General features: G+C 51.9%; 7 protein-coding genes and 2 long non-coding RNA genes across 17 annotated transcripts; 7 read left to right on the top strand and 2 right to left on the bottom strand.

The window, feature by feature from the left end:
* Nucleotides 1-251: 251 nt before the first annotated feature.
* LOC136166398 (uncharacterized) lies at nt 252-2,557 on the bottom strand. The gene is made up of 3 exons (XR_010662897.1): nt 2,437-2,557; nt 1,881-1,984; nt 252-664 (listed from the first exon to the last, which is right to left on the bottom strand). It is a non-coding gene; the product is annotated as an uncharacterized lncRNA (long non-coding RNA).
* Nucleotides 2,558-9,580: 7,023 nt separating this feature from the next.
* Nucleotides 9,581-12,729, top strand: HOXC11 (homeobox C11). Its single transcript, XM_065935506.1, has 2 exons — nt 9,581-10,262; nt 11,539-12,729. Exons 1-2 carry the CDS (start codon nt 9,581-9,583, stop codon nt 11,769-11,771), a joined length of 915 nt encoding a protein of 304 aa, XP_065791578.1. The 3' UTR covers nt 11,772-12,729.
* An 8,870-nt stretch (nt 12,730-21,599) lies between these two features.
* Nucleotides 21,600-26,654, top strand: HOXC10 (homeobox C10). Its single transcript, XM_065935505.1, has 2 exons — nt 21,600-22,412; nt 25,559-26,654. Exons 1-2 carry the CDS (start codon nt 21,662-21,664, stop codon nt 25,834-25,836), a joined length of 1,029 nt encoding a protein of 342 aa, XP_065791577.1. The 5' UTR covers nt 21,600-21,661; the 3' UTR covers nt 25,837-26,654.
* A 4,688-nt stretch (nt 26,655-31,342) lies between these two features.
* On the top strand, nt 31,343-39,966 carry HOXC9 (homeobox C9). The gene is made up of 3 exons (XM_065934260.1): nt 31,343-31,445; nt 36,581-37,175; nt 38,898-39,966. The coding sequence occupies exons 2-3, from the start codon at nt 36,638-36,640 to the stop codon at nt 39,140-39,142; spliced, it is 783 nt and encodes a 260-aa protein (XP_065790332.1). The 5' UTR covers nt 31,343-31,445; nt 36,581-36,637; the 3' UTR covers nt 39,143-39,966.
* Nucleotides 39,967-45,489: 5,523 nt separating this feature from the next.
* HOXC8 (homeobox C8) lies at nt 45,490-49,195 on the top strand. The gene is made up of 2 exons (XM_065934261.1): nt 45,490-46,147; nt 47,538-49,195. The coding sequence occupies exons 1-2, from the start codon at nt 45,712-45,714 to the stop codon at nt 47,828-47,830; spliced, it is 729 nt and encodes a 242-aa protein (XP_065790333.1). The 5' UTR covers nt 45,490-45,711; the 3' UTR covers nt 47,831-49,195.
* A 4,449-nt stretch (nt 49,196-53,644) lies between these two features.
* Nucleotides 53,645-66,867, top strand: HOXC6 (homeobox C6). 8 transcript variants are annotated; one of them, XM_065934270.1, is made up of 4 exons: nt 53,703-53,780; nt 58,635-58,708; nt 64,816-64,978; nt 65,697-66,867. In XM_065934270.1, exons 3-4 carry the CDS (start codon nt 64,825-64,827, stop codon nt 66,002-66,004), a joined length of 462 nt encoding a protein of 153 aa, XP_065790342.1. In that variant the 5' UTR covers nt 53,703-53,780; nt 58,635-58,708; nt 64,816-64,824; the 3' UTR covers nt 66,005-66,867. The 8 variants fall into 8 exon arrangements, with proteins under 8 accessions (XP_065790337.1, XP_065790339.1, XP_065790341.1 ...); XM_065934268.1 differs by having other exon boundaries at nt 64,753-64,978; nt 65,697-66,866; XM_065934266.1 differs by having other exon boundaries at nt 64,633-64,978; nt 65,697-66,866.
* HOXC4 (homeobox C4) lies at nt 53,675-91,319 on the top strand. 2 transcript variants are annotated; one of them, XM_065934259.1, is made up of 4 exons: nt 53,675-53,780; nt 88,469-88,586; nt 89,224-89,668; nt 90,154-91,319. In XM_065934259.1, exons 3-4 carry the CDS (start codon nt 89,230-89,232, stop codon nt 90,507-90,509), a joined length of 795 nt encoding a protein of 264 aa, XP_065790331.1. In that variant the 5' UTR covers nt 53,675-53,780; nt 88,469-88,586; nt 89,224-89,229; the 3' UTR covers nt 90,510-91,319. The 2 variants fall into 2 exon arrangements, with proteins under 2 accessions (XP_065790331.1, XP_065790330.1); XM_065934258.1 differs by having other exon boundaries at nt 88,469-89,668.
* HOXC5 (homeobox C5) lies at nt 69,211-71,408 on the top strand. The gene is made up of 2 exons (XM_065934271.1): nt 69,211-69,664; nt 70,364-71,408. Exons 1-2 carry the CDS (start codon nt 69,211-69,213, stop codon nt 70,576-70,578), a joined length of 669 nt encoding a protein of 222 aa, XP_065790343.1. The 3' UTR covers nt 70,579-71,408.
* Nucleotides 91,320-112,180: 20,861 nt separating the features above from the next.
* On the bottom strand, nt 112,181-115,362 carry LOC136167078 (uncharacterized). The gene is made up of 2 exons (XR_010663051.1): nt 113,401-115,362; nt 112,181-113,081 (listed from the first exon to the last, which is right to left on the bottom strand). It is a non-coding gene; the product is annotated as an uncharacterized lncRNA (long non-coding RNA).
* Nucleotides 115,363-137,689: the final 22,327 nt, after the last annotated feature.

The following is a 137,689-nucleotide window of genomic DNA, read 5'->3' as shown; positions in this document are numbered from 1 at the left end:
GAGTCAGTCGATGGGTTCTGTGTAGATGCGGCTGTATTTTACTGTCCAAAGGAATCAATTAATTAGTGCCTCACCAGTCCCCACACCCGTCGCTGCTTGGTTGAGCGTGAGCTGCGGAGATAGATGTACGTGGCCAGCTCGCTGGTCTTGTTAACAAGCCTCGTCATAAAGATGGAGATGATAAGAGCAAGGAAGCCCTGGTGGCCGTGGGGGGGGACTTCGAGGACTTCTGTGGGGCAGCGGCAGGTCGGAGCCAGAGCGATGTAGGAGCCAGAGCGATGTAGGACCGAGGATCGAAGAGGTGATCCGAAACCGAGGATCACCGAGAATCCGGTGTATCCAGTGTTTTTCCCTTCTAGGGTTGATATGCTGTGACTCGAATAACTCCCTCTCCCCTCCCCCCTTCTTGAGTTTTCCCTTTTTAAAATCAAGACTCAAATTTTAAAAAATTTAAAAAAATAAAGATACATAAACCTCTGTCCATGAGTGCCTGTCTTGCCTTCCACCATGTTTGTTCAGGAATCTGCCGCTTTCTCCTTTCCCCGCATTTCTCTGCGTGGTCCTTTTTCATCTCCGTCTGGCACTTTCTTCCCTCCTTTGGCTTGCTTTCTGGCTTCAAGCTTGCTTTTTCTACCAAGTTGATACTGGCTCAGGCCCCAGTGAGCTTGTAAAAATAATAATACAGATACCCCTACTTATCTCTCAGCAGAGTAAACACCCCTAGATAAGCCCAAAGGAAAACAAAAAACAAACAAAAACAACAATGGTTTGGGTTGCAGCACTTAATTCTCTTTATTCTCACCAGTGTGGATACTGAACAGAGAGATATTGATACTAGAAGGCAGGGGGGAATTAATTTTACTTTTATAGTCACCTATTAAGAGCAGAGTGGTCTGAATCTCCTTTAAAGGGACCAAAAGGGGGGGGGTTGTGGAGAGAGAGAGAGGGAGAAAGGGCGGGGGAAGGGAGAAATATGACTGAAAGCAAACAAAGATCTTTGCCTGAAGAAACAATGTAACACTAGACAGAACTATAAAGTCTAGGAATGTAAGAAAGCAGGCTCTCTCAGCTTCCCCCATTTGGAATCCCTTCCCTTGCACTTCTGGCTGAAATCTCAACCTGACTACCCAGCAGTATTCAAGGAAGGATTCATGCAATTATCCGGATAATTGTAGGGGGAAAGGGAAAGCATTTCCTTTTGACGGTCTGATCCTCTCTGGTGTCTGTGCAGAGGAGGAGGAGAGGGGGGTGTAAGGGGGAAAAGAGGTGATAGGGTCTCCCAATATAACCCATCCCCTACAAGATGGCTACTCCTAAACCACGAAGGTCCTTGGCAGGCTTACAGATTCTGAAACATACTCAAGAATGGACAGAGTCTCACTTTCATTTTTCAGCATATTTCCTTGGCTTTACTTTGTCTGCATAGATCTGCCTCATCCAGTATTGTAATTATCACAAGTAAGCGAATAATAGATAATTATAGGGGTGTCCATAATATCATTTATTTTATAGCCACACAAGATATGATTAGAGTTAATGCTGGAGGCTTTGTTGGAGCTTGGGAGGCAACAAGAGGCAAAGCAGAGAGGCCTGAATAATCTCTTTTCTATTTTCATGTGTGTGGGAATATCCAAATTCCTATTTCTCTAAATTCCCTCCCCAAATGCCTTAAGTGAAATAGCTAGGATTTTACAGGCTGAAAACTCAGAGAAAGGCAAACAGCAATTTACTCCTTAAACCTTCCCTTAAGTCTCAAGAGCAGTGGTCTCTGCTCTCCCCATAACCTCCCCCCCCCAACAAGAGCTTCATCCTCAGTTCAAGACCCTTAGGGTCACAGAGACCTGGCAGGTGAGGCCAGCAAAAGGAAAACAAAGTCTTACCAAAACCAAGTTCATTGCCATCCTCAAGTGGGCACTGGGCCCAGAATGAAGCCCCTGTGATCCCAAAGTTGCCTTCTTTCCTGGACCCTCTTCCTCAGGGATACCTGGATGGGGGCAGAAGCCAGGCGAGGACCATGGAGGTCAGTTGGGGTGGGGATGGGAGAGTATTGAAAATATTATTTACTGTTCCTGAGATTCAAAAGATCAAGAAAGAAGCGAGAAAGAAACTGCATCAGAGAGGCCAGGAAAGAGAATCAAGGGAAGCCATGAAACCAGAAGGAAAGAATCAAAAAAATGAGTGAAAGGAAAAGAGGAGGAAGAAGAACAGCAGGGGGAAAAAAAGGAAGAAAGTAAAAAAGAAAGGGTAGGAAAGGGAGAAGAAAGGGAGAGAAGGGGGAAGGAGGAAGTGAGGGGGGAAAGAAAAGAAGAGACATTTGACAGAGAAAGAAAGCAGGGAGGCAGAGGCCAGGGTCGCCTGGGCTCTGCCTGGCTGCCTGCAGCGGTCTGGGTGGGCGGGGGGCGCCATGACAAAGTGAAGGTCAAGTTAGCATCGTACCTTATAAGGAAGGCGTCGGTCCTCCATTTCAGCCTTTCTTTCTGCCAGGACGTGGCCGTGGCATTTCTGGTCTTGTAAACACTGGAGTCTTAGGGGCCTTAAAAAAAAATAAAGACCCCCCCTCCTTCCTTTATTGGGGGTGAGCTCGGCCGGCTGGGGGAAGCAGTGGACACAGAAGTCAACTAATGAAGACTCCGGGAAACTTTTCTCTCCTTTTCTCTCTGGCTCCGCTCCCGCCAGCTGGGGCCCCCTCCCCCTCCCTCCGTCCCTCCCTCCCTCCCTCTCCCCACCCCAGTGCCTCTTTTTCTCTCGGTATCTCTCCTTCTTCCGTATCTCTCGCCACCGTCTGTAACTCTGGGCTCCGTCTCTCCACTCCCTCTTCCCAATACTGCAGACTTCTAAATCCCTTTCATTCTACCGCGAAGCGGAATGGGACCTAAGAACTGGAGAGAAAATTAGCCGTCACAAAGAAAAAAAGTTCATTTACAGCTTAGATGTCTGACTGTTCAGATTTCCTTCCAAAACAAGGCGGTACACTCGGTAAGGAGGAGGGGAATGCGGCAGCAAGAATGGGGAGGGCTGATGAAGCAGAGGACTTGGATTTATTTATTTCTCACATCGAGAGGCTGAAAGGGGTGGGGGAGAAACGGGAAAGTGAGAGAGAGAAGCGGTTGAACCCAGCAACTAGCAAAGAAGGAGGCTGCAGCGGGGGACGGGGAGCGAAGCGCAAGGACCCGGTGGCGCGGCGGCGATCCGCGAGCGCTGAGCCGGCTGAGCCTAGGCCTTGGGTACGGAGAGACAAGGGCAGTAGATGTCTGTTGGTCTGAGAGGTGGGAGCGGCGGGGTGTGAAGGCAGGGATGGAAGGAGTCGGGGAGAGACAGGCGGAGTGAGGCGGCGCCGCAGCCGGCGGGCCGGAGGGGAAGCGAGTTCCCGAGCCGCCGCGGCGGCCCAGGCAGCGGGCAGCGGGCGGGTTCAGGAGAGAAAGGCGGCCAGAGAGAAGAGCCTGAAGTGGAATTCTTGGCCGGGTCCCTCCAGGGTACAGCACTAGGGCGGGGTGGGGAGAGAGAATATGGCGTGGAGGTGTCCGTGAAGGACTCACCTCTCTCTAGGACTTCTCCTGTTTTCGCCTGCTCTGCGCCCACCTTGCCCTTTTTAGGCCTAATCATTGCTTATTACATGGGAATTCTCATAGCAAGGGAGGGACGCCCTGGTGGCGGGCTTCTGGTTAAACCTGATGCCCCACAAACCCCTTCTGGTTGTCACCTACACCCATCTTAATTGAAAAATCAGCCCCCTCCCACTTGACCTACCTGGTTGAGGGCACCCAAGGGTTCTCAGGAACCTGAAGTGGGGCCTGGGGCCCAGGTGGGAGCAGCCAGGAGCAGTGAGGGTGGTCAGGGAGCTCGCAGGCCTGCGCGCCGGCAGCCCTCCCACCCTGTGTTCTGATAATGAAAAACAAAGGGGGAGGATTTGATTATTTCTGCTGGTGTTAAAGGAGCCTGGCTTTCAAAAACAGCCTCTGACCCTGAGCTCTAAGGTGATAAGTGTCTCTCCTACGGACATTTAATCTGGGCAGACCTCCTACTGCCTGGGCTCTGGGGGCTGAGGGGGTGGCCAGAGTAAGGACATTTGAAGCCAGGAAGCCCCAGGGAGGGAGCGTTCTGGCATGCTCTAGAATTCTGTGGAGAGTACTTTTAAGGTCAGAATGGACTGGGGAAGCCCTTTCTGAGGTTTCCCTCAGTCCTGGGAAAGGGAGCCCTAATAAGGGAGGGAGTTTATTAAGAGCTGGGACTTTTCCCTAATGTGGGAAAAACAGAGATAGCCAGACCTTATCCTGCAAAAATGTATTTTGTGCCTGGAACAGAAAATTGGTAGCTACTGGGGAGACTAGGGACTGGCAGTGAGTGGACCAGGGCCAGACGCTGTGGAGAGAAGGCAGAGGTTGAGATGTGATTTAGGGTGGGTGCAGGAATCTGAGCGAAAGGGACTGGAAAGGTATCACCCAAACCCTTTTTCTCAGAGAAGCTAAACACACACACACACACACACACAGTGGGCCCAAAATTGAAAAACACCAGATGATCTGCTTCGAAGAGACATAAACAGGCCAAGCGGATGCAGGTTAATAAAACCCGCAAAATCCCAGACAGGAACACTTAAAATGCCCCAGAAACAAAGCATACCGTGACAAATTCTCACCCAACACACAAGTACATGTACCAGAATGTTCCCAGGCACAGGCAGTCCTTCCATATTTCCAGCTCCCCACCCTGGGACACTCAGGTGAACCTGCCTAGCTCCCAAGGCACATGCACATTTGCATCCCCTGCTAAACCTACCCACCAGGAGCCCCTATTGGGCAGGGGGCTGCACAGACACCCAACATAGTCAGGCCGAGTCTCCTGAGCCTCAATAATGCATGATCCATACCCGGAGATAAAAGTCTAGACAATAGATGGCTGTTTATGACAACAAGGCGGTCCAAGTTTGGGGCCAGGCGATAAATCTCTGGCGAATCTTCCTGTAACTCAACTTCTGGCTGTAGTGACCGGAGAACCACGGAGACCGGAGGCTGCTGAAAGGGCAGCAGCAAAATGGAAGCTACTTTGAATCTGGAACAGAAGGCGACTTCCCCGCTTGGTCAAGGGAATGCAAGCAGCCACATATTGCAGGTCCACAGTGTGGAAGCTTTTGGATCAGGCTTCAGAACACAGATGAGTCAGGCTTCCTGGCTCCTGAAATCAGGGAGAAATAGCAAGGCCTGGAGGCTGGGACAGACCCTCCAACCATTCTTGCTGTAGGCAAAGGGTCTATTTTGTGGGTGACCCAAATCTTCTTGCTATGTGTCACCTGAATTTTTTCACCCCACGCCTTCTCTCTCTCCCTTTCCTTTTTGGATTGATGGGCTGTACCCTTTTGCATTTTCGACCCAGGCGTCTGATTACAAGTAAAGAGCCACTGAAGTTGATCTCATAAAAATGCCGCGAGCTCACTTTGATCTGCGCGGACTGGGTCCGAGCCTAAGTAGGCGCTAAAACCGGGGAATGGCGGCTCCGGCCAACCCGGCCTCCGCTCCGCCGCGAGGTCGGAGATCCTGGTGGCGGGGTGGCCGGGCAGGGCAATCCTGCTCAGAAAAGGCATTTTGTGTGTGTGTGTGCTGCTGCAGCTGAATTTGGAGACCAAGGTCCAATGGTTGTGACTCCGTTTCCAGACTGTTTTTAAGACATTTCCTTCATTTTAGAGCATTTGGTGAAGGGGCCAGTGAAACTGGCTCGTAAAATGGGAATTTTATGGGGAGAAATGGGGTCGCGTTGCTAGCCTCCCAGGACAATCCCTCCGCGGAGGAAAGAGGGTGGGGCTGCGGGGGCCGAGGGGCTGCCCTTTTCCCTCCCCTCATCCTCTCCAGAGGCCAGAGGAACCTCGGAGCAGCCGGTCCTCTTAGGTGACCTGCGTTAGGACCTTGGGCTTGGGCTGAGGAGAGATGAGGATTGGGAACTAGCAGTCCCTTTCCTTTCTAGTTCCCCGGCTGGAGGTGTAAGGTGTCCCGGGGTGCAGGATAAACTGCTGGTCTGAAAATCCGCAATCACACTAAAAGGATTATTAAAATCAGTGGCTTTGCTCTAATGGAGAGAGATATGCCCAAAAGGATGCAACCGTTGCCCGGCAGCCTCAGACCCGCGGAGGGAGTCCATGTGCTGATTGCTTATCTTTTTATTGACTCCACAGAGACTGATCTTACAGACTTGAGAGCCCTAAGGGCCCCCTTGCTCTAACCTGAGGTTTCCTCCCAGTTCTTGATCTGTGGGGGTGGGCCTCTTCCCCCCCCCACAATCCACTCTCTCCTGAGCCTCAGCAGGAGGTGGACAAGCTGCAAGGGGGCCCAGTACTGGGTGGGGGTGGGGGGGGTTGCTGCGCTGGGATCCGAAGATACTGCCCCCTTCTGAAGCCGCTTCTGGTGTCTGCGTGTGGAAGGGAAGGGTGCTAGTATCTGTTGCAGCCCTGGCCAGACTACCGAGGCAGCTACCCAGACCGCAGCTGCCCGCTAGCCGCCGTGCAGGCAGACGGTGCTGACTGAGGCCACCCAGAGCCTCAGTGGGGCTGGCAGGATCGCCCGCTGAGGAGGATTTCAGGTGAAATCTGGGTCTCCAGTAGGAGAGGCTACAGGCACCCATGAGATGAGGGGAAAGCCAGCCACCTCCACTCTGAGGAGTGGGGCTGCCCAGAGCTCTTGGGAAGTGATCTGGGGTCTCACTTCAGGGAAAGAACTGATGCCCAGGGATGCAGGCCGGGGCAGGTGGCTAAGCCTATGCTTCAGGGTGGCCTGGACTTAGGACTGGGCAGGGAGGCCACTCGCCCATGCCTTGGGCACTTTTGCTCACCAATATCTTCCTGACTTCCTGACTTCAGCCACCAGGGCCTTCTCCGCGTAGCAACCTCCTGTTGTTGGAACTTTTTCTAAGCTGTTGAAAAATTAAAAGTCAGACCAAAACTAGAAAAAACATTTTTTTGGAATTTTGTGCCTTACTTTTAGGGAGACGAATATTAATGTTCAGAAGCCTCTGTTGGGAGACCTCACAGTTTCCTGAACATCTACTCCTTTGACATTCTTTCTTGCCTTTCTTTTTGTTTCAAGGAAATCGAGCCGCCAGCAGCTCCTTGCAGCCGCCTGGCTCACTTTTATGGTGGCCCTGGAATAAACTTTGGTGGTCAAATTCAAGTGCTCAGGCCCACAGCTGTCTCCTCACAGGAAGTGCACCCCCTCCCCACTGTCGGCCCTGGCGGTGCCTTGGGGGCTTGGGCCCCACAGTGCCCTGGAGGCCAGGATGGGGGAGGAAGCATGGCCCTGGGGGGAAGTGGGGAAAGCCCGGGCTGAGACTCTGAGCCGTCATCCACACCTCTGCAAGGGATAGGGGTACCTCTCACCTCCTTCTTGCCAGTTCCTATCACTGTTTGGGGAGCATTTTGCCTCCAATAAATTCGAGTTTAATGAGAAGAGCACGAACCCCATAAAAGCCATAGCCCATAGTTCCCCATCATTATAATTAAAAACGCAGGCCCCAGTTCACCCTATAAAAAGGGGTAGAGGAAAGAGGAAAAGCAACAGATTTTTTTTTTTTCTTGCAGCTTACTCTTTAGCAAAACTCCAGTCTAGCTCCTCTTTGCCCTTAGTTAAGATCCAGCCAGAACTAAAGGAGGGCTTGGGAAGCAGTGCCCAGTCAAGAATGGGTAAAGGGAAGCCAGAGGCCTACCCTTGGGTATGCCAGAGCCACCCCAAGAACGGGACCCATGGTCAAGGCTGTCCCAACCCAGGTGTTGCACTAAAGTAGATTTGAGGGGGCAGGAGGGTTGGGAAAGAATGACTTTGGGGGGGTTGTATTTGGAGTCAGGGTATCTTTTTTTTTTTTTTTTGTATCTTCCTAGTCTGGCATTGGGGCCTCTGTACCTTGTCAAGTTCAAGAAAAATCAAATACAAATACTATTTTTTAAGTGGAAACCAAGTTTAACCATGAGTTAGGGGTTAAAAGAGGATTTGGGCCATTTCTGACTTTTCCTAAGAGTGCATGGACTAAGTCCTTGGGGGCTTCAGTTCCTCCCTCCTCCGACCCTCGGACCTCAACGGAATAGATCATGCTCTGCTGGCTCCTTTTTAGATGCATGGTTGCTCTGGTACCCAGTCCAGAACCCATCAATAAACCGATTTCAACTACCCAGATGTGTCCTGTGGTGCCCAGAGGGAAGGGAGGCAGGCAAGGGAGGGCAGAACCACTGAGTCCACCTCTTGGGTCACAGCCATCTAGGAGGCTGGCAGATGTGGAGGAGGGCAGGGCAGGGCTGAGAAACAGGAAAGAGGCACCCAGCAAGGTCTGGCTGCAACCCCTGGGGAGGGGGGAGTGGGGTTGGGGGTTTCCACTAGGGAGTGGCCCCTGGCCCTGCGCAGCTGGCCAGGGTCCTCAGTTCCTGTCCACTGCCCTGCTGGTCTGTCCCAGAGGTCTATACTGTCCACCCAAATCATTCAAGGATATCACCCCCAAACCCAGACCCCTCATCATATCCTACCTAGACCCAACACTGGGCTTCTTTACTGCGCAGAAGCTGAGACTGAGCACCCAACCCAAAGGGGCCCCAACAGAAAAGACGCAGGACTCTCATTGCAACCTTTTTCTTGGGGGTTGAAATTTAAAAAGCCACAGTGGATGCAGCTTTCTGCGCATTGATTGACAATAAAGGCAGGCATGAAATATTCACCCAGGGCCACTCTCTCATACTAAATATTTAACACAACATTAGAGAAGGTTTTTCCCAGACTTCGCCAGGCACCGGCTGGGCGGCTGGCTCACTGCTTACCACTGTTTATGACTAATCTGAGTCCCTAGCCGCCGGCAGCACAGCAAGCCAGACAAAGTTGGGACTCTGGCTGGTTGCTGGGCCGCCTCACCTTTGGGAAACTTCAGATACTCTTCCAGGGAGTCCCTCCAAAGGGGAAAGCGAGTCTGGATACCCAGCCCTGGCTAGGAAAAGAATCGACTTCTTCAAACTCTTGTAAACAGGCACTGACTCTCTTCGGGTTGGTGGGGTAAGAGTCCCTGAGAGTTGGGGGGAAAGATTCACGTCTCTGGAGGAATCAGGCAGCGGAGAAAGAGGTCCTCATCTCCACCCCTGTCTTGGGCTGATCACAGGGAGACGGCAAGACCCCCCATATACAAGAACCCTCCTCCTTCTCCCAATCCTGGGGAAAAAAAATAGCAGCAGCTAGAAAAAAATACAATTACCCCCTCGTAGCCACCGCCCCCGCCCATCCCACCGCCCACCCCACCCCAACCCTCTCTCTCTCCTCCTTTGCTCGCTCTGTGGAATGGAGAGGAGGGGAGTGTCAAGAGCAAAACGAATACAAATCTGCAATTGATTTTCATAATGTTTCTGCGGTGTTTGCAAACCAATCGCCTGAACGTCCCCATCTTACCTAAGAGAGAACCCCTCCTACGACTGCGAAGTGCTCCGAACTGATATATGACAATATCTACTTTGGATCACGTGCTCGGGGAGAGAGACTAAGACGGATAACGCGTCATCTCGCCTTCCCAAATTTTCCCCCCTCGCTAGACCTGGTCCAAAACCTCCATCTGGAGCCGGCAGAAGAGAACGATGTTTAACTCGGTCAACCTGGGCAACTTCTGCTCGCCGTCGCGCAAGGAGAGGGGCGCCGATTTCGGCGAGCGAGGGAGCTGCGCCTCCAACCTCTATCTGCCCAGTTGCACATACTACGTGCCCGAGTTCTCCACGGTCTCCTCCTTCCTGCCCCAGGCCCCCTCTCGTCAGATCTCCTATCCCTACCCGGCCCAAGTGCCCCCGGTCCGAGAGGTCTCCTACGGCCTGGAGCCCTCCGGCAAGTGGCACCCCCGGAACAGCTACTCCTCCTGCTATGCGGCGGCCGACGAGCTCATGCACCGGGAGTGCCTGCCTCCTTCCACCGTCACCGAGATCCTCATGAAAAACGAAGGCTCCTACGGCGGCCACCACCACCCCAGCGCCCCGCACGCCGCCCCCGCCGGCTTCTACTCCTCAGTCAACAAGAACAGCGTCCTGCCCCAAGCCTTTGACCGCTTCTTCGACAACGCCTACTGCGGCGGCGGCGACCCGCCCGCCGAGCCCCCCTGCCCGGGCAAGGGTGAGGCCAAAGGGGAGCCTGAGGCGCCCCCGGCCTCGGGACTGGCGTCCCGGGCTGAGGCGGGGGCCGAGGCCGAGGCCGAGGAGGAGAACACGAATCCCAGCTCGTCCGGTTCAGCCCACTCGGCGGCCAAGGAGCCGGCCAAGGGAGCCGCCCCCAGTAGGTAGCAGCGGCCGGGAAACAGGCGGGCAGGAGGGAGGGAGCTAGGGAGGGAGGGCGAGCGAGGGTAGGGGGGAGGCGAGGGGAGCGGGGACGGCCTCGTGTTTTGGGTCAGTCCAATTTTATGTGGAGTTTTATAAGCATTCAAAGGATTTTATTATAACCTACAAAGCCCTCTCTCCCAACGACTCGACTTTTTACGATGGAGAAGGGGTGGGGAGGGAGGGAAAAGGGCTCTTTGGAAAAGCCGGGTGAACCCCCCTCTCCGTTATCTCCTTCGGTCTGTGAAATTTTTTAAAAGCGCCACCATCGCGGGCAATATTAACTTTGATCGTGAACTTAGAGGAGCATTTAAGGAAGGATGGGGAGCCCGGCGGCCGGGGTTGGGGGTGGGAGGGAGGGGAGGGGTGGAGGGGGAGAAAGGGGAGGGCAGGGGAAAGACAGGGAGAAACTCCGAGAGGGGGAGTGGTGGAGGAGAGAGGCAATGGAGCAGAGCCGGAGCCCGGGGAGTCCCGCCAGGGCCGCTCTGCTTCCTTTAAAAAAAACTATTTTTTGAAATGTTCAAACTCTGTGTTGGCGGGTCCCTGAGCAGGGCCCGGAGCGACCCGAGGGTCAGCGGCGACAGGGGGTGGGGGCGAGGCGGGCTCAGGGCTCCCCTCTGCTCCAGGCCTGGGGCTTGGCGTTTCCCTGCGGCCCGCGGCCTCTACGCCGGCCTGCCCCGGCCACGGGGAAGGCGCGGCCCGCCGGGCGTCCCGGGGCGCCAGGGCCCCCGGAAGTGGCTCTCCGGTGTCTCTGGTGCCTGCTCGCTTGCTTCCTCCCCGCCTCCCAGTGACTCTCGCCGGATCGCACTTCTTTGCGCCTGTTCTCCGCGGTCCCCCCACATTTCTGGGGGTGGGGGCGTCGGGGTGGGTTTTCAGAGCCACCCGGAGGGCAGAGGAGCGCGGCTGAGCGGGCGGGGGGCCTTGGGGACGCACTTGGCCGCGGCTGGCGCGCATCTCCCGCAGACCCTGCCACAGCCAAGGCCCTCGCCGGAGGGGAGGGGCACGGGCCCCCGCGGTGGCCCGGGACGGGGGACGCGCTTGCCGCCCAGGCAGGGGGTCGCGGCTCGGCCCGGCGCCGCGCCCTCGGGAGGAGAGCCGGCCGGCCTGGCGGGAGGGCTGCCCGGCCGTGGGGCCGGCAGAGGGGCCCGCCGAGCGCTCCGGGGGGCTGGGGTCGCCCGGGTCTCACGTGTCTCTCTCCCCCTCTCCTCGCACTTGCCCCCTCCCCTCCCCTCCAGACGCCCCCCGCACCCGCAAGAAGCGCTGCCCTTATTCGAAATTCCAGATCCGGGAACTGGAACGCGAGTTTTTCTTCAACGTGTATATCAACAAAGAGAAGCGGCTGCAGCTGTCTCGGATGCTGAACCTGACGGACCGACAAGTGAAAATTTGGTTTCAGAACAGAAGGATGAAAGAAAAAAAACTAAGCAGAGACCGGCTGCAGTATTTCTCGGGAAATCCTCTGCTGTAACCGCAGACTGGGCCCTTTTGAGGGGAGGGGGGAAAGGGGGAAATTATTTTATTTTATTTTTATTTTTTATTTTCTAACTCGCCTACTTTCCGCGGGTGGAAAACTGGACTGTGGCCAGGGCTGGCCCCCACTGCCGTTTCCCGCACGTCTTTCTGGACAACCTCCTTCACCTTGGTCTGACTCCATGTGGGACAGGGACAGGGCCTGGAATGGGGGGTGAAGGAAAGTGTCTGACCCACGGCGAGTGGACACCGTTGGCGCCGAGGCCAAGACTCTTTATTTAAAAGAAAACACACCTCGCGACCATGTCTTGCTGCTCGGATTGGGTGGGGGAGGGGCGAGAGTCGTGGGCGCCTGAACCGAACAATCCTTGAACTAAAAGCCTTCCCTTGCCCAAGTGACAAGATCTGCTAGGACACCGGGCCTGCGAGGGGAGACCTCCCGGGCTCCCCGTCCCTACCCCACCTGGCTCCATTGGTAGGGGGCAGCTAAATGTGACCCCGCCTTGCTGTGAAATTTCTGTTCCTTTGACCCGGTGTTAGGTGTGCAAACTCGTGTCCTACCTCCGTCTACGCCCAGGCCCCGCCCGAGCCTAGCGTTCTCCCCTTGAAGGTGTAGAGCCCTCTTTCGAAATTTCTTAACTGGTGCATTGAGGTTTCCTAACCTTTTTCCTAGCCGTGCCCCACTCCATGAATTTATAGCTATAGTCTATGCATTTGTTACCTCCTTTTTTTTTTTTTTTTTGTTAAGGAACAAATGAAAAAGATTAGGGTGGAAGAGGCACTAGGGAGATGGGATTGGGCGCCTCACCTATGCTGGGGCCTGAATTTTTTGTAAATAAATTTCACAAGCATTTCTTTCTACCCTGGGGGAGTGTGGGGAGGACTGGCCTGGAATGAGATTGGAATCACCCATCTCCATGTGCGTGAGTGTGTGTACGTGTGCAATCCCCATCCAGCTCGCTCCCTGTCCCAGAGGGATTGCTGTGACTTTTTTTTTTTTTTGGTGGCAAATAAAGATATTTCATTCTGCTCAATATTATGATTTTATTTGACCCTTTTATTAGCCCCTCTCCTCTTAAAACCCTCACTGCTCTCCAGGCAGAGGAGGAGGCAGGCGGGCAGAGCGTGTGAAGGTGAAGTAGGCCAGAGCTAGCGGGCCTGCACCCTCCTTTCCACGGTAGGGGCAGGAATGTGGCGGTAGCTTCCTCCAGTTCTCAGGCTGAGGACTTTCCAGAGCGAGTCTCAAACCTGTCCTTTCTCACATGCTGCTCGAGCTTCGTCCAAATGCCCAGCAACGCTTTCCGTTTAAGCACAGGTTTGTTGTGGAGTTAATTGTAACCATCATCGAATTTAAATTTATAGGAATTTTCTTGGCTCCACCGCCCTCCTGCCAGATGTCTCCGTCTGTCGCAGTTAAATGTGTAGGGTCGAGGGTAGGGTTTTCGGTTTTCCTTTTTTTCTCCCCCCCCCCACCATGAGAAGACTGTATTGGAATTTTTATATACAGTTTTGAGGGAGGGAGGGGAGAGGGGGAAATCCAGCCCCCCCTTCCTCGCTGCGCCGGTCTCTGAGGGTGGGAAGGTGGGGCTGGGCCCCTTCCCCTCAAGCACAAATGGCCAGTTCCTCCAGACACAACAAGACCCTAGGCTGGGGCTGGCCACCCTGATGTTTATACGTTGGTTTCCCAAAGGAGAAAGCCCCAGAGATTCGTTTTGTAAGGGGTTGGCTTGGGGTGGGGCTCTGGGGAAGGAGGTAACCTGTGAGACGGTCACCACACCCATCTATATCTGCTGCATGTTTTTTCTGTATAAAGATAAGCCTAGTCCTTTCAGCGCATTCAGTGAGGGCATGCTGGTGGTCTCTGTTCCAAATTCGTTCTTTGGGGGCTGAGATTTGGAAGCAATTCTCTCATCTTTCCCTTCTCTTTGGAACTGTTCTGTAATTCAAAGAAAATGTTTTTTGTCAATAACAATTCTGTTGAATGAAAGAAAAAGCACCGACTATGGACTATTGCATCTAGGTTCTGTCATTTTTGATGACAGAGGTATCTGAATCTCTTAATTTGTAAATGTAGGTCTTGAGATGAAATTGGTAAACTGCGGTTTATATGCAGCCCCACAATCCTTTCATGTGCTTGCACACAAATATTTAAGTTGGGATGCCTATGGGTGCACATGAAAAGGAATGTCATGTGTACGTTTTTGCCTGTAGTGTGGAGTAAAAGTGACCCCATGCACATCTAGAGTTTGTGTCCTCCAAGGTGCGTAACCACTCGCGGTGTTTAGTGAATGTCAGCAGCAGTGCGGCTGAGGAGACTCTGTGTGTGTGTGCGCTTGCACGTGTTCACGTGTGTGCACGGAAATATGAGAGATTTCTCTAGGTATGGTGTTTGTCCACCAGTAATAACAAGGGATATTGACCTGCCGGCTGTGTTTCCAATAAAATAGGAAGGAGATAACGATAAAGCTATAGAAGGAACCTGTTTATAAAGCAAAATACTAATCTCCAAATGGCTCCTGATTTTGGAGAAAAATATTAAAAATCTAAAGCTACCACTTTCCCTGTATTGTGAAGCTCAGAAAAGGTCCACAGCCCTAGAAGGATTTCTGAAGGAAGGCGCAGTGGGACATAGTGAAAGAAAAACAAAAGCTTCTAGGATTCAAGCCCAGGAACCTGCCAGTCCTTAGTGACCCTCTAAAAATTAGGGGAAAAAAGAGGTCTCTGTCCCCCAAACAAACCCACCTTCGGGCCCCTGGGATGTCCAACCCCCCTTGCCGGTCAGGGGCACTCTGGGCTCAACCTCTTCGGGTAATCCCCTCCAGCCGCGGCGCTGCCTGGGAACAAAAGAGCCTCGTCTAGACGCCGCCATAAAGCGCCCCCCCGTGCCTCTAAACCCAGTTTCATTTCGCCCTTAACGACCCAGTCTGGCCTGTGTTAGAAAACGCTTCCGCCCTAAATAGTAAACAAACCGCTGTGGATAGTCTCAGCTCCCCCAGCACACCCCAGACCCCCATTCCATTACCCCCTTGCCTGCATTTCCCCCCTCTTCTCCTCCTGCTTTTCTCAGCTCCCAGCACCCCAATCCCCTCCCCCCACCCCAGTAAATAAACCCGAGGCCGAGTTCAAAGTTTCCTGGAGCTAAGGAGGAATGTTGGTTGTAAAAATCCAAGTTTATAGCGCACGTGGGAGTTTACAAGGGTATTAAGTGGTGTGGGCTGAGAGAGCACTCTGGGCCCCTCCCCCTCCCACTATGGGCTTTGGGGGTGCAGGGGGAACCTGGGGGACTTGAAAAGAAAAGTGGATTGGGGCCAGTCTTGGATTTGGGTTCTTTGTCGCTCAGACCTGGGGTTGCTGGGGGATGGTGATGCAAGGGAGACTTGAAAGAAGGTTCACAAAGCCCCGCCAAGCACCTTTGAGAGAAAACCCACAGGTTCTAGGTGTCCCAGATGGGGTGGGTGGGGAGCTCTGCTTTGAACAAGCAAGGTGGTTATAGACCAGGTGTCTGAACGGTGGACAGAGTTGGGGTTACCCGGAACCCTTCCTCTGCCAGAGGAGGAGAAACTACCGGAGGCTGATTTCTCGAGTGGGTTGAAGGCAGAGGGGGGTTTTGCTCACCAGGGCAAAAAAGAACTTTGAACTTCAAGGGAGTCAAGGGCACCACCCCTTCCCCCTCCCCGCCCCTCTCCGGAATCAACAGGGCAATTCCTTTCTGAGCAAATATTCCCTCAAGGGGGCAGCCCCTGGGGTTTCCTGGTGCCCCAGGGCTGGATAATGCTGTTTGCTGAAGGCTCCCAGCTCAGAGCCCGCCAGAACTTTGTGCACGCGACTGCACTCTTTATTATTCATATAAACCTTTGGAAAAGGCAACGCCCGGGAAGTTTTTATAACTTTGTTTGGAGTAAAAGTTTTACAAGATTCCTCCTCCCTTTTTTAAAAAAAAAAAAAAATTTAAGTTTTGGTCTTGCCATGGAATGAAGTCTCAGAATCTCTGGGAGGGTGGGGAGAGAGAGGTTCTGGAGTCTGGTGTGTGTGTGGGTGTGGGGGGGATGTTTGGAGCTGCATCTCTAAGGCAAAACAAGGCTTAAAGGTAGGGGTTACTCATTCCTGAGACCCCCCCTTAGCTTTGGGGGCTGCTGGGAAAGTCTCAGCCACTCTGCTGTTGAGACACACACTTACAGACCCCCAAAGTTTGGACGATGTCAACTGGACCAGATCTTTTCCATCACATCCTCTTGTTCTGTAGGCATCTCTCTCTCACACACACACACACACACACACACACACACACACACACCCTGCGCACCCTCAACCCACTGCACAAAGTGGAGACCCATAACCTTGACTCAGACCTCCAAGTTGGCAGAGTCTCTGCACACATACACCCGCATCCCTGCCTCCTGCAAAGTCCACAAAGGGTTTGATGAAAGACAGAATTCAAAACGACAAAAACTGCCTGCCCAGAGGTTGCAGCGATTGTAGGACCGAGAGAAGAGGAAAGCCAGTGGGCTGCAGTCCAGGAGCGTGCAGAACAAAGGTGCCTGTGTAGAGACGTGGCCTTGGGCTGCTAAGCCTGCTCGTGACTCCTTGGATCTGCCCCCCACCTGGGACTGACGGAACCCCACTCCTTCATTTCCCCTAACTCCAACCTCGGGACATCAAGTTGACTGAAACAAGGGCTATTTTAATGTTCAGCTCTGGAAGTCATGACAAAGACGGAGCAACTTCTCCAAAGACAGGCCTGGCGGATGAGGCTCCTTTGGGGCGATGGACTTGAGGATACCTAAGCCCTGGAGCTGGGCACTTCAGGGAGCCATCGGAGTCGGTCAGGACGTGCCCCAGCCCCTGCTTTTCCTTCTAATGGCGACTGCTGAGGCCTGGCTACCAGCCGCTGACAGCCCTACACTTCGCCTTGTGAGGAGCCGAGTTAAGGCTGGAGGCGGGGGAAGGTCAACTCCAAGCTTGAGCAGCGGGGCTGGGGAGGGATGCTACGGAGTCTGGTGTTCTCCCCCTCTCGGGGCGCCTGGTGCAACAGAGAAAAGTAAGAGCTGGGGGAGAAAGTCAAAGGAAAGGAAAGCATTGAGGAGGAAAGAAGAGTAAAGAATAAATTGTATAATAAAGGAGGAAGAGAGAAATAAGGAAGACAATTAATTTTAAAAAGAGAAAGAATCCGAAAAAGAGAAGGAAACAAATGGGTTCCAGAGAAAAAGAGAAAGAAGCAAATAACGAGAAAGGAAGAAGATGGGGAAAGAAAGGAAGGGGTGGGGAGGAAGATGGAAAACAAAGATCTTCAAAAAGGAATTTAGCCGGTAAGGGAGGAGCGAGATTCTCTCTGGAGTAAGCCGGGCCGACCGCAGACCTGACTCCGGCTGGAAACCTGACCTACTGGGTAACTTGGGAGCACACCATAAAGTGGGGAGCAAGTCTGCCCCCTTCCCAGACATCCTCCCATCCGTCCTCCTCCTAAAGCTGCTCTTGGATGTGTTTGCTGTCTGGTTTCAATTCAGGAGGCAAAGTTAAATAACTAGCTGGCTTCAGCGGGGCAAGAAAGCAGTTGTGCTGGCTATCAGACTTCAGGATGCGGGAATCTCAGGGAGTACATTTTTCGGTAAAAGTGACTATTTGTGGCCCTGTACATACAATTAAGCGCCTAGTCAGACACGTGTCTAGGCGGTAACCTCCATAGCATCTGGGTGCAAACATGTACAATGTCCAGATGTGAGAACGTCTCTGATGGCTGGGCTGCCGGCGTGGCGAGGAGATCGGGGTGGATCAGAGGCCCCTCCAAGCGTCCTCCTCCTCGGTCTCCCACTTGCCTCTTGTACCTATTTGAAAATCTGTTTGCGGGGTGGGGTGGGGGGTCTGGGGAGCTTCTAAGCATTCTATCTTTTGCCTGAGATTTCTCTGCTCCCAGTTCAGCTGGGGCAGAGCCCGGTGTTAAGGAAGAAAGCAAATCTTTCCTTAAGTTTTGAGAAGAGATTGGTTTATTTGGGCCTCCAAAACAAGAGGGGAAAAAAACTCTGCAGTTTTCACCACTAGTGTGATTTTGTTTTTCATTTCGCTTGAAGAGATTTCAACACACACACACACTGTATAATTATTTTATTATTTGATCCTAAATGGAGAGACATTTTATTTTTGTTTCACTTCACCTTTGGAATTTCCTAGATGACTTCCTTAACCTGGTGAGGAAACTCCGCTAATTTTCCTTGGAGGAATCAGGGTGCCTCTGGGGCGTTTTGAAGGCTAGAGCGGGCAAAGCAGCCGAGGTTCCTTTCTGTCCGTTGAGCACTACCTTTTCCTTCTTCTGTTTCCACGTGGGGACCCCTAGCGCCCCAGCCCTCAGCCTGTCCTCCGGAACCCGCCAACCACACTGGAACCTGTGAGGAGCACCCTCCACCTCTCCCTCGGTCACAGTCCCACTGGCGGCAGGAGGCCCAGCTCTCATCCCTGGTGCCCTTTCCAGGGTCTGGGTACCAGAAGAAGGGCGCAAGGGGCCAGGGCTCTCAGGGTGGGGGGTTGTCAAAATATAGGTGCGGCCTGAGCCCCCCCCACTGTGACCTGAAGCCCCTGAATTTTCGCATCCCCAAGTTGAGGCAAGAAGCGGGCAATCCGGAGTCAAGCATAGACGTGGCACTTTCCCTGAAAGTTGAGTAAATGGCTTAACAGTGATTTTAGCAACACAGACTTCTCCTGGACCCCAGTCAAGTTCCCTAGGGGTGCAGGCCTGAGGCTCTAGGCCCCGTGGGGCTGGGCTGATGGGCGCCTGGCAGCGGTGGCAGGCGGGGTGGCCGTGGCAGCCTGAGTGCCTTTGAACGCCAGGCCCGGACAATAGGACTGAAACGGCCTTTGCTCGTGGCCTCGGGAAAGACGGAGCCCAAGGGGGCAGGGCTAGGACCCACACCCGGGCCCACACAATCGCTCCCCTCTCCCCGTTCTCACCCTTGCATCTTCCTTCTTTTCGCCTCCATTGGGGCAGAAACCCAAGTCTGCAAAAACCCAACAAGTTGTTCAAATCTGCAGCTTCGGGTACTTGTTTAACAGCTCTGGGTTTGCATTTATCCTGCGTAATTAAAGGCAAACATTTGTCCCACCGGGGGTCCCACTTAGGCTGATGAATTTGATTTCTTTTTTCATTAATGGGCCATGTTCATCATACTTCTAATTATTTCAACTTTAAACACTATTCGTTCTTGTGAGGAGGTGGGAGTGGAGGCGGGAAGTTCCTTCTCGAAGGGGGGGATTATTTCCATGAGTAATACCAAGGATTCTGAGAGCGACTCTGTCCCCACCCGGGGCTGAGGTAAGGAGTGGGCTTGGGACCGGGGTCAGGTTGGTCTGGGAGACAGGTCGCGAGGCCCAGTGAGTCTGCTTCCCTCTAGCTGGTTCCCCAGGTTAAGCCGTGGGGCTTGATGTTTTTGAGAGGTTATCTGGAGTTCGTCTCCCTCACTCTGCTGCCTCCCTCGCCCCCTCCCAGGCTAGGCTCAGACCCTTCCCCATCATGGCTCTTGGAAACCTTCCACAATCCCAGCGGATACCAGCCTGGCCTGGGCAGAGAGGCTCAGGGAACGATGTCCCGGCCCCCAGCTTCCAACACTGAGAGAAAGACCAGGAAAAGCTGAGGTGGTCAAGCGGCCCCTGGGTGTGGGGGACAGGGCCCAGCAGACCCCAAAATGGGGAGCAAGGGCAAGGGACTGGGACGTCAAACTCCAGGGACAGGCACACCAGGCAGGAAAATAAAGGAGATGTGAAAGAGGGGGAGGGAACCCCCCAAAGCCATATAATTCTCAATTGCTTTGGTCTTTAATTTCATCGCCCCATAAATGAGGAAATATCAGTTCCCATACTAAATTTTTATCCTCGGCTGATAAATATGACGGGGAATTTTCGTTGGGTCCTCGTAAAAGCGAACAGTTTCGATCAAACTGGTGGGGAAAGACTTATGCAGATAATACAAACAGAGTGGCCATAAAGTCTCCGCGTTTCCCGAGGGGTGGGCGGTGGGACAAATGGCTCCCTGGATTGACTGCCGCCCCGACCGGCCAAGTCTCATCTGGGGCCTAAACAGGCTAACTGTGCCCGGGCCAGCCCCCTGTGCCGAGCCCACTGCGACCCCTGCAAATGAAAACACGAAAGCATTTCAAATCTCCCTTGGCTGGCCGAGCCAGCAAGTCACACATTACAAACATTTTCTTCCAGTTTTTCCTGGGGTTCAGGAACCCCTGAGCCTTCTCTCTCTCCCTCTGGATACAAGAAATCGGCAGATTTCTTTCCGAAGTCGTCTTCTAGCAGCCGCCGGCTTGGGCCTCCCTAGAAGCGATCCAGTCTCCTCACTCCACGCCAGGGCGCCCGGGGCTCAGGTCCCTTTCCCGGCCCGGCTCCAGTCCTTTGGAAAATGGAAACCCGAGGCTCGGCACCGGGGGAAATGTGGGGCCACCGGAAAGACAAAATATTCTCCAGATTCCGTTTCCTGAGGAAGGGGTAGAGAGTTTAGTTCGCTTTGGGAGAAAGGCGATGAAGAAACGGAAAGAACTATTTGAAACATACCTTGTCTCTTATTTCTCGCTTCCCCTTATTACAAAAAATAAAAAATAAAATAAAATAACCACCACAAAAATAGTCTGGTTCCGCTCCATTCAAAAATGCCCCCAGCTCCTTGGCTCCGTAAAGGACACTTCTCTAGGTCGGGTTTCGTCGCCTCTGTTGTCCCGGTTTCTCGGTTGAAACGTGACTCCCCCCTAGCCGCTCGAGGCGGCCCCGGGGGTTCCCTCTCTCTGGGACTATTCCCTGTTTTCATGGGGGGCAAGGTCAACTGGAAAGCGAGGGCCGCCAGGGCTCGAAGCAAAGCAGCCGAACCGGCTCCAAGGCCAAAGCCTTGCAGCCCCTGAGTTGATAACCCCGGAGCCGCCCACCCAGCCAGGCCCAGGCCGCACTCCCTGGTCGGGGAGCCGGCGCTTTGGGTTGCCGGCTTCTGCCTCCCGCGACCCCTAAACCCCTTCGGAACCTCCCTCGACCACTCAGCCCTAAAGCCGTCTTGACCCCTCCCTGGCCTGCCCCGGACACTGGAGACTCCCCGTCAATCCCCGCAGGGAACTGGCGACTCAACCAACTTCCGCGACAGGCGGTCCCGAGCTGAACTCCCAGCCCCAAGGCAGGAGCCCGACGAAGGTCGACGCAGGAGAGGAGAAACTTTAGTTCTGTTCGGGAGTCCTTAACTTTTTCTCTCCCTTTTTCTGCCCACAGGAGCCCTCCCCCAAACCTCACCCCACTCCCATCCCAAGGGAAGAAGTGGGGGCGGGGGCCAAGGCGAGGAAAAGAGGCGGTGAGGAGCGGGGAAGAAGTACCTGAATCGTGTCTTGACCTTTTAATTTGAATTTGACTGTTTTGAGCCCCGAGTTGCCTCGCTCCCTCACTCTCTCCCGCATTTCCCCCCACCTTCTCCCGCCCCCCCTCTCCCCAGGAGTTACAGGCTGGTTCCCGGGTAAGCAAACCCCATTCTCCCTAGAACCCCCGCAACCCCCCTCTACCTCCCTCCTGCCCCCGTCGCCCCGGGGGCCCTTCCTTTGTTCGCGGGGAAGGGCTCCGGCGCCCCTACCCCGAGGCGGCTGCTAGGTGGCGCTGTTACTCCACGCTCCGCACTCCGCCTGCCGACAACTTGACCCCGCTGACGTCACGGCCGTCTGAATCATCAAGGCCATTTTCAAATCCCATTGGTCTAGCCGTCACATGGTGAGGCCCGAATGCGCGGATAATTATGGAGCTGATATTTCCCCCCCTCCGCTTCTTTTCCCTCCCGCCCCTTCAACCGCCCCCCCTCCCGGATGGGGGAAAAAAAAAAGATGTCAGCTCCTCCGCTGTAGTATTGCTCCTTAAAAACCCCTCTCTCTGAAAATGACATGCCCTCGCAATGTAACTCCGAACTCGTACGCGGAGCCCTTGGCTGCGCCGGGCGGAGGAGAGCGCTATAGCCGGAGCGCAGGCATGTATATGCAATCTGGGAGTGACTTCAACTGCGGGGTGATGAGGGGCTGCGGGCTCGCGCCCTCGCTCTCCAAGAGGGACGAGGGCAGCAGCCCCAACCTCGCCCTCAACACCTACCCGTCCTACCTCTCGCAGCTGGACTCCTGGGGCGACCCCAAAGCCGCCTACCGCCTGGAACAACCTGTTGGCAGGCCGCTGTCCTCCTGCTCCTACCCACCTAGTGTCAAGGAGGAGAATGTCTGCTGCATGTACAGCGCAGAGAAGCGGGCGAAAAGTGGCCCCGAGGCAGCTCTCTACTCCCACCCTCTGCAGGAGTCCTGCCTCGGGGAGCACGAGGTGCCCGTGCCCAGCTTCTATCGCGCCAGCCCGAGCTACTCCGCGCTGGACAAGCCGCCCCACTGTGCCGGGGCCAACGACTTCGAAGCCCCTTTCGAGCAGCGGGCCAGTCTCAACCCGCGCGCCGAACATCTGGAGTCTCCCCAGCTCGGGGGTAAAGTGAGTTTCCCTGAGACCCCCAAGTCCGACAGCCAGACCCCCAGTCCCAATGAGATCAAGACCGAGCAGAACCTGGCAGGCCCCAAAAGCAGCCCCTTGGAGAGCGAAAAGGATCGGGCCAAAACCGCCGACTCCAGCCCAGACACCTCCGATAACGAAGCAAAAGGTAAGGCCGCCCGGGCCGTGGTCCGGCTGGGACGCTCGGGCACTGGGTCTTCGTGACCCCGGCCGAGGGCAGGGAGAGGGTTGGGCCGAGAAGGCCCTGGACTGTCCTGGGAATGCGACCCCAGCTTGCGACTCGTGTCTGCTGAGCGCCAGGCTGGTGGCGCGTCACTTGGCTAGGGAAGGTAAGCGGCGAAGTGGAGGTGCAAGGCCGGCAGCGGCGCTGGGCGCCGAGACCGGGGTGGTGCACACCGCGGGCAGCCTGCGGGCGCCTTGTGCTGCCCAGGGCGGGTGGCCGCGCCTGGGTGTGTGCTGCCTTTGGTTTGCTTGCTCTCCGTTGTTGTCCTGGGGGGCTGATGTCCACCCCCCTCAGGTCAGAGGCTTGCAAAAAAGCTTAAAATGGCGATCTTGGGCCAGGGACTAAGGGAAGCTTGGGAGAAGGGGGATTTCGCTTTACTGCGTTTTCCCAGTTGAAAATGTTTCCTGCGAAGCGCGAGTTGTTGTTTGTGGGTCTGATTCCTGTGTGTGGTTTGGGCTCCTGCGGTTTTTGGCTCGGCCGGGGGCCTCGGGCAGCAGAGCTGGGGCCGGAAGAGGTGGAGGTGAAGGGCTGCCCGCTGCATCCCTCCCTCCCCCAGAAGCCTAGGCCGCCTATGGCGTTGGAACAGGGCATTTAGAATGTTGTTAAGTTTTTTGTCTTCCCTTTGAAAATTTTTTTCTTTGCCTTTTTTTCTAGTTGCATTTATAAAAATGTAGTTTTTCCATTGGTTTCCAAAAGCAGCCTACAAATGAGTGGTTGGGAAATTTCTGTGTGCATGGTAAGCGGTTTTCTCCTGCAAGGGAGTGTGGCTTTAGTTGGATATCATTGTGATTTTGGTTGGTGAGGGAAAGCCTAGGCAGAGTTCAAGCTCAGAGTTCAAGATTCATTTATGCTGAAGGAGCTGGGGGCCTTCAGGACCCTTCTCTGACACCTGGAGAAAATGTAAAGGAAACGGAAGCAGTGGAGGGAGGCTGAGGGGGTTTTCCACGAAAAGTTGGAGCAAAAAGCATCAGAAAGGGCCCAACTGGCAGACGGGGTGGGGGCGGATCACCTGCTCCCCATGGCACTGGCTCCTGGAGGCTGTGTGTAAGTAAGGGCTCTTTGGGTGCAGAGGCAGATGAAATAGTGAGAACTGAGCAGACTGAGGGTGGCCTGGGTCTTGTGGCGCTTTGTATATGGATGCGGTGCACACGCATGCCTGGCGGCGACCTGTGTCACACTCACACACTCTCACGCATGCCCTCTCATATATGCACACGCACTCTTTCGGAGGGTGAGGACAGAGCCTCGCCCTCTTGGGTCTCCTCTGCAAATCAAAGGTGGGCCTTGGCAAATCAGCCCATGGAGACCCTGGCCAGAAGATGGGCACGGGTGTGTTCCTGAAGGTGAGGGGGAGAGACGCTCACACACCCACCAAGCCTTGGTGGTGGCACGTGTGCAGCACAGAAGTTTAATTTTATACCATCTCCCCACACCGTGGACTTGGTTGGGGTGCAGAGTTAAGGTAGGAAAAGCTGCAGCCTAGCCCTACCAAAAGCAAAGTCAAGGTTAACAAGCCCACCTCCTAGCTCAAATTGCCCCCATGCCCGATAGATTCTTCTTTCTCTCCTGCCATCCCCACACCATCTAAACCCTCCAGCCCCAACTAATCCCTCTCTGCCTTCTTCCTGTGTCCTTCTTGCCTCCATCCCCCCATTTTGGTACCTCCACCAGGCCAGAGGCAAGCCGGCTTTGGGCCAGACTTCCCCACTTGTAATTTCTCCCCTTCCCCTAAACCCCAATTTAAAAAATCAGTGGCACAGAGTTATATGTGGAGAGCCTTTTAACAATTTGGCAGGAGGCTGCAGGTGCAGAGGTGGGAGCAAAATTAAGGACATTCAAGTGTTTTAAAATAGAGCCTCAAGTTTGCATTTTTCTAGTGCCTCCTGGTTCCCCTAGAGCCCCACCCCACTCCCCATCAAGATAAGATCCAGGAATCTGGCAGTTTCATTAGGCATAGAGGGGGATAGAGCACAGAGCCATCAGCAGAATCCTTTGCTGGGTGTCCCTCTCGGGTCTCTGGACTCTGGGTTTTCTCCCTGGAAAAGATAGCCAAGGTCCCTTCTGCTGCTTGAGGTTCATTTCAGGGAGAATGTGTGCCAGGGGGAGAAGCTATCCATGAGGGAAAGGGAAATACACAGTATATTTAGAGTATCTCCTTATATAAATAGACACACATGTGCATATCTCTGTGTGTGTGCATATGGGGAGGAATGTGTGTCGCTGCAGAAATGCGCATGTACATGCACGCATGCATATCTGCATAGACGAGGCAGGAGATTTCCAGGAGGCTGCATTTCCTCAGGATCTCTCTCCCTTGACCTTAGGTCTCTGGCCAGGGCAGTTGTCTGAGGACCCCTCAGCATGCCCCAGAGCTGTTGCCCCTGACCTCTGCTGCCTGCACAAGCTCCCTGCCTCAGGTACTCCTGGGGAAGACAGCTAGGAGAGGAAAAGCTGGCGATGGAAGATCCAGTGGGGGCAGAGTCGCTCTGTGGCACTTGGGGTGGGAGTCAGCGCTGGGGGTCTGACTCTGGGTGCAGAGATGGCTGCAATGGCCTCTGGTTGCGGAGACTGGGGCAGCCTCCCTGCACTGAGTTGAAAGGGGCCAAAGCTCTCTGGGAATTGCTCGGGGCAGCAGCGGGGTGGCCTCTGTTACCCAGTCTGAGGCCTGGAAAACACCTTTCCTTCTGGTTGGGTTTTTTTTTTTCCCCCAGAGCTGGAAGGGAACAGAGAGGAGGGAGGGTCTGGTGGGGCTTAGAGAGCCCACCAGAGTCAACAAGCTGAGGAAGAGCCAGAGTACTCAGAACCTGCTAAGTCAAGGTGGACTGGGGTGATTTAAATTTAATAGACACGTTGGAGGCAAGTACCTTCTGTCTTTCTTCCCTGTAAGTTTAGACCCCAGAGAAATTCTAAAAGCCCTGAACCCAAGAGGACCCCACCAGCCAGGCCTGTGGGGCGAGAGCAGCTCTCCTGGGCTCCCTTAGCCGCCCCCACAGCAAGCTGGCTAAGGCTGCAGTGCTGCCAGGGTTTGCCTCTTCGAGGGATACTTATGTAAATAATGTTATTTTTAACAGAGGAGATAAAGGCAGAAAACACCACAGGAAATTGGCTGACAGCAAAGAGCGGAAGGAAGAAGAGGTGCCCCTATACTAAACACCAGACGCTGGAATTGGAGAAAGAATTTCTGTTCAATATGTATTTGACGCGAGAGCGCCGCCTGGAGATTAGCAAGACCATTAACCTTACAGACAGACAAGTCAAAATCTGGTTTCAAAATCGCAGAATGAAACTCAAGAAAATGAACCGAGAGAATCGGATCCGGGAACTGACCTCCAATTTTAATTTCACCTGAGCTCGGGGGGCCTCCCCTCCCCCTCCTTTCTCTCCCCCCCACCTTCCTTTCCCCGCCCCTCCTCCCTTTGTGCCTGGTGGTATATTTTTTTTTTTCCTCCCTGAGTATAAATGCAACACGCCTGCAAAAAAGGCAAAGACCTCAGACTCTCCTTCCAAGGGACCTATGGTTCGTGCTCCGAAGATGCGTCCACCTAAAGCATGAGAAATGGGGTGCTGGGGTGTGGGGTGTGGTGTGCCCACATAGATGAGGGTGGGAGTGTGGCTGGTGTGTGTGTCAACCCCTCACTCACGCACGCACTCACACATAGCATCCTGTTCTCCAGGCAAAGTTAAGGTCGAATCCACCCAATTATAGGGGGAAAAAATCAACCAGAGAAGGTCTGTAATCTCGCAGAGCACAGACAGAATCAGAATCGCTTCTTCCTTGCTGCATTTCCTCCTTAGAATAATAGACGTTTTGGAAAGTTCAGCTAGTGTTTGTGTGTTTGTCGTAGCGTCCAGCGCCTCTGCCAAACCCTCTCTGTGTCTTTACTTCCCAGTCGCTCTGAGAATCTGCTTGAAGTCTCGTATATGTACTGCTTTCTGCTCTTCTCCCATCCTCCCAGCACCCCTACATCCTCCATCCACTGCCATCTCAGAAATTCCATTCAGAGGAACAAAAAACAATTTTTAAATTAAAAATAGAACATAGAGAAGCAAAGACAGAATACCCCTCCCCCAAATATTACCCTGTCCCTGTCTGGGAGTTGTGTTATTTAAAGATATTCTGTATGTTGTATCTTTTGCATGTAGCTTCCTTAATGGAGAAAAAAAAATCTTAATAAATTTCCAGAATCGTAATCCTCAAATGGGTGGTTTTTTTGTTTTTTAGTGTTTTTTTGGTTTTTTTTAGCGACACCCTCCCCCCAAAGAGGCTGAGTGTGTGGATGTGTGTGTTTTGTGTTCGACTCATCTCCTAGAGCCTTTCTAGAACGTCTCTTGGCGGGTTTAATGTAAGTGAGAGACCATAACGTTGATTTAAATATTATCCAGGTGACCACAATAAGTCAAGGTCATAAAACAGTAATGTCAGGACGGTCTTGGTGCGCGCGAGAGGTGGATTTTATGATCTGCAAATATAATGTGGTGCTGCAGTAAAAGATGCATTTAAAGGTGACTGGAGGAGGGAAAGAGGCAGAAGCAAACTGCAATCTTGAGGAGCAGACGGATCCCATTGCCTGGGGTGCTGGGCCAGGCGCACCCCACCGCTGCTGGGGGGAACCCCAGGAGCCCCCCACCTATCCAAGGAGAGGAATAAACTTAACCGCCGGAGGGGGATGAGGAGCTGAGCCCCCCCCTTCTCGACAGCAGCAGCAGAAGCGCGGGCAGTGGCAGGAGGAGGAGGCAGCGACAAGGTAAGAGAAGCGGTTTCTTGTTCTTCTCTTGGCGGCGGAGTGGGGACTAGCGGCGTCCCCAGGTGCCCAGCGCGCGTTGGGCAGAGCAGGGTGGAAGGTGTTCTGGACATCTTTGCTTGCTGCGAGCCCAGGCTTGCCCTGTGGCGGCTCGAAGCGGAGGGCAGTGGCCACAAGCTCCCCCTCCCTGACCCACTGCCTTGGGGTTCGGCAGTTAAAGGGGTAAATTGGTGGTTTTTGGCTTCTTTCTTTACTCGGTCACTCCGGGTCGCCTGGAGCTCGACACATGGGTCTTGATGTAGCTCAGTCTGGTCGTCTGCTGGGGGGAGGCAGAAGGAGGATGGGCTGGCGAGGGTTGGAGCTTGAAGCTTAGGTTTTCCTGCTTTCTGCTGGTTTAGATGTGAGCCTTAGCCAGGCGCTCGGTCCCCACTCGCTCTGGCTGTGGGGCTTTGCCAGGCAAGTGGCCTGATTGGAAGAGGCTTTGGAGTGGTTCGGCCACACACGGATGAAGGGAAGCCAGAGTTCAGCTGAGAGACGGAGAGGGTCAGAGGAAACCTAGGAGGAGAGCACAGGAGAGCCAGAAGGGCAAGACAGGGGACCCAGCTCGAGAGTGGAAGGACACTCCAGCTTTCCCCAGGGCCAGGGCCAGAGGCAGGGGGATCGCCCCACTGCGGTGCTGGGGGCGGGGCGGGGGTTTGGCGGCTTGAGGTCCCATTTCACCAGAGTCTCCCTGAGCGATTTGCTTAGTCCAGAAGATGATGAGGCAGTCAGACCCCTTACTCACCCAGCCACCCAAAGTCTACCCTCTAGTCCTTAGGGAGGTTGTGGGGGCGGAAAGGGGGACGGGGCTGAATTTCTTCCTTCCCCAACCCCCTTCCCTCTCCTCCCGATAGATGCAAAGCTGAATCTCCCGCCCTGCTCGCTCAGCTGATCTGTGGCTTAGGTAGTTTCATGTTGTTGGGATTGAGTTTTGAACTCGGCAACAAGAAACTGCCTGAGTTACATCAGTCGGTTATCGTCGAGGGCCCCAACCCACCTATCCCGCTCCTACCCTCCCCAGTGGGACTGCTCCCCAGGCCCCCTCCTATACAGGGCGAAATGGGTACAGATGAGGAGGGCAAGCTGTGAGTGGGGCCGCACGACAAGTCTGGAGAACCCTGGTTTATCCCGTCCACTCCTCAGCCTGTCCCAATCCCCATGCTTGAGGGAGAGTTTTTCCTGCAGCTATTGTTTCCTGGGCCCAGCTGATGGAGACAGACAAAGGAGGTCTAACCAATTCCAAGGAAATTCAGGAATTTGAGAAAGAGGTGGCCTGGCGGGCCAGCTCAGCTGGGTAGCAGGGTGGGGCAGGATGATTAGAAGAGAGAAGACCACAGAAATAGAAAGGAGTCTTTGGAGGGTTAGCTTTTCCCACTTGCCACCCCTAAGGAAAAAAAAAAAATCTGCCTCCAGTAGACTGGGGCTGGAGCTTCTTCTTAGAAAAGTGGGGTGCGTGGGGGGTCCCAGGAGCTGGGGAACTCTGAGCGCCAGCTCAACCACCTCCTCTTCCTCTTGGATAGCCCCATCCCCAGGAGAAGGGCATATTTAGGGTGTTAGTAGGCTAGAAGAAAGTCATCAAGTCCAAGTAGAAACCCCCCACACACACCCTACTGGGAAACATCAGGGCAAGAATCTGGCTCTGGTCTCTTTCTAGCTGTCTGTTGCCCGTAGGCCTTGGTCTGTTGTGTCTGTGCCTGTCAGGCAGCTGCTTGTCTTTGCACTGTGTGGAAAGATCTGGGTGAACGGAGGCTGCCAGCGCCCACCATTATCATATTGTTGGAGAGGTTGTTGGCTGATGCCAGGGGGAGGAGGGGAGGACATGGAGTAAAGGGGCATCTGAGCAATGTGCAACTTTACAAAGCGTCTTCCCCTCCTTGCCCCCTCTGGTTCCTCAGTTCTGGTCCTGGTTGCTAGAGAGAGGGCTCTCCAAAGAGGTTTCTCTGCCTGCAGAGAAAAATGGGGAGGGTCATGGAAAATGGGGAGGTACACCCCTGCTCTCAGACTGGGAAAGAGAAAGTCAAAAGGCAAAGGACAGGTTCTTGGTTCTCTTACTTTGGAACTATTATGATTATTAAAACATTAGAAACTTTCAGACAGGGAAACAAAGTCATGTCCCTGTAACACAGTATATTCATGAAGTTTATTCACGCAGTTGTCTGCTGGGGGCATATATGGAACCTTGCATGTGTGTGGGTCTCTGTTTCTATATCTCTGCCTCCTCCAGGCTCTCCCAGATCCCCTGTATATATTTTTGTGCATACTCATGTATTTTTCTCTCTCTTATACAAAGAGATTCCATGGAGACTAGAGGAGAGAATAGTAATAGAACCTCCCTTCTCCCCAGCTGAAACTGTCAGTCTGTCTTTCTGTCTGCCCCCCAACCCTTTGTAAGGGAAAAAAAAAATCTCTTCCCTTGGAAGGAAGTGCTCAAATCGCCCTATGGCTCCCAGGGAAATGGGGAGGTTTTCAGAGAGGAAGGCCAGCTGGTGCGAGGCAGGCAAGGGCTTCCCCGGTTTGGGAGCCCTTGGCAGTCTCTGAGTTTTCAGGCTGTCAGAAGCCCAGGGCCAGCTGGAGTGAAGGGAGTCCCAGGCAGGGCGGGGTGCTCAGGAGTGCCTGGCTTTGAGACAGTGTCCCTGATGGGCCGAAATTTACCAATGAACGACTTCTGCGCTTTGGGTCTCTCAGCCCCAATTTCCATTTCAGAGCTGGTGGGCTTATAGGGGGGTGGCCACAGAGCCATGGGTCTGGGTGTCCCTCCCCCCCAATATCCTGGGGAGTGGGGTGCATTCTCACAGGGCCAAGGTGAGGGCCAGTCTGGTGGCCAGTGTCCACCGTGGGGCCCTGGGGCCGTGGATCATGGCTAAGGCGATGGTGATTATTTATTCGCTTCGCTGGAGGGGAGTCTTCAAAAGAAACAGCGTGAAGAGGAGGGAAAAAATTATCTCTCTCGTCTGTGGATATTAAGATGGATTTTTATTTCTTAAAGGACCCTCCCCGCCGAGCGCGCATAAGCGTAAACTTAATATATGCTCTGCAGCCCAACTCCAGAAATCGCAATAAAAGTTAAAACCTCCCCTACTGGTTTTTTTTAATTATGATATGGGAAAGAGGAGCAGAATTTATAGAGCTGAACTCTCCGCGTGTAAGTGTTTAAGACTTGCGGGAGAAGGAGGAAAAGGCAAGAGCTCGCCAAGGAGAGCCTTGGTCTCTGAGATCTCTCGCCGGCTGCGGGAGCTCCGGCTTAGGCGGCGGATCATCTGTGGCCTCCCTGGGACCTCGGCTCCCGGGCACCCTCCGCCCGGCCCACCGCCCTGCCTCGGCTGGCTCGGAGATGCGGCCCTTCTTGAGAACAGGTGAAGGGCAGCGGGGCCGGGGAGAAGGGTCTGCGGGTGGGGGCGTCGGGACACTGGGCTTTGTGTGGGTCCCGTGCAGGGGAGGAGGTGTGCAGCCCCGGGCAGGGCCGCGGCCCGAGGGTGGTCAGCGGGCGCCTTGGCTCGGAAGGGTGTCCGGCCGGGCCCCGAGAGCACGGACAAGGTGGATTGTGTGAGGACTTTGGCCGCAGATGGAGCGGAGCGGGCTCCCAGGCGGAGAGGCCAGCGGCGAGGCGGGCAACCGGATGTTGAGTCTGTAGGAAGGACCTTGAGGTCTGCTTGGTGTTTGGGCTGCCGGGGGGCGGCGGCCCAGAGTGTGGAGCGCGCAGCGCGCGGGGCGCGGCGGCCGGCGTGGGCGAGGCAGCAGGCCTGCACACCTCTGCAGCCGCAGGGCCGGGTCCAGGACGCCTGAACTGAGGCCGACCAATGGTCAGAGCGTGAAAAATAAATACAGTTCAGGGTCTTTCTTTCTTTTCTACATCAGAGGTCCTTTCTTTTTTGTCTCTTTCGGAGATACCTGGATTTGGTCCAGAACAGGTTGCCCGCGGGAGGGCCCCGCGAGCGGCGGCGCGCGAGGGAGGGAGAGAGGGAGGGAGGGCGAGGAAGAGGGAGGGAGGGAAGGAGGGCGGGCAGCGGCGGCTGCGGTGGCCGGGGCTTCCCTCCCCCGGCGGAGGCGGCTGCCCTGCATCTGTGGCCGTGGGGAGCCGAGGAGCAGGTAACGAAGGCGCTTCCCGAGGCGGGATTGGACCAAGCCAGAGGGACCGAGTCTTCCGGGTCTCTGCCGGACGCCCTGGAGGGGAGAGAAGGTAGGGAGATCGGCGCCCGCCCGGCCTGGCACAGAGGCCTGGGGAATGTTGAACCTGTATTTGATTTCAGACTCACACTCATGTTGTGAGTCTGTCTGCCTCCGGAGATGCGGTTTGCCTGTCTGTCTGTCTGTCCGTCTGAGACGTCCTAAACCCTAGGCTGTCCAGCCAAAGGCTGAAAAAAAATCGGGAAAAATTCGTCGGAATGTGCACTTTCATTCATTGAATTCTCAGCGACTCAGTGGGGCTGGTGGCTGGACCCCCAAGTTGGAGGGCGCTTTCCTCCTGCTTTCTGGACGCCAGAACCTCTGGTTCCCTCCGCCATGGGCTGAGTTTCCGGCTCCAGGTTCGCGGGTTGCCCTGAGGTTTGAGGCCAGACAGCTCCTAGTCTGGCAGGGAGGGCGGGGGAAGAGACTAGCGGCTCTGGCTCCTTAATTGTACTTCGGACCGTATTGTCTCTCCTTTCGCCACCTCCGCTTCCTCAGTCTGGGCTCCAAAGTCACTGCAAATTTCCTTGCGACATACATCACACGTACATCACACAAAGATCAGGTAACCAGGCACCTAGGACCACGGGGGGCTCCAGGCGGAGAGCACCCCTAGCTCTGGGGCCGCTCCTCCTCCAGCCACTCCCCAGGCTGGGAAACCAGATCGGGTTGGGGGAGCGGAAATAGCCCCGTTTGCTGCGGGGCGCAGGGCAGGGGGCCGTAGGGAATGCAGGCCGTGGCGTTGAGAGGGCCACGTTCACAGGCCCTGGGGGTTTCACTCCTGCTGGGCTTAGCGGCTGGACTCCTGGTGTGTAGGGATCCCGGATACCCACCTGGGGTGGGGGCAGGACGCTGGTCTCCTCGCGGCGGGCCAGGAGAATTCAGTTTCTGCTTCCAGCGCAGGCCTGAGCTAGGAGGAGTTGTGTGTGTGGGTGTGTTTTTCCCAACAAAGAGGGATCAGGAGAGAAAAGGGGGGAAAGGAGTGGGGAACCGAGGAGGGGGCGGGGAGGAGGAGAGGGCAGCGGAGAGGTGAACTGAGCCCATTTCAGGGGGAGAAGGAAAACGAAAGCAAACGGAGCACGCAGGGCCTCCTCCGCGCAGCCGGGTGCTGCCGAGCCGGGAGCGGGCGCCCTGCCTGCGGCTGCGGGAATGACCCGCTGGGGGACTGGGGAAAGCCTGTTTTAAATATAATCCGAACTTGACGGTGTGGATTGAACCGGAGGGAATTTAAATCACTAAAAGGGAGGTGCAGGGCCAGGGGAGGGGATCAGTCTAACCTGTCTTTCTGTCTGTCTGTCCTGCCCACGGTGGTGCTAGCTTGATTGTGATCCCAGCTGTCCAGGTCTGAGATGATGTAGTCAGGGTGCTCCTCCCCCTGAGGGGGCTCTCCTCTGCCCAGTGCCGTCTTTTGGGGTCAGAAGAGAGCTCTAAGAACCACAGTGAATGCACAGCTGCTAGCTAAAGCTGGAGTCCTCCCATCTCCCAACAGGGACTCCCAGTGGCCTCCAGTCCCTCGGGCTCCCCATCGGTGATGAGGAAAATTGAAGGGAGTGGTGGGGGTGAGAGGGAGTCTGGGAACCTGGCAGGAGATTCAGCAGGCATAACTGAACCTGGGAAGACAAGCCCCTCCTTCTTGGTGCTCCCACATCCTTGGTGCCCTGACACCTCCAGGTCTGGATTTGGGGAGAGCCCTAGGTTCTGCTTCAGAGCCCTGACCTGCCACCCCACCTCCAAATGCAGAGGATGGGGGTACCGTCCACATGTAGTTGTGGAACCCGAGGGACCTCGGCCTGGTGGCCTGGTGAACTCAGGGATTCTCAGCCTCTTCCAGCCCCCCTCCCCCGGGCTGCCTCTCTTAGCAAGGCCCAGGCAAAATGGGGCGTTGGTGGGGAGGGGGCTGTGGGTGAGGCCTGCTTCCAGATCCACAGTTGTGTCTATGCCTGAGTGGGGAGGGCCTGAGTTCTCGCTCTGAAATGAAGGAGACAGCCTCCCCTCAGTTTCACAGGGAATTTGGTGGCAGCAGAGAGCGTGGGCCTGGTGATCCTGGCTGCCCCACTGCTGCTGCCTCTGCTGGGTGGGCAGGCAGGGTGGGCAGGCTGCTCAAGAGTTGAAAAGAAGGTGGTGGCCAAGCTGGGTAGGAGAGAAAGGGGCATCTGTTTACAGCCACTGTGTCTGGGGGGCTTTCCCAAATAGTAGAAGCCCATAGGAGAGGGACTGTGGGGGCAGCTTCCTTCTAGGAAGACTGAGGTAGGGGCAGATGGGCCCTGTCCCCTGGCGAAGACGAAAAGGAGGAGCCGGCGGGCTTGAAACCTCCTTCGTCCTGTCTTCTTTGCTCCTTGATGAGAGCGTGGCTCAGCTCCCAGCTGCCTGGGTAGCTGCCTGGGCCGAGATAGGGTTCTATATCCTGGAGGCCTGGTGTCCCCACCCCAGCAGGTCGCCCGGGAGGGGCAGGAGAGGAGGCCTCTTCCTCCTTTGTGTCCGGACAGAAGTGGCCGCCGCGCCCAGAGCCGGTCCCGCGGCAAAGGCCCGGCCAGCCAGCGGGCTGCACAATGCCACGGCTGCTCGGCCAGCCCGCGCCCTGCCCCGTCCTGCCTGCCTGTCGCCGCCCTTCCTCCGACTCTCTCTGCATGCCTTCCTTTCCCTGCTCTTCCCTCTCTTTTCATCCTGCCTCCCCTCTTTTCTGTCTGTCTTCCCTTTCTTTTATTCTAATCCGTTTTCTTCTTTCCTTCCCTCCTTCCTTCCTCCCTTCCTCTCTGGGGACCTGGCGCCGTGCTTCAGTCTTGCTGTCTCAGGCTGTCTCGGGCTCAGTCTCTCTCAGGCTCTGTCCCCTGACGTCCTCTTGGTCACAGTCTGGCCCCGGGCCCTCTGAACGCTCCGCGGCTCTGCTCAGCATTGCCAGCAGCCACCCAAGAACCAGGCAGGGTCCCTGCCGCCAGGGCTGGGGGGAGGTGCTGATGGCACTGGGGATTTGGAGGAAGCCTAGGCAGGGGGACGGTAACCTCCAGTCTTTTCCTTGAACTAGTGAGGGAGAATTTTTGATTGACAGCTAACCTAACTCCATCAAGGCCAAAGAGATATTCTGTTTCTTGCTGTAATTTGGCTTTTCCAAAACCAGTCCAGTCGGGGGGAGGAGAAGATAATCAGAGATGAGGGTGAAGGGGCTGAGGCCCCGGGTCGCCTCTCCCCAGCCGGGTACTTCTCACGTCCCCCCCATGCGTCGAAATCCCAGCCCCGCTAGACCGAAAAGGAGAGAACCCGAGAAGGGGAGGAGCAGGGACTGGGGTGGGGGCCTGGCAGGCTGGGGTCGGTGCTGCAGGCTGCAGACAGACCCTTCCCCCTCAACTTTCCTCACCCCCCCTTCCCAAACACACACACTACAGTTTCTGGAACACCTCTCTCTAGCCCTTCTCCTCCCTAGAGGAGACAGGTTGACAGAGATGCAGGAAAAAAGCAGCCTCCACCCCCCCCCATCCCTGGTGTTTGGTCCCCTCCTGAGGACAGGAATGGGAAAGAAGAGCAGGCATCTCCAGTCTGAGAAACCTTGTCCTTCCCTGCTGCCTCAGAGCCTGTGTCTTAGCCTCAGCTCCTGCCTGTTTCTCTTGGCGCAAACTGAACTATTCCCTGCTGACCCTGAAATTGCACCCCTTCTTCAAATTCACTCTGCCCTGCCTAGGATGCCTGTGTCTCTGGGGATATCACCTGCTCTTCTCCCCCACCCCCACCAACTTCCCTGCCCCTCTCTTGCACCCACACTGAGAATTTCCTGCTTGCCTTTGCCCACCTTTGCTAAACCACCATGGGACAGTCTGATGGAAAGCAGAGGGCTGGGCAATGAACCCCAAATTCAAGGAGGAGGGTAGCAACCAACTTACTGAGGGGGGGAGGAATCCAAGTTGTGTGATCTTCCTTACCATCACACTGCCCCCTCCAGAATTCCTGTATCTAACTCCAAAGAAATTGCTTTCTCCCATTCCTTCATAGCTTTTTTTCGTTCCAAAAACAGCCTACAATTTTATTTAATGAAAGACACATTTATGAACAATCAAATGATCCTCATAAAAATTTTATTGAAGGACGTAAAAACAAGCTACTTGCCCACGACCGAGGTCGCTCTCTCGCCTTGCCCGCTCTCACCCTGGCTCTCTGCAGACAGAGCCCCGGAGTGACTTCTTTTTTGGGGGGGAGGATAGGATGTCTCAGAGATGGAGTTGGGGGCAAAAGAGGGCGAACAGGAAGACGGGACGGGGACACCACACTGAAGTTGTGTAGATCTCTCCTCTACTTCTTCAGGCTGGCAAAGAAAGATAAAGATACAGACAATAAATTTAAAATAAAGACGGTTGCATATCTGTGCCAAAGGAAAGAGAGGACTTCTGGTGACAGAGGTGTATCAGGTCCCAAGGTCCTACCCCTCCCACCCTTGGGCCACCTTCCCCAAGCTTCCCCTACCCCAGATTTGGGGGGCTGAGTTGGCCAGTGGCAGTAGGACGCTCCCCTTTCCCTCCTTCCCTCCCTCCACCCCAGCTTCCCCAGTCCCCTCCCACTCTCCCTCCCTCGCTGCTGCTGCTCCAGAAAGAAATACATACATACACACTATTTAAAAACGCATTTTTAAAAGCCACGTTCCGAACTGACAATCGCTGATCTCGGCTCGCGCAGAGACTGCGGGAGCGTCGGGACCGACAGAGACGGATTACGTCAAGAAATAGTTCCTCCACCTACCTCGGCCGGCCTCTCCGCCCCTGCGGGGTTCCAGCGCCCAGCTCAGCCCCGAGGGTCCGGGAACCCTGGCTTCGGGGACTGGCATTGGCACCCCATTAAGAAATCCTCCCGGGGGTGGGGGCGGAGGCCATCTGCTTATGGGTGGACACGGGCAGGGGCTTCTGTGCTGAGATGCGAGTTGTCCTGAGGGGGCGGCGGGTCCTTGGGTCCAGAGTTGCGGACCCCCAGGAAAACGCAGGTCGCGGGGATCAGCAGAGAGAAGGGGGTGGGAGAAGAAAAAAAAAAAAAAGCCAGGAAAAAAAGCCCCTGCGCATTGATCCGCGCCGTATTTTTGGGTAAATACGATCACGTGGGGGCCGGGGAGCCAATGAGCTGCGGGGAAAAGGCTGGAAAAATAATTACCTGCCTTGATTGTTCTGTGAGCAGATAAAAAGTACATATACAGTTCATACAATAATCTTATGTATGTAAAACCCTGTTACGATGTCGGCGACGGGGCCCATCAGTAACTATTACGTGGACTCGCTCATCTCTCACGACAATGAAGACCTCCTAGCGTCCAGGTTTCCGGCCACAGGGGCTCACCCCGCCGCCGCCAGACCCAGCGGTTTGGTGCCGGACTGTAGCGATTTTCCGTCCTGTAGCTTCGCGCCCAAGCCGGCAGTGTTCAGCACGTCGTGGGCGCCTGTGCCCTCGCAGTCGTCCGTGGTCTACCACCCGTACGGCCCCCAGCCCCACCTCGGCGCCGACACGCGCTACATGCGGACTTGGCTCGAGCCGCTGTCCGGCGCCGTCTCCTTCCCCAGCTTCCCGGCCGGGGGCCGTCACTACGCCCTCAAGCCGGACGCCTACCCCGGGCGCCGCGCCGACTGCGGCCCGGGCGACGGCCGCAGCTACCCGGACTACATGTACGGCTCGCCCGGGGAGCTGCGCGACCGCGCCCCGCAGACCCTGCCCTCGCCCGAGGCGGACGCCCTCGCCGGCAGCAAGCACAAAGAGGAGAAGGCCGACCTGGACCCCAGTAAGTTGGGAGCAATTTTCCTTTACAACCCGCGCGGGAGGGGAGGGGAGGCCAGGCGGGGGGAGCGGATTACAGCCCCTCGGAGCGGCGCAGGGAGCGCGGGAGAGGGGTGAGGGCGAGGACTCAATAAAAGCGAATTACCTTGGGGAGCTTTCAGGGGCAGGAAGGTCTGAGACGGGGGCCCAGGGAGCCAGGTTGGGAGAAGGCTGAGGGGGGCTCCTCTCCCAGGAGCTGGCTTTGATGAGACCCCCGCCCCCACACCCCCAGCCCAGGCTTTTTGGCTCAGTCACTACTTTCGAAGAAATGCAGACAGGGCCAGGGGATAGGGTGGGGGCGAGGTTCATTTTATGGTTTGGGATGAGATGGGGGAGAGATGAGGAGGACACTGGGGATAGAGAGGAAATAACCCCAAGGAGAAAAGCCACCCTTACCTCCCAGGCAGTGTGGGGGTCCTCACCCCACTAGAGATTCATAAAACAGAAGGTCCATGGGCTTCTCCCCCAGGACCCTGGATGAGAGTCTGAGGGCTTTCCCAGCCTGGGAACTTGGAGGGATCAGGACTTACAGAGTTGAGGGAGAGAAGAGGGGTCCCAGTCTCTTTAAACTTGAGAACCCTCTTCTGAGGGTCTGCAGGAGAGAGGGGTGAGAATGGGGGTCAGGGATGAGGAGTGGGGAGAAGCATCTCCCCAGATTAGAGAATTGCACACACACACGCGCGTGCACACACACACACACACACACACACTCACTCCAATCAGGGAAAGGGGACCCTTCTGAGTATTGCAGAGAAAGACAAGGGTAGTTTTTTTGGGGGGAGGGGGGACAGGTGAGAGCTGCAGGGCCAGAAAGAGGATAGAAGGGGAAACAGCAGGAGGAGGGGTTGCAGCCCCTGGGTGTGAGGAAATGTCTGGGGGAGACCCAGGAGGGGGCTGCAGGATTTCCTGCAGCCCCATCAGGGGCTAGGGCCTAATTATACTCCTCTGAAGGCTTCCCTCCTTGCCCTCAGCTACTCCCATAAACCTGAAATTGGAGGCTTGGCTCCTGCAGAGCCTGTCCTGGGGCTGGCAGGAGGAGGGGGCACTGGAAGCCAAAGAGGGAAGCTAAGATATAGGGGAGCCTGTCCCCAAGACCAGCAGCTCCCTGGGGAGAGGAGAAAGTCTTTTCCCATCCAAGCATCACCCTGAGAATTCGCCTCAGCAGGGTTGAATTCCGAGAGAGCGGAGATGGGGCGCTGGAGAGGGTAGTGAGGGGCTTGGGGACTCTCAGGGTCAGGAAACAGAACTGCTGAAATTTCAGGACTTGGTCGTGGGCTGGGAGGGTGGGAGGGGGCAGAGGAGGAGGGAAGTGGGGAGGAGAGAGACCTCGCTATAAAAATAAAAAACAAGAGAGAGAAGCGTTTATGGGCCTATGAAACGGTTGGGAATTTGGACTTTTTATGAGGATATTCTCGAATTACTACTCTTGAAGCTGAGGAGGACCAGACTGTAGAGGCTTTGATAGCTTCGATTTCCTAGAGTTTTAGGTGCTGGAAACCAAGGAGGGGAAAGATAGGGAGGGGGGAGATGGCAAAAGCAGTAAGGGGGGAATTCCTAAAGCAAAACGTGTCCAAATTCAGGTTCAATTATTGGGTTTGGGGAGCCTGGCTGAGCCTGGGGATGGGGTGGCAGGGGTCCTGGGCTGGAAAGGGGCTCCACTGACCCCTGCCTGTGTTTGGCCCCCCAGGCAACCCCGTGGCCAACTGGATTCACGCCCGTTCCACGAGGAAGAAGCGCTGCCCCTACACCAAGTACCAGACGCTGGAACTGGAGAAGGAGTTTCTCTTCAATATGTATTTAACCAGGGACCGTCGGTACGAGGTGGCCCGGGTTCTCAACCTCACCGAGCGGCAGGTCAAAATCTGGTTTCAGAATCGGAGGATGAAGATGAAAAAGATGAATAAAGAGAAAACCGACAAGGAGCAATCCTAAACCCTGCCCCAGCCTGCTGCCTCGCACAGCCAAGGGAAAAACAAAACAAAAACCCCACAAAATACCCCAGCCCAGGCGGGAGACAGCACTGAAAGGAAAAAGGAAAGAGCAAGATAGAGAAAAGCCAGTCGGCTTAAAAAGGAAAAAAAAAAAAGGGAAGGGGAAAAGGAAAACTCTTGCGATTTGGGAGGGTTCAGTGTTGAGAAATTGGTGTTTTAGAGTTAGTTCTACCCAGCGAGGAGGAGGAGGAGGCGGGGAGAGAAACCTCGTTCTCTTCTCCCAGCGCAACTGAAATAAATGACACACACAAATGTGATTTTTTTTCTCCTTTCTTCAGAGAAGCCAGTACTTGAATCGCTATATTTCTATTTTTTTTTCATGTATTGTATTTGGTCCGGGCCATCGTTCCCCAGGCCTGGGGTGCTCTGTGTGCAGATTTTGTACAAAAACACACACACGCGCACACACACAACATACACAAGTGTGCTTCCCAGCCCAGGAGATAAAAGGCGAAGGCCGGGGACCATGCCGCAAGCTGGGTCCAGCAGCGCAGGCCGGCGCCTCTGGCATGTACATAGCAGTGTCTCTTCTCATCCTCAGAGTCGGTCCTGTAACGTGCTTCTGTTTGTTATGGTAGAACAGCTCTGTGTTAATATATCGAAGTCACTTAAAAAACCAGAAACCCAACTGCATCCAGTTCTCATTATTTCTCCTCCTTGTCGCTCCCAGGCTTCTGACGTGGAGGAGGCAAGTGCTTAGATCCTTCAGGGGAGGTGGGAGCCAGGCAAGGGGCTCCCTCTACTTCAGAAGGGCAAGTGCCCGCCACTTCTCTCCAGGCAGGGTGTGATGGGGCTAAGAGGCTCCCGAGTGCGGTGGAGGCTGCTGAGACCCGGGTGCAGCTTTTGCCTGCCCTGGCTGGCTGCCTGTGAGTCTCCTGGTAGCTCGATGGAGTCCCTGGGGGTGGGGGTACGGCATGAATGGTTTTCCTTGGCTGTAATTAATTGTAATAATTTATGAGTACACGAGATCGGAGAGAAGAGATAGGTAAAGATGAAGGTTGCGTGCTGGGTGCAGGCTGGGGCTGGATTCTTGCCTGGCTGCATCGATGCTTTGAGGGGTGTCTTGGTGGGGGGGAAGCTGCTAAAGAGGGTGTGTGGTGAAGGATGAAGAGGAAGGCCCTGCAGGCCTCAGGGAACTGGACAGGCACTGGGCATTGAGAGTGAAAGAAGATGCAGAGAGAGAGCAGGGAGAGAGTCAAGAGGGAAGAAAGAAAAGGAAGGAAAGGAGGGAGAGAGAAGAAAGATGGCAAAACCAATGCAATCAAGATTAGATTTAGTTTCTATTTCTCAGTGTATTCTCAGTTCCTCTCTCCATCTCCTAGTTTTCTCTAGTCTATTCAACCTCTCTCTCTCTGGTGCTTAATTTGAATGTTGATCTGGGGGTGAAGTTTGAATGTTGATCTGGGGGTGACAGTGGTTATGCTGAGCAATTGCAGTATTTCTAGGAGATCCCGAGGCTAGGGCCAAAGGAAGCTGGCCAGGGGCTAGCCAGAAGTGGGGTGTTCTCTGGTGGCTGTGGGACCCCAGGGGCAAAGATTAGGGGATATGTGTGTGTAACAACAGCCCAGTGGGGATGGTCGACTGCCTAGCACCCCGAGGGAGCGCCTTCCCCAAAACCAGCAGTTTTCATCTACTAATCAGAAGCAGACTCAAGCTGCCGGGTATGCTTCGGCCCAGCGCCCCCTTTCTCGGAAATCCCCCAATCTGGAAACTATTAAACTCAGACTGCTTGAAATATAGCTCTTTAATATCTCAGGCTGCCCATTCTGGCGAGGGTGCAGGGTGTTGCTCTGAATACTTGGGGAATACCACCGTAAAAGAAAATAATAGGGGACCCCAATTCCTAAGCAGCTCCCCCCATGGCATCACCTTACAGGATTGGTGAGGCACTTGTAGGGACCAGCCCCTTCCCATCATTTGAATCTCCTACCCGCTCCTCCTATTAAATAGTCCAGTTTCAGGGGCTGGAGGAAGGTGGGAAGAGGTGAACGTTTTCTTTTTGATAATATTTTGAGGGAGACAATCAGAAGTCGCGGTTTGGTTTTCCCAGTCGCTGAAGCACCCCTCCTCTTTCCCGCTTAAAAGACCTCCCAATTCCAGAAGCGATTGTTTTCTTGGTCCTTTTGAAAGGTGCTTTGCCTGTAGTTTTCTGGCTACCTCGCTCCTCCTCTGGGACCCCAGCCTCAGTTGCGCCCCGCGCGGAGGACAAGGCACCCACCCATCTCCCTCGGTCCTGACCGCGGGGACTCAAGCTTCTCTCCCGGCCCGAGCTCGGCGGTGTTTCCGGGCCTCCACCCCGCCCCTGCTCCAAGGCCCTGTCGCCTCCCCTCGTCCGTTCGTCAGCGCGGCCTGCTTCCTGCGGCCCGCCCGAGCCGGCCTGGCTCTGGGCAGGAAGGAGGGCCCTGACCAGAGCGTGGGATCCAGAGCAGGCCCACGCGGTCCAGCCCACGGTTCAGTACCAGCTCAGCCTCCAGCCTGCAGGTCAGGATTGGATTCGATTTTTATTTATTGTCATTTGTGAACTCAAACCACAACAACACGACACAATCTGGGGAAAGAAACGAAAGCTGGGGACGAAAGAGGGGCTTGCAAACGCCCCCCTGCCCTAATCCTCCCCTCCCACCTCTCCTCTTCTCCTTTGTCAGAATCACAAAACCCTAAAAGTTGTTCCACTTGGGAAGGCAGAGGGTAGGTACATTTCCGAGGCCCCGAAATGCCACTTTTATGGCGCTGTTTGTCTCCCTGCGCTGGATTCTGAATGGGGCCGAACAAAACAGCAGCGCGGAGCTGGCTAGACGTCTGGGCTTAATTGTTTTATGGTTTAAATAAGGTGGACACTCTTTCCTTTGAAATCGGATTATAGGAATGTTTTGTCTATGGCCCACGGAGAACAGGACCTCACTGGCTGGGAGGGAGAGGTGGAGAGAGAGCGCGCGTGAGAGAGGGATGGGCCACAAACCAGGGGGCAAAGACCCGGGAGAAGCCAGAGTCCCACCCCAACGTCCTGCAGGCGGCGGCGGAATAGGCGGTACGGAGCCGGCGGCAGGGTAAGAGGAGCGAGGATTTTAGGGTGCGCGCCACGGGAAGGCGGTTGCGGGAGCTTCGGTGCGTGCGTCTGCGTGCGCGGTGTTCCGAGGCCAGAAATGCGCCTGGTTGCGGAGAAAATCGCGGCAGTTCCTTTTGCACAGTGTCTCTTAATGCGGGAAGGGAGGGTGACAAAAAGAGAAAATAGTATAAAACCTTGGACAAGGTTTATTTCGAGGATTTAGAAAACAAAAGAACAGCGCTCCTGGGGAGGGGGGGAATCCCTTCCGGGAACCCCTGTCGGGCGCATTCATTTGGTAACTCCTTCCCCCCACCTCCCACCTTTGGGTCAAGCCTGAGGACCTGCTTGCTCTTAGCTGCTGGCTTTTCCCCGGCCGAACTGCATTGGAGCAAGTGGACGCGAGGTGGCGCTGTTGCTCAATGTTAGAGGCGGCGGCGGTGCCCCCAGCCGGCCTGGCCGCACTGACATTTGAGGCCCGGCCCCGAGGAGCAGCGACTAGAAGGCCGGCCGCCCCGGCCCAGCCCGGCCCCTCTGGCTCTGAGCAAATCAATCCTCTCACCTGCGAGGTGTAAATAAATCGCGAGTGGCGGCAGGAGACGGGCCCTCGCTCTGCCAGCAGACTCGGGAGGCTCAGAAGGGCGGGCGTTGAAAATAATCGCTTTGCGGAGGAGATAAGCACGAAGCGGGCAGCGCGTAATTAACACGAAAAGGCAGAATGACCCGGACAAACGAACATAAATCCACGATACCTAGGAGGGCGGTGCAGGCCTCGGGGCGAGGGACGGAGACGCCCCAGCAAGGATGACTGCTTGCGGTTCCTTTATTTCCAGGCTCCAGGAGCGAAATCAACCAGATACATGTCAAAAACAAACAAACAATCCAATGAACTAAAGAGAGAAAAGGCGAGGGACCCTCGAAAGGGGAAATCAAGTCCAGCCGGGGGTTTGGGGACTGGTGGGCTCTCAAAGCCGGCGGTGCAGGCAGCAGCGCACTCTGGACAGTTGCATTCCAAGACACAAAGGCCCGGAAGGATAGCTCTGTGGCAGGGTTTTCGCTGGCCCATAAAATGTTGAGATATCCCCCCACCCCCTAAAAGATAAGGCTCAGGCCCCAGAGCGGATACGGCCTGTTCAGCCTCTGCTTTCCAGAAGGGAAAGGGGAAAAGTATTTATGACAGTCCCTAGTGACCTAGAAGCTGGGAGTCCAGAGTCTGTCAGCTTAGTACCCGCAGAGCAGGCTCAGAGAAGGCAGAGCCTGAACCAAGGCTGCAGCGTGCTCTGGTAGTGGAGGAAATCTCTGTCATGTCCCCCACTGCCCTGGACCCTGCAGTCTTGGCACGGCCCTCTGACCCTCCCCTCGTGCGGCTCCAGGGTCAGAGCTATGGGTGTGGTGTCTCAGAGTTGGAGCAGTCCCCACCTTACTCAGATGGGGGTGGATTCTTCCAAATTCAGGGTATCCTGATCTCTTGCTGGGGCCCCAGTGGTTCTCCTTTGGGAATGTGGCTGAGAGTGACTGTTTCCCCAGCAATTATTTAGATACAAAATGGGGAGACTCATTCTCTCTGCATCGTCCTCCCCTGCGCTTTCATTTCTTCCTTCATCCCTAGAGCTGGGCTCCGGATGGATAGCGAAGAAAAAGATCTGATTTTCTAACTGCCTCCTTCCTCATCCAACCCTGAAACCCCAGGATGTGGAAGGAAAATAGGTAGCAATTTTTTTTATGATGCAAAGAGCGAAAGATGCATGTGTGTTTATCAGGTCTTATTTTCATATATGCCTGGGTGTGCACAACTGTGCACAGCCTCTGTGAAGTGTCAGGGGTGCTTTCTGATAGTCGAGTGGGTGTGCATTTGATGTTGTTTGTGGTGGAAGGGAGCACATACAGTATGTGTGGATCCTGAGTATGGCCCCGCATTGCCCTCACATACTGTGGAGGGGGAGGACCAGAAAAATCATTCTTCTTCTTCATTCACCTGCACAGAGCACACGTGTCCACAGCTCTCTTTCTCCCCTTTCTCTCTGTGTTCAGCCCATGTAACTATACATGTTTATGACCAGAGAAGGGTGCTGATGGGTCTTTTATCCATTAGCATTAACTTGAATTTACGCAGTCTTGGGGATGGGGGAAACCCCCCAGAGAAGTGTGGGTAAATATTTAAAGAGTGTCTGTTGACAGTTCCCATCCACATCCTGGCCTGGGCAGCCTGCCTGGGGAAGTTGGGGTGGGGGAGATGCAGTGAAGCCAGGAGGCCCCTCCAGGCCAAACTGGCATTTCCTATGGGGTTAGGGTATGTGGGGACAAGTAAGAGGCCTGCTTTAGACTCCTCCAACCCAGATACAAGGGGTCTCCTAAGAAGCAACCTCCTGGATCAGCCCAGCCAGAAGCCAGAGAACCACAGCTGCCCTCTTCTTCTGTTCCTACCAGCGGCTTTGCTCTCAGAGCCTCCAGCAAGCTCGTGGCCGTGGCCCAGGCTTCCTGCCTGAGGCATGAGCTGGTGTCTGAAGGGGCAATGCAGCCCTGACTGGGTATGTGGACTGCCCTCCCCTCTGGCCCTCTCCACTACCCACAGCCAGCTGACAAGGGATCTTAAGAATCTAGGGGGGACAGGACAGCTGGATAGGGGCAAGAGGGATCTGATGGCTGAAGCATCTGGGGATAAGATGTGCTTTTCCTCCTCAAAGTCCCCAGACTTAAGGACCCCCTGGGGAGCCCATCTTTGGTTGTTAGGGGACTGCTCTCTTGTTGGCATTCAGCCCCCTCGGGGGTCTTATACCTGTTGAGGTAACCTGAGTTGACCTGCTGGCTCAGGTACCTCTCTCTCTGAGAGGAAGGATAAGAGAAGGGAGGAGAGGCACCTTCAAATCTGAATGCGCACCTTGGAAAAGCTGGCCCTAGCCATTAGCTGGGGCTGGCTCACCACCACCCCCCACATACCACACCCCCATCCCTCCCCCTTCCTCCCCTCCCCTTCTTCCAGGTCCCCCCAGCCCTGAACCCCTCTACCCCCCGCCCGCCATCCCTCCCTTCCTTCTCTCTCTCTCTCTCTCTCTCTCTCTCTCTCTCCCTCTCTCTCTCTCCCTCTCGCCTGTCTTCATGTCGTGGATTGATGAACGCGAATCGCGTGTAAGCGCCGCCACCGCCGGGAGTCTGAGGAATTCGCCTGGGCTGTTAAAGGAAAGAGCTAAGTGCGGGAGCGCGAGCTCTACCTACCGACAGTGAAGAGAGCCGCCGCCGCCGCCGCCGCCGCCGCCCGCTTGCCCGCCGCCGCCCGCGCCCAGCCCGGGAGCTGCGCCGCCCCGCCGGCCGCCGGCACCCAGGCGCCCCCCACCTGCCCAGCCCGGCCCGCCGCCCCGGGGAGCCGGCCGGCCTGGGGATCGCTCCCGGGGGGAGGGCAGTTTCGGGGGTCCCGGGCGGGGGAGTCGGGAGCCAGAGGGGAGGGGGCGGCGGGTTTTCATGTGCCCAGCATGAGCTCCTACTTCGTCAACCCCCTGTTCTCCAAGTACAAAGGCGGCGAGTCCCTGGAGCCGGCCTATTACGACTGCCGCTTCCCGCAGAGCGTGGGCCGGAGCCATGCGCTGGTGTACGGGCCCGGCGGCTCGGCGCCCGGCTTCCAGCACGCCTCGCACCACGTCCAAGACTTCTTCCACCACGGCACCTCGGGCATCTCCAACTCGGGCTACCAGCAGAACCCGTGCTCGCTGAGCTGCCACGGAGACGCCTCCAAATTCTATGGCTACGAGGCGCTCCCCAGACAGTCCCTTTATGGGGCTCAGCAAGAGGCGAGCGTGGTGCAATATCCCGACTGTAAATCCTCCGCCAACACTAACAGTAGCGAAGGACAAGGCCACTTAAATCAAAACTCGTCTCCCAGCCTCATGTTTCCATGGATGAGACCCCACGGTGAGAAGCCTTTTCTCTTTCCCCCTTGGTCTCCCGCGCTCCGGGGTCTTCCCCCCCTCCCTCGCCTCCTTTTTGTCTGCCCTCGCTTTCCCTCCGGGCTTGGGGCTCTCTCCGGCCCCACCCCCGGGCCTGAGTGGGTTTCTGGAGGTTGGGAGGTTCAGCTGGGGGTGGGGCACCGGGCTTGTCTGGGAGATTTGGGGGATTGGGGTAAAAGTGGGGGAAAAGGTGGTATCTGGGTGCAAAGGGTTAAAAAACGTTTTCTCCACCTCTGTCAGTCAGTCTGTCTGTCTTTCTCTCTCTCTCCTCCTCTTTCTCTGTCTCTTTCTCTCACCATCTCTAGTCAAAGTTGGGGAGGTGGCTGGGAAGGAGCGGGGGACCCTGAGGTTATCAGCCTTTGGAGCAAGCCAGTTTCTCCATAAGGCAGAGAGCCCCAGACCAGGACAGTGGCCAGGCTGTCTTGGGATGAAGACCCCTGCTTCCCTCCCCTGGCTGGGTCAGGGGGTGGCAGGACCCCAAGAACAGGTGATCTGCTTCTCTGGGGTACCCACCACCTCCTCTCAGAGAACTAGCCTTAGGGCCACTACCCCAACTTTGCTCTACTTCCTTCAGTTGGAGAGAAGAGAGGGAGTCAGAGAGGAGGGGGGAAAAAGAAAGAGTCCTGAAAAGGAGGGAGGCCATGTAGATTAGAGGGCTCTGAGGTCCAGAAGACCCTTGCCAAGCTACCCCCCATCAAAGGCTTGTGGGGTCTTCCTGAGACCCTTAGGGCAGCTCAGGTCATGAGCCCCTCCAAGGGTGGCCCCTCAATCGCCCAATTTCGAAGTAAAAGGGGAAGCTAGAAAGCGACAAGTTCCAGCGAGGATGGCCCGTGATTTATTTGCTGATCTCCAGTTAGCAATCAGGCCAAGCAGTGATACATTCCAGGAGATCAATTATTTTTCCTCCTTGCAAGGCATGAGGCAGAGAGATCCGAAGAGGGGCAGTGAGCAGAGCCCCACTTCTGCACCCCCAGCCCTTTTGCCTTCCTTTTGGAAACAGACTGTGTCCCCAGCCCTGCTCACCCAATGCCCCTCTGCACTTGTAAACAAGGCTGCAAGGGCCAGTTTCCTGGAGCTGCAGGCCTGGGGGCACTCTGCAGCGCTCGCTTGGCCTCTTCCAGCCCCCACTTTCCAGACAGATCCTAGTCCCTGCCCCCACCCCCACCCTACCTCCCAAGGTGAAGCTAAACCAAAACAAACCCCCCAAACTTTCCTGCCCCTGCCTGCTCTGCCTTTTCCGCGGGAGGGAGGAGAACTGGGGAAACCAGAGGGGGGGATTTCAGGGGAGGAAGACTGACAGGGGAAAGCCAAGCCCCTACCCAAACATAACCAGACTGGGCTTCTGTTCTGTCCAGCTCCGGGGCGGCGCAGCGGAAGGCAAACTTACAGCCGGTATCAGACCTTGGAACTAGAAAAGGAGTTTCTCTTTAATCCTTATTTGACACGAAAGCGTCGGATTGAAGTCTCTCATGCCCTGGGACTGACCGAGAGACAAGTGAAGATCTGGTTCCAGAACCGAAGGATGAAGTGGAAAAAGGAGAACAACAAGGATAAACTGCCCGGAGCCCGAGATGAGGAGAAGGTGGAGGAGGAAGGAAACGAGGAAGAGGAGAAAGAAGAGGAGGAAAAGGAAGAAAACAAGGACTGAGCAAAAAAGAGAGACATCCCCCCCCTCCTTTAGCAACTCCCTTGAAGTTTCATTTTATGGTAGCAGATAAATTGAGAAGTTTACGACTGTCATTTGCTTTTATAGAGAATAGAATGACACTCACAACTCTAACTACCTGTCAGATACTTGCAGCTCTGGTTTTATTACCTTTGGACTTCCCCCCATCTTTATTTGTTTGGGGGCTGGAGGGGGGAGACTGAGACACAGCGAAAAGTTCCGAGTCTCTGTCTCAGTCGTTGCCCCAACACACACACTTCTCCCTACCCCCACCCTTCCTAGTCTTGCCTGGATTTTAAGGTCTGAGACCTGGCCCCCTTTCCCCTTCTCCCGGCCCCTTCTTGCCACACCGCCACCTCCCTGCTTCTCTGGTATTTATTTTAGAGGGGAGCCCCCTCAAAATGCGGAAGAAGACTCATGGCTTTGTTTTCATGCTAGGATTAGAGTCTTAGATTGAGTTTTTTTCCCCAAAGGAAAGAAAAAGTGAAGGAAGGAAGGGAGAGAAAGGAAAGATGTTCAAAGACATTTAAAAAATGATGGCAAGGAATATCCCCTCTCCCTCCCTGGGGGTCCCCACTTAGACCCCCTTGACTTTCTCTAGGAACCTGATGGAAACCTGAAGGAGACGGGGTCTCCCCTTCCTCCCTCCCTTTTCACGGGGTAGAAAGACGCCTGCAGTTGCCGCTCAGATCCTACCTAGCCATCTCATGGTCACTCGGGCCCATGCCTTCCTCCCCTTCAGCTGTCTAATTCCTGTTGTTGGGCCCAGCTGCCTCTGAGCTGCACTGGTATAAGCGCTCAGAAATCGCCATAATCATGAAAATAATAATAATACTGATAATAATCATAGTAAATCTTTAACATACTACCTAAAGGGAACCTGCAATAATCTTGAAAAAATAAAAAAGAGAAATTTTAAAAAATCCTAATACAGAAGAAAAAAAGAGAAAAAATTTAAAATAAAAAAAAAAGAAAGAAACCTCCAACGTATTTTATCACTACCTATAGGAAGAAGTCCTGCTTTGAGAGTATTTGTAATGCGGTTTTGTTGTCGTTTGTTGCTGCTTATTTCACTAAGAAAAACCCAACAACTGAGACTGCCTAGCCCGCCGGTCCTGTGCGCTTTTATTGTGCTTCTAACCCCAGTAGAGTAGAACTAAATTGCACTGAATGTATAGTTAACTGTCTTGAATTCTCTGTTTATGCAATGTGCTCGAAAGAAAAACAACGTTAAAAATATATCTATAATAATAATTTTTGGTCATTCGTCTTTATGTCCAGCTATGAATGTAGATTTTGTGTCCCGGCAGCAGCTCTGTTTCTGGTCCAAGTACTTTGTATTGTATACGTGAGTCATAATTAAAAAAATGGAGAAAAAATATTTGAAGCTGCAATGACTGACTCGATTTTTCCCCATCGTACCCCTGTTTTCTACCCCTCCCCTCCTTACCCTTTTGCAATATTCTACTAAAGGTTTCCTCCACTGATCTGACTTGGGTTTGGGGAGCACTCACATGGAGAGAAGTGGAGGACCTGAGAGGGCTGGCTGGGCTGGGAGGGCAGGTGAAAGTGGGGAGGTGAGCAGGAGGAGGAGGAAGAAGAGCAGAATGCCCTTGGGAGAACTTTGGCTCCAAACAAAGTGGGTTGGTAGATGCCAGGGTCCCAATGGGAAGAAAGCATCTTCTCCTCCACTCGTCCATCTTCTTCCTTCTGGCCCTGGGCTGAGCCCAGATCAAAAATCTCCCCCCCCCCCCAATGCCCCTCCAGCAACTAGGCCTTTTTCAACCAGGGGCTGGGGCTAAGGATGAGGCAATGTGATCTCATATGCCTCTCATGGTCAACCCTTAGTACTCAGCACCCAGCACTAGAAAGCAAACAGGGTGGGAAGGATGTGAGGCTCAAGGCAGTCTAGAGCACTTGGGTGGAAGAAGCCTGAGAGTGGGGGATAAGGGAGCTTAAGCCTAGGGGAGAGGAGAGAAGGGAAAGGTGGAGGGACTGATAAGGCAAGCAGCCCGAGTCCACAGTCTGAAATTCAAATTCAGCCAGCACAGAGCCATCACTGTCACCCAGCCTGCTTGCACTTACTCCAGCCTCTGTTCTGGCTGTTTCAAGCCCTCTCAGCTTCACCTTGGCAATTGGGCAGTCTGCCCTGCCCTTATAATTTAGGTCATTGGCTTGGGTGGGGGTGGGCCCGCTGAGTGGACAGTCCCTCACTCCAGCCACTGCCAGGTAAGGACAGTCTTCATTGGACTCCCCACTCCCCAAAATAAAGGGTTGAAGGCTAAGGGACTCAGGGGGCAAGAGGTCTTTGGGTCCTCCCTGGAGAGTCCTAGACAGAGAAATCTGTTTATGCCAGTAAGATTCTGGTCAAATAATACCAAATTCCAGAGATACAGCCGTCTGATTCAGCCAACGTCTGATGGGATGAGGGGAGGGGAAGGGATCTTCTGGTCTTAAAAACCCAGACCCCCAAAGACTGAATTATTTTTGAAGCCAGACCTCTCTCTCTCTTACTCCCTTCACTCTCTCAGTCTCTATTCTCCCGTTCAATGATTTTCCCAGACTTACACCCAGGTCGACTCTAGTTTTGGGTAATTTCACCCACGTCTGAGACCCTGGCTCCCACGCAAAGTGGTCTTGAATACAGGATTGGATCAGGCGTCGTTAATAGGGGACTCCTGCGGCCCGAGCGAGGCTACCGATTGGAAGCGCAGGCTGCGGGCAGTCGGGAACAGCTTTGAACAGCTCTGGGGGAAATCTTTCGGAACCTGGGGTCCCAGCTGCCAGTCGCGGGGCCAGCCAGGTAACCCCGTTTGCTGCGGGGAAACACCGGCAGCCCGCCGGGGAGGCCCGAATAGAGAGCATTTTGCTCCGACCTCAGGCCTTCCCACGGGTGTCCAGACTCCGAGGGCCGGCGAGGGTCGTTTCATTTTGAAATGTGGAATTATGCTTGCTATTAATTAAAAAAATCGCTGGCCCAGTAGCCGAGTGGGTTGATCCTACACTAAATGGCTTCAAAGAACCTCACCGAATTTTCCCCACATCCAATGCCCCATTCGACCCCGGCCGTGCGCGGCAATGCCCGTGGCCCCAAGACCGGCGTCGGAGGGCGGGGTGCGTCTGGCGCCCAGCATCGCTTGAGATGCGAAGCATCGGGTGGGCCAAACCCAGAGAGCTCCAGCCGCCCTCTTACAGCACCCGCTTCCCCCCCACCCGTGGTGCCCACCGCCTCTGTTTTCTCGTTTGGAGAGAAAAGGAGGCAAAACCCGTTTTATGGGAGAACTTAATTGCGAGCAGGGATGCTCTCTCTTTAGAAACGCGTCCTCCCAAATACTCCCGCCGTCCCATTACCGGAATGGGGACCATTCGGCTGCAGCAGCTAGGACTTTCTCCCATTCTTTACTTTTTTATTAGCCAATCAAAGTGGCTTCCGAAAGCTATTTGTGATTTGTGAAAAATAGTGGCTTTCAAAATGCTGAGTTGAAGCATCTCGCTCATTTTGCCTTGAATTTATTATTCTAATCTCAACCGTAGAGACAGGATAATGCAGCTATTAAGTTGGGGGGCAAATTCGTTTCTCAGGATTAAAAAAAAAACCAAACTCGGCATTGTCTCTCCCTCCCCATTTCGTTGTAGAGGCCAAGGGAATTGCGGGCCTGTAGGGGATCTGGGGGAGCGCGGAGGATGAGGGAGGTAATAACTGCCCTAAAAGGCTCCTTGGGGGACCCTAGGATGGGAGAGTGGGTTGGCCTCCCCAGCCTCAGTTTCCCCAAATGAGATGCCCCAGCAGCTGTGTGCTGGAGAAAGTCACCCCGTGCCAGTTAAAGCGAACTCTAAGACAGGTTGTGCCACAGACTAGAAGTAAAATTTCCGGTGAACTGCCCGCAGAGCGGTCCCATTCTCCCCGAGGCCCATTGTGAAAAGCTGGGCCAGTGCTTCCTTGTCGTAATTTTTAACTACCTGTTATAAAATTTATGGGTGGGTTTGTAAAAGAAACGAGGTCCCTGCATCCGGCTGAGAGAACTGCTTCACTTACTGTGGAGGAAGTTTGGGGAGGGGATGAGGGGACCCCCTGTTGGTTGGGGTGGGGCACCCAGCCGTGGCAGTCCCCATGCCAACACGACTAGGGAACCAAGAGAAGAGCTTTGGGCCTTCAAATCTCCAGCTGGTTGGGGAGAGTGGCTGGGTGGTGACTGGTTGGCAAATAGTCTCTATGGGGGAATTTATTCTGGGCTCCCTCACATTGGATTCATTGCCAAAATCAGGGGTCTGGAGTCTCCCGTGCTCTGGTGTTTAGCATGGAAGGTGGAATTTAAGGGAAGAATAGATTCTTTTTTCAGGGCCTGCAAGGTGTGTCCTAGCTGCCCAGACACTGGGATTTTTCTGAAAAAGGCAGATGGGTTTGGGCCACCTGACCAGACAGAAAAAGGCTTCCTAGGACCATACATCCAAAGGAAAAAGAACTGGGAACTAAGATCGATCATAGGCCTTAATTTTATACTTAATTCTAAAAAGATTAGGAGGAAGCTGCCATCTGAACCTAGGAACTGAGGAGATCTGACAGTAAGGATGGTCCTTGGGGGGGCGGGGGGGGGGGGATGAATGTCACTTTCTCCGGAGAAAAGAACGTGGGGGTGAGGGGCACTTTGGGAGTTGTGCAGGCTGCTCCCCATTCTCGTCCCACCCCCCAACCCAAGCTGCCTCCGTAGGCCTGCCCAGGGCCGGTCTAAGCCCTCTCGCTCTTCAGACCATGGCCAGGTCAGTCTCTGTTATGAGGCTTCCCGCGGCCTGCCCCTCCTGTTTCCATCTGGGGTGGAGTGGGGGGCTTCCCCTACGCCCCAGTGGGAAGGATGTTGTTCCCTTCCTAGAAAAAAATGACAGGGGTAGGCTGAGCATCGCTTCTCAGTCCCCTCACGCCGCAGGGCCGGCCGTCACTGCCCCAATGACACAAATCTTGGCAAAGCTTTGGTTCCCCCAGAGCCAACATTAATACCCCATTTATTAAGGAAAATATGTAAAATTCGGCATGGCAGAGGGAGGCAGCCGACTCAGCGCCAGAATCCTTCCTTGTCTCCTGTCACGTCCCCCCTTCGCCCTTCCGCGCTAGCCAGGAGCAACCCGGCCCGTGGGGAGTGGGCGGTGGGTGGGGGTGGGGTGGGGGTCGGGGGATGCTCCCTCTCCGAGAGAATTGGGTAAACATGGCGACCGCGGCGCCCATTTGCACACGCTACACAAATGCATCGCATTCCCGGTTGTTTGCAGAAAATTTACAGCTGAGTAATAAAAGTTTACGATCGACTCACAAGTTGGATTGGCCACAAGAAGTCATGTGGATTCCATCCATGAACGTGAACTTTTTATTGTGGTTTGTCCGTTCGGAGCGCTCCGCAGAACAGTCCTCCCTGTAAGAGCCTAACCATTGCCAGGGAAACCTGCGCTGGGCGCTCCCTTCATTACTAGTATTTTTTTTTATTAATCTGATTAATAATTATTTTCTCCCCTCATTTAATTTTTTTCCTCCCAGCTGGAGTTGCCGGAAGCTGGGAGCACCTGGGGAGGGGGGCGGGGGGGGGAGAGGCTGGAGTAGAGGGCACCCCTCTCTCCCTTCCCGACCCTCTAGCCCCCCAAGGGGCAGGAGGAATGCGGGAGCAGGAGTTGAGACAGGGAGCTGCAGATGCCTCAGCCCCTCCCCTCTCCTAAGCTCTCCCTCCTGCCCCCTTCTTGCATCTCTCCTTAATTTTATTTGGCTTTTTTAATTATTGGGACTATTTTTTATTTTGAAATTTCTGTAAAGTATATATATATATACATATATATGTATGTGGAGCTGAGACAGGCTCGGCAGCGGCACAGAATGAGGAAAGACGAGAAAGAGAGAGTGGGAGAGAGAGGCAGAGAGAGAGAGGGAGAGGGAGAGTGACAGCAACGCCCGGTAAGTGCTTCCTTATTGGTTCAAATATGTAACTAATGGTCCGTAGCTGGGTGGCGGTTTCAAGATAAGGACAGCAGCGGCTTGTCTTGGTTAGAGAGGAGAGGGGGCGAGAGGGTGGGCGCGTGGCAATTATGGGGAGGAAAAGTGGGGGGGGGTGGAGAAATTGGGTTAAACTGGAATATGATAGTGGGGGGAAGTATGTTGTCCTTATGTCACTGTACGCTGAAGTTGGGGGTCGGGGGGCCAGAGGGCTGCGTGGGGCTCAAGGCCGGGGTCTAGTGCGCGGACCTTGTCCTTACCTGTTATAGATCTGCGGCCTCTTGGCTAACGGGACTGGGACAGAGGGGGCTCGGGAGCTCAAAATCCAGGGCAGAAGAGAGAACCTGTAAGCTGTAACCAATGCCTTCCGAGCAGAGTCAGCCCCCCAACCCCCAAACAAACTTTCCAGCGCCCCCTCCCTGCTCCGCAGCCCCCTCCCTCCCGGAGAGCGCGACCGCTAGGGCTCACACATGCGCAGTGCGGGCCCAGGGCCCGGCCGCGGAGCAGGAAGAGAGCGCAGCTAGGCGGGCGGCGGGGCCTGTTAATTGGCAATTAGGGGGGAGGCTGGTGGCTGGTGCGCGTCAGCGGAGGGGAGAGCGTCTGCCCACCCCCTGCTTCCACCCCCACTCGAGCGGATGGAAAGATGGGAGGTGCTCTGCACTGCGGGTGGATGGGTGGGGGTGGGGACTCGGTCCTCAAAAGCCATCTTGTGCTTGGAGAATGGGGGCCAATCTACCTTCTCTCCCCCTCCCCCCGGCCCGGCGTTCTCCACCCCCACCCGCGGCTACCCCATCTAGGATACCAACTGGACTGCTTCACCCGCGTCGCCTGACTGCTCTGGGCTGTGATCTGCCCTGTCTGGGGCGGAGGTGGGAATTGGAGAGGCCCTAGAATGGGTGGGGACAGGGACCAGGCCTCGCCGGCAGGGCCTCCTGGATGAGCAAAGGTAGTGAGGTCTCAAGGCACGGCTGGGGCACGGCTGGCTCATGGGGTCGGGACTCAGAATTGGGCGGCCCGGAGGGTCCTGGGCGCTGGGGATCTTCCTAATAATTGGTGCTAATGGCGTGTTGTATAGTCTTAACCCAACACATATGGTTTCATAACACAGTGGCTTAATTTCTTCCAAATGTACGTGGCCCTGAATGTGTTGCAGCTTGATATATGACCCCGCCCTGCTCCCTGGCCTGGGTCCGAGGCGGCCCCTATATGTGTGAGCTTCTGTTTATAAAGGGCAACGCACACATACTCGCTTACACACCCAAGGCAGACACACCCTAGAGCTGGGGGAGGGGAGGGTGCATATTTCTGGAGAGATCCGAGAGTCTGGGGGCCAGAGTCCCCTTCAGCCCGAGCCAAGAGCACCCCCCATCTCCTAAACGCGCGACTGGGCTTCTGCGCCAAGCCCGAGTGGGGGAGGGGACCGCTCCTCGATTTCCTGTTTAAACCCAGACTGGTCGCCTGGGGGGTGGGGGGGGAGATAACCTGTTTTATCAAATTTTTAAAAATATAGTTCGACTGCATTCAAATCAAACCCCTTGGGCCCGAGTTGACTGTGAATCTTCCCTCCCCTCCCCCCACAATCCCCTTCCCTTCCTCTCCTGCCCCCCCAAAATTCCCCTTTCGCAGCCGACATAAAGGCCTGGGAGGTATTCTCCCGGGGGAAGAAATGGCATTTTCTCTCCCCCTTCCCCCCCCCACCAATAGGACTTGTGTGTGTCGGCAGAGGCGTCTGCCGAGGGGCTAATTTCGCGTTCCTTGTTTACGATCGAGAAAAGCGCTTGGCTCTCCCCAAATGGGCCCAGCCCGCCGCCCGCTCCGGCTGCCGCGCGCTCTCTCGCCGCCCTGGCGCGGCCCTGGGGCTGACGCCCCGGGGAGCCAGGCCGCGGCCGCTCAGACCCCGAGTCCGTGCGACCTGCAAAGGGCGAGGGGAGTACCGTGGGCCAGTGGAGGGGCCCCGGAGGCCTGAAAATGGGAGCTTTTCTCCTGGCGTATTCTGGGAACCGCCGATCGGTGAGGCCTCTATTTCTCTTTCGCTGTATTTTGTCTGCCCCCGCCGCAGCAGATGGCCGCACTGACTGGGGGAGGGGGACAAGTCTTTGTTCACCCCCCACCCCAGGACAACAGTTTCCCGAGAAGGCCACTCGGGCCAGTGGGGATTCACCTGGAATACTAGAGGGGGCCCCCTCCCTTTGGAGGGGTGGGCCTGGGCTAGGCTGGGGTATCACCATCGGCCTACAGGGATCTAACCAAACGAAAGTGGTTGGTGAGATTTCACAGTGGTATGGTTGGTGGTTGTCGGGTTAGCAGCACCATCCTGAAATGTCCTTATATATTATTTTTATACATTGATTTTCTGTCCCTTCTTGGCTAGGGTCCTGCAGGCCCCCACTCATTTCACCCCTAGACTCTCCTCAGGACCCAGAGGGATGCATAGACAGTCTAGCAGCAGTGACCGGCCCTAGTTTTCCATTTTCTAGTCTGGCCAGGGGAAAAACCCAGCCCCAAACGCCAGCCCCTTCCTTCCCCCCTTACTTTCGATTTTCCTTCCTTTCTCTCTCTCCCTCGATGGCACTCAAACAGAAGCACAAAATGGGCCACCCGTGGCAATCCTCAGCCTCCTTGCAGGCCAAATTCCCTGTGGACAAGGTCCTAAGAGCAGGAGGACACTGCTGTGATTATCTAATAATAGCCAGAGCAGCTGAGAATAGAATCGGGCTCAAGGACTCTGCACACCAGAGCTAAGGCTGGGCAGAAGCCCTGAATCCGTGGGTCAGGGTCTAGTGACACTCCTTTGAACCCAGGGCCCCCAACAGTCTCCACTGAGTCCACTCTTTGGGTACCTCGGGCCTGTCTCTTACGGGGCTTTGTCAGTTCTGCCACGGGCTGTATTTTATGCGCCAGCTCCAACTAAGGAGAAATGGGCAGAGCAAACCCTTTCTCTCCCTGGTCTGACAGTTGTGATCCCCACGAAGAATGCGACCTTGTTTGGAGAAGGCGGCCTTGTTGGGTTGGCTGTTGTGTTCCGAAACCAGGCTTGGTAGCTTTATACGTTTATTAGATAGAGGCTCAAATGTACAGGCGCAGACTTCTGCACGAATATATACAGACTCATGTTTCCTCAGTGGTTAATTGTGTATTACCATGCCTATATTCGCTCAAACACCATTTTATGTGCGTGCGAAATTTTGTTAGCCCTCACTAGATGGGCTTGGGCTCAAGGAGGCACTGGGTGCACTCTGTGCGTGCTCTGCTGAAAATGTGTTCATGTTGGAATCGGAGTATGCAGTATGCGGGTATCAGTAACCGAGAGATGCCACAAAGGTTTTCTTAGACCTTATTGCCTTTGCTGCCCAAGCAGCTGGGCTGGGGAAAGATTGACTCCCTTCTGCTTCCTCTCCACACCTCCCTCCAGACTTCCCCAACTCAGGATTGTTTGAGCAGGCGAACCCAGTTGTGCTGAAAGTGAGTTCGGTGGGAAACTTTGCTGGGTGAGGCATGCCTGTGAGCAGTTTTGAGCAGTCGCTGGGCCCTGGTGTTCGAAGCCTTGCTGAGGCCGCAGAGAAGATTGGAGTGGTTAATAAGGTGGCCTCTGGGCAATGATCTGGGGCGGCTGTGGACGGACTAAGGTGCCTGGAGAGGCCGCTGGAGAAAGCCAGCCAGACGGAGGGGGGTGCGGTGAATGCCTATCTCCCCACTCCTGCTCGCTCTGGCTGCTCACAGGGTCTCAGCTTTGCCTGTATCATCTGTGGAGCAGACTAGGGGATTTCAAATGCCAGAAACCTAGATCTGGTTACTGGTGGGGCTTTATTTTAATCCTCTACTACCTAAGCCGGAGAGATAGCTGAAGCTTGGTCTGACCGCCTATGGCCTAGAGCACTGAGTGTGGGCCAGGGCTGAGAATTAACCAGTCTTCTTTCTCCCTTCTGGGCCCAAGGAAAGACAGAGGCTGGGGTATAAATGTCCATTAAAACCCCCAGGAAAGAAAGTAAGGATGGGAGAGGAGCTGGCGGGGGTTTAACTCCACTTCTAGGCGATTAGGTTCCTCCCCTGAATCTCCTGTCCAGACTTGCCGCGGGTGCGAGGCGTGCAGCTCTTTCCCATCTTCTCTCGCACCAAGGGCAAGCCTTGAGCTTTTAGGCCTTGGCGGCCCTGAGTGCCAGGGTGACATTACCCCCAAAGTGTGCCCCTCACCACAGCCCACGGCCTCTGCCACGGCGCTGCAGCCGCCCCTGTTTATTGTGTCTGTGAGTTGTTTACTTGTTTTGTCTGCTGCCACCCTGCGTCAGAAACCCGCCAAACAGCAAACTCACCCAGGAGAACAAAGTGCGGCGCTATCCTGAACTCCCTCCCCTTTCCGGCACCCTGCTCCCGCCATTCCCACCTCCCTCACTCTCCCTTTCCGAGGAGAGGAAGCAGAAATCGTCCTAAAATAGGGCAGCTGTTTATAGGGTCGGGGGAATTATGGGGACACCATAAACCTCCGGGTGTCCTGGTGGTGGAGAGACAGAGCAGCCCTCCCCTGGCCTCCAGCTTTTTTTCCTTTCCCCTGGCAACTGCTCAGTTAAGGGGGCCACACTCATTGAGAAAGCCGAATCCCCCTCACCCCACTCCTTTCTGCAGGAGTTTTCACTGAGACACAGGTTGTTGGGTTTTAAATCAGGCTAATGTTGGCGGATTCATAAAGCTAGATAAAGCATGTCGCTCTCCCCATCACCCTCCCTTCTTAGCCCCCCAAAATAGCAGTGAATTTAAGCAAATCCTACAAAATTAAATTGCCCCTTCACTAAAGATCCTATAAATCTCCAATCTCGCCAGGTGTAGAGTCGGAGAGGCCGCTGTTCGCCTCTAATTTTGCTCCTGGCTATCAAATCTGAAAGAGTATCATCGAAGTAAGTAATATTCTCGTTTCTGAAATTAATTCCCCCCTCCCCATCTCTCTCCCTCTTTTCGCCAGCGCAGATTAAATGGTTCTTTCAGATCTGCAAACAATAAAGGATAAAATTATTTATAGGGAAATGAGGACAGTGTTTCTTGTTGGCTTATTGTTCCAGAACATAATGACATTTTATTTTCAAGTGGGAGAACTTAGACCAGGGGAAGAAGAAGGGGACAGGTCGGGGGGAGAGAGAGTGAGGGGAGGCAGGGAACCCACACACAAAACTCCTGCTGTACGTAGTAACTTTTATGACATTTACAATTTCTTCATGACAACTCACTGTGACGTCATAAATGCCGCGTTCTTGTTCTTGAATTTTACAATTCTCAAACCTTCCAAAATGGATCCAAGCAGTACTGTGCATGGAGGGATATAAGAGAAGCCAGAAAATTGGAGATCCTTTGTTCTCATTCTGGGGGCCAAAAATATTCTGAGTGTTCTGGATTTTAAGTTTCCCTCCTGGGCCAAGCAGGACTATTTGCTTTCCCTCCCTGAAATGTCACTCAGGGTCTGAATTCCCTCCCCATTCGCAATGGGGATGAGACACTATGTCTGAAGGCTCTCTGTATGCCCCCTCCTCAGTTGATAGCTGCTTGGGATAGAGGTGGGAGGCTTGGGGGCCAGGCCCCCAAAGCCAGAAATGATTTCTTCCAGAGGGGGCCCAAAGGGGCTCAGGGCTGAGTGCAGTGGGACAGAGATGTTGAAGACCTACTGTACTTCTTAACCTTCAGTCAAAGAAGCCAAACAAATGCCGGTGTGGGAGTTTGTGTCTGCTGATGGTAGCAGCATTAAGTGGAGTGGTGGTAAAGAAAGGTCAGGCAGAAATCTGGAAAGAGAGAGGGAGAAGAGAAAATATGATGTGAGTTAGCCAAGCCCCTCCAGGTACCTTTCTTCTCTGTTTAATTGCAAATAAAGCAAAAGCAGCTTGGGCAGCCTCTCAACCTCTCAGCTCAAAAGCGCAGGCCTCTGAGGTGTTTGGGGCAGTTCTCAGGAGCTTGACATGCCCCATCTGGCCTTTTCTTCCGTCCCGCCTCCCTGCTGCCCCCCAGCTCCATTCAGCTGGCCAGCCTGGGCCCTGTCCCCAGAATATCAGCACCCCCAAATGGGATCCATTTCCGGGCTGGGTGTGTCAAATTTCACTTTTCTCCAAGTGTCTCCATGCCTCAACTTTGAAAGGAGAAAGAGCATTCTTTTTTGCAGTGCAGCGTGTGTATGGAGAGCTATGAGCTCAGACAGTTTCCCTACTGGATCTTTGAGAAGTTGGGGGCTCCTTGGGTCAGCTATGCTGGGGTGTCCCCAAGCAGACCCAGTTCCTTGCGTTCAGGTTCTCTGACGGACTAGGAAACTCTCTTTGCAAGCCTTTTACTCTGCATTCTGTGGAGATCAAAGGATCTCTTACACAAAACACTAGGCGTTTGGAGTAGGATTTATTTTTTTAATTTTTAAATAAAAAAAATCCTATCATAAGCCAGTCGGGCCAACTGAGCAGTCATTCTAGAACAGCAAAGCCTTAACCAAACAGTGCTATTGTGAGGTGAGCTGAACAATTATTGAAACTCAGCTTTCTCTGCAAGAGGGATTTCAGCCCTCGCCCAGTGGCACAAAAGGGGCCAGTGGGGCAACCGCTCCTCTCCCACCCTGGAAGTCAAGGATCCAGGGGGTGGGCCGGGCAGTTGTAAGGGCTTCCAGGCAGCCAGGCGCTCAGGCCGAGTGCTGAGTCCTGTGGCTCCAGTGCCCTCGTCCCTGAGCAGCCTTCGGAGGCGCCGGGCTGCAGTTGGTGGCGCCGGCAGCCAGGAATGGAGTGTGTATGTATCTGTGTGTGAGGCTGGGTGAGTCACAGACAGCGGCGCAGAGTTGGGGGATCTGGGGAGAGAGAGAAGACTGGCAGAACACAAACTAAGCAGGACCTCTGGAGAATACTGGCCCCCAAAAAAAATTCCAGATCTCATGCCTCTCACTTCACATACCCTTCCCCAAGAAATTAATTCATTTCCCAGAGCAGAGTGGAAAGCAAAGGCAGACAAGATGAGGCCCACCCATGAACCCCTCCAGGGCCAGAGGCCAGTCCCAGTCACCCTCTTCCCAATTCAGAGCTACACAGTTCCCCAACCCCCAGTCTGGAGCAGGATAAGGCTGGAATAGGAGCCTTAACACTTGCCCTGGGAAACCCTCCAGTGTCCAGCCTCCAGTGCAACCCTTGGGGACTCCCGACCAATGACTGCCCCCCATTTAGGCTCAGGGTGCCTACAATGAGTTCTCTCCTATAATTAGTGTTCATGAAAAGCATGTGTTTTGGTTGCTGGGACAGGGGAGTGGCAACTTTCCCCCTTTATTCCTTTTCTGTATTTTTTGAATTCTGTTTTTGAATCCACTGATTCCAGCTCCGAAAGCGAAAATCCGTTCTTGCCGCCAGCCCCCCTCCAGAGGCCGAAGGGGCAGAGCAAGTCGGAGACCTACGGGCCTGATGAGGGGGTGTTCTCTGATTTCTCTAGGCTTGTTTTATAGAAACAAAGAACTAGTTCTCCCCCCTCCTTCCCAAGACTTGTGCATATTTACACGAGCTCAACTGCAGTTTTAATAAAACATCTGTTCTTGCTTCTGCTGATGAGTTTCCATAATTGTTTTCAGACAAATTTAACAGGAAAATATAAATATATTTAGAAAAACCCAAGTCCCAGCTTTCCCCCCCATAGACAGTCATTCTTTTGCCAAAAAAATAAAATTAACATGAAATGAGAAAAGGAAAATATAATCCAATGAAGGGAAAATTCGGCTCATCTGACTTGCTCTCCCCCCTTGGAGCGAATCCTTCCAGCAAATTTCAGCTGCATAATTAAAGATCTAACTGAAGGAAGAAGGCTTCTTTCCTGAGGAACGAAAGGTGATGGGGGAAAAGTGTGTTAGAAACTAATTTTGCTGAAAGTCTTTAAGCAGTGGCAGAATTTATTTGTATTTCTGCTTCCCCTTCTCCCCTCTTCCAGCATTTCTGCCTTTCCCCCCCAGCAGCTGGTTCCTGTTCATTATAAATTGGCGAGACCTTTCAGTCTCTGCCCTCTGTTTAGGGACGTAATAAAACACTTAACTTTCCGGGGCTGAGACTTACATTCTGCTCCTCAGGGCGCCCACCCCCGCGCCCACTGCCTTTAGGCCCCAAAGGGGACTCTCCCCAACTTGGGCACGCTTTTCCTCTCCACACTTAGTTTAGAAGGGGCTCAAGGAAACAAACCCAGGCGTCCTTGCTGGGGAGCTGCAGCACATGCTTCCCCAGAAGCCCCTTCTTTCTTCCAAGGTCCTTCCTTCCCCCACCCACCCATAAAAAAGATTTAAAAATACATAGAAAATCAACACTCATTGAAAGCGAAACCTCATTAAGACATCCTATCTTCCATCATTCAATTTGTTGTACATTGCAACAATTTAATATCTTGAAGGAAATATCACTGACATGATTTATCCCTCTAGCAATCTCTCTCTGAAGGGGGGGCGGGGAGGGAATTTACTCTCTCTTCCGGCCTGTTCTACGTGTTACACTGCTATCCTTAGGGCAGAATTGAGGCTGGTAACTCTGAGAGTGGCTACTGGTGTCCAGGGGGGCACCGACTTGTTCCTTAGTTCAGCCCCCTCGGCCTTCCACCCCCTCCCCACTTCTCTTTCCCTCTCCCTCTTGCCCTCCAGGGGGCCTGGAGCCCCAGCCAGCTGTTGGAAACCCCTGCCCAGGCATGCCATGAATTCGAGGACAGCTGGATTCTAGAGCGAAAAGCAGCTCATGCTGGTGTCTGTTTGTGTACCTGCCATGACACCCCAAAATGAGACAACTCATCTCAAAATTTCTTAATTTAAGAATCCTCCTCTACACTTCATCTTCATTTCCTTGGGGAGAGGAAAGTATGGTCCAAGAGAGGGAGCCTTTATAATTATAGGGGCCTTCCCCCTGCCCTTTTAAACACCAACACGTTTCTCTCCTCTCTGATGAACGGGGCTGTATTTTTAAAAGCCAACACAAATTGTCTCGCAGGAAGACTCTTCCATCCCGTAAGGAGGTTCATGTATTAACTAACATGTTGTCTCCATCAGCTCCTACACACTGTCTGCTTTTGGGTTCGAAACTTTATTTTTCCCCCCTAGCGACACTCCAGGGAAACCTTAACGTTACAGAAGATGAATAAACGAGTTTTTTTTCCCAGTGTAGCCCCGTTTATGGCTTTATTGCTACCCATTGATTACTCCGCTTTGTTACACAGAAGGAAAAGATCATAAAATCCGGCGACATCCGGGTTCTTGTTATAGCCAGTTCTCCCCCTCCCCAAAATGGTGAGGGGAAAATATGAGCTTCCTCTGCTCCCTTCGCTTGCCCCACCACCCCCCTCTTTGTCAACTCAGAGCATTTTCGACCTATGTTACAATATCAAGAGAAGTTTGGGTTAATCAGGAGGAAAAAGCCCATCTGCACACCTTCCGCTGTTTCCGTTCGCCCACTACGGCTCCTCAGAAGCCTCGGACTCAGCTGCCTTTTCCTAACCTTCTCTTCCTTTTTCTCAGCCCCCAGGTGGGAAGAAAATGGGGGTAGGGAGCTGCTGAGAGGCCTGGCCCCACCAGGTGTGGCTGGCCCTTGGGAGAGAGCGCCCCAGAAAACCTTGGCTGGAATCTCCAAGCCCCAGAGAGCTCAGGTCCAGGGGCACTTCCCTTGGCAGGACAGTGTCCGAGGAGGGCAGGGGCTTCTGCCCTGGGCAGGGGCTTGAGGCTGCAAGACGCTCTGTGTCTCTGTGTCCATCAGAGCCCCACCAGCCTTCTCTCTTTGGCTGGATGCTATGTGAATTACCCCAACGGCCCTGGCTGGCTCCAAATCATAAATTCTCACCAACATAAACAGGAGTTGATGTGTCTAGAAAGACTCTCAGAGTTCTTTCTTCTTCCTTTTTCTCTCTCTCTCCCACCTTTTACTTCTCTTCCTTTCCTATGATATTTTCAAATAAATTTTCTCTTTTAGGCAAAACTGCTGAAAGAGTTTCCCCAAAAAGGGGTTCCTGAGCAGGAGGAGGTAGAGGGGGGCTAGGAGGAAGAGGAAGCAGATGCATGGCTCCTTTGCACACCTCAGCTCTGCCACTGCACCCTGAAGTCTCAGCCTTCCCTCTTTAGATTTAGGGGCTCCCCACATGCCCCCCGCCACCCCCAACTCTCAGACACACTCTCCTTCCTCTAAACACCATGTCTTTTGCAATTTATTTCCATTCTTGATTTTTTTTAAAAATTATTTGGGTAAAAATAGACTAGTTTAAAGGTGGGAACTCTCTCCTTGGAGTATCAAACCAGGATTTCCTGTAAGATTTCTGGGGAACCCCCTGAACTGGGAAGGCGTTCCTCCTATGGAGAAATCAAAGTGTAATTTTAGAAGAGGGCAGATATAAAAGATGAAATCAGATTGAAAATACAGAGATTTCTCCTGTGGCCAGCAAAGTTAGCTGGGGCCGAGAGATTTCCTGGGAGTGCAACTCTCCTTTTCTGGGCCCCAAGGCCCTGCTCGCGGACATTCACCCTTCATTCACCTTCAAATCAGTTCCCTTACATATATATTTTTAAAAGAAATCCAAGTCTTACTTTCAAAGCACACACTTAGTCTCAACTAGGGAATCAACAGAAGCAGAAGCGATTTTTTTCCCCCTTCTTGACATCTGGCTTGCGATTGGCTAGGAGGGGGTCAGCTGACTTTGTCATTTTGTCTGTCCTGGATTGGAGCCGTCCCTATAACCATCTAGTTCCGAGTACAAACTGGAGACAGAAATAAATATTAAAGAAATCATAGCCCGACCAGGTAAAGGCAAAGGGATGAATTCCTACTTCACTAACCCTTCCTTATCCTGCCACCTCGCCGGGGGCCAGGACGTCCTCCCCAACGTCGCCCTCAATTCCACCGCCTATGATCCAGTGAGGCATTTCTCGACCTATGGAGCGGCCGTGGCTCAGAACCGGATCTACTCGACTCCCTTTTATTCGCCACAGGAGAATGTCGTGTTCAGTTCCAGCCGAGGGCCGTATGACTATGGATCTAATTCCTTTTACCAGGAGAAAGACATGCTCTCAAACTGCAGACAAAACACCTTAGGACATAACACACAGACCTCAATCGCTCAGGATTTTAGTTCTGAGCAGGGCAGGACTGCGCCCCAGGACCAGAAAGCCAGTATCCAGATTTACCCCTGGATGCAGCGAATGAATTCGCACAGTGGTGAGTTTTACAGCTCCGAGATATAAATTAAATAAACTGAACTGGCTTTATGACCGGCTTCCCTAGAAGAACGGGCGGAGAGAGTTTTTTATGGCCCCATAAAAACAATCACGCTCGTCTCCTCGCCGACGCCGAGACAGGGCCCCCTCTTCTGCCCCCTCTGCTCGCCTCCTGCTTGCTTGCAGGGGCCTGGCCCCCTCGGCCCCTGACGGATTGGAGGGCTCCAAGGCGAGTTGAGGGGGCAGGAACAGGGCAGGGGATGAGGGGAGGGGTTGGGGGAGCCCCCCAAAGTCGAGTCAGACTGAGGAGAAGGGAGGTGGAGAGAATGGGACAGAGAAGTGGGGAGAAGTTTCCAGGAGCTAGGGCGTTTGGGGAGATGGGGGAGCCCAGACCTTGAGAATGGGGCCTCATCCCCAGTGTTTTGAGATTTTTCTTAAAAATCAGCTTTTAGGTTACAGCTTCCTGCTTGGTTCTGTCCCCCCAACCCCCCACACACCTTTCTTTGGGACACACCTACCAACCCGGGGGGGACTGAATGAGGTTAGGATCCTGGCTGTACCCCCAGTGGGGGTGGGGACAGCAGAGGGGAGAAGGCTGGAGCCGGAGGGGGCCCGTGAGTGCTGGCCAAGTTGGGAGGGTCAGGGCTGTGCTAGGCTAGATCATCTGCAGAGGATGCCTCGCTGATTGTTTGTAGCGTATTTTGTGCCCGGATCTCTAGGGGTCGGCTATGGAGCGGACCGGAGGCGCGGTCGCCAGATCTACTCGAGGTACCAGACGCTGGAACTGGAGAAGGAATTTCACTTCAACCGCTACCTAACGCGGCGCCGGCGCATCGAGATCGCCAACGCGCTCTGCCTGACCGAGCGACAGATCAAAATCTGGTTCCAGAACCGCCGGATGAAATGGAAAAAAGAGTCTAACCTCACGTCCACGCTCTCAGGGGGCGGCGGAGGGGCCGCGGCCGACAGCCTGGGCGGAAAAGAGGAAAAGCGGGAAGAGACAGAAGAGGAGAAGCAGAAAGAGTGACCAGGACTGTCCCTGCCACCCCTCCTTCTCCTGCTCCCTCGCTCCCCCCAATACCCTCCTAATCACACACTCTGTATTTATCACTGGCACAATTGATGTGTTTGGACTCCCTGAGACAAAATTAGGGAGTCAAATATGGACCTGAAAAGTCAACTCTGGACGCCCCCCTCCCTCACCGCACAAACTCTTCACCAGGCGCCTCCTCCTCCTCGCTCCCTCGCTAGCTCGTTCTCGGCTCGTCTGCAGGCCCCTTCCCCCGCCCAGGCCTTGGGGCTCGTCCCTGAACCTCGCTTTAGACTCCACAGATCTCCCTCCAAACGAGGACTTGGCCTCCCACCCCCTCGGCGCCCCCCATCCCCGCCCCCGCGCAGAGAGCCGGCTCCCGGGCCCCGGGGGCCTCTGCTCCCGGGCCTCAGGGCCCGGCCTGGCAGCCGGGGAGGGCGGGAGGCCCGAGGAGGGCGCGTCGGGGGCCCCACAGCAGCCCCCAGGGCCTCCCCGCAGCCCCCGCCCGGCCCCTCTGCCCCAGCAAATGCCCAGTCCAGGCGAATTGTATTTAAAGAATCCTGGGGGTCATTATGGCATATTACAAACTGTGACCGTTTCTGTGTGAATATTTTTAGCTGTATTTGTGGTCTCTGTATTTATATTTATGTTTAGCACCGTCCGTGTTCCAATCCCATCTTTAAAAGGGGGGGAAAAAAAAAAGAGGGAAAATTACAAAAAGAAAGTGAACGACGTTTGTTTAGCCAGTAGGAGAAAAAAAATAAATTAAAAAAATTCCCTCGTGTTACCCTCCTGTATAAATCCGACCTCTGGATCCGTTCTCGAATATTTAATAAAACTGATACTATTTTTAAAAGTTTATATCGGGATTTCTGTTACTTCGCTCGCCCGCCGGCCTCAGGCTGAAAGTTGGAGCAGGCTCTGAGCGCTCCCGCGTCTGCCCGCCGCCTGCGAGCCCCCCGGCCCCCTGCACGCGCCTGGCCCGGCCCGGCGCCGATCCCGGCCTTGCGGTTCTCCCGGGGATCGCACTGGGGGCTGGGAGGCCTCTCCGGGCTCCCCACGCAGAGCAACGCACTCAAACCGCAAAAAACAGCCCGCATGGGTTTGGTTGGGGGTACAGTGGGACCCGGGATTGGCCGCATTGGTCTCCGGCCCCACACAGGCCTTTCTTCCTGCCTTTGGTAGTTTGGGGTCCTCGGCTTCTGAACCCCGGACCCCCAAAGCCCAGAAAGGCCGCATCATCCAGGCCCCAGGTCGCCCCCGCCCACTCCCCGGAGTAGGGAGGGAGGCGCCGGAGCCAGCAAGGCAGCCCCCGGCCCGCGCCAGGATTCTTGCGAAACGTGGCGGAGGCGGAGAGCCGAGGGGAAAAAGAAGACCGCCGGGATCTGAGTCCTTCGGCAGGGTCTGAGCGATTCAAGGACATCTCAGAAAAGAAAGCCTGGAAACTGAGCTCTCGCCTGCTCTGGGACTCCTGACGTGGCCGGGACCAAATTCCTTCTTCCTTACTTCTCCAGCCCCAGTCTTTTCCTTACTGTTTCTTCTCCCCTCAAACTAGGCCAGTGAGGAGCGCAGCCAGACCCTAGCCTTTCCCCAGCTCAGGCCGTCTTTCCAAAGCCCAGCCAGAGAAACCTGAGTGGATGTAGGGGGTGAGGTATTGAGGGGGTCTCCCGGAGGGGAAAAAATCCGCCAGAGTTTTCCAGACCTTCCAGATCCCCGCCAGCGCCCCCTCCAGCGCCTCCACCAGCGGGGGGGCCGAAGGGGGGCTTCTCCTGGCAGGGGCGGAGATTTCCTGGGGAGAGGCAGGCAGGAAAGAATAAGACTTGGGGCTAGGGGAGGGGGGTCGGAAAGGGGCCGAATGGCTGCCGAGGCCCTGGTGTCAGGCTGTGAAGGTAGCCCAGGCGCCTGCCCTGCCCACCCCCATCCCCCTGCCCCAGCCAGGTCCTTTGGGAGACCTCCAGATAGCTCAGAAATTGCTCTCCCTTGGACCTCCTGAACCCAGGTCCTTGGAAAGCCTAGTTCAGACGCCTTTTCTCCAAAGGGCACAAAACAGGCCTCTTCCTTTGCCCTGCTCATATAATATTTGTGGAAGCTTGGATTTTGCTTCTCCATGCCCTCAATGAACATATATTTTCCACCCAAAATACTTGGCATGGGTACCACACGAGGGTCATACACAGGGATGCAGAGCAGTCCTCCAGTTCATTGTGTCTGATTCTTTACCTATGCAGCTAGCCACTCACCCACCCCCACACACAATTGAAAATTGCCTTGATGTCACTCTGGAGTCCCTGGCATGATGAGGAGGACTGCCTATCTTCCCCTGGTTCCTTACCTCCAGGCTCACCCCAAAGTCCCCAGCAATCTTAATCCCAAGAGCCCTCTATCTAGCTCTGTCCACCCAGGACCACTCTTCATGGGCATCCTGTCTACCTCTCCAGAGGCTGGGTTCACTTTCTCAGTCTGATAGGCACCTCCTCAGTGGTATCAGGGCTCTGGGGCCTCAAAGGAAAGGCACCTGGACCCTTGATTTAGAGAACCTGAGATAAGGCACCTCCAACCTGGGTTGGGGCTCTCCTACCTCAATCCCCTTCTCAGCCATTTTTGAACATTGAAACTCCCTGGGGTTGTGGAGGATGGGACTATCCGTTACCAAAAAACGCTCTGCGCACCCTGGTGAAGCCTTATCTCCCGTTAAAATTAAATACAATTTAAAAGGCCATTTCTGGAGTTTATTGCAGCAACACCCAGCTTCTCTACAGGGTAGAAAATCCAGAGAGGCCTGAAGGCCAGCCAGCGAGCCAGGATGCAATTCCTCCAAGTAAGCACCAGGTGTCGCTGTGGGCTTGTTGTCCCGGCTACCCCCCAATTCCAAGAACCATTTTTTTTTTCTCCCCCTTCTCTTTTTCTCTCTCTCTCACTCCCTCTCCCCCTTGGTTGGGCTTTGCCAACATATCAAGATGCGTTTCGCCGGCTTCCATCACTAACCTCCCGGAGGTCATCAAGCCAAATTTATGAGTGGCCGCTCGAGTCACGTGACTCTATTTAAGGCTCCCTTATTTGGGAAGAGCGCATAGGATAAAGAAAGAGATATCTCCACCTATAAATTGTGCACTTTGGAGAACAAAAAACCCCTCAACTTCAAAGAGTCACAAATCACCCTTAATCAAAAAGGGTGCAGAAATTTTTTTTGGGCCCTCCCCGCCATGAGCTCCTACGTAGCCAATTCATTCTATAAGCAGAGCCCCAATATCCCTGCCTATAACATGCAAACTTGTGGGAACTATGGATCGGCCTCAGAGGTGCAGGCATCCAGGTACTGCTACGGCGGATTGGACTTAAGCATCACTTTCCCACCGCCTGCGCCTTCCAACTCTCTCCACGGGGTAGACATGGCTGCCAACCCCCGGGCTCACCCCGACCGCCCCGCCTGCAGCGCCGCAGCCGCTCCGGGACACGCTCTGGGCAGAGATGAAGCGGCTCCTCTGAACCCCGGGATGTACAGTCAGAAGGCGGCTCGCCCAGCGCTGGAGGAGCGAGCTAAGAGCAGTGGGGAGATCAAAGAGGAGCAGGCGCAGACAGGGCAGCCTGCCGGACTGAGCCAGCCACCGGCCGCGCCACAGATTTACCCGTGGATGACCAAACTGCACATGAGCCACGGTAAACTTTAGGACTTCATTTTGCGCGCTCGGGTCCGCCTGGGTTTTATAGGCCATGCGGGGCAAATAAAGAAAAAAAACCTGCGGCCATAAATTTTACGATCCAGGCATCAATGGCTCGTAAAACTGTCCACTAAAAGGCTTAGAGGCTGTGTGCGCCCAAATTTACGACGACATAATTGGATCATAGGAACAAAACGTGTATAAAAGGCAATATTCAATTTTTGGGGGAGAGGGAGGGAGTTAAAAAAATAGAGGGATCTGAAGGGTGAGGAGCGCGGGGCTCCAGAGCGGGGATCCCCCCGCGGTCCCTCCTCCCTCCCCTGCGGAGTCGGCTCGGCCGCCGCTTGAGGCTCCGGAGGATTCCAGCGACTCGGGAGGGGCGGGAGGGGGGTCCCCGGTGCTCGGATCTCGAGGGTGCTTATTGTTCGGTCCGAGCCTGGGTCTCCCTCTCCCCCCAACCCCCAGCCCCTCCGGCTGCTGAGTGAAGGCTGCGGCGGAAAGTTTCCTGCCTGGGCGGAGGCTCCTCTCCCGGGGCCAGGCTGGGCTGGGCCGGGCCCGCCTGCGGCCCGCCGGGCCTGTCCGGCCCCGCTCGCGTCTTCTCCCTCTGGCCGCGGGTGGGGGCCTGGGGCTGGGATGGGGACGCTGGGGTGCTGCACGCTATTCACCCCTTCCTGGCTTGGGGGGGTTTATATTCCAGAGACGGACGGCAAGCGGTCCCGAACCAGTTACACGCGCTACCAGACTCTGGAACTAGAAAAAGAATTCCACTTTAACCGCTACCTCACTCGCCGCAGGCGCATAGAGATCGCCAACAACTTGTGTCTCAACGAGAGACAGATCAAGATCTGGTTCCAGAACCGCAGGATGAAGTGGAAGAAAGATTCCAAAATGAAAAGCAAAGAGGCTCTCTAGAGGCATCGGGGAGGCCCGCCGAGAGCACCCCGAGCCCGCTTCGGTCCCGCGCCTTTCCCTGTCGGTTTTTCCTCTCTAGATATCTTGGGGGCAAGAACGGGGGCTGGAGCGCCGGTTCCCCACCTCAGACAAAAGCTCTTTCCCTTGGCATTGCGCATCCCCACCGACCCCAGGTTCCCCGCGGGGCTACCCGCGCCGACCGGACTCCCTTCAGTTCTGCTCAGCACCGAGGTCCGGGGCAAGTTCCGCAGGGGACCCTCAGAGGGCTGTGGCACAGGAGCTGGTGCTGAGCGAACCTGACTTGGGCCGCATCTCAGATTTCCTGCCCCAGCGTAGGCCGCCGGGGTTCAGGTGGGCCCTGCCGGCGCGGCAGGCCCCACGCCCGGACCCTGCGGCCTCGCCCTCTCCTTTGTTCCGGCTTAGGCGGGCCAGGCAGGCTGCCGGCTTGGTGAGAGCATGGTTGTACTTGGCAAACCCCGGCACCATCTCGGGGTGCTTCTTTGTAGCCACTCAACTCGATGCTCATTTTTTAAAATAATCTGCATATGAAAGGGGGAGATGACTGTCTGCCTAGGGCCCCCTCGGTTGCCCTAAGCTGTCTAAACCTGCACCCCCCAACCCCAAAACCCGGAAACCTGTCCAGCCTGCGCTCTCTGCATGCCCTCTCAGGCCCCCGGCCTCAGACCGCTAGCTAGCTCAACTATTGGGGTTCCCTGCTACTAGACCCCACAAAGGTCCTAGAGGCTCCTGGCTGCCCAGTAGTCCTTGCCACGACTCTCGGTGTCCTTCTGCCCATCGCTATTGTCCAACTATTTATTAACTCCACATCTTTCCTGAAACTATATTTTGTCATATCAAATAAAGACAAAGAGAGAACAGGACGAAAGATACAGCGGCTCCTCTCTGTTTGGGGGGCATGTATTGGGAAAAGTGTCTAAATGGGCTGCAGGGTGTTGGGGGAGGCCCACAGCCTTCAAGCGGCTCCTTCAAAAGAATTTTAGGAGAGTCTAGGAGCATTGAGTAGAGGCAGGTGAAACGGAGCTCCTTTCCTAACCCTGGCTTCACGAAGAACCTCTTGGGGAAGGGGAGGGCACCCAAACTGTCTCTACTGCCTTTTCCTATGCTGTGGCTGTCCCAAGCATTCTGGCCTCTGTACCCACTCCCACCTTGACTGGGTGAATCTGAGGCCTCTAGACTGGCAGTTGCACGCATTGCATGCCAGAGCTAATCTTCAGGGACCAGGGATTCATGGCTCCAAGGTGCTCAGACTCAGGCCATCCTGAGCCTGTGAAGAGCTCTCTCAAGGCTAGGTGGTCCCTGAGAGGCCTCGCTGGACATAGAGGAAGGGTTGAGCTCTCAGTCTAGGGGCCTATTTGGTCCCCCAAACGATGCTCAGAGTTGGTACTGCTTAGTAGAGGGGTACTGCAGGAGGAAGTGTGTGAGCTTTGGGTGGGTGAGGGGAAGCAGTGGGGCAACCTGCAGTTTGTACCTGCCTGGCCGGAAATGTTCAGATTGTCTTCCCCACCTCCTAGAGCCTAGGGCTATGCAGACAATTAGCTGGGAAAGGAGCTGCGTAGACCAGTGCCTGAGTCGCGTCTGTTGGCCCGCCATCATTTATCTCAGTCTCAGAGATTTTGTGTGGAGGGGGAGGGGGAGCTAAAGAGAAGGGGGAAACGCAGATAATTCAGGTGGTGCTTGAGGCTGGCCTAGGCCCAGAACTGCTCTGCCCTAGGCTCCTGGGATGGGATGAAGGAAAGAAGTACTTTACAGGAGAAACAAATGTGGGAAGGGTCCATAAAACTTTACTGCATTTCCTCTCCTGCCTCCCACGACGGGGTAATTTCCTGGAGCCAAGCCTAGACCCCCCACACGGGGGCGGGGGCCAGTTCGGGAGGTGGGCTCGGAGGCTGTTCCAGCAGTCAAGAGGGAGAGGGAGCAGAGAGGATCTGGGGAGGGGGAAGGGGAATATTTATGATTATTAATGCTGATGCTCCTTGGATTTATTATAAGGACGGACTTCTCTGCATCCTACTGCCTAAGCTGCCAGTCTGTCTTTTTTTTTTTTTTTTTTTTTTTGAAAGATCCAAGAGCCTTGCCTCACTCCGTGCCTAACACATAGGCGGTCTTATACAAGTTTCTTGCACCCCTGGCTACACCCTTCGTCTTCTCAGAGCACTCAGACCAGGTTAGGGCACCCTAACATCTCTCTTCCACTAGCTCACAGCAGTCAACCCAGCCTCGCACCAACTCATCTCTCTCAAGCCCCCTTCCTCTCAAATAAAATGTGTGATTTTCTTCAGGGAGTTATTTTAATTTTTTCTCCATGCTGAGTAAAACTATTGGGCGAGCAGTGAAGCATGGAGAAGCACTGGCGTCTCCAGTGGGTAACAGTTAACTAAGAAAGAGGCCGTGGCACCCACCAGCACCCACCCCAGCCTCCCTGACTGCCAGGGACGAGGCTGTGTGTTTCCTCCCCGTCGGCGGCATGGTGGGGGAGGGATGCACCACCCCAGGGGGAAAACCAGGGGTGGAGGCAGTGTGACAGACCCGCTGAGCAGGGTGCACAGATGCCTTCTCCCCACAGGGTTTGGGCCTCTTTCCCTGGAGGAGCTGGAGAACTTGGGTAGACAGCGCCGTGCCAGCCTGTTTTCCACCCTCTGTCACAGTCTGCAGGCCTGCGCTCAGGCCCCAGCCTCTGCTTCAGCGGCATCAGCAACCATAACCTAGACAGAGGCCGCAAATCTACTTCCTTGCACTGGGAGTGGGTGCGGCCCAGGCCCCTGCTTTCACCGTGAGCGGAGGCCTCTGCGTTGGAGTCTGGGGAGGTTCCCCCACCAGCCAACCTCCTAGAACAATCTTCAAGTACCAGGGTTTGGCATTGCTCTGGGGGAGTTAGTGGAGGGGCTTCTGGGTCTGACCAGAGACCACGGAGCCTGCTTCTCCACTCTACCCTGGAACCCACCCCCTCTGGCAGGGAGAAAGAAGGGGAAGAAACATGACTTACCTTCCCGGGGGAGTGGGAAGAGGGGTACACGGCCCACTCTGAGCAATTAGAGGATAGAGGAGGAAAAAAAAATAGGAGGAAGAAAAACATCAACACGACCTTGAAGGCGACAGGTCCTTATGGAAATAAGTAAGTAAATAAATAAATAACTAAGGATCCACCCCTCCCCCCCTCCCCACCCTGGAAGGGGGGTGTGGGGGTGGGGCAAAGGAGCAGCAAAAGGGCTTTTTAGTGTAACTGAGCATTAGAGAAATACGCACGGCTTCTATGTGAATTTAGGAGTTTGAAACTTTTGGAGGTTATTTATGTGAATGGCCTGAAGGCAAGCCCGTGAGTGGCTCTTGGGGGACCACGTGATGTCATTAAACCAAGTTTTATGGTGTAGGGAGAGCTGACAAACCCACAATATATTTACATCATATATAATCTTAACTGTCCAGCCACGCAGCTGCTGGTGAGGTTTAATGCTAGGACAGAGGGCCTGGCAGTTAGAGGGGATTACGGCGCTGGGGATGATGGTGAGAGAGGTTACATCTTCGCAAATGAATCCCAGGCGAACGCTGTAAGTTAATTTTCTCTCTCTCTCTGACCCTTTCTCCCATTTACTTAATGCCCCCCCCACCCCGCTCCAGATAGGAGGCAGTTCCCACTCATTAAGGGGTGGGGAAGAAGGCCTCCCCAGGCCACGGTGGGAGAGAAAGAGGAGAACCCGCTGGGAGGTGGAAGGATGGGGGAGTTTGTCTCCTCAGACCAGCCCTCCCCACTCCCAGCCCCTTAGTTCCTCCAAATGCAAGTTAACTGGGGTAAAGAGAGACTTGGATTCTTTAGAGCTTCACTAGGTCTCCCTGACCCCCCTTCTCAATTGGGAAAAAAGACAGCGGCAGACACAGGGATGTTTGGTGTTTGTAAGACTGTGTAAACTCTAGGCGCAAGCGCAAAGGGCCTCTGGGGCCCTTGTCCTGGGGAGGGGCCAGTTCAGCCTTGGCCAGTGGCCCAGAGTCCAGGCAGGGCGAGCAGCTGGGGAGGGGGGCAGGGAAGGAGAGTTTGAGACTACTGAGCCTGCGACCTGAACCGGCAGAAGCATTTTAAGGTAGAGGATGGAGCCCAGGGGGCCCCCAAACATTCTTTCTTTCTTCACCACCAGGCCTAAATGGGCAGCTGTCCCAGTCTCCACAGTCTGGGGGTCTTAGCTGGTCTGGGGCCAGTATGGTTTCTTGCCTCCCTCTCCCTCTAGCTGTTGAGATCTTTCCTGGTGTCCCCAGCACTGACCTGAGGTAAAACTAGGCCTGGGAGGCCAGGAGGCTCCTGCTGTGAGTGGAGTGTAAATGGGTGTGGGAGTGGAGGCAACATTTTTACTAAGCCTGGCCAGGGAAGTCCCCCAGCTCTGAGGAGAGAGTGGCCTCTGGGGGATGGAGCCTTCAGGACCCAATAAGAGTTTGGCACCCTGGGGCCAGTCTCAGGCTTGGGCTCCCTTCAAGTTTCTAGGAATGTTCCTTCCTAGAGGTGTCCTCGGACATGGAGGCACGTGTCCTCCACACCTGCGAGTGCGTACCCTACCTGACAACCTGGAAACTCAGGTTCTCTGAAGGGGCCAGGGATTCTGAAGCAGGGCCAAAAGGCGGCCCTTCGAGCGTGTAGCATCTAAGTCCTAGGAAAGGGGAGGGGAGCAGATGGGGAGAGGGAGTGAGCCGCTCGGAGGGACTGACTGCCTTGGAGGCTACCGACTCTGGGTGCCTGCGGTGTGGAGAGATGCGATTGGGTGACTGGAAGAGGATACTGTTACTGAGCCCCTGCTGCCCAACAGACTGAGGCAGAAGCAGGCCATCAAGCAGAGGCAGAGAGCCCAGGCAGACTCTGGCAGGGTGAAGGGGGACAGAGACCCAAAGACACTGGGCATTGGGCGTCAGAGCTGGAGCCCCATCCCCCGCTGTGTGGGGAGCACAGGCACCCTGGTGGAGAAGTCCAGAAGCCTTCCCTCTGGGTCCTCAGTCCCTCACAACCCACCTGCCCCACCAGCCTCCAAAGCTTTTATGTTCTGGGAAAGTGGTAGGACCCTAACAGTCTCTTTCCAGTGGCCCAGTGGAGAATTAACTTTCCTGTTCTTTATGGGCCCTCCTCCCTTCTCCTCCTCCCCACTAGTCCAATTTGGAGAGTTTCTGGAAACTTTCCATCCAAACAGCAGGGAGATGGGAGTTTCCCTTGGTCTATAACTTGACTCTTCCCCTCCCTCTGGCCTCCCTAGTACCTCAGGGAGCAAATCTAATGGTCTTCAATAAAGAATTTAAGCAGGGCCAAAGTTCCACACCCAGGCAAGACTGGCCACCTTCCCCCACTCTTGGCCAGATCTCAGTCCTAGTTCTGTCAGCTCTGTGTAGCCGGGTGAGTGTGTTTCTGTTTTACAGACTTACATAGCATCTCTTGGAGGGTTTCTATAACTTCCTCGTCCTCTTTTCCTGTTTCTTAGGCTCAAAAGTTCCATGTAAATATCACCCCTTAATAGATCATCCTTCCTCTCAAATAATTTGCCACAGCGGTTTTCTTCTTCTTCTTCTTCTTCTTATTTTGTTTTGTAGGACTAATACAAAAGGAAGTAGTAGTACAACAGGTCTTGAAATTTTTGGTTCTCCCACCCCTCCCCCACAAGGGAATCTGAGGTTTCTCTGGAGTAGGGGATAGGCAGTCCATCAGGTGCCCCAACTAACCTGCAAAGCTTTTAATTTTGTTTCTAGCTCTTTAACCCTAGAAGAGGTCAAGCAGCCAATCAGAAATGTGCAAAGCAGGGTCACATGGCCTCCACTAACCAATCAGCCAAAAAGGGTCTCACCCTTTCCTGCTGTCTTCCTCCTCCCTCCCCACCACCCTCTTTAGTTTCTGGGTCCTCCCTCTCTATGATGTGAAGGGAATAAGTGATGCTAAGAATATTCTAGCCCCTTCCCTCTGTCCCTTACCCAGCTCTTAGGAGTCTTCGGCTTTTGTCCTCTAGTTCTAACAAAGTTGTATTTTGAGGTCAATCTCAATTGTACTGGAACTGGAAGTTGTGTGGGCATCCTCTGCATTATTCCCATGTTCTCCTGTGTGATCCTACCCAACTCCCTACACTTTATAGATAGGCCCTTTTGATTAGGCTGTGCAGTGAGTGTGGATGCAAACTCCAGCCCTGAATTCAAATTCTGTGATTATTCCCTATACACTTACCTTGCACACCTTTTTGTTTTTATTCTCTTCTGATCCTCTTGAGCACAGGTGGAGTGATTAGAAGTGATCTCTTTCTATTTTCTTCCTGGAAATGCTCCAGAAGTCACTAGCTTTATCAAAGTGCCTCTGGCATGGCTGGGCAAGGCAGGAAAAGTGGAGACTTTTTGAAAGTTGTGTTTGGTACCTTTAGTTTGTTGAATAACTTCAAGTCTGGAAAAGGGAATCAGCACAGAAAACCAGGACCCTTGCCTCACTGCTCTCATATGAAACAGTTGATGGATTTAAGTCCCCTTCCTTTCCATTCTTTTAACAAGATATGATGCTGCGGCTGCTGCTGCTTTGTCCTGGCCAATGGCTATCAAAGGACACAGCCACTGAAGATGTGGGTTTTAGTGTTTATATTTACATGGGTCAGGTCAGAATAAGCAATGGGTTATAAACTATTTCTGAGCAAAAACATCTGATGGTGCAGACAGTGTGCATGTATGGCAGGAGTGCTTGTGTCTCCTGAACACTTGGACTGGGCCCTGAGCCAACTGACTTGCTTTTCAGGTCCAGACCCAGGCATTTCATCCCCCATCCCCCAGTTTCCAGGGCTTTGTTGCAGGGTTAATTTTCTGATTGAGTTCCACCATCAGCCACCCCCCACCAACAACCTCCCCTTCTCCCTCCTGATCTCCTGCCCTCTTTGAGCTGACTGAGCAGCAAAAGTCTAATGGGTTGTGCCCCCAGACCTCCAAGCCCTCCTCTGCGGGTGTCAAAGGATAGCCCAGTTCGAGCTGGGCTTTGTCAGCATCCCCGTGGTAGTTTGCTTTCTAGGTGGGGCTGATTTGGGGACAATGCCACAGGCCAGGTGGGAAGGATTAGAATGAAAAGCCAGAGGGAGGGCCGCTCTTCTCAGAAACCATTGGGCCCTCACTTCCCAAGTTACCTTCAATCCTACCATTCTATTGACTTCTTTCATGAACTGGAATTAGAGCGCACAAACTTATTTTTCCCTGGTAGATGGTGTGGTAATCTTGTCCAGGACCAATCCTCACCTCTAGTGTGGATCGCTCATGCTGGAGTTTCCAGATTCCATGAAAGTAAGGAAAGAAGGGGTGTGTGTGGCTGGCTCATTCTAAGCAGGCACTGGGAAGAGAGCTTTTATTGCCTCAGCCCCTCCTAATATCCAGGTCAACTTTATCTGTCTCTTTGCCTCTCCCTCTCTTCGTGTAATTATTTTGGGTTGAGTTTCTCAGTGGAAACATCATTGTCTGGGGCTTGAGTTCTGTGGGTTTTTTTCCTTAAGAGACAAGCGCTGCTCTGAGCCTCCTCCTCAGTAGGATTGTAGACCCTGGAGCCCTTAGCTGTGCAGAAGGGAGAGAATCTGGATTCAGGACCCCAAGCTAGGGCTCTGTGGCTTTCTGAGATTCAATTTAAAGAAGAGGCTAGCTGTTAGAGAGCCAGGAATATCTCATCCTTTTTACTGGGTCTTTGTAAACCCGAATGGTGTACCTGTTCTGATACCTCCCTTCACTGCTGTGATAGGGCCCCAGGAGCCCAAGGAGTCTGGACTGAGGAGCTGAAGTAATAGAGATCTCTTTGTCCTTGAGTCCTACAGAAGAACTCTGGGATCCATTTTCTTCTTCCACTGCTAGGAAGATCCACTGTGTGGAGATGGGAGTGGGAGGGAGATGAAATTTAGGACTTGGGGAAGTTGGGCTATCTAGGACCTTGTTCAGCTTCTAATGACCAGGCCTTAGAAGCTACAATGAAAGGTTGAGTAGAAGGCTCCAGGTATGCTGGGGAGCAAGTGCAGGAAGGTGGCCACTTCTCTCCACCTGACACAAGCACAGAGAAAGTTCTGCATCATGTGCAGTATTGGGGGGTGGGGTGGTGGAACGTGTGGGCTTAATTCCCTGGGATCTCTTTAGTTCTGCATGGGTCACAGCTCTGACGGAGTTAGAGGAGGCTAGGTTCTGTCCTTGAAAGATTCCCACTTCTCCAGCCCCCGGCCCAGGACATCACACCTGAACACACAAAAGTATATGTATGTGGCCAAGTATGGTATTAAAAAGGTCAGAAGCCCAGGCGGGACACAGTAAACTGGCCTTAAACTAACTTCCCAGTTCCTGTCCTGCCCCATTCTTCCCATCAGCCCAGCCTGAAGACCATTTGTCCTCCCCCTCCACACTCCTGTCCTCAAGCCCTAAGCAACTGTGGAGTTTCTTCCTTTCGGCTTCCCTGGAAAACCAAACCCCTGGAGCAACCCCCACAGAGGGTGGCAGCCAGGCTCTCGGCGATCTTTAGTGTCCTGTTGGCCTGTTGAGTTGTAGGGGGGTTGGAAGGCAGTGTGGAATCATGAGGCCAGATCCTTATCTGATCAAATCCACTTTTCAGGTTCAAACTCCAAATATCTCAGGGCTGCTTCTTTGTTCAAATAGTGGAGAAAATTCTTGTCTAGAAAATACTTCTTTAAAAAGTTAATTTTCTGGTTGGAAAACCCAGCATATGTGTGTGTGTGTGAATGAAGAGAGTAAGGGTCAGGTCCCTCATTTTGGATTGTGTCTCTCCCCCTCCTCTGGGTGGAGGATGGGGGCGTGGGCTGAGGCTTTATTGAGGGTGCTTTTCCTGTTGGGAGTAGTGGTGGGTCATAAAACCTAGAGGAGGTTGTTTTGATCTGGTGACTTCTCAGGAAGTAGCATTTGAGCTTTTGCTTTGTAAATCACTCTCCCCCAAACTGGCCAACTAGATTGGATTGCACTTCCCCAAGCCCACCTGGGGCCCTTCTTACTTCCCTTTCCCCAGTAAACCAAAGCAGAAAAATCAAAGGAAGTCCAGGGGCCCCCAAATCCTCTGCCTCCAATAAGAAAAGGGCTCACTGGTGATTTGACCCCTCTAAATCCAGCATGATCTGGGTGGTATGGCCATAGTTCTCCTTAACATTCCAGATTTAAAAATCATGCCATCTTTCATTTTCTTTTGCCCAAGCAGACTTTGATTCTCCCAACCCCTCAGTTAAAAAACAAGTAACATGGAAGGTAATCAGTTTCTGAGCCTGGTGGTAGATACCATGACTCCTGGGGGCACTACTCTCTTGTGGGGTTGCCGTCTCACTGTGATGCATTTCCTGAGCCCCCAACCCCTTCTTGACAAGGTGGGACTTCGGGTGTGTAAGAGAGAGCTCATGAAGAGAGGGGATGGGACTGAGGCATCGTTTAGCATTATATGAATGAAGGAAACTCTCTGCAGTCAGTGACTGGGTTTTATGTAATTAAGATGCATGCTGGGGTGTGAGTGAAAGCCCACAGTCTCCTCACTAACTGAACTGTAATTTTTTTCTAACTGAACTGTAACAACAACAACAAAAAAGCATTTTACCTAAATGGCTCCATTTTGTAATGTTAATGACCCTTTCCCTCCTAAAGACACCCCTGCTTCTCAAGGGTCCCTCTGCCAGCTTTGGGCTAGGGAGCTAAGGGGAAAAGAAGTAAAGAGGCTTCTACCTCTGTCTCAGTTCAGGCTACATCGTTAGGATGCTTTCAGGCCCAGACATCAGGGCTCCTATCCACAGCCAGAGAAATGCCCCGTATGCTGGAAATGAGGCCATAGATTATACGAATTCCTGGGCCCTCTTAACACTTACTTGCACAGACTCCAGTTTACTCTTCATTTCCCAGAGAAGTCTGGGTTGGGACATCCCAAACCCACAAGCATCAGAGAATCTCCCTCATTCCTAAGGCTCGATACAAATACACTGCCTTTATAGAGAGCTGAGCACTTCCATAGCTGTATATGTGAAAATATATTTATAGATCGCTCCACTATAATAGGATGTATGTTTTCCATCTCTCTCTACTCCACATTTAAATGCAGATTTATAGATCTTTAGATTTATAGATCCACAGTGAACATAACAGTCCTCTGTCAGATTTCTGTGTGCACATTACCAATCTCTCTATAGTGCTGGATGTATAGGCTGGGATGTATTGGTATAGCACTTCCTAAATATCTGGATGAATATTTTGGTGAGCTTTTTTTCCCCCCTTGGTTGGAAAAAAACTCTGAGTGTGTTGTTCAATCTCTATTTTGAAAAATTTATCTAGATTATGCAAAAGCCCCAACTCATAAAATAGCTACATTTTGAAGCTATATATTTGGAGATCTTTATAGTCTTTGCAGTTTTGCTGAAAACTTAAATATTCGAAAGTATGTTTAGAGATGGTTCCATAATACATGCATCTATATGTAGGGGCATAGATCTCCCTCTAGAAGGATATAAACTTAATTCATCTCTCTGTCTACCTCTGTGTCAATAAAGACATCAGGTAAGTGTCTTTATTGGGGATAGGGAACAAATATCCTTCTGGCTGTTTTGCTTATTAAACAGAGTGATTCTGTTGCTGTCTTCAAGGTTCCCACCAAATAGAGTCCAAAGGAGTTAGCTGCCTCCTGAAAACCTACTCTAGGGACCACAGCCTTCTCACAGGCTTCCCTGTGACTTGAAATCCCAGCCCAGTCTCCCCAACCTGCAGTACCTCCCAGAACAGCCGCTAAGAAAGGAGAGAAAAGGGAAGAGTCCTGGGAGTAAATGCTCCTCTTGGCTCCCAGGGTGGAGAGGTTGAGAGAGGGGAGCATGAGTCTCCCCAACACACTGGGCCTTTGAAATTTGGGGAGAAGTGTTCAAGGCTCCCACTATTTTTGGAGGGTGCCCAAATGGTGCCAGGGTCACTGCCCTACCCATAAATGCCTCCTCCCCAATTGTTCTTGGTGCCCAGGGCCCAATTAAGCGGCTGCCTCACTCCCGGCAGCCGAGCTCTTATCGGCCGGGGATTGATGCCTTCGCGGCTCCTGTATATCATTTCCAAGATTTTTTCTGTCCAACTCCTCGGCTCCTTCGGCTTCCGCGGCTTTGACTAATGATTGCTACAGATGCCAACGTCTCCAGAATCCTAATAGCCAGGCAGGCGGACTCCTATTTACCCGGCAACATTGCCGCGGGGGAAGGGGGGCTGGGGGAGCAAGGATTGGGGTGTTGCAGGTTGTGGGGGACAGGGGAGAAGGTTGTGATCAACTCAAGTTTCCTTGAACTTCTTCCCCAGTGAGAAACACATTCCCAACTCCCTCCTCTCCCTGAGGGAAAAATAGAATCATAAAATAGGGCTAATAGTAACTCATAGTTTGCCTCTTCGGAAAAGATCAAAGAATGAACAGGACATGGGAGAATAATCAGAGAAGTGTTTATTACTTGTAAATAGATGAGAGATTAAGCAGGAGACCAGCAGTTTAGGGAGGAAAAAGGAGGGTTTCTTTTCTTCTCTTGTCCGGAGGAGGAGAGAAAGGGAAAGTCAGCCACGGTGGGAATAGGGGCTCCTTTTAAAATTTTCGCGTCTTCCCCGTCCTCTCCCCACTCCAAATCTAGTCTTCCCGTTCGTGAAAATGCCTCCCCGTTCCCCCTTTCTTCGCCTCACCTTCGGTCCCTCCGGTGTAGGGATGACCCGCGTGTTGCCGACCCGGGTGCCTCCTCCCAGAGGCCGCTCGGGTGCCCGCTGGGGCTGCCGGAGTGCTGGGGCCTCTGTCTGGGGGTGGGGAGAAAATCAGACCCAACAGCCCACTGCGGGCTGGGGGTCGCCGGCCCTGCAGGTCCCACGCGGGCCGAGTGGCGGAAAGTTGCAGCCGAATCCGCTTCTCCGGCGCTTCTGGGCCGCCAGCGGGGCCAGGTCTTTGGGGGGAGCGGCTGGAGTTCCCCGCCGAGCCTGCAGCCTGGGCACCGCGCTTCCTCGGGTCTCCATCCTGACCTTCCCAGACATACACACTTCATGCCGGTGAAGAGCAACACAAAAAAGCCGAGCAGCCCGGCTCCGAGCCCAGGCGTGGAGTGCTCACTCCAACCCGGAATATTTTTCTATCAGAGAATAATGGAGCACAAAATAATTCAGCAGAGCGGATGGGCAAGAGCGCAGTGTGGGAGCCCCGCGCGGTGGGCCGGCTGCAGAGCGGGCCGGCCGCCCGGCCCCGGAGGACCATTTCGTTGGAGTGTAGAGCGAGGCCGCAGCCCAGCCCCGACCCAGCCCGAGGGCCAGTCTCTAAATGACGGCTCCTCAAGAGGACTCGGAAAAGCAAAAAGGGAGCCGAAAAATTTAAACAGTCTGAAGGCAGAGGCGTCCCGACGCGGCCAAAGCGAAAATCAATCACGTAATTAAAACGGGGAGAGGGAGAGGCCCGAGGTTGGGGGTCCCGGGTTCGGAGGAGGCGCCCAAGGTGTGGGCCGAGGCGGGTGAGTGGCCCGGGGATGGGGCTCGCCCGCCGCGGCCGGGAGCGCGAGGGGCTGCGGGGAGGTTTATCACAGATCGCTATTGATTCCCGCTAGGCTGGGGAGAGCAGGCTGTGTGTCCTCCTCCAGGCCGGATCCTGAAACCGACCGCTGGGCCTTTCCCGGGCTCCCCCATTTTTATGGGGTTGCGGCACGCAGTGAAAGACAGCTCCCCAGATCCCAGGAGTGCCGGATCTGTCCAGGCAAGTTTGAGAGAGCAGGTGGCACCAAGGCACTGCCTCCGGGTTTAAGGGGATAGAGGAAGGTGGTCCCCTAGTTTCAGGCACTTACATGTTCCCCTCCGTCTGGATTCCCCCAGCCCAGGAATCCAGGCTTGCCTTTAGAATGACTCATCTAAGGGCAGAGGCTTGGAAGGGATGTGGGTAGGCTTATCAGCGGGAAACTTGGGCCTGAGCTAATCGGATCCCTTAGGGGGTCCCAGGGACCCCAGAGAAGGAAAGGGAACAGTTTTTGGAGGAAGGAAAGAAGGCACGCAGGGAGCTCTGTTTGTGAAGGAATGATGTTCTTGTTATTATTGAGGTTAATGATGGTAATGATTGGGTATGGCTGGGTCAGCCTGAGAGAAGAGCTCTCCACAGCCCTTTCTCACAGAGGCTTCTTTGGAGAAGTCACTGGCTGTCCAACCTAGCTGTAATTGGGGAGAATAAAATGAAGACCTTTCCTCCCTTTCCCTGCCCTTTCCTCCCCCACTCCTTAAGAACTCCAGAAAAAAAAAGGGAACACCTTATAAAATCTTCATCACCCATCCCAATCATTTCCCCTCTGCTCTCTCCAGTAAAACACATCATTTTGGGGCACTGGGCTTTTGCCAGGCACCCTTCTTATGAAGTTCAGCAAGCAGTTACCTGGCTAAGTCCCCATGAATGAATTCTGACTCTGGAGGAGACCCAGGATTCTCTTGCCTGCTCCATGAAATTCTCCCTCTATCCTTGGCTCTCTGTCTCTGCCTTTCTTGCTCCAGGGTGCCTCAACCCATGAGTCCCTGGCAGCTCTGAGGCCAAGAACAGATTAGAGTATCTTGAGATGCCCTCATTAACCCCAAAAGGAATCCCACCTACCTATTGGCTTCTCCATTCTGGGAGTACCAGGTCAGCTCTCTGGAAGCTACCCTAAACCAGCCTAATTCCTAAATCTTTCAAAACCACATTTAGAGTGCTTTAAAAGTCCTTTCACCACCCCCCCCCACACACACACACAGGAAAGTTCAAGTTAGAAATACTCAGCAGCGCAAGCTTCCTGCAGCACTGTCAGAATTTTTCAGTAACAACAAAAATAAGAATTAAAGCTTTCATCAAAGGGAGAATGGGACACCCCCACCCCAGTTTTAAAGAGGATATAATCCTGAGTGGGGAGTAGGGGTCAGTGAGGCCAGGATAAGCAAAGAAGAGGATGGGGAACCCAACCTCTAACTAACAGTTTCTCCAGCATAAAAATGAAACATCAAATTCGTTAGCCCAGGGCCTTCATTTTTCCCCTTCCACATTATAACTAGTTATTGAACTCACTGGAAGATCTAAAGGCCATTTGCGAAGAGACAAATTTCAATGGAGTTTCCCCATCAATAACCCCATGGCAGTGACCTATTGGAACAAGTCAAACACCCGAGGTGAAATGCAGGTCACTCTGTCTAACCAATATTAAAATGCGGCCACTTTTTAAAAAGCCACTTTAAATGAGATTTGAGGAAAATTGAATTCCAAGGAAGGCAAAGCAAGGAGGGGGAAATTCACAAGAGGACCTTGCCTATGGTCTCCGAACAAACAAGAGAAATTCATCTTTAATATTTTAAAGGGGGGCAAATTAACATTCCATGATTGCTTTTTTTTTTTTTGAGACTATAAGCGATTCCAGGAGGAAAAAAAGGTTGAGTATTTTCTGGTGACACGTCTGGGTTATTAAAATCATTTTAGACCAATTCATTACTTTTACTGACAAGAGATTTAAGAAAAAATCAATTAAGCATTTGCATATTCTTTTGCATACATTAGCCCTGCCTGCTGGCATTAGAAGAGGACAAAACACACACATATATACATATACACACACAGCAGGGGAAAATGGGAGCCTTGCTTTAGTTTGGGGTTTGCAAGTTGCTTGGAGAAAAAAAAAATAAAAATGAAATAAATTACTTGATTGTATACCATCTAAAAGTCAATTTATTTGAGGAAGAGGAAAGAGATGTGTTGCAATGTTTAATCTCTAAAACAACAACAAAAACCATATACACACGCGCGCGCGCGCACACAGTCACATCCTGCCCTTCTGAGAGTAGGGAAAGGAATGACCCTCATTTTCCCCTCTCTTTGCCCTCCAAATCCTGAGTTGGCTCTCACTATTTTTCTCCCTAGGAAAATCCAGGGAGTCTGAGAGGTGAGATTTTAATGCAGCAGAGAATCAGTGGAGTCGCTGAGGTCTCTCAGCCGGCAGCTCGTTACTGGGGAGGGGAGGAATATGGGTTACCCAACGGTCAGTATGGTAATCCGGGCACAATAAGGCCTCGCACACAATGGACACATATTTTTCTTCAGCGGTGTCAGAAGGGAAGCGCTTTGTACTAAAACACGTTTCCGAAAGAGAAACCAGATCAAGATTTAGAAAGAATATGGGGGGGTGAGGGATGCGGGTAGCATTCGGAGAGTGATTGTTTGGAGTCTGGCAAAAGGTGATCAGAAAAAATAAAAAAAAATAAAATCGGGGCTGAGAGAGGTAGAGGGCAGAGCAGGGGTTGGAGATCCCTGGGCTGATGAGGCAGGAGGATGAAACACAAAAGGAGATACAAGGATTCATCATGGACAAGAGCTGCTTTAGTGCCCCCCCCAACCCATTAAGCTAATGCTAGGTACAGGAGCCCTCAGAAGGGATCTTATTTCTATGCTCGCAATAATATCCAGGTGAAAATGTTTGTATGTGTGTGTCTGTGTAGCGGACTCTGGCTTGCTGTTTTCTTCATGTGATAGGCGACTTTCTTGCTACTGAGATATAGAAGCCCAAAGAGAGTTTTTTTGGTAAATGATGTAGATGCATGTGGACAAATTTGGGGAAATCTCCCAGATTTCACTTTCTGGACCCAAATGTCAAGTTAGCTGTGCAAACCTGGAAAGAAAACTCCATGTATTTATGGCTGCATGAGGAGGCATTTAATACAGCAATAAATATTAATAGTATGAATGCACATAGACTTGACATTCAGTTCAAGGCATCTGAACTCTCTTGGATCTACCTACACTCACTGGCCCAAACTGGGTTTCGTGCTCCCCTTCCCTAGACCCACCCGCAGGAGCTCAGAATCCTGGGGAGTGGAGGTGTAAGATGGGCCGTGCCTTGGAAAGGACTTCCTAGCAAGCCCAAGAGGGTGAAAAGAAGGAAGAAAAGCAAGTTGAGGCGGGGGCAGGGCTGGTAGAAGGTGACAGTGAGGGCTGGGAGGAGGGGAGCCAGGTGGAGGTGAGACTATTCCTGGCCGGCATAGGGTGGGGCAGCCTGATCCAGGTGCAGGCCTAGAAGGGAGGATGGGGGTGGGGCTGGAAGGCTTTCTCCTTCAGCAACCTTTCCCCCGCCCTACCTGAGCTCTTAGGAGCTCTGCCCCTTCCCAGGTGGCGGGGCTGGGGCTGGGTTCAGAATTTTTACGTAGGACAGCAGTCAGCATTGGTTTCCCTTTGGCACTGCTAACAACTTGTAATTAACCCACCCCCCAGCACCAATAATAAACCCCGAATCACTACCAACTAAGCAGCAGCCTTCACCTTCTCACAGTCTCAAGCTCCTCTTCCAACCAAACCAGCCAATCTTCACACGCAGAGGGTCCCGGATAAGAGTGGGCAGGAGTTCTCAACCAACTTTGGAAATTTGAGGATCGCCTCTAAGAGATGGTCAGCTTTCAGGGAGTTCTGGTTCTCTCTCCCATCTAGTGGCAGCGAGTGGGCACTGACCTCTGGGCAAGTGGTTTCCAGGGACTCCCAAGTACTGGCTCTTGGTGAGAGTAGGGTAGGGGGACTTGAACGTGGCAGGAAGAAAGGTGGACAGGGCCCAGGCAGGGGGAATCAGCCCTTTGGGGCATCGGTTGTGGCCCAGCTCTCTAGCCTCAGGGTGAGCCCTAATTTGGAAGTGAGAACCCTCTCTGGCATCCCAAAGGTGGTGAGAGACAGGTTGGGAAACTCCCGCCTTCAGCCTCCCTCTCACAACGGTTTTATTTTTTTCCCTTTCCCCTCCTCATTCCCTTAATTGCAGATGTTCTAATTAAACCCTCAAATAGTTGTTATGCCGTTTTAAAAGGTACTTATTCAAGTGTCAACCAGGCTGGGCTGGGAGGAGGCAGCGTAGGGCGGCGAATTAAAGGTAGATTGACTAATCACAGCGGCGATCATAATAATAAAATCAGAGGGGAAAAAAATCACATTACGACTTTTCGTGGAAAGGAGGGAGCAGGCAGCCAGCGGCCGCCAGCCCTGCGCCGCCGCCGACACAAAGAGTGCGGGCGATTCCGCGAGACTGATTTATGACGTTTTACAGCCCTATAAAAGCTGTAGCGACGAGGCAAGCGCTCCTACCACCGCTGGCAGATTTAGTCTAATAAATAAAACATAAACAGTTAACTTTATGTGTCACTTTTATTGTTATCAAGTAAAATATAGCCGAGCCCCGGCAAGCTATGATTTTAAACTATAATTGTTATCAAGTGCAACAAGGGGACCCAGCTCCCTCCCTGGGCTCTCCCTTCTGCCACCCCCCCAACTCTGAGTTATGGGATCAGTTAATTAGAATTGGTGGCATGACGTGGCCACCCCTAGCTGAGGGGGGGGTGTCAGAAAGCCGGTCTTCTTGCCCCCTCCCTCCTCCATGGCCCTGCCACCCCACCATCAAGGCTATTCCTGTGGGTGGGAGGCAAGAGAGAGGGGAGGGCGCAGGAATGGGCTGGAGACCCCCAAGTCCCGCCCAGCCTCCCCGGCTTCGTGAGCTCACCCCTCAGCTTTTGGAAGGCAGCCTGGAGCTGACCCTTGGGGATGCGTGTTTACATGTAAACACATGTGTTACATGGATACAATCCCTGGCCGGAAGCAGGCTCTACTCACGCAGGCCTTCCTCCTAGCTAGGTCTGCCCTCTGTGGGGATGGAGAAAGAAGAGCTCCCAGGGCCTGGGCTGGGCACCACCCCAGGGGACTGGCCCCTGGCAGAGTGCTCTCCCCCCTGCCCCAAGTCCTCGGGAACCGGCCTTGGAAGTAGTTGTCAGAAAGCCGCAGGCCAGGCAGAATGGAGAGCAGAGACAGCTGCCAGCGGAAGAGATCCTCTGCTCCGGGCTGGGCAGGGAGGGTCAGTGGGCACTTGGGGAGGGCAAGGCTTCTGAACTATGCTTTTGCCAACCACTTCCTGTCTCTCTTCAGCGGGGGGCTCAACCCCCAGACCTCCAGAAATGACGTCAGAATCATTTGCATCCCGCTGCTTCTACCAGCCCGGTCCAGCTGGGACCCTGCCTCGCCGGCCCCCTGGCCAGAGGGTTGGGTGAGTGTGTATGGAGAAGAGGACTGGACTCTGGTCTCCTTGGATGTGGGGGTACTACAGGCTCACCAGCCTCCTGGGCTCAGCCTGGGCCCCTCCCCATCCAACCTACACTCCAGTCCTCATTCAACTTCCTCTTCCTGCGAAACAGGGGCGCTGCCCCGTGACCTACACAGACTGAGACAGGATCGCCATGAATGGGGACCTCTGGAAAAGCTCGGGAGCCGAGGCCCGAGGGGTACACCGGAGATCCAAGGGGAGACTCTGGGAGGGGGCTGAATCACAGCCTCCCAGCAGGCTCCCAATGCCCAGGCTTTGGAAAGGAGCTGGGGGCTTCCCATCTCCTCTTGCAGGGGAGGGTTGTCAGTCGGAGGGGTGTGTACTGGGGGCACCCCAGCCCCTGCCAGCTAACCCCACATCACCACCACCACCCCCCAGCACCACCACCACCACCACACACAAAAAAAATTGGATACATTTTGAATAAAGCGATTCGGTTCCTTATCCGGGGACTGGGTTGCTCCGTGTGATTGGCCGGCGGAGTCACATGGTGAAAGTAACTTTACAGGGTCGCTAGCTAGTAGGAGGGCTTTATGGAGCAGAAAAACGACAAAGCGAGAAAAATTATTTTCCACTCCAGAAATTAATGATCATGAGCTCGTATTTGATGGACTCTAACTACATCGATCCGAAATTTCCTCCATGCGAAGAATATTCGCAAAATAGCTACATCCCTGAACACAGTCCGGAATATTACGGCCGGACCAGGGAATCGGGATTCCAGCATCACCATCAGGAGCTGTACCCACCACCGCCTCCGCGCCCTAGCTACCCTGAGCGCCAGTATAGCTGCACCAGTCTCCAGGGGCCGGGCAATTCGCGAGGCCACGGGCCGGCCCAGGCGGGCCACCACCACCCCGAGAAATCACAGCCGCTCTGCGAGCCGGCGCCTCTCTCAGGCGCCTCCGCCTCCCCGTCCCCAGCCCCGCCAGCCTGCAGCCAGCCAGCCCCTGACCATCCCTCCAGCGCCGCCAGCAAGCAACCCATAGTCTACCCATGGATGAAAAAAATCCACGTTAGCACGGGTAGGCAACTTTGCTTTTTGCTCTCCCCCTCCCCTCTTCCCCAGCGCTCCCCACCCTCCTCGGCCCCCGCCGGCCCCGTCCTCCTTTCTCTCCTTCCCCCTCTCTCTCCAGGAGCGACTCTGGGTTAGCACAATTGAACTGGATTTACGAGCGAGAATGGGTAATTACATCCCCCATAAATTTTATGGCTTAGCTACTCTGGGCAGTCCGAGCCATGTGCTACGATCTGTTATGTATGTGTGAAAACTATGCTCGCTTTCTAAGGGCGCATAAATAATTCAGTGTCGTTACAATGAGGATTCCCCTCTTATTACACTACAAAGTCTCCAGCTCCCTTCAACTTCTTTATAACCCATTTAGCTTGATGACTTTATTTCCATCACCCCCTCCTCCTGTTCCAACAGAGCTGAGGATGGGGTGAGGGTGGGGGGCGGGGAGCCTGCTGCCTTTGAACCCCACTATTTGCTTTCCCCCCCTCCCCTCAGTGAACCCCAATTATAACGGAGGGGAACCCAAGCGCTCGAGGACAGCCTACACCCGGCAGCAAGTCCTGGAATTAGAGAAAGAGTTTCATTACAATCGCTACCTGACCCGAAGGAGAAGGATCGAGATCGCCCACTCGCTGTGCCTCTCTGAGAGGCAGATCAAAATCTGGTTCCAAAACCGTCGCATGAAATGGAAGAAGGACCACCGACTCCCCAACACCAAAGTCAGGTCAGCGCCCCCGGCCGGCGCTGCGCCCAGCACCCTCTCCGCAGCCACCCCGGGCACTTCTGAAGACCACTCCCAGAGCGCCACGCCGCCGGAGCAGCAACGGGCAGAGGACATTACCAGGTTATAAAACATAACTCAGACCCTGCCCCCATCCCAGGCCCCCCATCCTCCCCTCACACACAAACTGACTCTTATTTATAGAATTTAATATATATATATATTTTGGTTCTTTTCTCTCTTCCTCCCACCTTCCCCCTTGTCAATTCCAAACAGACAAAACAGATAAACAAACAAGCCCCCTGCCCTTCTCTCCTTTCCACTGTTAAGGACCCTTTTAAGCATGTGATGTTGTATTAGCATGGTACCTGCTGGGGTTTTTTTTTTTTTTGGTTTTTTTTTTTAAGGCCATTTTGGGGGGTTATTTATTTTTTAAGGAAAAAAACCTGCAAAAATTATATATTACAAGGTGTGATGGTCTGGTTTGGGTGCATTTCAGGGGAAATGAGGAAAAGAAAAAAGGAAAGAGATTTTTAAGCCAGTACTCCTTCTCCTCCTCCTCCTTCCCCCCTCTTTCCTTAGGCCTTTTGCATTGAAAATGCACCAGGGGAGGTTAGTGAGGGGGAAGTCATTTTAAGGAGAACAAAGCTATGAAGTTCTTTTGTATTATTGTTGGGGGGAGCTGGGAAGAGAAGGGGGAAGACAGCAGACAAAGCTAAATGCATCTGGAGAGCCTCTCAGAGCTGTTCAGTTTGAGGAGCCAAAAGAAAATAAAAATGAACTTTCAGTTCAGAGAGGCAGTCTATAGGTAGAACACCCCACCCCACCCCCCATCATGGTTATTGTGTTTTTGGACTGAATTTACTTGATTATTGTAAAACTTGCAATAAAGAATTTTAGTGTCGATGTGAAATGCCCCGTGATCAATAATAAACCAGTGGATGTGAATTAGTTTTACGTCAATGTCTGATGGTTTCTTTTTCTCCCCCTCCTCCTTCTGGCCTGGTAACATCCCACCTTCTCTCTAGAGTTGCTGAAGTTTACTCTAAGCAAATACACAAAGCTTAACTCTCAACTCCAGTTTCCCAAGGTCCTTAGGAGATCCAGCAAAAGGTTTGGGGCAGAGGATGTCAGGAGAGGGGATGTAGAGAGTAGGGCTCTTCTTCCCTGAGTCTGTAGGGGCCAGACTCTCCTGGGGGTCTCACTTTTCTAGAGTTAAGCACAGTGCCTTCTTTTGTCTCCTCCCCTCTCCTCTCTTCTCCCTTCCCTTTGGTGAGTAGGCCTGCCTAATTTGCAGATTAGAAGGCAAGTTTAGGGAGTTGGTAGGAAGAAGAGTTTTCATGTTTGGGAAGTTCTTTTGGGGCTGAGGGATTAGGAAGATGCCTCTCAACATGCCTGTTCTCCTTAAAAGAAGAAACATTTTGAGCTGGTGATTCTAAAGCAGCAAAGTGACCTGTCAGGATGGCTTTTCTGTTTGTTTAGACTTGGAAAGAAGGGTGAAGTGGAGGCCAGAGGCCTGGGAGGCCCCCTTGCATGGGTAGGCCTGAAAGCCTGATGCCTGGAGATAATGAAGCACTCTTATTCCCCACTCCCCCCCCAACTTTTATCATGGACCTGCTAGATGTTGAGAAAAGACACAGGGAGAGGCAGGGGGATCACCTTTCTTCCTATAACCTCCCAGGTCTCCATAGGGCTTGGACATTGGTGGAACAAGACTTCCTGCTTGTAAAAAAAGATTTTTTTAAATTGCTTCCTTGGGGGCTAAAACAAACAAAAAACTGATTTGGATTGCCTGAATGATTACTTTAAGTCCAAGTCTCCAAAGAATTCTAGTCCTGGAGACCAGGCTCTGAGCAAAGCCTGCTCGAATTTTTGGAATTTTTGCTTGTTTGTTGGAAGAAGGTGAAGGGGTAGTTGGTGAGCTTCTCCAACAGTTTATCCAAATATCAGGATGGAGGGCTGTCAGAAGGAGAAGAGAGAGGGAGAAGAGATCTGGGATAAGTAGGGAAGTCATGGATACTACTCTCCTCTCCCCTCGAATCCAGGAGTGAAAGGCAACAGAGGAACCAAGTTATGAAAATCTGTTTGATGTGCTTTGGATTTATTTCCTCTTGAACCACTTGCTGGCTCTGTGTGTGTGTGTGTGTGTGTGTGTGTGTGTGTGTGTGTGTGTGTATGCTGGGGTCCTGTAGGTCTACTTTCCCCTCCCTCAATGGTGCCCTGGGGACAGCAAAACATGCTGCCTACAGTGTGAGGAAGCAGGGCCAACAATTATCTGGAGTGATTTTATGTAATCAAGTGAATTAGGGGCCAAATCTGACTGTAGCTCCCATCATCTTGATGCAATTGGCTTTGGGGCAGGAAAAGGGGGTCTAGTTGCTCTTGGGAAAAGGGAAGGTGTGAGGGGGGGACCTGGAAGTCTTTCCAATCCCTTAAGGAAGTTAAGATGGAAACAGGGGGCAATGGAAATCAAGATTCATAATCTTTTCTTAACTTTGCTCACTTGGTTTCGGGGGAATGTATTCTTTCTCCTCCCTAAAGTGGAAGAGATGAACACAGGGGAGGAAAATTCACTATCTTCTATATGTTAAGATGAACTTGCTGAAGGTACACGCTCTTGTTCGAGTAAAGCAGTATAAAAGGATTGGGACATTTCTTTTATTTTTCCTTCTTTAGGAGCTTCTGTATTAAATTCCTCTTCCTTTTAAACTCCTCTTCTCACACATACACATGTAGTCACTCTCTGTGTATCTCTCTCTGTCCCTCTCGGTCTGAAAAGCAGAAACATCAGACATCCGTAGTTTGACAAATAAAACTAAACCCTCTTGTACTTGAGTTTTGAAAAAATTTGGCCTCTGGCCTTCCCTCCAGTGGGTTCCATTCTTTGCTCCTTCCCCAAAACTCTCCTTTGCCTTGGACCTGACCGCCTGGAATAGGATCAGGCTCTCAGAGATGAGAGGGATGTCCAGTGTAGGGGGCCAATCTGGGCCCCTAGCTCTAGCTGTCTTGACCCGCTGGATGCTGCTACAGCCTCACTGGGAAGCTGAGGGTCGGGGCTTTTATTGAAGTTGGATTCAACAGTGGGGAAGGACTGGGGGAGGGTGGGGAAGATGCAGCCCAGGTTCACGGGGAGGACACAGCATTTTCTCTCCCATCGCCTTTATATTCGGCAGCGCCTCTGACCTCTCCCCCACCCCCAGCTCCGACCCTCCCAAGCCAGCCCTAGCTCAGCCCCCGGTCTCCAGACAGGATGCCACAGCTTCTGTGGGGCTGATTTCTTGCCCCGAGTAATGGGAGAGGCAAGGCGCGTGAATGCCTGCCAGCGTATTGTGTGTGTCTCTCCAATGGCTAAGTAAAAAGAAGACGGGGTGAAAGCGGCAACACCAATCTTCCAAGGTCCTTCTCTCCAAGCACCAGGAGATCCCCACAGGTCAAAAATCCCCTTGACATGTAAGTAGTTAGCAGTCATATGCTCTGGGGGCGAGAGGCACAGCAGTTTCAACTCTATCTCTGTTTGCCATTCAATTTTTATTTCAACTCCCGGTCTTGGGGAGGAAAGGCGGGAAATCCAACCAGGAGCGGTGAACTTTTGCTTGGGGAAAAAAATGGGTAGCCAAAGAGAGTACCTGGGGAACGAAGAAACTTGTCTCCAAAAGGAGAGAAAGAGTGGAGAAAGTGAGCCTGGGGGCGGGAGCGGGGGTGGGGGAAGGACTGAGGAGCTCCGCTGGTCTGTGGGCCTCTCACTGCCGTTTGTGTGAAGTTTCCTACAAAGTTTTCTCTGCAGTCTGTGCATCAGCTTTTTTTGAGCATAGACTTGGCGGATTGCAATCCAGGGACGCCTTCCCGCTGTTAGATGTATGTATCTATGTGTATTTGGGGGACCGCTAAGGAAGGCAAACAGTTAAGGGTTTCTCCGGAGCTTGGGGCCAGGGTACCCTCTGCTAGGCACGGTTTGTCTGCTTTTCTAAGATTAGAGAGACTGACTCTGAAGGGGGTGCTATGGTGGGGAGGAGAAGCCTGCTGGGGCAATTTTACCATCTTTTTCTCAGCTTTCTGCCCAGTCCTGGGGAAGTGTGGTTCACAAAGCCACTTCTCATGGTTTTCCACAGCTTCTATCTGCATCCCACCTTTGGAGAGCTAATTTTTATGAAAATGTTCCCTTTCCAAGAAATCCTTCTTAGACTTGGAAAAAGAGATGGAGGAACCCCCAACTCCAGCAGCCATCAGCGCAGCGGGAATATTTATTACCTCTCTGGATATCATTACCTAAGAATACAATTTTATGAACTTCCTAATCTGTTAGCTTGATTTATCTGGGTGGGTAGGGGCCCAAAATAAACATTTAGGGGATTTAGTAGGAAAAAAAAAAGCCTTTGCCTGTGACCAGTCTTTCTGATGGAACTGACCACCCCCCTTGGCCTGCTTTTTCTGCATCCCATCTCACTAGCCCCAGTTTAATTTTTCTCCTGCAGCATGTGGCAGCTTTGAGTATCCAAGTTTTAGTTGCTTCTTGAGAATTAAAAAGGGTATTGTGCACTGTTTGAACCGGACACCTGGAGGGCTCTCTCAGCCGCCTTAAAATCTGTGCGGCTCCCGGAACTCGGATCCCCTTTGGACTTGGGAAGCAGAGAGAAACCGAGGTCTGCTCACTGCCTCTCAGGTCCAGGAGCCTCTTCTCTGGCTTGGCTCTTCTCTATGCCTCAGGATTTTCCTGCTCTTCTCTCTGGTGTCAGCTCTGTAGTTTCTTTGAATGGCAGGGTCCTTCCAGAAGCCAAGCCCACAACCACAACTATGCCTGCAGGCCCAGCTAACTGATGAATTAGGAGGCAGGGAAGACAAGGATGGGTAGGGAGAGTCTCAGAGTGTGTTTGAGGAAGAGTAGGGCTACATAGTCTAATAAACCTAAAGGGACTGTTTTAACTTCCCAGTCCCCATCAGCAATTGCCAGATTCCCTAAGATGTAGGGTCCTGTAGGATCCACTCTGCAACCGTGACGGGAATGCGTCCAGTCCAAAGAAGTGTCCCCTCTACTCACTCCTTTCTGACCCTGTCTTTGCAGCGTCAGAGTTTGGGAGAGGGAAGTATATTTGAACTTGGGGCGGAGAAACCCTAAATCACAGCAAGTGGGAGGCTCTGCCAAACAGCTCAATCCTAGGTTCCTGCTCCCAGGGGTGCCTCTGGCTTCCCAGGAAGCCAGGTCTAAGAGAACGGGGCGCAAAGCAGCTGCCTGCATTCAGGGGTACCCGCTCCCCTCCTGGCAGCGGCCGGGGTCTGGAGGAAGCCGAAATGGGACCAGCCCGACAAAGACGAAATGCGAGAGACCGACCGGCGGCCCGGCTTCTGCTCCGGGTTCCACGCAGCGTCCGCTCCGGGCGCGGTGTCGCCTTCAGCTGGGTCACGACCCCCGGTTCTCAGGGAGGACAATAGGGCGCAGGGTGGGGGCCGGGGGCTGCGTGGCCGGCCGAGCGGGTTCACCGAGCGGTGAACTCCGCTCCACCTCCCGGGGCTCGCCCTTTAGAGCCCAGGCTCCCTTTGCTTCCCCCATTCCACCTTCCATTTTTTCCTGGAAAATGGAGTGGGACTCTCGGTTGCTCTTCGACCAACCAACTCCCCACCACCAAATAAGGAGACTTTATTTCCTTTGGAAAGGAAAGGATAATTTTCTCTGACTTACAAGAGCAGGAAATGGGACCCTCTCACAAGATTTTTGTGGGGACCGATGGAGACGAGAGGTCTCAGTCAGTAGTAGAAATATTTCCAAATCCCGAAGAATCCCAGGTCATCAAACCAACAGTCTCTCCTCTGTCAGAGGAATTCCAGGCCCAGAGTTGGGTCCACCCCGCACCTCAACCCCAAATCCTGTGCTAAGAATTGCCTCCCTCCTCCCCTGGCCTTTGTCTCTGAATGCCAGGTTAGGATTAGGGCTCTTACAAAACGGGAGGCACCTTCTCCAATCCCATGGACAGGGGACAGGGCTGGGTTATCCATGGGGGTGTGGGAATGAGTCACTTGGGAGATGGCCCCCAACCAGTTTGTTCTTGTTCTGAGGTGTCACCCACTCTCATGGCTGCCTGGCTCCTGTTTTGATTCTGTCCCTTTGGGCGGGAACACGGTGTTCATAACTTTCTACAAGTGGAGTTTTTCCACTCAGCTGGAACAGACCTTGGTAATTAAGGTTACAGAACAGGGATTGAGTTCCAGCAGGAGAGAAGAGCTGGGGAGAGGAGAAAATGGAGGAGGTATGGAATATTCCCCGTGGGCATTAGCTCCTTCTTTCAGCGGCCCTTCTCCACACCCCACCTCAACCCTCTGCTGCCTGACCCTGCACAGAGGGGAGATGGGGAGATTTGAGCTTCCCAGCTGGAAACCTCTCTTTTTGGACTTCATCTCTCTGATGAATTTGAGTCATTTTGGGATGTGACTGCCTCAAGTTCTATCCGTGTCTGTCTGTCTCTGCTCAGCATTTTCAAGGAAGCCTAGTATTCCTGCTGCTTTTTATGCTCCGTATTTCCTCCGGTTCTTGCTCCTCTGCCCTCTCATCCCCCAGTAATCCTCTGGGACAGCCCCCAGCTCCAGTGCTCCTCCTGGAACTCCCCTCCACTGAGAATGCAGAAGAGGAACCAAAAGGTAGGGGGCGGCAACTGGGAGGGACATTTGAGGTTCAAAGGTTCCTGGCTGAGCTTCCAGTCCAGGTCACCTCAGGGACCAATCTGACTGCTCCAGAGTGGCCCCTGGGCCAGCAGCAAATAGAACAAGATTTTATAGCCCCAGGGCAGATGTTGGCTTAGCTGTCTCACCCAGATTCCCCTTTATCTCTACTCCACTAAAGAGGCTCCAATCCCCACTATACCTTTGTTCTCTTTCCTTTTTCCCCTCCTCCCCCTCCTCTTCCTCCGTTTGATCCTGCCTTTCCCCCTCAAATTATTCCTTTAGATCTGGAAGCATCTGTTCCTGCCTGCCCCTCCCCCTCCCCTCATTCCCTCCTTCCCCCTCCCTCCCTCTCTAGCAAAGAAGCCCCCAAATGGAGGGCCTCTGGCCTCTAGCCTGTTCTGCTACCTCAGAGCCCAGAGACCTTTGAGGCCAAACCTTGAGACCCCTCCCAACCCCTGGTCCCTTTCATTTCATTCTTTTAGCTGGAGAGGGTCCTGGAATTGCACAGTTTGAGTCTTGGCCCCCAGGGACAAGTCTCTTCTCTTACAGGGTCAGTTATCCATTAAATTCAGGCAAAAGCACTGTGTCGAAGGGTTTGGTGCTGAATTATTTAGATTATTGCCCCAATTCTCTGCTGGGCTTTTTTTGGACTCTGGTTTTGAACATATCTTCATATTCTGACCATAGAGGGGAGATGGCCTTTTCTAACCTCTCTACCTGGTCATTCTTTATTACCCTCCCCTGCCCCTTCCCTTGATTGCAAAGTCATTTTCTGAGCAATTAGCATTTCCCTCAATACCTCCCAGAATTCTGTAATCTAACAGAGGATGCCAAGGCATTGTCCATACTATACACACGGAAGGGTCTCTTTTCTCTGTCTTCCAAAAAATAAAAAAGAAGCCAAGAAATGACTCTCTTACATCCTCCTTGCCTCCACTTATATCCAGGAATATGTGGTCTCCAAAGCTTGATGGAGAGGGTGGTAAACTTAATCAAAGTGAACAATAGCGTGTCTTATCCTCTTAGTCAATCCAGTTGGATTTTAGTCTGGATAATGCAGGCCCAAGATTCTTGAACTCTGTCTGCTAGACCTGTCTGTAGCAAGAACCCACCTTATATCCCAGAGCACCAGACTGGAATAATCCCAAGGTCCTTGCCCTAGTACCCACAGTTGAAAACCGGTAGATAAGATTAAATCCTTCTCCGTCCCTTCCTTCCAGCTCTGTCTTGAGATTCAGCCCTGCTTGGGATTCTGCCCCTTTTCTCTTTGTAGATCAGTGGTTGGCCAAAAGCCCCAGATTCATGCTCCCGTTGCTCTGCCACTCGGTTACCATGACAATAAGAGGCAACTGAACTCCCCACCCACTCCAGGTGGTTGGATAGACCCAGACAAGCCAGGATGTTCTCTGGGGGAACCTGATCTAAGAAAGACACTGGAGATGAGAGCCTGTATTTTGTTATAGCATCTTTGCTAATTAGTCAGGATGGAAGAGGGAAAACTGGGGCGAGAGTCTTTCCCTGCACTCTGTAATTTCATACAGTCCTTTCTCTCTGCATATGTGTTTGCCTAGAGGTACACTGTCAAAACAAGCATGAGGCAAGGACCTCAACACATTCATTTCTTCTGTTTATAAATGCATGGGAGGTGATTTTGCTGAAGGTCTGCATGTGTGTATGTGTGCATGTGTGCGGAGAGGCTCTGAGCGATAGAGAATAACATCCCAAGTATAGCACCTACGAAGTAGGTTTTTTGACTTATCACTGATGTTACTGGTGACAGAGGTTTTTGCTGTCCTCTCTTCCTCATACACTGCTTTAAAAGGCCTGCCCCTTTACCTGAAGGCCATGTGGCCTGAGGACTCACTCTTGATCCTACAACTTGGCTCCAGAGGCCTGGGGTAGTTATAAAAGAAGAAGGCAGGAGTCAGAGACATCTGGAAGATCAGATTCCTCACTTAATGCTCTCACTTACATGTCAAAGTTAAACCAGAACCACAAACATTTATCTAACCCTTCAATCTACACTATCCTGCTCATAGGCAGGGCCTGGGAAACCACCACCACCACCACAATAGCAGCAGCAACTGCACAGTAGCTGTCTCCTAGGGTTCTTAATTGCCTTGGGATTAAGTGGATAAATGTATGAAAAGTACTTAGATGAGTGCTTGGCATATAGTAAGGTTTCAGTAAGTGCTAGCTGTTATTATTATTAACAATAATAGGCATTTTCTTAAGTGCTTACTAGGCACTAGGTGCTGCGCTAAATTTATTTCATTTGAATCTTATAATAACACTGCAAGGAAGTTGTGTCCCTATTTTACACAAGGGGAAGCTGAGTGAGGCCCAAGAGGCTAATGATAGGCCCCACTGGTAGAACCAGGACTCCAATCAGACTTGCCTGACCCCAGAGTGGGTACTCTGAACCATTTCTCTGCTCTTGATGAACTTGGACACTGCTGTTAGGCTGGGACTGAGTTTGGCAGGGAGCACTGGTGAGGATGTTGGTGCAGCAGCAGCCTGATGGTGAGCAGAACCTAACCTGGGTTTTGCTACTTGCCTTGGTCTTGCCTTAGGTTCTTGTCCCCAGCAGCAACAGGCTCTGACAGTTGTTCACAAACTTTTTGGTCTTAGAACCCCTTTATACTCTTAAATATTATTAGAATCTCCAAGAGCTCTTTTTATATGAGTCATACCTATCAATATTTACCTTACTAGAAATGAAAACTGGAACTTAAAAAAAAAAAGTCTTTTAAAACAGTGATAATCTGTCACATGTTGTCATAACTTTTTTTGAAAAAAAATTTTTAAAAACAATTTAGTGAGAAGAGTGTCATTGTTTTACATGAGCATATCTTTTAAATGTCTAGCTTAATAGAAGGTGATTGGATCCTCATATCTGTTTCTCCTTTCAATTTGTTGTGATACAGTGTCTGTTTGAAGTATATGAAGTACATAGCCTCACGCAGATATATATTGAAAAAGAAAGGAGTTCACAGAACTCTTGAAAGTGTATCCAGGACCCCCAGGGATCCTTGGGCCACACTTTAAGAACCACTGATCTAACCAACTGAGACAACCAGCAGAACTCACTCCATAATAACTATATTGAACATCTTTTTTGCTCTTGATTGTTGCTTCTAACTCCAAGACTCATTGTCATTTCACTAGTTCAGGCTGTATTCGAATTGCTTTATGTAAGGCAGTTACTCATTTTTTCTATCCCATGTTTTAAATTAGATAGATAAATAGATTGGCATGCATGCATACAAATATTTATATGTTATACATGTTATTGGTGGATATTTATTATTTTATTGCAAACATGTAGAGTAAAATATAGATTTATAGATAAAATAGTTTTTATGTTTAGCATAGTTTGACCTGGGCAGCTTAGCTATTCCTATCAATCTTGTTTTTCCAAAGGGGAAACTGAGCCAAGGAGGGGTGATATGACTTGCTGAAGATGACATGCTCAGTCTGTGGTGGACAGGCGATCAGAACTCCTGTCCTCTGACTCCAGCACCTGTGCTCACTGCAGGAACCCTCCCTCTGAAGACATGGCTGCATAACCGTGCATGAAGGTGGCTGGGTGCCATACACTGTTTATGGAAGAATATGCGATGGTTTTAGTTATCTGAACATATTTATGTATGAAAGGGAAAAAAATCTTGTACCCTGTGTGTGAAGTTGCAGTTTTATTGAGAGGCACAAGGCACCAGCTTGCCAATGGTTTTCCTTCCTTACAAAACTCACTGTGTGTCTGTGGTCTTGGGCCTGATCTAATTTTAGGGACACTTACTCCTTTCAAATCCTCTGTTGGTACATTCTCACAAGGGGTATGCAGATAGCCCGGTTCTTCATATGAGCACACAGCACAGGCACACCTGGAGGTAACAGTCAGATTCCCTTTCTTTTTTTTTCCCCTGGACATCATGCACAACCTCCTGTCTTCTCAAAATAAGTGATCTACAAGTGTACAACCAAGAGACGCATAGCTGTGTGAATGGAGGTGTGTGTGTGTCTCTGTGGATGCAAATGTGGAACCCTTGGGTGTCCATATACTTGTCTAGGTAAGCACCATGCAAATGTATGAGCAACTGGAGCCTTAGTAATTTCATTAATCTGATAGGGATTTATTCACAGATTCTATATTTTATGACTGCATGAGGTTTGTGTTTATGCACAGTCCAATGAGAAGAATCCTAGGTGGGAAGCAGGCTGTTGGAATTCTAGTCAGGGCTTTCTGCTCCCAGTTGCCTTAAACAAATCACTTACCTGGTGAGGGCCCTCCACCTCCTCATCCACATAATGGGGGGAATAATGAGAGTTTCAGCTACATCTCCAGATAGAGAGTGCAGTGGGGAAAGAATAGGAGCTGTCTGTGAGAATATGATTCTTTCATACTATGGAAAAATCCAAACAAAATAAAGAGAGAATAATATAATCAAACATTCATATACCCAACACCCTACTTTAACAGGGATCAACCCATGGTCAATCTAATTTCACCTAGTTTGAGCCCAACACTTCCTCATACACTTTGAAGCAAACCCTAGACATCACATTATTTCTTATGTGAACAATTCAATAAATAGCTCTAAAAGGTAAAACCATTTTTAACAACCTAACTACAATATGATTATCATACTGACTTGAAAAATGTCAGCAAATTCTTTTAGCTTTTAAAGTGTGAGAAAGGTCTAAAATATGTAAAGCAGCTGACTTCCCTATGCCTCATGCTCAGGGTTGATTAATGTTAATAAGGGAAAATTAGGAAAATGGGAAGGAAAGGATGAAGTTTCCTTTTTTATTTCTCTCTTAAAATCCCAGTTCACCTCCAGAAACTCCCTTCTACTCATTAGGGCCATTAAAAATGGACTGGGAGGGGACCATGGAGGTCTAGATTGCTAGAGGCAGCCAAACTCTGCAGACTTCATCTTGGAAGAAAATAGTTGTTGAGCCAGAGGGAGTCTGAACAGAGGGCCTGCCCAACCATTTTCCAGCATCAGATTTCACCTTTGGCTTGCCAGGCATTTGAGAGATGTCTGAAGTCTCATTGGAGTTACTGATCTCTAAAGACATGCAGATACATGTAATAGCATCCTTATACAGAAACCCAAAAGGAGATATGCACAGAGGCACAGGCAAATCCACCCATTCATACACAGGTCGTGTACAAACACATGCAAGCATTCAGAGACAGATGCAAATGTACAAGTATATGTACACCCAGGTGTGTGGGAAAACACAGAGACACAACCCAACACTCAGACATATGTGAGTATGCAGGGATACAGAAACATGCAAGTCATGGAAAAAATATACAAAAAGCCAAATACAAAAGCCCAGAGACATGCAAATGCATTTTGGGCCATTTTTACACATGAGCAGTTAATGTGGCCAAACCCCATTCTAGCTGACTCCTTCCTTCTCAGCCTATAAATTTACCAAATATTGACCAAAGCTACACTCTGAGTCATATTCATGCAAATGTGCACCTAAGAGAAATTGTCCCAAGGGCTTCCCATTGCTCCTGCCAGCGCAAGTTTTCTATCTCTCAATCCTCTCTCTCCCAGAAAGACAAAGACTAAGGGTAGTATGGCATGGTATGTATGTGCGCATGTGTCCATGTGAACACATGTTTCTTTGTTCTAATGAGTCAGCTTGATGAGAACAGAAGGGCGCGTGCCACGTACAGACTGCAAGTCACTGCAGGCTGATGAGTGAACATTGCTTTGCCTACTCTGTGCCACAGCTATAGGTTAGACTGATATTTTTGTGGAATTGATTGACCCAAGTAGGTATTTTGGCGTCTTATAGACATGACTGAGAGTGCTTTCTTTGAGCCTGAGTGAGGCTGTCAGTTGTCTGGGTTTGATTTTTTTTGAGTGAACTTACCAATCAATTCAAAGAATAATGGTGATGGAACTGAGTTGATCAGGTGGTTGACTAGGCCTCACATGGCCACAGTGTGATTCTGAGTCAAAAACGATGGGCAGGATCTGACAGTTTAAAAACAGGATCCGTCAGTTAAACAGAAAGAAACCAGTGGGGCTGTTTGGCACTATGTTCACCCAAACCAGTCAACTGATTAAAATGTTCTCATTTCAACCAATTTGCGCAAGATACACCAGCAGCACCTGAGGGTCAGGGAACCCAAATGGCTTTGCATCGAAAGCTGGATGTATACCAAGATCTAAAAGAGGAAAGGGCTATGTTCACGGCTGTACACTTGGAAGAATAAAGTTGTGATGCAAGGCTGTGTGTGATTGCATGAGTGCTTGTATCTGGAGCTGTGTCTGCTTATAACTAATAACACTGGCAAGACAGTAAAAGCTGTATATCATAATTGGCGCTTTCTTTTTATGTGGAATCACAGAAAGTTAGGTATTGAAGGAACCTTTAGAGTTCATGTAGAAACTGAGACTTGGAGAGCTTTTGTTTTTTGGGGTTTTTTTGTTTTGTTTTGTTATTTATTTTTTGGCCACACCCTACAGCAGGTGGGATCTTAGTGCCCTGGCCAGGGATCAAACATGTGCCACCTGCATTGGAAGTTCGGGGTCTTACCCAGTGGACCACTAGGGAAGTCCTGAGGTGTGGAGAATTTTAAATACCTTGTCCAAGATCACACAGTGAGTGAACAGCTGAGACACATCTACACACCATATTTGTTAAGGCTGTCATAACAAACTACCCATAGAGTAGGTGGTTAAAACAATAGAAATTTATTTTTTTTACGTTTCTGGAGACTAGAAGTCCAAGACCAAAGTGTTGGTAGGGTTGAATCCTTTAGAGGCCTCTCTCCTGGTCTTTTTCACATGGTCTTGGGGTCCACCTGGTCTTTCTGTGTCCTAATCTCTTCCTTGGACATTAGCCAAGTTGAATTAAGGTCCGCCACTATGTCCTTATTTTGTCTTGATTATCTCTTTAAAGGCCCCATATCTAAATACAGTCACATTCTCCAGTACTGGGGGTTAAGACTTCAACATAAGAATCTGGGGTGACACAAAGCCTAAAACAGACATCAAGGCCCTAGACCCCCTAGTCCAATGCTATTGTGCCCACATCAAACTGATAAGTGATCTGGTGAATTTTGTTCCTGAATTGATTTAATTTTGTTTGGTTCCTTAGAGATGGGAAAGTTGGTTGGGGCCAACATGAGATTTAAAAATGTATTCCGGAGCCAAAGCCCAGTGGTAAACTGAGTAAGCACTGTCTGAGGGACTCTGGAATTAGACAGACCACCAAACACTGGGGAAAGGAAGTTTCCAACCAGAATCTGTAGACTAGAAGGAACCATGTGAGGTTAACTTGACTGTCTCAGAGGGATGAGAATTACCTGATATGTTCAGAGAACACAGGTGTCTAACAACTTTCATGACTGGCAAATTCTTCTTATATATCATCAGCATTCTTCATGCTAAGTTCAACCCTCTTCCCTTGCCTCCAGTCCTTAGAATTGGACAATAAGAGTTTTTCCTTGGGAGTTTGAGGAAGGCTTGATGATATATTAAGGAAAACCTTCCTATTCATGATAGCTTTTTTCCTTATCTGAGGCTGGAGGTAGGATGTCAGAGGCAAAAAAAAAAAGTGTGCACTTATCCCTTTGCTCTTTGCCGTGAGAACTTCAGCCCCTCTCCAGGTCTTGGGCAGCTCCAGAGAGTGGATTGAGGTGAACTGACACATAAGGTGGCGCAGAAACAGGGTCTTCCCCTGTTTTTTAGCGAGGCCTTCTAATTTCACAGGGCTTCCCTGGTGGCTTAGACAGTAAAGAATCCACCTTTAATGCAGGAGACCCAGGTTCAATCCCTGGGTCAGGAAGATCCTCTGGAGAAGGGAATGGCTACCCACTCCAGTATTCTTGCCTGGAGAGGTCCATGGACAGAGGAGCCTGGCAGGCTATAGTCTGTGGGGTCACAGAGAGTCAGACATGACTGAGTGATTAACACTTTCTAATTTCACAGAAATCACAGATGGGCTCCAGTGGGATTGTGGAGTGTGGTGTGGGTATGATAAGGCATGTGCCAACGAAGTGGCCATAACCAAACAAGAAAGTCCACATTATCATGATGGTTGGTGTCTGTGTTCTCTGCCATGGGAATCAAGCTCAAATTCTGGGTTTTGGAGGAAAAAATTACAAAAGTATCTAGCTGAAATGCAAAGAGAGCCAGGTGCAGTGTGGTATACTGGGAAGGATGGTTTCAGGATCAGAATGCGTGGGTTCTGGTCTCTGTCTGAGCCTCAGTTTCCCTTCCTTTACAATGAAGTGGTTGATTAGGTTATCACTCAGATCCTTCCAGCTCTGAAACTCTAAGCAAAAACTAGAGGATGCTGGGGGGCAGGGAAGGAATACTCTTTGTAGCAAATCAAATGATGGACTATGTGTCTCTGTGAACCAAACCAGGCACAGAAAACTCTCCATCTTCATTCCAGAGTTGGTGGGGGTTGGAGGAGTGGGGGTGTTAGCTGTGGTGTCTCCTCATTTGACAACTCAACCTTCTGCACAGGGCCCCTGCAGACACACCATGGGGATCTGTCTCCCTGGAGGACTCTGCCCCTGAGGGGAGGGAGGCAAAGACAAGATGGGGCAGGACAATGGGGAGGGTGTCTGGAGGATGCCAGAAGCCAGGTAAAAACAGAGATATCAGCCCACTCTCTGCTTAGCTTCAAAAATCAGAATAAAGGGATCCAATTTTATAGCTTTCATCTGAAGTTAATGGATAATGAGATGCAGGATCAGCCTTATGCACTGATGCAGTATAAAGCCCCTGGGAAAGCTCTGTTTTCCCCCTCCCCAATTATCCCGCCACTGAAATGCCTTAAGTTCCACCGTTAGAGCACATGGTGTTAAGTGCAGTCCTCTGCACATCACATCCTTTAAAATACAAAAGCACCGCTGGGATACTTTATCAAACAAGGCTAGAACCAGAAAAGTAGTGCTTAGCGGGGATGCTCAGGGAGACGAGGGGCTCTGAAGATTAATCTCTAGATGCTTCTCAGTTTCACGTTGGCTGAGCCTTACAAGAAAGCTAGACTCTGCCTGGGGAAGTGGGAACTCAAGGACTCCACTAGAGATGAGGTGCCTCAACTCTGGGTCTATTTCCAGTCTTGGGAGAGGGTTGGACTCTAAGTGGTAAGGCTAGTCATCATGCTGAAAGAAAAAATCACAGACTGCCAGTAAAGTAGAATTCAGGGAGATGGAAATTCTGAGTGTATGTGCACTTGGATCTACCACTGTAGAAGCCAGTATAGAAGTTCCTCACAGGGCCGCCTCTGCACATCCAGAGGATGTCAAACTATTAAAAAAATTTTTTTTTTCCTTTCCCTGGTTATATTCTGTTTTTTTAACCCAGGAGGCATGATTTGGAACTATGAAAACCTAGCAGGTGGGGAAACACACAGCTAGGGTTCAAACCTGGCTAAGCGACCTTGGGCAGGTGACTTAACCTTTCTGAGACTACATTTCCTCATCAAATTCAGTATAAAGCACCTGGCATATAGTAATCCTCTATAAATGGAAGCTATTATAGTTATGAGTATTGAGAGGGCTTCAAGACACTACCCATGAATTGGAACTGAGTCATGGAATGAATAATTACCACATTCGGAACAAATCAGAAGCCCCGACCCTCATAATTCATGCATAATCTTCTCACTGCATGGAATCCAGTCTTTCCCCAACTTAATATGACCTCTCAAAAATGGGTGATAAAAGAGGAAGAATGCATTCTGGACTCTTCTAAGCAGCCTGGAAACCTTAAGTTTAGGGCAAAGATGGTCTTCCCCAGAGACAGGATGGGTGGCTGTCTTCATGATATGGTTTTAAGAAAAATCGTAGACCACCCTCACACAAATCTGTATTATGCCACTTGCCACAGATCTGAAATTCCATCCTCATAGTTACTTCTTTCCACCTTGGCAACGGCTCATGCAGACCCCTACCTAAAAGCACACAATTTCCTGGGAGGATGTACATGTGCACACATCGGTTAAAGTTCCCTAATCTGGCAATCTGGCTTTTACCCCATGGATACTGAGCTGGGACTCAGGATAAGTAAGCTTTGATAGGACTGGGGATATGGAAAGGCCAGAGGCATACAGTGGGGAAAGTATGGGCAGCAGAAAGACATGAGGACTAGAGAAAGAAGAAAAGACACCAAACGAGCTAGGGGGCCTGCTGAGAAGGTCCACCATGTCACCTAGGATTTAAAGAGGTAAAAAGTAAATGCAATTCTAACTCTTCCAGTTTGCCCTGATACTGACTTTATCTGACTCGTGCACCCTCCACCCTGGACTGGCTTCTTTCCAGGAGCAATTGTGTGCTTGGGTGGAGGGAGAGGTGGAGGGCTGCCCTCGGCGTTGCGGCTGTCTGAGCAGCAACACCCACGATCTCGATGACTGGCCAAGCAGCTTTGTCTCTGACCAAGGCTACCGTGACAGCGGCTTCAGTTCTCCACCCAGGGTTGGGGCTGAGCACTGAGTAACTAGGAGTGTACTCTGCACATTACTGGGATTCCTGGGGGCCTTTTAAAATCTGTCATCCAAGAACATGTGTCTGGTTTGTGTTTTAATTATAATCTGTGAAAAGATGAAAAAAAAATTGTTAGTCACTCCGTCGTATTTGACTCTTTGCAACCCCGTGGATTGTAGCCTGTCAGTCTCCTCTGTCCATGGAATTCTCCAGGCAAGAATACTAGAGTGGGTTGCCATTCCTTTCTCCAGGGGATCTTCCCAACCCAGGGATTGAACCTAGGTCTCCTGCATTGAAGGCAGATTCTTTACCACCTGAGCCACCAGGGAAGCCCCTGTGGCTTCTATTGCCAAAAAAGTCAATAGACATGTGGGGCCTGGCATCTCTGAGATCTGGCCTGAACAGGTCTGAAGGCCCCTGATGTTGCTACGTTTGCAGGACTGGCCATCCTCCTACACTTGATTCAGATGTTTTGGCATCATGGCAGCACAAGTTCTCTCTTGAACCTGATCTACCTGGAAACTGTGCAGGCAGTTTCTGCCCCCAAAAAGCACAATCAGAGAAGTAAGAATTGGTTTCCTCCCACATTACCCTAAATATCACTGTGATGTCAGGGAAATAATATTAATACTTACAACTCTTCTCCTCCTTGTGTGGGGAAACTTCCTGAACAGGAATGGAAAAGGCTGGGAACAGGAGAGAAGAATTGGGACTGGAGAGACTGTTAAGCAGGTGTAAAACACTGGGGGAGGGGTTCTGTAAACACTCCATCTCAGAGAGGGTGACTTTGTGGATGGGAGGAAGAGAGGGAGCTGAAGGGTGGTAATTAGCTTATTATTGTCTCCCCTGGGTGTTGTGAAAATTCCTTAGGAGACACTTGTAAAAAAGCAGAGGGAAGACAGTAAATACACATCTAATGATATGCTAAATAAATTATTATTGTTATTATTATGACTATTATTATAGCAGTTGCAACTTGCTCCTTGCATCCAAGTTTCCACTAGAGATGGGAATTGGTCCCCTTATAGCCAGGCCTCCACTCTGCCAAGATGCCCCCAGACTCCCCCACCCTCAGGAATTACTGCAGTAATTGGGCAGAGGAGACCAGGCTTCAGTTAACAGCCAGTTGCCTGGTTTCTGCAGGAGAGCAGATAAGGAGCTTGCAGAAACGTGCAAGGCCTCAGCCTGGTGCCTGTGCTCCGGCAGGAAAGCAGGAAAAGAAACTTGCCAAGAAAGGCAGGGCTTGTACCTGGAGAGGAACTTTCTGACTCCCAAGCAAGGGGACTCAGAGAGGACAACAAGCAGACAACTGGGGATGGGTCGCAGGAAGAAAGGGTAAATAAATTTATCAATTAGGGACACCCAACCCAGAGATCCTGATCTTCCCAGCTCCCTATCATCCTGGCGACCATCCACACAGTGTACATGCCTTTGCTGGGGACAGAGCAGATTGTTTTTATCAGCTTCTCAAAGGGGTCTGGGACCCAGAAACAGCTAAGAGTTATTCCAGCCCAGGTAAAGGGACCCAACTTCTCCAGGCTCAACAGTGTACAGCTGACTGCCTGGGTCTCTTGTTTCCTGCCTTTTGGCCAAAGACAGTTGTTATTTGAACCCTGCAGGTTCTGAGGTTTATGGCAAACTGCCCCACCTCCTGGCCTGAGCCTAAAAACACCTGCCCAGAGTCCAGCTTAGGCAAACGTATGTAAATGTCAGCCCCTCAACTCTCTCTGCATTTCCGTAAAGAAAGTAGCCACAATCCATCGGTGGGCATTAGGTATTGGAGGGTGGGGGTACAGGTTGTCTGCAGAGGAAATGGTAAAAAACTGGGGGCTAGAAATGAGATTCCAGGTTTAACTTAGCCTACTCTCCAGACTTCAGTCCCTTATCCAGACCTCAGGCAGATTGCCTCTAAGGGTTCTTAGAGGAAATAGAAACCAATGCAGGGGCCTCCCTGCTTCAAGCCTTGATGGGATCCTGCAGACTTGGATCCTCACTAGATGGGGAACTCTGAACCTGACCATCTCACCCCATGCCAGTGACTGCCTGTCCCCAACTCCGAGAAGGAATTACTCTACAGGGACCGAATCAGGGGGATTATAACAATTAAGAAATAACTATATGAAACCACCTAAATGTTACTGCAGCAGAAAATCTGAACCTTTTTAAAGTTAAAATAAATTTTTTAATAACTTTATTTATTTTTATTTTTGGCTGTGCTGGGTCTTTGCTGTTGCATAGGCTTTTCTCTGGTTGTAGCAAGTGGGGGCTACTCTCTAGTGAAAGACAGGCTTCTCATTGAGGTGGCTTCTCTTGTTGCAGAGCACAGGCTCGATCATTTGTGGTGCCTGGGCTTAGCTGCTCTGTGGCATGTAGAATCTTCCCAAACCAGGGATTGAACCCATGTCCCCTGCATTTGCAGGCAGATTCTCCACCACTGAGCCACCCAGGAAGCCCCACCTCTAATTTTTTTAAACATTCATCCTGAGCAGTTTGGTAGCATCCACAGAGCAGGGCTGAGACATCGCGGCATTTTCTCAGCCAGGCTAACTGCCTCCAGCTGATTTATGTTTATTTCATTTGTATATTTCTTAATGGATCAGGTGGTGGTTCCTCTTTGGGCCTCTCAGGCCCACTGGCAGCTCTAGCCCAGCCCAGGTCTTGACTCTGGTTTAGTTTTAATATATTTGGGATTCTGGAAAATCAGGAGACTGAGGACAGAGGACAGAGCCTGACTTGCCCCCTCCCCTATTTCCTGGCTCCAGGTGCCTCACTCTAGTCCCTAACCTCCCACCTTAGGGCTGTAGCTACTCTCTTGCTCTGGCACTAACCACTGGCCCCAGCAGAGCTCACTGTGGCCAGCCACCATGTGATCCCCCAGCCAGGCTCCAATCCATGCACCCAGATGCCCTAGCCTGTGGTGGCCAGTAGCTGGGAAAGGTGAGACTCCCTCTGCCAAAAGCCTTTGAATTGGTTGCCATTCAGTTTACTACAAGTATGTATTGGGCAACCCCTCTGTGCCAGGCGGCAGAGGAAGTCCATGCTCTGGAGCTCCAACCTAGTGGGCAGGGGTGTGTGGAGGCTGGTGCTTGACTTTTAACCCCAGCTGAGGGATCTCCACTCCCTTCCAGCATCCTAAAGATCTTGGAAGCCCTGCTGGCCGCTGAAACTAAGAGCCAGGAAACTCCTTCATGCAAACCATTCAGCAAACATGCCTGCAACTCCCAGGTTTTCAAAAAATAATGAAATGAGGTTGACGGTGTCTTTTCTCCCAGGGGATGGTTGATACAGAAGAATTTTGGAGCCTAGGCTCAGTGACATCTGGAAGGGGCTGCTGAGAGTCGTGTGGATGAGCAGAAGCGAGGGACAGAGGTTCAGTTCCATGTCTCCTCCTCATTAAGGTCAAATTCTCCCCATAAAGGCTCAAGGCAGGGCTATTAGGGAGCTAAAGGGCCCCCAAGAATCCCAATTTGGGGACCAATAGATCAGAAGTGGCCCAAGGGAGAATTAGGCCCCAAAAGCCCAGGCCTCAGAGAAGGAGGGTGGGGACGACCTCCCCAAACTCCTATCAGAATAGGCTCAATACTGAAAAATTCACCCCTCCATCCACCAGATTCCTCAGGAGCAAAGGAGGCCCAGGCTAAAGCAAGCTTTATGGGGTCACATTACCTTGGTTTCCTGGCCGCATTACCGGAGAGCAGCAGGGGCAAAAGTGTACCCCGCTTCCTGCCCCATCCCTCCTAATTATGTCTTCATCTCTAAAGTCTACTCCTTAGAGACCCCAAAATTAGGGTTCAAGAGAAATGCACCAGGCGTGTGAAAGGGGCTGAGTGGTAGCCAATCTTTGGTTCATCAAAAGCCAAACCTAAGGGCCTTCAAGATCTGTTTCCTCCCTCCATCAGTGGTGATGGTAGGACATCCTACCTCCATCTGGGTGGTGGGACAGTTCACTGCCTCCCCTTCCGTGCCACCTATGTCAGCCTGTCACAAAACCGGTTCCACTTTCAGTGGGTGCCCGCTGTTTACCTCTTTCCTCCCTGACTATCCGTGCTGAGCCCCAACGTCCCTCCTTTCCCGGAGACTTCCCATGCTCTGTTTACCCTCCTGTAACTCCATCCCTCCGTAAGTAAAGAACTCTGCTAGCTGGTTTCCTAGTTGGCCAGATGCAGCTGCTCTGTTGGCCCTCTGAAAACATTTCCTGAACAAGTCTCTCCCAGCCCCTGCGTATAAATATTCCTCAACAGAGATAGACTGGCCTAAGCCCAAATACACACACATCATGAGATAATTACACCCTTATATACATACAGATATCTCTATAGAGTTATATTCGCAAGTGTCTATAACTCTCCCGAGATAGCAGCATGTACATATAGGACTATAATTACTTATGTCTATTTTTATAACTATGTAGTTATAAATAGATATGCCTATATATAGTGATAATAATATAGAAATATCTCCAGAGCCATATAGGGCTCTAAGTGAGTGCTCTAACTACTCTATATCACAATCAATAAGTATATATCTCCTGATACATAATTCCAACGATATACATTTATCTATATAGCTGCTCAGAGCTGTAAATCTGTCAGGATATCAAATGTCCATAAAGCTGGATGGCTAGAAGAGAGTCGTATATTTTCCTATATATAAATCTGCTCTTACAACTACTGTATATGCACAAATACAATGGAAATAATTATATTTTCCTCAAGCATAAATCTGTAAACACAACCACAGCACATTTAGGTGTAGTTCGAGATAGAGCGATATTTTCTAGACATCAGTCTGTCAATAGGGCCACCAGTGCCTCCAAACAGAGAGAGTTATAGTGGGAGGTATAAATAAACTCTCCAGCCGCCAAGGGATGTGTAGACCGAGATGTAAACGGGACGCTAAGCCGCCTTTCTTCTTCTTCTTCATAAGTTTCCTGATGAGAACACAGTGCCGAGGTGACTGGGTGGTGCTATTTCCCCCTAAAGAGGACTGGAGGTCGCTGGATTTTGGGGAAATCAGGCAGGAGTTGGTGGGAGCAGCCCAGAAGCCCCTTCTAAGTCAGCCGACTGGCGGCTGAGAGCTTGGGCAAGTGGAGAGGCCTGGGGGAGAAAAAATGAAGCAGAGTCCAGCTTGAGTCACTGTCCCCAGTCTTAGGCCCCAAATCCTCACACCAAGAAAGCCCCCGGACCGACCGGGCATCCAAGCCAAGAGAGCCAGGAGAGCCGCGGAGGCTGGGAGAAGAGGGCTGCAGGCCGACCCGGGGACGCTGAGACCCAGCGGGGTCGCCTGCCGGTGCCAGCCGGCACCGCTCCCCATCGCCCGGGGCAGCTGCCTCGGCGGTCGGCTCCCTGGAACCCAAACCTGGGCCTTCTCTCCGCGCTCAGGGCTTCCACCGACCGCAGTTCTCTCCTCTTATTGTTATTTTTTTCCGGTCGGTTATGGCGGTGTCCTCCACTCCGCATGGTTTTCAAATACTGGGACGCCCAAGGGTCTCTCAAATCTTTGTGTGTCTACACTGGCTTCAAAGAAGTGACTCAGTGAAAAGTGTTTATCCATCTCTTTTCCGACCAGATGGGTCACCGGCTGTTAAAAAAGAATCCAAACCCCTTAAAAGGTTTGTGACTTAAATTTTTTTAAAGTTTTCACGCTCACTTGTTATGACCATTTTATTTCATTTCTCTTTTTAAAGTTGACTAATTTGTTTTTGTATTTCCATTTTTATTTTCTTTTTCTTTCTTTCTTTGTTTTTTTGCATACAATTATTTTTAAAAGGGGATTTCGTTAGACCCGAAACTGTGGGACGGCTTCCTCCCCCCGAGAGAGAGCGTAGGTCTAATCTCTACCCCTCTGATTCCATCCTCCCCCCAATACATAAATTCATAAGATGACCAGAAAATTGTACCTGCATAGAATGATGCCGACGTGGACGTATCCGGGACCCTGCGCTTCTCTTCCTTTATGGAAATCCTCTCCGCTCCAAGCCCGCGAAGGAAAATTCAGCATGCCTCAAACCCTCCTTTCTCTCTCTCTCACTGTCCCCCTCTCTCACTCTCTCTTTTTAAGACCCCCAGGAAGGCAACTTCCCTGGTCTTGCCTCGCGCTCTCCCTTCTCTCCGACAAGGCCATAAATGTTTTTCAGCGTCGATCTCTGCCCGCGGCTGGTCCTCTCGGACAACTCAAACTCGGGCACCACGGCAGCTCACTCGCTGGGCCTGGACCCTGGCTGTGATCATCGCCTCTTCCCTTTCTGCTCCTGTAGGGCCTGACCCTATATGCTTTAATTCCTCTTTAAAACAGGGGTTCTAAAGAATCCCCAGAGCTACTAACCCTCCTCTTACGTGGGGTTCCTCCCCGATCAGACAAAGCAAAAGCCGAGAAAGAAAAACAGGAGAGAGCGGCCTGCAGGCTCGCCTTCTCCTCCTCTGGCGGGAGGACCTTATCTGGGGAGGGGGTTCCCAAACCCAGCCCCACAAGGGCATAGGAAGAAGCTAACTTCCTTCCTTTCTTGTCTCCCTGGATTGCTGTGATTATGACTCCTTCTCCTGTCCCCACCTCAAAATATCTCCTCTTGCATTTTATTGTTATCCTGCTAGGGAGGGACTGTTAACTACTGTTTTTATTATTATTATTTATTGTTATTATGATTGTTGTTAGAGATTTGTTCACCGGGTTTGGGGGTGGGGGAGCAGCAGCCTGGCCCAGAGGGAGGCCTGCTTGTCACACGTGCACATGTACACACACACACACACCCCTAGCATGGTGCACACACAGGTCTATATCCACAAATGCCTGTTATAGTCAGGCCCTGGAACAGCAATTGGGAGTAGGCTGGCATGCTCCTACCCCAGCGCACAAACAAAATATTGCCCATGCACACCAGCATTCAGCTGCAAACACCACCCCCAGACCAATCTCAAAACCCACACAGAGAGCTTGCAAGGAAAGGAAAATAGGTAAGAACCCACTTGCAGAGATCACTTCTCTCCCAGAATCTGAAGGGGTGAGTCAGGCCTCTGTCTCTCCCCCACCCCCCAGTCTCTCTCTCTTTCTCTTTTTTTCCTCCTTGTTTACAGCTTCAGAGAGCTCAAGGCCCATAAATCTTGAGGGGCCTACAGAGGCAGAGCACATTTGTATGCATCGTTAGGACTCGCTAATACCTAAGCCCATTAACGAGCGTGTTTGCGCGTGGTTTCCGGTGTGTATTAACTTATAGTTAAATTCTGGAGGAAAGGGCATTGTGAATTAACATATACCAAATCCATCACGGGGCTTTTGTCATATCAGATTAGTCAGCGATGGGTCTGGGGGAGCGGGATGCCTGAGTCGGCGTGTACCCACCCACCCTCTTAACTTTCTGGTGCAACATGAGGGTCTAGGGTAAGAGGATCCTCGGGTCCCAGCCCCAGCATTCAGATCCCCCAGGCCGGCGGCTGCACACCTGCGGGACGGTGGATGGCCCAGGGACCGGGGTCTTGGAGATCGGCGCCGGTGAAGGGAGGCGGGCCAGGGGAGGCCCAGCCGGCTGGGCCGGTGGTTGTGCTGGGACCGCTCGGCCGGCGGCTGCTCGGCTGTCTGGTTTCGGCTTTCTGAGAGGAGAGGCAAGTGGAGTCGCTGAACTTTAATTAAACGGAGGAGAAGACAGTGGGGGAAGGACCAAACGAACGGAGGAGGAGGAGGGGGCAGCCGAGAGGCCGAGGAAAGGAAGCAAGTCCGACTTGGGGAGATCTGTCTGCAAAGGGCCCTGGTGATGGTATCTCCCCTTTCCCCACCCCAGCTTCTCCACCCTAGTCAAGGACGGTCATTCCAGCCCTCTTTTAAAAAGAAAGAAACGGTAAAGAAAAAATCCTTTCTAATTACAGGGCATGTTTCAGCCAGGTGTTCTCGGTTCCAGTGACTCAGACCCTACTGGAACCCCAAGGATCTGTGTAATTGGCTTGGACAGACAGAGATGAAGGATGGCACTCTTGGAGGGAGAACGGGAGTGGAAGTTCTTTCTCTTGGGGTCCTGCAGAAAATGCCAAAGACAAAACCAGCTGAATTATCGTGTCCGTGTGGATCTAGTTGCCTGTTTAAATAAAACAAGCAAGGAGGGAGGAGGGTGGATTGAGTTGGGTGGGGGGGGCGGTCCGGAGATCCACGACCCGCCGGAATGGAGCGGGCTGACGGGAGAGAAAACGCCTCCATCTCCCCTTGCGCGAGCAACTCAGGGGCCTCCCCGGCGGGGCTGGGGCGGCCGCGCGCGGGCCGGGCCGGGGCGGGCCGGGGCCGGCGGGGGGAGGGGAGGCGGGGGCGGGCCCTCCCCGGGCGCTGTGAACTTTAGCTGGGCCGCCGCCTGTCAGCCCCAGAAAGCGTTAAAGGTGCAGCAGCCCGCGCCAGCCTCCGCAGCCGCCTTTGTACGCGTGATTTATGACTTCAATCTTGGTTCACCGAGAGTTCACACGGCTTTCGCTGCTGTTGAAGGTTAAAAGATGGTCTTCGCTTGACAAGTGGGACTATTGAAAATTCCTTCTTCTTCGTTTTTTTTTTTTTTTTTTAAAGAAGCGAAGAGAGAAAAAAAATTGGGGAGGGGGAGGGGACAGGGTTGCAGGTGGGGAAAATGGTAAATCAGGAAAGTTCGCCCCTCTAGGATTTTTTTCCCCCGGAACTAGGATTTGGGGGTATAAGCTGGGGAGGTACATGGAAAGTAGGAGGAGCTAGGGAACAGATTTTTTTTTGCGGGGGGGGGGGCTCTTTGGAGGCCAAAGGAGTGGCATTAAAACACACAAACACACAAACTCGCGCTTCCACAGTTAGTTGTCTGGATAACTTGGATCACACCCAACTAATCCTCCTCTTGAGACCAAAACTGGGATCAGGGAAGGAGAGAGCTTGGGGCAGGTGTGTGATGCCCACCCAGTGTGTTTGGCTGACCGTCCACCTTGCCTGAGGCAGTTTTTCAAGGGCACCCTTGTACCACAGATTTGGAAAAGGGTACTTTTAGGATCCAGTTGTCCCAACTCCCTTCAACCTGTAGGTTCAGCCTGACACATTTGAGGTACATGATGAAGCTGATGGGAACACTTTAGAACTGGGATTGGAAACCGTTTCTAATACCAGATCTCCTTGTGCACCTCCGCCATCTTCTCATTTCGTTCTTCTAGTACTTTGAAGAAGGTGGTTCCTTATCAGAGATGGTGGTCAAGGATCACCTAAGGACCAAAAGATAAGGCCCCTTTGTGGTCTAAGGTGGTGAATGCTTAAAAGAACCAATCTCTCCTTTTCAGATTCCTTGAGAGAGAAGAAGATTCCCTGGAGCTGAGAGTTTCTGAGCAGCTCTTTGAAGTTCCTTTAAGGTTTTTTTAATCCCCAAAAGTGGAAATTTGGGGTTGTAGGTGTTGGGAAGAGGAGCAGCAGAGAGCTGGGTCTTGTGCGGGGTATGCCTCCCTAGCCCTGTTAGGCCCCACCACTATAACTGGGCTTCCTGGTGGCCCAGATGGTAAAGAATCCTCCTGCAATGCAGATAAATCTGGGTAGGGAAGATACTCTGGAGAAGAGAATAGCTACCCACTCCAGTATTCTTGCCTGGAGAATTCCATGGACAGAGGAGCCTGGTGGGCTACAGTCCATGGGGTCACACAGAGTGGTATTTGATTGAGCAACACTTTCACTATAATTGATGCCATGTAGATGTCTTCTCAGGAGGTCAGAATCAACCTCTCTAATTCAGAAGCTGGAACTAAGGGCATCCACACTAGAAGGGTGCTCCCTGTTTCCCTTCCTGCATAGAGTTGGAGAGGTCTTCTGCCACCCTCGAGGGCTCCTAGGCAATCTGCAGGAGAATGGAAGGAAGAAGGAGAGTCAGAAAATAGCCACATCAGTCCCTTCCACACCCCATATATAAAGAGTAGAACAGCAGCAGGGAACAGAGGGACCCAAGGAGTCCAGAATCCCAGTTCTCAGGTCTCTGGCATGGATGGCCCTCTGGCCTTGGAATAGCTGGAGGCAGTGTGGCACTATGTTTAGTGGCTTGGGGAGGGGGTTGAGGATAATTGTTGAGAGGAACCAGCCAAGGAAGCTAATGAATGCCTTCCATGTTTGGCTAGGGAAGCAAAGGAATGAACTTAAGGGCCTCTAGGGAAGTGATGACTGTATTGAAGTCCCCCTCCCATCCCCTCCAACTCTTTTCCTCCCTGGGAAATCATTTCAATGGGCTTGTGCTTATCTGCAAGTGGGGAATAATTATAAATTATTAATTCATAATTAAGACTGTTGGTGCTGACCATTGCCCTCCAGTGGGCTCCTTGATTTCCATCTCTCCTGTGAAGCACAGGGCAGCCTCTGTTAGCCCCTGCCCTCAGAACAAGCAAACTGAGGCCAACGCCTTGAACTCAGCCTCTACGAGGAATGGTCGCCTCATTACCAGTCAGGTCACGGGGTACCTCATAGAGTATTTGCACTCAATAAACCACCTTGCATGAACTTCAGATTCCAAAGTGCTTTGTAGGCTTGGCTCCTAGAAAGACAGAGAGGGGACTGGACGCGAGACCCCAAGAAAAGCATCTTGGCCAACCTTGTGTGGAGAGAGGAACTAAGATTTGGCAGTAGGACTCCCAGGCGCAGTATTCAAGTGATCTGGGATCAGGGATGGGTGGTCTGATCCCCTGCCCTGAGGGGATGATGGCTCCTGTCAGCCCTCTGGGGACCCCTGAAGACACACTGGACTCCTTTTCCTGACCTCCCTTTCCCCCTCCTCACTCCCCTGTAGGAGGCACCACACCCTGGGATGATGGGGGGTGGGGAAGTAGAATCCTTCAGTTGTTTCACATCTGTAATGGCCTAGAGAGAAAACCTTCCTGTGAGATAATTTCCCTTTAAATCCCTGCCTGCAGCTCACCTCCCTCTGCACTGAGACAGTTCTCTTCATCCCCTTTTCCTGCCATTCCTGTCCTCCGGAAATGCGATGGGGAGGGTGAGGCAGCTCCCACAGCTGCACCTAGAGAGAGACAGAAGTAGGAAATCAGGAGAGGGGTTCAGGCCTCCTACTTCCCATGACTTGTCCCTCTGTTCCTCAAACCCAGCTTAACACCTTGATGCCAGGGCCCTCCCACCTCCCTCCCCCAGCTCTCTCTCAGGGAGAAGAAGCCCTCTCCTCCTCCCCGAGGCAAGGGCTGCTGTAAGAACACCACCACTGGGGACCCGGCCCCCATGCATCTCTCTATGTTGTCTGGTCCAGGGTAAGCCAGTGGCCCAGCCAGCGCATCACCACTTCCTGCCCCAGTGGAGCTGGTCCACGGAGTCATCTCAGTCACCACCCCAAAGTTCACTCGCTCTTCCTTCAGGCCACCCCAGCGTTCCTGGGTCTCTCACAAGCCAGGAGGCAGGTAGGAAGCCCATCCAGAGAGTCCTCTGGAGCTGGCAAGTATATTTTAATTTACTGTTTGATGGCAAATGAACAGACCTTGGGAAAAAGGGAAGGAGCAACCGTGCCCTGCGTCCTCCCCAGCGGCCCCTCCTCTGGACATTGGCTTTCTCCACGAAACAGTGCCCTGTTGTTCTTGGACAACCATTCCCCACCATCTCCGTTCGAAGGGTTTGAGTTTCACCCTCCGTTCACCCCCATTAATCACCCCAGCAGCTAAACATCACCCAGCCCCCTCTGGCCCTTTCTCTTCTTCTTGCCCTTAGTATTCATGGCGGGCATTCCTCACTGCTTCGGGCCTCACAAAGACCCCTCCTCTGACACAAGTTCCCTCCCTGTTCCAGCCACCCAGTCCTAATGATGGGCTCTGCTCAGCAGTCCTAGTCCTGCTGTTCTCCCACTCCAGCTCCTCCCCACACCCTCCTTCAGGTACCTCAGCCCTTCCCCACATACCCTGTCCAGCCTCTCCCACCCACCACCACTCTTTCCTTCATGCCCCATCCACGTGTAGCCCCTCTCTACCCTTTTCCCTATGTATTCCCTAGGACCTTCAGATACCAGCTAGGAAGCACTTCCCTTCCAGCCTTGAGAAACTGAGTAGCTAAAAGCATGGGTTTTGGATTCAAACCCCAGCTCTGTCACTGGCTGGTTGTACGACCTGAGGCAGACTACTTAACCTGTCTTAGACATCCATAAAATGGACATACCCACTGACCTTATGGAACAGTTGTGTGGATCAGATTAAATTTTATTTGCATGGATCCAAGCATTCAGCAGGAACTTGATAAATGGTGGTTATTAATATCAAGTTTCTTGTAAGGAGGGAAAAGGATGCTCTTCAGATTCCAATAAAAGTGAAGAAATTGCCTCCTCCAGCATCTAAAAGGGAGGAATAACAATGATGGAGTCGTGCAGATAAGCAGTGCCCTGCACCAGCAGCCACTCTCTTCTGGTAGCTCTCTAGGGCCACATCATTCGCCACACATTGGAACTGCCTCGGGAGCTTTAAGAAATACTGATGCCTGGGTCCTACCTCCCGAGATTCTAATTTGGTTGATTTGGAGTAGTGCCCAGGCTTCTGGATTGTTAAGAACCCCTCAGGTGATGCTAATTTGTAGCCAGGGATTAGATACAGGCCCTGGGACACAAGAGGTGCTAGAAGGCTGCCATGTTGCCCTTTTCCTGTGTGTTAACAAGAAGTACAGCAAGAAGGGTACTCAGCTTAGAACTCCTTCTCAACTTGGGGCCCCCTCAGCAGCCACATTGCTTCAGGCGGGATTGGCGGGGGGCTGTCACTTCGGATTGACTTGAGATCGCAGAATTTCAGACTTTCATTCTTTTCTTACAACTATTGGGATTTAGAAAGGGGCTACCCCAAGAGGAAACAGGAGAATAGACAAATGGACCCCTCCAAGGTTCCTCCCTCATCAGAAAAGTATATGATCCCCAGACTACCAGTGACAGAGGTAGAGGCAGCTAGTGAGGAAAATCTGTAGTTACATAGTAAATGGAGTTTCTACCTGGTTGCTACAATAATAGGCCAAGCAATTAGGATACAAGTTTCCAGGATCTTTTCCTATATTTCCAAAAAGATAAATCACCCCCAGGAACAGAATCTGCATATTGTAATTAACTGATAAATATTTCATGCCTGGTTCAAACTTTCTCCTCTTCTATTTAATGGCCACAAACTTGAGCACAGAGGAAACTGGGGAAGAGAGGGGAGGAGTGGGAGGGGAGGGAGGCTCCACATTGGCTTTGAGGGAGGGGGAAACTGTCTCAGCTGCTGCTTTACTTTCCTCCTGTTCTTTTAAGGAAACGTTGCTCACCTGAGAAAATCAGGTCCCAGGTGGTAGAAGATGTAACTTGGGCTTCTTGGCCTTAGCCCTGACCTCTCCCAGAAGAGGCCAGTCTCTGGTGACCCTGGGGCACTGGGAGCTGCCTGCTTTGGAGTCCAAGGGCCCAGTGTTTGAATATAAGCTCAGTATTGCCATATATTAACCAGTTGGTTTTTAAGAAATTTACTTAATTTATCTGAAACTCAGTTTCTTCATCTATAAAACAGGCATAGCAATCTTTTCCTTGTAGGGTTGCCTGTGCCCAGGAGTATTACACCTGATAACTATTGTTATCAACAGTGACAATGCATAATGATTAGTCACCCCATTGCATCACATTGCATTGTATCTCTTCCCTTGCCCAACCCCAGCCCAATGTTTATGGCACTTAATCGAATGCTTCCTGTGAATGGGGTGAATACCTTACCTCATTTAATCAACACAACATCTCTGGGAAGGGAGTATAGTATTACCTCCATTTATTTTCTGTATTATGCAAATAAGGGAACTGGTACCTGGAACAGTTGAGTATCTAGCCCAGGGTCACCCCAGGATGGGCTTAAGAGCACAGGCTTTGTGGTCTTTGATAGTTTCAAAGTTGGGTTCTGCTGTTTCATAATAGCTATAGGATGCTTCGGAGTAAGCTGCTTAACCTAAGTCCCAGTTTCTTCATCTGTAAATTGGGGCTATTCATGGTACCTATGCTCAGTCCCTCAATTGTGCCCAACTCTTTGCAACCCTATGGACTGTGGTCTGCCAGGATCCTCTGTCCATGGGATTTTCCAGGCAGGAATGCTGGAGTGGGTTGCCATTTCCTTCTCCAGGGATTCATGGTACCTACCTGGAAGATAACTGTGGGACTTAAGTGTGAAATTTACGGGCAGTGCCTGACTCAGTAGTGGCACCCCCAGGTGCCCAAGTATTAGCCATCCTCCTTCTGATCCCCATTATACCAGCAGTGGCCTTCGGCAGCTCAGCCCTGGTGTCTCCTGCTGTTTAGTGGTGTTTGGAGGTTAAGTGTGTGAGGTTCTCCACAAGCCACAGAGCTGCTCTCTCATTAACTCCGCCTCTCTCCCCACACACACTTCAGTACTCAGGACTTGGGAAAAAGGACACTAAACAGATTATGACTCCATTTCGGGAATTAAATCAAAACTCAAGACTAACTCAATTTGGCTTCCTACGAGAGGGAAAGGTTAAGAGGGAGTGAGGAGGCGTCTGGGTGTGCTCTCAGAATGGTAATCGGTTCTGGGTCCTTGCCCCCAGCTCTCAAAAGGGCCCTTGCCTGAGGGGGGTACCCTGGGGTGGGGGAGCAGAGGAGCCTTAGAACTCTAGGTCACCTGGAGGTGGCGAGGGGTTGGAAAATGGTCCAGGAGCATTTCCCCAAGCGGAATCTTCTCACAGCCCTCAGTCAGCCCAGCCTTTGACTGAAGGGGATCCCAAGACTGGATGGGACTGGGGCTTAAATGGGTAGGTGGGCCTTGAGGTCGTCACTTCAGAAGGAATGTCTGTGCTGACCTGCTTCTTCAGACATCGAAGCAATGCTGACACCATTGTGTTTTACGTTCAGATACACTTGTTAGACAGCCCCAAGCACTATGACCTGTGTTTTTGTATGAACATAGTCTGCATGTGAATATCTACCAACTCTCATTCAGCTTCCTGCATTAGCCCAGATGATTCTGAGTAACATGAACTGAAAAGTAAAAATTGATTGCTACTTCGGGGAGAGTGATAATTTTCCACAGCATTTCCTCCTTTGCTGCTAACACTCTCCTTCCTTATAAGGACCATATTTCCCCTTCTACAGAAGGGGAAACTGAGGCTCAAGGAGATGGGTAGCTTGAATCACAGAAGCAGTAGATCCAAGGATGAACCCCAAACAGAAGCCAGTGCCTTGAGCCGGACACGGGGCAGGGAAAGGCCCGCTTCGGGTTTCACCTGGAGGTCCCAGGCCTCCCCAAAGTCCAGTGGGATGGGGACAGCGCCTGGAGCCCGTCGCTGCGGAGGGAGGGACTCAGGGGCTCGCCGAACAGCGGGGCCTCCGGCGAGAGCGTCGCCAGCGCGTCCTCATTTCGCGATTACTGTCAGGGGACCATCCATCAGCGCCGCCCGGGACGCTCGGCCAGACTGCCCGCCGCCCGCCCGGGTCTCTCCAGATCGCATTAGCGTGGGGTGAGGGCGCGCAGCGGCACCGGCTGCTGGGAGAGGGGCGGGCTGGCCACGCTGGGGGGTTGGGGACCTGGGCCCCGCAGTGGGGCCGCTGCAGGGGCAAGGCAGAGGCTGCTTTGGGGGGCCTTCCTTCCAGTCTCCCGGCTCTGGCGTCTTAAGGTCGAGGAAGGGGGCGCTAGAACCCGGGAGCGGTGGGGGAGGGGAACCCAGGACACCCTAGGCTCCAGGGAGGGGGCAAGGTAGTTTGGGAGACCTCTCTCACTCTTTACGGGTAAAGAGGAAAACGGGAAAGAGTTGGTTGGGGAGGGGAGAGATTGAGATAGGGAAGGCAGTGGATTAAGTGGGAGTTGTTTATTCTTTGCTCAGTCAGTGTCTGACTCTTAAGTGACCCCATGGACTGTCGCCCGCCAGGCTCCTCTGTCCATGGGATTTTCCAGGCAAAAATAGTGGAGTGGGTTGCCAATTCCTTCTCCAGGGATCTTCCCAACCCAGGGATGGAACTCAAGTCTCCTGCATTGGTAGGTGGATTCTTCACTACTTGAGTCACCTGGGAAGCCCCATTAAGTGGAAGACAGGGACTTAAAAGGGGAGAAAATCGAGGAAGTAGAGAGAATGGAAGAGGAACAGATATGCAGGGGTGAACAAAACCTTAGAAATAATCTAGCGCAGCCCCCTCATTCTACAGAGGGAGAAAGTGAGGCCCAGAGTTTGGCCAGCTCTCCCATAGCCTTCCCTGCTGAGTTTGTCCTCTGGGGATGGGCAAACTTCACCAGTTGCCATAAAATCAAAACCAGCAGGCTTGAGGTTGGACATGAAGAAGTACTTCCTCGTCCCACAGTCTGGAAGCACTTTTTTTGGCCGAGGCTCTAAAGCAGCTGTCCTTCCCTGAGAGTGGAGTTGGCACCATCTGCCAGGGAAAGATTTGTCCACTGCAGTCAGATTCCCTAGTCTGCCTGTGTAAGGCTTGGTGCTGGGTATACTGGGGGACTCCAGAGAGCCTGGTCCCTATCGATGGGGCTTGTGCTCTAGACAAGGATGAACTCCCATCTCTCTGGCCTCCTCTCCCATCCCTGCCAGCTCTGCAATATCATGGAATCCCTGAATCATTGGCAGCCCTCAGATCATCTCATCCTTCCTCCTGCCTCTGGACTGTATCTGAGTGGTTTCTGCTAACCCATCCCAACCTCTCTCCAACCTGTTTCCTGACAATCAGGAAGTCCCCCCTTATGTCTCAACTTGATCCCTCCATCCCTGTGGTCTATCATCATCACTTTGGTGGGATTTTGTCATGACCAGGACTGAAACAGAACATTCTTTCTACAAGCAAACACTCCTCCTTTCCAGTAGTACCCAACCCTCAGTGGCCAGGCAGGGAGTGAGGACAGCCTCCTTTTGAGAGCTCTGGAAACTTCTCTTTCCTCTCTCTGAAACCAGCTCCTATATGTGCTGAGGTAGGGATTGTCTTTTGAGAAGGTTTCATCTTTCTCCACAGCCCACGTTACACTCAGAGGAAGGCAAATGTGAGGGAGTTTCCAACCCCAGCCTCTGCCTCTGAGCCCGGCCCCTGAAGAGGCCTGAGTAGAGGAGAGAAATGAACAGAGCTGGGACAGGGGCAGATTCTCTGTACCCCCTTTCCAGCCCCAGCTCCCAGCGACAGGGCCCCTACAGGACGAGAGAGAGATTCCTGAAGCTCCAGTCTAAAGGCCATAGATAAATTTCGGCATTATTCCCTCTTGTGGGCAAAGGGATGCCCTCAAGTCTTGTTTAGTTGCTAAGCTGTGTCAGACTCTTTCTTCCAAATGGAAAAGCCTGGGAAAGAGGTTGTTTCTGCAGCTGCTGATGCATTATCCAGAGGAGGATGTCAGCCTCACCCCAGGAACAGTGCTGGAAGCTGAGAGGTTGGGAGTATACAGTGAATTCTTCCAAGGGCATGCTAGTCAAGGGGGTTGAAACGCCCAGGCCAGAAAACCATCCAAGGAAGGAAACCGTGGCAATAACTCTGTCTCTGCGCTAACTCCACATACATTGGCTCATGTGATCCTCAGTGCCGGGTGCAGCGCCTGGCACAGAAAATATGCTTGTTGTACAAATGGATTCACGAAGAGCCCTGGGAGGAAGGTCACGATCCTCAATTATAGATGAAGAAACAAGCGCACAAAGGTTAAATGACTTGCTCAAGGTCATGTGTCTCATTGGGGCAGGGCCAGATTTCAGGGGAGATCTACTTTTGTGGTTGAGGGTGCTGGAGAAGAGGAAGGCAGGAAGGGCGGGATAAACGATCAGACACCAGACTGGCAGGGAACAGAGGAGAGCTGCATAAAGAGATGACTCCCTGGAAAAAGATGACATTTCAGACCATGCAGCTTTAGAATTATCTCACTGAAGGTTGACTGGTAGCTTACACACAGCCCTGCACATGACATGGAGAGGTCGAGGGGGAGACAGGGCCATTAAAGACCAAGAGAGGGAGCTGACACTGACAGTCTGGCCACAGGACCCCTTAATGCCCCTCAGAGCTGCAGCAGTCTCACGTCCCTGGATCTATTCTTGTTATTGTTATTATTGTTGTCATTGCTTCTGTCTGATTTTTAATTATCTTATTTTTTTCAAATAGGAAATACATATACATGGTTGAGAACTCAAAAGGCATCAAAAGTTACACAGTGACAAGTAAGTCTCCCTCCCACACGCTCAGGACCACCAGGCCACCCAGGTCCTCTCTCCATCCTAACCACAGCAACCACTGGCTTGTAGAACCCTCCAAAGATATTTTCTCTGTCTCCTGGCTTGTACCCTAAAGTCGCCACAAAGCTGAGTTGAGCACAGAGGTTTGGGAGAGAGGGGTAAAGGGACACATCTGGACTGGCAGGTCTAGGAAGACCAAGGACCTTCAGTTCCCCCCAACCCACCCTGCTAAGATGACTGCATGCCTTGGGAGCTCGGAAGCCTTGCAGGTGAGAGGGAGGGGTTAGGGGTCCCAGCAGAGGCAGGAGCCCTTTCCAGGGCTCTAAGTCCACACTCTGCCATCCCAGTACCCTCAGTGTTCACCTGGCTGAGGCATCACCCAGTTGGGTCCTACTCAGGTTCTCCAGAGAACCAGTCTCCATACCTTCCCTCTATTACCCATGGCACTGTTGGGAAGTCTTCCTGGATGTCTAACTTCAATTCCTTTTACTTGCGGTGCTGCTCATGGCATTGACTTCTGCCCTCAGTGAAGATGGAACGTCCCCTTTGAGATGATGACTCGATTCCCTCCCTCCATGAACATACACAATAACATACACCCTCCCCCACCTTGAAGACCTCTGAATTCCCATCCACCCATTATTCCCAATCACTTTGTTCTTGCCTGGCACATCCCTTTGGTATTATTATCCCAAAGTGCTTCTTGGTCACTGAGATGATAATATTCCAACATAAAGTCAAGTCTTCCACCAGATTCAGAGGGTAGATCTAGGCTAGTCTCTGCCCACAGAATCCCCCCAGTTTTAGTGATGGCCTAGCACAACTCTTGCACTTCTGTTCATCACCTTGACTCTCCCTTCCCGCTCTGGTCCTTATTCATGGCCTGCAGTGTGATGAGGCATAACTGGACCCCATCCTAGGATGGCTTCCCCTGCCTTCCCTCCAAATCTCATCTTTTTTGCTTACTCTTTAAGCAGTTATTACTACTGAGCACTAGTATAGGTTCCTGGGATACACTGGTGACCCAAACAGAGAAAGACACCTTCCCATGTCGAATTTACATTTTAGCAGGGTGAGACAGATAATAAACAATACATTTGTTAGATAAGTAAATTTTATTATATGTTAGGTGGGAGTTATTACTGAAAAAAATAAATCAGAGAAAGAGGGATCAAGATGAAGGGGAAGTTTGCAATTTTAAATATTTTAGTCAAGGAGATCTCACTGAGAATAAAGTATTTGAATAAAGACCTAGAGATGAGGACGTAAGTTAGTCCCGCAGCTATCTTGGGGAAGAGAATTCCAAGCAGAGGGAACAGCTGATGCAAAGGCCCTGGGGCAGGTATGTGCCAGGCAAGTTTGTGGAACCTGGAGGCCAGTGAACAAGGAGAAGAGTGGGAAGGGATGATATCAGAGAGGTGATGAGGGGGCCTGGTGACGTAGGGCCTTGTAGGCTATCTTAAGGAGTTTGATTTTTATTCTGAATGGAGAGGACAGATATGACTGAACTGACATTTTAAATAGGCCTTCTGTCTTTTGTGTTGAGAATGGATTGTGGGGGTGGAGGGTGGGTCAAGATGCAGGGAGACCTGTTGAAAGGTTCTGGCACTAATCCAAAAGAGAGATGAGTGGCTCAGACCAGGGTGGCAGCAGTCAACGTGGTGAGAAGTGCCCAGATTCTGAATCTGGTGACAGTTTTCCCTTCCTTGACTTCCATCCTCTGCTCTCTTCATGCTCTCTCTTCTTTTCTAGGTTGCATGTTTTCTTTTGCCTTGAAGACTGAGAGCTCCATGGGGGCAGAGCTCAATGCCCATCCCCGGGTCTGCCCAGCATCTAGGTGTGAAGGTCAGCAGGCCCCAGTGCTGCCCAGGAAGAGGCTCATGAGCAAGGCAGCCCGGCAGCCCTCCTCGTCCCAGGCTCCTTGAGCTGAGGGGAGGAGGCTGCTGACTCTAAAGAGGATGTGATGGACAGTTATTGAAGGCACTCAGCTGGGGGCTCCACTCCAGTCTTAATCTGAGCCGCCCTCGAGGAAATCATAACCAGCTCTTAAAAACATGTTAAGACCAAAGCTAGTGTGTGTATTTGAGCAGCGCTTCAGACAGCTGCTTAATACTGGGGCCCTCTGGGCCTTTGATTTCTCCACCCTTCGCCTGGCCCTCTCCCCCCATCTGGCTGGTGTTTATCGGCCAAGACATTGTTTAAATCACACTCATTTCCTATAAACATTTCACTTGAAATGCCATCCACTGCTCCAGAAATTCATCTATCACCAGCTCAGGACTGTACTTGAGGAGCCTCGGGGTGATGGCTCCCCACCTCTTCCTTCTGTCCCCCATCATCCCTCCTCCCCCGACCCATATTCTCAGGTTTCACGCCCTAAGAACAACTTCCCCTCAGTGTAACAGCGCACTTAGTGCCAGGATTATTTATAACAGTTGAGATGGCAACAGGCTACGGGGAGCAACCCAGCGCATGGACACTGTCTCTTACAAAGCTCAATAAATGGACTTGGATCGCTATTTACCACCTGGTGTCTCAGCCTCCTCTGTGCTTCCTGCTGGCTTCAGGGGGATATGGGGGGATGGGGGAACAGGGGCCCAGACCAGGTCAAGGCTGTCCTCGGAGTTTAAGGTTCTTATAAGCCAGGCCCCAAATAAAGTGAACCCTTGTTCTCTCTCTGTCCCCCGCCTCTCATTTCGGGCCTCGGGTGAATTCTCCTCTAGGAACTGAGATGCTCTTGAGGGTGTGTTCTCCAGCAGGGAGCCCACTGCCTGCCCAGGAGTTAAACTTGTTTTTATTGTTCAGTCGCTAAGTCGTGTCCAACTCACTGCAACCCCATGGACTGACGGCAGCACTCCAGGTTCCCCTGTCAAACTGGGGAAGGCATCTAATCTTAACTGGAATGGGGTGTGGGAGATTCTGGGGTTTCCTTCCAAGGAAAACTTTGAATTGGCTCAACTTGAGCTAGAGTGGAGGCAGAGGGATGGATGAATTCACTTCCTAAAGACAGAAAACTTCCTGACTGACTTCCTCCTCCTCAGCCGTAACAATTCACTAGTTGCCCTAATTTGAAGGCACTCGTGTTAGGGCTGGAGGACCCTAACCCATTGAATGACTCTCCCAATCTCATTTATTTGCTTAGAGTCACCTGAAGGAAAAGCATCATCAGCTCTGCTAGTCCTTCCTGAAGTCCTGATCCAACCCCTCCCCAGACACTGGGGTACTTCCACCTCCTTCCCTTCTCACCTGTGACCACTTGCTGTGCTGGGGAGGCTCCCAGCTGAGTTCCAGGGAGAGCCCACGTGAGAAACTTTTAGAAGGTAGGGAGAGATTCAGGGTTAAACCCAAGGTGGGGCAGGCAGGGGAGCAACCCTTGTCTTTGGGGGTCAAGTAGCGCCCGTTTGCAAGCCAAATGAAGAAAAAACGTTCTAAGGGGAACACATGACTCCATAAAATAAAGGGGCATAATTGGGAGCGATATCTAATTTATCTATTGAATGCCTCCTACGTACTCTTTTATCACTTAGATGGACAGAATATAATTGGTGTGCTGAACGCCATCAATCTCAGGGCCTGGGCTTCCTGTGCTGGCTACACCTATTACTGTCAGATTATGACACTGTAATACCAAGATCAATGACATTTTAAATGTGCTCCAGTTATGGGCAATTGCTGACAATAAAAACAGTGACAAATTGATGAAACTTGGGCAGCGATGATCTGGTGTCAAAAATAAACCATAAATAATCTGCTTTCCAAACTGGGAGAGGTGCCTGGGACACCAGCTTAAGGGGAAAAGGCCTAGGGAGAGCAGAACCCCCCTCCACAGCATCTTGGCCACTCAGGAAGCCACACCTGCTTTGGCAAACTCCCTGAAGGCCAGACTGTGAGGGCCTGATGGGGAGATGCAAAGGTGGTCTTGGGTTAAAGCCTGGGGTCCCTTCAGAGAGAGTCTCCATCACTTGGACTTTGGGAAGTGCACCTGTGTGGCTGCCAAGTCGGGGGCCCCCCTTAATGGGGGTCAAGACACCCTCGAGTGGTCCTGTGGGATCCTGTCCACACTAAGGGATTGTTGGTCAAATCAGAGTCAGACTTAGTCAATGTTAAACCTGGTGGAGACTGACTTTGAGTCTCTCTTGGCAGACAGCCTGGGTTTGTCCTGCAGGCTGGCTGGCAGAGAGAGATTCAGTGTCTTTCCTCAGAGAGGCCCGCATGCAGGTGTGTTCTGGGTGCCTGGCACCAGTGTGGCAGGAATGAGTTAGAGGCATGTTCCTTTTGGGATCATGGAGTAGACATGGAAAAAGAACATGGTAAAAACAGACCAAGCCCCCCTGCTCAAAACTATGATGTGTCTCCTTCTCTGGTTTTAACTAATGTTAAAGGTTTCTCAGTGAAAGGGAGCCCCAGGCCTGCAACCAGCAGAGCTATTTAAGGGTGCATTAAGGCAGACCCTCCTCCAGTTTTTTATTTTTAAGGGATTTATCTTTTGCTTTATTGTTTCATTCTCACATTTCCCCCTCATTCTAATAATCACAATTTCTTAGTATGGATACTACCACAGATACTATTACAAGGTTTAATATTGGAAAACATTTATTGAGCAACTACTGCATGCCAAACTCTGTCCCAAGTTTTTTACACATATGGTTTTTAACCCCCATAGCAGTCCTTTGAGGTGAAAGTCATTTTCCACATTTAGAGGCTTAGAGATTTGGTGACTTCCAGAGAGTTACCAAAGGAAGAAAGGAGCAAGAAAGGAATCGAAGATACAGACTCCAAGACTCACCTTTTTTTTTTTTTCACTGTCCTTTTCATAAACAATTTCATCCCATTTTATAGATGAGGACCCCAAAGCTAAGAGGATCCCTCAAGAACCTAGCTAGTCAGGGCAGAGCTGGACCTAAACCTGGCTTTTCTGACCCCTGCTGTACTAAACCTCTGCTCTTTCCAGGCGTCCCACACCTGTCTCCTTCCTCAGGAGGCTGCTACTCACTTGGCCAGGTGCTCCAGCCTGAAGGTGGCAAGAGGCCAGGGTCTGCTTGACTCCAAGCAAGCAGTGGTTGAATCTTCACTCTGCCACTTGACAGCTCTGTGAGCTTAGACAAGTCACTTCCCCTCTCTGAGTTTCAGGTGGTTTGAGAATTTAAATGATGTAATCCATATAAAGCATTTGGCACCAGAGTCTGGTGCATAGAAAGTGCTCACTAATTGTAGTCATTAGAGCTATAATCTGGGACAGTGGCAGGAGTTTGACAAATGAAAAATCAAATAAAGAAGGGACTTCCTGGGGGAGCAGGGCACACATGGAAGCATTTCTCACCTGGGGTATAGAAGTCACTTGGTGGGAGTATCACAGGATACATGAGAAGCCTCTCTGAGGACCATAGAGGTTATTTGATGGCAAATATAATTTTTATATGAAGACATGAAAACATAAAAAATATACTATGAAAAAACATATATATACTCTGTCATAGAATGCAAAATTTGAATAATTTTAAAGCTAAAATTTAAAGCATCAAAAGAATTTGGTCCTTGGTGAGGGTCCTTCAAGCTGAGCCCCCAGGCCATGTGTGTGTGCTAAGTCGCTTCAGTCAAGTCTGACTCTTTGCTACCCCATGGATTGTAGCCCTCCAGGCTCCTCTGTCCATGGGGTTCTCCAGGTAAGAATACTGGAGTGGGTTGCCATGTCCTCCTCCAGGGGATCTTCCTGACCCAGGGATCAAACCCCTATCTCCTGCAGTTCTTGCATTGCAGGCAGATTCTTTTACCACTGAGCCACCAGGGAAGCTTGAGCCCCCAGACCACTAGGGTCCAATTCATTCTTCTCTAATATCAAAAGGACTTTGGCAGAAAAGCTTGAGAATCTTCATGTCAGGGACAGAGCCTGGACAAGAGCCAGGATTGCCGATTTGGTCACTCTTTAAAAGAGTAAAACAAACACCATTGTTTCCACAGCTTAACCTTCAAGTTTAGCATTAAGAACAGGAAGTATTCAATTTAAATTTATGACAACTTACTTTTGATTCCTTCCTGTTTAATAATTACAAACCAAATCACTAACTATAAACCCTGTGAAAAGTCACACTTTATACAATGTGGCAAAGCAGAACACTTAACATTGATTGGATTCTTAAGGAAAAACCCAAGGGCTGCCAAACACTTAGATACTTTGAAGTTTTATGACCATGAGAGGGATTTGCCCCTCCAGGTCTCATGGACTCTTTCCTCTCTTGACCCCCACTCTAGTCCTCCGCAGGTGCCCTCTGTTGGCCCAGGCTTGGGGCTGCCCAGGGTTCAGGGTTTTCATATTCTGCAAAGGCCTTGGAGTGTCCCTTGACCAATTATAGAACACCCACAGGACGCACCTACCTAGGGCTCTGTAACCAACCCACCAGCTGCTACCACCATGGCTAACTTCTGCTCTTTCTAAAATCCTACCTTCTTCTCTCTTCTTTTTAAAATTTAAATTTATTTTTTTGCTGTTGGAGGATAATTGCTTTACAACACTATGTTGGTTTCTGCAATGTAGTGTAAGTAATACACATTGATTGTAGAGAAATGTTAAGAGTCCAGGTGAAAGAGAGGAGAGAAAAAAAATCCCCCGAGTTTCCCCACTAAGGAAGATCCTCAATTCACTGGGCAAGTCACAGGACTCTGGGAGTGGTGCTGAGTCACCTCCTGTTTAAGGTGGAAGTCTGCATAGTGTGACTCTCTGTTCAGAGTGGCGACGTGGTATTCTATAGGGTCTCAAAGAGTTGGACGCAACTGAGGGACTAAAAAACAACTTCTGTCGGGAGTATTGTTCTGATAAAAACCAGAAGCCTTGGTTTCCCTGGTGGCTCAGTGGTAAAGAATCTGCCTGCCAATGCCAGGAACGAAGTTTCGATCCCTGGTTGGGGAAGATCCCACATGCCTTGAGCAACTAAGCCTGTGTGCCCTGACTATTGAGCCTGCGCTCTAGAGCCAGCGAACGGCAACCACTGAAGCCAAGGGCTGCAACCACCGAAGCCTGTGCACCCAAGAGCCCGAGTTCCGCAACAAGAGAAGCCACCACAATGAGAATCCTGAGCACCACACCAGAGAAAAAGTTCGAGCAGCAACAAAGACCCAGTACAGCCAAAAATAAATGATAAATAAATAAAACTTATTTAAAAAAAGAAAAAATATATTAGAAGCCTGCCCAAATTTAAGGTGGAAAGGGACTGGCCACAGCCCAGTTTGAGGATGTTAGATTGGTCCTTGGGTGACTCTGAGGATTGGATCCAGGGGACAGCAGGCCTTTCCAGTGGATCCCACCACCCCATAGAATGGCAGGCTCTTGGAGAATTGGGCTGACCAGGGTCAAGATTTTTCCCTCACCTACTCACTACTTCATGACATTAAAAGTTCTTTGAATGAAGAACAAGTCTAAATTGCAAACACTCTCAGGAAAGAGAGTTGAGTGACTTAGCTCCACTTCTGAGAGGAGGAAATGCCTTACTCTGCCAGACTAGACGAAACTAAAGTGAACTTCTGGTCCCCCCACCCCACCCCGAGAAGGGCAGTGGGGATGGTGAAAGTATTTCTGACCCCCAAAACCAGGGATGATGTGGAGAAAGGCCACTTAGCCATACCCAGGTCCCAAAGACTTCTGAAGCCAGGTGAGGGTCTAAAAAGAGGATCTGAGACAGATAAGCATGAAGCCGTGAGCTGGCAGTCAGTGCAGGAAACTGGTGCTGGGGGCAGAGAAAGGGCGGGCAGGGAAGGCTTCCAGGGGAAGGCAGTGAGTCAGAGGAGGAGAAAAATGAGGCTGAGCAGGTCTCTATGTAAAGATGGAATTGTCAACAGAGGGTGGGTGATGGCTGGGACGGGGCAGGGAGTCGGGGGGTGGTGAGGAAGGGGAGGAGCGGCAGCAGCTTTGGGGGAGTTCTCTGCAGAGGGTAGCCTTTTGAGGTGATGGTCAGAACTTTGGGTCTTAAGAGCAGGAAAGCAGGTTATATTTCACATCCTTCTCTGAATAGAGAGATTGGATTTGGTCAAGAATAAGTCCCTAGGAAGCAATTGTGAGCACCCCGCCCGTCCATCTTGTTGATGAATATGGAGTGGGAGCAAACTTAGGAGTGTGGGCGTCTGACAGGTCTTTATGATTCTAGAATCACTTATTACACCTTCTTCCTCCTCCTCTGCCTTGGCTAATGGGCTGTGGGTACCCACTGCACAGAGGGCAGCAAAACTCTCACTGTGGGTAACACAGAAGCTGGGTCCTGCCCTCCTGGCCTTCTGAGGAAACTACTCTTTTGAATCGGTTTGTTTTTTCAGCCCTAGAAGGACTGAACCTCTCCCCCTCCAACTTCTGGGTTCCTCCAAATCCTTCATAGTGAGCAATCCTGAGAACCAGAAGTCTGGTCTGTTCCCTAACATCAGCCTTCCTGGTGCACGGCTGTCTCATTGCCTCTTGCCCAGAAAGACGGTTTCTGGATGTACCTTTCTCAGCAATCCAGCTTCGCCTCCTGGGACCCTCATCTTGGAGGCTGGCACCATCATCAGGTCAGTCATATTGGGCTGGGAATCTGGGAGTCATCCTGGATTCCTCCATCCCATCAACCTCTCTGAGCCAATACTTACTGAGCATCTTCAATGAGGTGGGCCCTGTTCATGGTGCTGAAGACCACCAGGTACAAAACAAATCCCTGCCCTTATCAGCTTGTGAATCAGTGACCTGATGTGTGGGTTCCACTTTCAGAATGTATTACCCTCTTTCCCACTGTTACTGTCCTCAGTACTCCCCATCACCTGGAACCCTCTGGTTAGTCGCCAGGGTGGTCTTACAAACCCAAGTCTATCTTTGTCAGTGCTTTGCCAAAACCTCAAATGAAGACTTAACTTTTAAAAATCAGAGTGAAAAAATCAAGTTATAAATTATATCATAACAATTGGATTGTTTTTTAAAGAAGCACTGAAGCAATATAGTATGCTATTCATGGATCTATGTATGTGATTAAAAGAAACAAAAAACAGAATTCATGATGGTGGTACCTAGGGTAGGAAGGAGAATGGTACTAGGAGGTGAAAAAGGAGCCTCAATTTTATTTTTATTTTTAAAAACTCCAGGGCAAAGTTGATGAAATGTTAGTAGTAGCTTAATAAAGCCTGAAGTCTGGATGGTGGGTACAAGAGTGTGACATTATTCTATTCTTTTGAATTATAGAAAAACTTTTCAAAATTTAAATCATAAAATCCTCAGGAGTCCCTCACTGTCCCCACTCCTTTAAAAGACTACCATCTTTGGCCTTCATAAACTTGTTTCAACCTACTCTTTACAATGAAGGACTGGCCATTTCCCAAAGATGCCACAGGTGCCCCGGCCCTGGGCCTTCATCCAGGCTACTCTCTTCTCCTGAATACCCTTTCCTAATTGCTACTTCACCCCTGCCCCCTGGTTGGTATAGCAAGCTGGTTAGGGCTGGGAAGGTAGAAAAACATTACGGGGAAGACAATTCTTAATTGACCTGATTTGTATTTCGCTGCAGCTAGCAAGACAGATTACCTGTTTCTTTTTATTTAAAATCTGGTTTGTTTCAAAACTGCTATCAGTGAGAAGGAGGTGGAAAGAGTAAGACCCTCCACAGAGCCTTCCTGCCCTCCCCTCTCCCTCAAATAACCCAGCCCTGAGGCAGAAGCTTCCCAGCAGAAAAAGGAAAACTGATAACCTCATTCCCTGGTCTGGCTTTGTTAGGATTATCATCTGGTATTCCCTGCTGCTGCTGGGAGAGCTGCTTTAGTGCAGACCAGTGCCATCCCCTGCCTAGAGGGAAGAAACTTGACCGGAGCCTGATTTGACCACAGCTCCTGGTGGGATGCTGAACAGGCACACAGACAGGCCAGAACACCCTGCCATGCTGAGCTGATCTGTCCCTGATTTCCATGCACCCTTCAGGATAGCTTTTGTGTTGCCTCCCCACATCCTCCTTGCATGCCTCCTTACAGACCAGAGTAGGTGCCCCTCATATGCCTTCAATGACAACTGTCCCTTCCCCTTCATAGCACACATCACCCTGAATTCTAACTGCCTATTATGAACCTGCCTCCTGTATCAAGTCTTGTTCTCCGAGAAGGCAAGAACCAAGTATGTTTGTTTACTGTTGCATCTTTAGTGCCTGCAACTTTGCCTGGCTCATAGAAGATGCTCAAGACCTTTTTTTGAATGAATGAGTGGTCTTTGTTACTAGACTGTGAGTATCTTGTTGACAAGGACTATGCCCTGATTATCTCTGGATCCTCAGTGTCTTGTGTAGTGCTTGGCACATAGTACGTGCTCAATAAAAGCTCCCCCATTTGAGTGACTGGAAGTTGGTTTCTCCCCTTACAAGCTGGGTAGAGGAGAGAAATTTGCTTCTCTCTCTCTTCTCCCACTGTGTTAGGGCTGGTGGTTGAAGCTGTGGGACCCTTCCTGCCTTCAATGACCACAGATTCAAACATTCTAATGGTACAACAGAAAGTGCTAGTCAAGTCCCTGGGTCTCAATATCTCTCCTACTGACCACCCCAAATGTGGGTGAACTCCTTCAGAGAAGGGGTACTTCAGGGCTCATCCCCACTCACTCCAATCTCTAGCATCATCAAAGAGCCCAGGGAAATTTAATTTTCACCCCTTCTTTCTAATCCCAATAGCATTTGTAGTTTATACTTGTTCCCCCATACTGTTTGTGTGAGTTCTGTCTCTTTGACCATACTGCATAATCATGCACTATTTTAAACAGGTTTAATAGATGATCCTTGCAAATTAATAAGAAGAAAACAACATATACCAAGAGAAAGCAGAAGAGGATGAGGATGTTTTCTTTTTTTGTTTTAACCTAGAATTTGTCATCTGGTGCTTGCAAGCTCCTTAGTACAATAAGAAGTGCACTTGATTTCTGCAAAACATCTGAGGAAGCATAAAGTACCCACTCCAATATTCCGGCCTGGGAAAGTCGGTAGACAATTTTGTTGTTGTTGTTTAATCACTAAGTCATGTCCTACTCTTCTGCCACCCCACGGACAGAGGGTCACATGGACAGACACTCCATGGGGCCACAAAAGAGTCAGACACGACTTAAAGACTAAACAACAACGATAACAACAACAGAAATGCCCTGGAATAAAGACCATGTCTTTTATTTGTATTATTTTTCTAATTCCTCCACTCTAAAGAGTTCGCCAAAGTCCAAGGTTTAAGCCCTGAGTGTTAATTGGTTAATTTAGCTTTGGGTTGTGGTCCACTGAGATCCCTGGATCCTTTTAAGCCAAAGAGTTATACCCTCCGATGGAGGAACATACAGGTAGGGGAAGGCCTTTAAATGTGACCCGTGAGAGGCGGTTTTCCTGGGCCTTGGCCTCCAGGCTCCGAGTGTAAGGTGGGAGGGGAGTGAGGAGAGACAACACACGTACTCTTATAAACTGAGCTGCCAGTTCGGGGTAGGGCTGGGGGAGTGGGGAGAGGGGAAGAGAGGAGTCTGGGCGAAGGCCAGAGGTGGCTCCCAGGGGAGTCCTCAGAGCGGGCAGCCGGACGTCGCTCCATCCTTCCCGCCTGACGGATGGGTCTGCTGCTCAGGCACAAGCTGTCAGGCCAGGCCGCTGCCAAGGCAGAACAGTGGCGCTTCTGTGAGCGCTACTCCGCGCCTGGAGAATGGGGCTCTCCAGGAGAGTGATGGAGAAAGCAGACGTCCCGGGGCAGGAGCCGTGAGGGGCGGGGCCCCGCAGCCGCTGGGCCACAGGAAGCGTGTCTGCCTCCCCGACACGGGGGCCGCAGGAGACCAGCAGAGGTGGGGTGGCAGGCAACCGTGGGGGGAGGCGGCGGGGATAGGGTGGGGGTGGGGAAACAATTTGGGCTTGCCGTAGTTGGGGGTTGCTGTTGGCCCGAAGAAGAGAGGCAGAAGGAAGGACGCCGAGGAGGGCTGGGGTGAAGAATTCGGTCCTTTGACCAAAAGCCCCCGCCCCTTTAATGACACGAGCCATTTGCCTTCAGTTGCACGCTGTTTGTTTCCGGTCAGACGCCCAGAAACCTTCCCATCTCTTCCCGGACCCCTCCGTCTCCGTCAGCTCTGCCTGCATCTCCCGCCGGGTCCTCCATGCGGG

This window comes from Muntiacus reevesi, chromosome 4 (assembly GCF_963930625.1).
Source record: "Muntiacus reevesi chromosome 4, mMunRee1.1, whole genome shotgun sequence".
Taxonomy (NCBI): Eukaryota; Metazoa; Chordata; class Mammalia; order Artiodactyla; family Cervidae; genus Muntiacus; species Muntiacus reevesi.
Note: the sequence above shows the minus strand (reverse complement) of the source record. Positions and strands in the feature narration are given on the sequence as shown.

What these genes read in the sequence shown, in the direction of transcription:
- HOXC11 (XM_065935506.1), top strand. Translation starts at nt 9,581, where the DNA reads ATGTTTAACTCGGTCAACCTGGGCAACTTCTGCTCGCCGTCGCGCAAG. An exon ending in GGCCAAGGGAGCCGCCCCCA is followed by an intron (nt 10,263 to 11,538) that starts GTAGGTAGCAGC and finishes CCTCCCCTCCAG; the next exon opens with ACGCCCCCCGCACCCGCAAG.
- HOXC10 (XM_065935505.1), top strand. Translation starts at nt 21,662, where the DNA reads ATGACATGCCCTCGCAATGTAACTCCGAACTCGTACGCGGAGCCCTTG. An exon ending in CTCCGATAACGAAGCAAAAG is followed by an intron (nt 22,413 to 25,558) that starts GTAAGGCCGCCC and finishes TATTTTTAACAG; the next exon opens with AGGAGATAAAGGCAGAAAAC.
- HOXC9 (XM_065934260.1), top strand. Translation starts at nt 36,638, where the DNA reads ATGTCGGCGACGGGGCCCATCAGTAACTATTACGTGGACTCGCTCATC. An exon ending in GAAGGCCGACCTGGACCCCA is followed by an intron (nt 37,176 to 38,897) that starts GTAAGTTGGGAG and finishes TTGGCCCCCCAG; the next exon opens with GCAACCCCGTGGCCAACTGG.
- HOXC8 (XM_065934261.1), top strand. Translation starts at nt 45,712, where the DNA reads ATGAGCTCCTACTTCGTCAACCCCCTGTTCTCCAAGTACAAAGGCGGC. An exon ending in TCCATGGATGAGACCCCACG is followed by an intron (nt 46,148 to 47,537) that starts GTGAGAAGCCTT and finishes TGTTCTGTCCAG; the next exon opens with CTCCGGGGCGGCGCAGCGGA.
- HOXC6 (XM_065934262.1), top strand. Translation starts at nt 64,579, where the DNA reads ATGAATTCCTACTTCACTAACCCTTCCTTATCCTGCCACCTCGCCGGG. An exon ending in GCGAATGAATTCGCACAGTG is followed by an intron (nt 64,979 to 65,696) that starts GTGAGTTTTACA and finishes CCGGATCTCTAG; the next exon opens with GGGTCGGCTATGGAGCGGAC.
- HOXC5 (XM_065934271.1), top strand. Translation starts at nt 69,211, where the DNA reads ATGAGCTCCTACGTAGCCAATTCATTCTATAAGCAGAGCCCCAATATC. An exon ending in CAAACTGCACATGAGCCACG is followed by an intron (nt 69,665 to 70,363) that starts GTAAACTTTAGG and finishes TTTATATTCCAG; the next exon opens with AGACGGACGGCAAGCGGTCC.
- HOXC4 (XM_065934259.1), top strand. Translation starts at nt 89,230, where the DNA reads ATGATCATGAGCTCGTATTTGATGGACTCTAACTACATCGATCCGAAA. An exon ending in AAAAATCCACGTTAGCACGG is followed by an intron (nt 89,669 to 90,153) that starts GTAGGCAACTTT and finishes CCCTCCCCTCAG; the next exon opens with TGAACCCCAATTATAACGGA.